Below are 144,179 nucleotides of genomic sequence, written 5' to 3'. Positions count from 1 at the left end.
GCTTTGGTGTAAACTGAACACTTGACTATGGGTCCTCAAGTCACCATGTGATCTGAACTTCCTATCATGAACCAGGTGCTTTCTGACCCATCTAGCCATAAAGTGGGTTGTGCGCAGCAGCATTCCATCATCAAATGGAAAAGGTATATATGTGATCAGGCTTGAGCAGGTCCTGAAGGCACAAGTAAGTTACATGAGGAATTGGCTAAAATGTCCATGGTCTCCAGTCCGGCCACCCCGCCTCCTCTTCCCAGCCTGCACCAATGGCCTCATGAGGAGTTCCCTATGGTCAGTTAACAAAGAAAGAGAAGACTAGGGCCTGGTTCACAGATGGTTCTGCACAATAGGCAGGCACCACCCAAAAGTGGACAGCTACAGCACTAAAGCCCCTTTCCAGGACATCCCTGAAGGATAGCAGTGAATGAAAATCTTCCCAGTGGGCAGAACTTTAAGCAGTGCACCTGGTTGTGCACTTTGCATGGAAGGAGAAATGGCCAGATGTGCCTATATATACTAATTCATGGGCTGAAGCCAGTGGTTTGGCTGGATTGTCAGGGACTTGGAAGGAGCATGACTGGAAAATTGGTGACAAAGAAATTTGGGGAAGAAGTGTGTGGATGGACCTCTCTGAGTGGTCAAAAACTGTGAAGATATTTGTATCCCATGTGAGTCCTCTCCAAAGGGTGACCTCAGCAGAGGAGGATTTTAATAATCAAATGGACAGTGTGACCCATTCTGTGGATACCACTCACCGTCTTTCCCCAGCCACCCCTGTCATTGCCCAGTGGAGCAATAAGCAAACGGGCCATGGTGGCCGGGATGGAGATTACACATGGGCTCAGCAACATAGACACCCACTCGCTAAGGCTGACCTGGCTACAGCCACTGCTGAGTGCCTAATTTGCCAGCAGTAGAGACCAACAGTGAACCCTCGATATGGCACCATTCCTCGGTGAGATCCGTCAGCTACCTGGTGGCAGGTTGATTATATTGTACCTCATTCATCATGGAAAAGGAAGAAGTTTGTCCTCACTGGAATAGACACTTACTCTGGATATGGGTTTGCCTATCCTGCATGCAATGCTTCTGTGGATTCATCTGTGGATTCATGGACTGCCTTACCCATCGTCATGGTATTCCACAGAGCAATGCCTCTGACCAAGGCCCTCACTTTATGGCTAAAGAAGTGTGGCAGTAGGCTCATGCTTGTAGAATTCACTGGTCTTACCATGTTCTCCATCATCCTGAAGCAGCTGGATTGATAGAATTGTGGAATTATAAGGGAATATTTTAGCGCCAATATTTCAGTGGCAGAAACTTAGTAATTTCAAGGAATGGAAAGAACTTTAATATGGCTGAATCCTAGTGGACAAAGGCATTGTGTTAAGATAACTGGAAATTAAGCCAGAACATGTGGAGTTTTATAAGTCAGGGAAAGTAGCTTGGATAGTATTTCTCATGTGCTGGAAGACATTAGAGGTTTCCACAGAAAGCAGAATCTGAGACAAAACTTAAATGTGGGTTATTCGGGGGAGAATTTGATTCAGGAAGCAGCTAGGAGAAACATGGGAGCAATTCAAAGAATAAGGAAGAACTAATACAAGAATATAATGCATTATTAATTTGGCCAACACTAGGGGTGACTGCTTGCTAGATACCAGGAGACTATCTGAGAACTATATGGAATGTGTCTTTGAGCAGTCTGTCTGGGAAATGCTAAGGGAAATCATTTTATCACCATTTCTCCATCATTTCCCAGTTCCCACTTACCAAGTATCTTCCCTACAGGATAGTGATATCCCTACAGTTCCGAGTTGTGCATATGTGAACAGTGAGTGGATTCCAGAGGCATCTTATATCACAGAATCAGGAGCAGGAGGTGAAAGGCTGATGGTGTAAGCCTTAGCTTAGGCACTGGAAGATTGTACATGCATATGGTTGATTAGAGCTGTCATAGCAGCACTGGCACAAGAAATGAATGAATGAAGAATATCTCAAGAAGTAAATAATAGGATTTGCCTTTACTTTATAAAGATTATTTTGGGTTATATATGGAAAATAGTTTGTTGGGGAAAAAATAAAATGAAGGTAGAGAAGAGCATGTGGAAAGCCTTTGCAGCCACTTATGCAAGATTTGATGGTGCCTTGGCTTGGGGTTCAAGTGGAAAAGTTGTAGTACATGTGGAGAGAAGATATATCTCAGAGGTAGACTTTCCATGAAACATTAAATAAGATGTGAAGAGTGAGGAGAATTTGAATAATCAAAATTGGAGATGTGTACACACCCATACACAAACACACATGAATGCACAAACAGAACTTATGTATTTAATTTAATCTTTTAGATGAGAGTATGTCACAAAATATACTTTAATAAATTCTTAAATTTAGAAAGTGGAAATGAACAATTATAAATTAGCCCAGTTCAACCTCTTGGATATTTTAAAACATTATTAGTACCAAGTAAGTCAGTCAAATAAGAAATTACTATCAGGCGGAGCTTGCAGTGAGCCGAGATTGCACCACTGCACTCCAGCCTGGATGACAGAGCGAGACTGTGCATGTGGGGCTCCAGGGAAGTCCCCAGCCCACTGAAACAGAAGCTTCTTGGGTATTATGTTATTGATTGGCTCAGAACTAGATAAGCTAGAGCTTGAGTGAGGGGCTTTTATTTTTTTCTTACAGTCCATTTTAAAAGAGGAAATCAATCAGCCTTCCTGTCTCAGTAGGGCTGAAGGTTTAGTGGCTCACCAATGGCCAATGATTTAATCAATTATGCCTAGGTAATGAAGCCTCCATAACAAATCTAAAAGACATGATTCAGGGAACTTTTAGTGATGAAAACAAAACAAAACAAAACAAAAAAGCCACATCCATGTGCCAGGAGTGTAGCATGTCATAACTCCATTTGGGTAGAAGCTCTTGAGTTTGGGACACTTCAAAATCTCACCCTGGAGCACTCTAAATCTTGCTCTGTGTTTCTCTTCATCTAGCTGGTCATTTGTATTTTTGAAAATATCCTTTGTAATAAGTAAGTAAAGCATGTAAAGTGTTTTCCTATGTTCCATGAGCCAATCTAGCAAACGGATTAAACACAAGGAAGGTATCAAGGGAATCCTCAATTTATAATCAGTTGGTCAGAAGTACAGGTGATTGGCATTTGAAGTTGGGGGTGTTTTGTGGGACTGAACCCTTAACCTATAGGATCTGACACTATCTCCCTAGACATAGTGTCAGAATTAAATTGAATTATAGGCCAACAGATGGTGTCTGCTGGAGAATTGCTCAGTGTGTGGGAAAACCTCCTGTTCCATGACCGGTATCAGAAGTGTTGTGTTGAGTGACTATGTGAGAGAGCAGGAAAAAAGTTTGTTTGTTTTTCTCAGACTGTCTCATCTTTACCAAACATAAAACTAGACAAAATCCATAAAACAACAATTTTTAGACACTGGACAACCAGCAGAACAAGACAGTCATCCCTGAAAAGTAAAAGGAAACAAATCTGGTGAGGCCCAATTCAATGTGTAGAATATGCAGTTTTCCGTACTGCAGCACAGAATGGGGAAACTGAACAGATCTTGCAGTTTTGCTTAGTTTAAGGGACATAGTTCAAAATGCTGGGAGGCAGGGAGGAAAATTTGGCTGAAATCTGCAGCAAAATATCATTGGTGAGAGACTTGAAAGAATGAGACTGAGAGAGACAGAAAGAAAGGGGGTAGGGCTGGGGAGCTGTGAAGAACTGCTGAGGAAAATAGAACTTGTAACAAGACAAAAAAGAATCAATAGAGACAGACCCAGAAATGGTGAAGATGATAGAAGTAATAGACAATAACATTAAACCAAGAAGGTTTAGCAAAATGTATGCATGATAAGGAGACAAGTAGAAGATACACCAAAGACCCAACTTTAACTTCTAGAGACGAAAAATACATTACTAGAAATATATATAATAGATGAGATTAGTGGCAGATTGGATATGATAGAAGGAAAATTTAATAAAAATATGGCATTAGAAACCATTCAAAATAAAACATAAAAAGAATAAAGACTGAAAATCAACAGAGCATTAGTGAGCTGCTGGGTAATATCGAGACATTGAGCATATATATAATTGAGCCCCAGATGAAGATGAGGAAAGCAGGGGAAAATAGTTAAAGAAATGGTGACCGAAAGTCTTCCAAATTTGTGGAAAGCTACAAACCCACAAATTCAATGAGTGCAATCAATCCTAAGCAAAAGAAACATAAATAAAACTATACTAAATCACACCATAAACAAATTGCTGAAAACCCTTAAAAGCATCCAGAAAAAAGGATGCTATCTATAGAAGAATAGATATAAAAATGGTAGCAGTTTTTATGAGAAAGAAGATAAGTCAGAAGACAATAAAGGAATATCCTTAAATTGCAGAAATAATAAAGTGTAGTGGAGGAATAAATAGAAGAAGAACAAGAGGAGGACGAGGAAGGGGAGGAGAAGAAGCAGGAGGAGCAGAAAAGTGTAGCAGTAGAGAAAAAAGAGAAAGAGCAGGAGGTAAAAAAGGAAGATTGAAAGGGGAAGAGGAGAAAAAAAAGAAGAAGAAGAGGGGATAGAGGAGAAGAAAAACTAGCATACTACATTCACAAAAATTTATTTTATAAAACCAATGCAAAATTTCAGGCACACAAGAGCTGAGAAAATTCACCACCAGCAGCTTCCAAGCTTCTAGTTTCTTGATGGACATGCGGATAAAAAAAAGTGGACTCCCTAAACAATAATAGCAACTTTCAAGCCACACTTCCAATGGTAAAAGGTGAAAATGACAAACAGGCCAGCACTATAAGAAACTTTAAAGGAAGTCATTAAGGAAAATTATGGCAGATATCTACACAAATGTAGAAAGAAAGCCAGCAGTGACAAATGTATGAGACAAATATTAAGTGGTAGAAAAATATAAAACTAAAACATTTTTTCCAAAAAATTTTAAAGAAAACTCACTGTTTAAAGCAAAGGCTGGGAGTAAAGAAATGAAAGTGTTGATCTCTAAGGTTGTTAAGCCATACTGAAAGTATTTTTTTTTTAAGACACATAGCTAATAAGCCAATAAAGAAGATGAAATGAGATCATAAAACTAATTCACACAAATCAAGACAAGAAAAGAGGTAAAAGAAAACAGTTATTGAAAAAATTTAAATAGCAAGATTTAAATTGAACCCTATTGGTAATCTCATTAAATGAAAATGGTTCAAACAACTACAAGGCAACAATTACCATGTTGGATTAAAAAAAAGCCCAAACTACTTACTGGCTATAAAAACCTCAAAAACTTTAAATACAAGATCACAGAAAAGTTGAAAGTAAAAGAATGAGAAAAGGTACAACATGCTAACATTAATTTTTAATGCTATATTACTATTAAACATTGCATCTATGAAAGCACTATCCTTATAAAAGAAATTGAATTTTGTTTACAAATCTTCCCATAGGAGTCTTCCATGTCTGTATATGACATAATAGGACTCTACTAGAGAATACTGCCTGCAGAAAATGACAATAAAATCAAGACACGCTACAAAAGCTGGCTACCTGAACATATTCGAGAGGCAACAGAAGCAGGCTGTTTTAGGTAGGGAGTTCATACTTGCTTGGAGGAGGAGAATAGGCAGCTATATAAGTTCCCACCCCTGTGACCTTGAGTCGGTGGCTAGGTACCAGGCAAGATGTACAGGCAGAAAAGACAAGGTCACACATGGAAAAGCTTTCAATCTTCCCGGCCTGGGGAAGGAGAAAGAAGAAACTAAGACATTTTGAATGCTGAAGAGAGTTGAATAATCCCATGAGGGAAAGAGCCAGAGAGAAGAAACCCAAATTCTGTCTACCCACGTCTTCTTCTGAGACTTGAGCTATGCATGTGAGAAACAGCATCTGGGCTGCCCACCTAAACACAGATCAGAACAGAGGCTGCATCTGCTGCACAGGAAAAAGAGTTTGCAGTTTGAGCTCAGTCCAGAAAGTTATCTGATAAGGTTTTTTCGTGAGTCAGCATAAGCCACTTGTTGGTCAAAGGAGAGGTTTATGTACCTTTGGGCAATTAGATTTTTATCTTTTATCATTGGATGTGTGGCTTAAAAGTTGCTATAATTGGCCGGGCGCCGTGGCTCACGCCTGTAATCCCAGCACTTCGGGAGGCCGAGGCAGGCGGATCACGAGGTCAGCAGATAGAGACTATTCTGGATAACAGAGTGAAACCCTGTCTCTACTAAAAATACAAAAAAAAAAAAAAAAAAAAAAAAAAATTAGCCAGGCTTGGTGGTGGGTGCCTGTGGTCCCAGCTATTCAGGAGGCTGAGGCAGGAGAATGGCGTGAACCCGGGAGGCGGAGCTTGCAGTGAGCCGAGATCGCGCCACTGCACTCCAGCCTGGGCGACAGAGCGAGACTCCGTCTCAAAAAAAAAAAAAAAAAAAAAAAAAAAAAAGTTGCTATAATTGCTCAGAGAGTCTATTTTCCTCTTCATGTTAAACCAGAAACTAGAAGCTTAGGGCCTACCCCTCTGATTTCTACTGCAAGGGTGTATATAGTTTTGCATATGCACCTGCTAGGGATGAGTGTAGTTGTATTTCTAAATCTAGCTTTCTGTGAGTTACTGCTGGGTCATGGTAGCTTATTGCTCAGTGTTCGGTAAGAGGCTGTATTAAAGCCCTTATGCCAGTGTGTGGCTTCAGCCTTATGTTGATGATTCTGTGTATGGCTTGAGGAACTCTGTCTCATCTGCCCAATGTCCTGCTTTGATTGCTCCTGAATGGGTGCAGTCTAGCATATGCACAGAGGCCTTCTAACCCTCCACAGTTGTCTATGATCACAGGAGGTTTCTTCTTGCTGGTATCTATTATGCTTCTCGTTGCTCTGCTGCTTTGCTTGTATCATAGCTACCAGGCTCCTCTTAATTCTTCACCAAGATGACCTTTTTTATTTTTTTACAACATTCTTATACATGGAGTTCTGTACTCCTTTGTAAATAAAATTAGTTCCCTCAGACAGAGCTGTGAAGATTTTTGTCCTTAGAGGCTCCTGTCTCTCTCCTCCCCTGCAGAACAACACCAGAGCCAGGGCCTGTTACCTGTTTTCCTTGAGGTAACATGAGCGGCACTGAGGGGTGGGTGGGCTTCTCTAATCTTCTCTGCCTGCTTCTGCTGATGTGAAACTTCTACCCTTTGAGTGAGCTTTGCGGAGGTGACCAGGGCCCCAGTGTTTTCAGCCTGATGTACTTCAGGCAGAACTTCTGTTATTCAAGTAGAAGCTGAATGGTGGAAAAGAGGCCTGTTCCTCTCACCTACGCCTGCCTGGAGTGAAGCTCCTGCAGCACAGGGCTTAGGAGGAGGAGTGGGGTGAATCATCACCTTAGCCTGGGAGTTGGTGGGGAAGGAAGAACCATCTTCTTGGCTTCATGTTCCTGGGGTAGAACTTCTGTAACACAGGGCTAGGAATAGATAATGAGAAAACCATGCTTTACATGCCACAGCCTCTTGATGTTCCCATTGAGGTTTAGTAGATTTTCTTGGATGTATATTTCTCTATTTGCTGTGTGCCTTTAGGGCAATTTCCAGAAGATTTTAATAATTGCTTTTTGTAATTTCATGAGTTAAATTATTGCAATACCAATACTTCACAAACCTTTTAAAAAAACAAAAGAGGAGGGAATACTTCTCATTTTATGAGTCGATATCACTCAAACTACACAAAACATCCCAGGATATCTGCAGGTCAATATTCCTTATAAATATACATACAGAATTCAATAAAATATATAAATTCAATAAAATATAAGTAGGGTAGTATACTATGACCAAATGGGCTTTATCCCAGGAATGTAGGCTGATTTAACACCTGAAAATCAACTAATATAATGCACCATATTAATAGAAAAAAAGAACAAAAATTATATAATTATCATAATCAAATGCAGAGAAAGCATTCAACAACATGTAACAACCTTTCACGATCAAAACTGTCAAAAACTAGACTAGAGGGGAACCTCCTCCATCTGATAAAGGGCATCTGTAAAAAACCCCACAAGTCTCATCATACTTGCTGGTGAAAGATTTCTTCCAAAGACAATGAAAAAGATAAAAATATATGCCCTTTCCACTTTTATATAATATGACACTGGAGATTCTAGCCAAGGCATTTAGGTAAACAGAGTGAAAAAATATTAAAAATTTTAAAAAATTAAAAACAAAATGCATTCAGAATAGAAAAGAAGAAATAAAACAATTTCTATTTGCATTTAAATGTACTAGTATACACAAAAATCTAATAAATCTATTAAAACACTATTAGAACTATCAAATGAGTTCAGCAAGAGTAGGACAGAAGAAAGTACAAAAGATTATATGTCTATACAAAAGGAGTTAACATTTTGATAATTAAAGTTAATACTACTAAAACTACAAAAATTAGCTGGGTGTGGTGGGATGTGCCTGTAATCCCAGCTACTCGGGAGGCTGAGGCAGAAGAATCGCTTGAACCAGGGAGTCGGAGGTTGCAGTGAGCAGGGATTGCCTCACTGCACAGCAGCCTGGCGACAGAGTGAGACTTCGTCTCAATAAATAAATAAATAAAATAAAAATTTAACGAAACAAGAACACAAATTATACTCAGGAAACCAGAAGGCATTTCTGAAAACACTAAAGAACACATAAATGAAGGGAAAGAGCCAGTGTTTATATGTTGGAGAAATTAAAGTTGTTAAGATGGCAATATTCCCCAAATTGATTCATGAATTCAGTGCAATCCCCATCAAATCTCAGCCGTCTTCTTTACAGAAACTGACAAGTTTATCTTAAAATTTATATAAAGATAAGAGACCCATAATTCAAAACAATCTAAAAAGGATCATGTTTGGTATATTCACGCTTCTTACTTCAAAATTTAGTGCAAAGCTATAGTAATCAAGAGAGTCAGCTGTGGTGCTGGCATAAGGATGGACATACAGATCAATAGAACAGAAGTGAAATCATAGTGATAAACCCTTATATTTATGGTTAATTGTTTTTTGACAAGAGTGTCAAACAATTTAGTGTCTTGAATTGTCTTTTCAGCGAATGGTGCCAATGCAGTTAGATGTCTCTATGCACAAGATCAAAGTTGGGCATCTATTTTTACACTATACAAACAAATTAACTCAAAATGGATCCTGGACCTAAATGTAAAGGTTACAACTATAAAATTGTAGAAGAAAACAGAGGAATAAATGTTTGTGGCCTTTGATTGGGCAATGATTTCTCTATCATAACAACAAAAGCACAAATGACAAAAGAAACATAAATAAATCAACTGCACAAAAAGTAAAACTTTTGCTGTAAATAATACCACTAAGAAAATGAAAAAACAGCCTACAGTATGGGTGAAAATATTTCAAAGCTTTCCTCTAATAACAGTCTTGTATTCGCATTATATAAAAAAACTGTTACTACTCAGTAATAAAAGACAACTTCATTAAATTATGGGCAAAGGATTTGAATAAACATTTTGCTCCAAAGAAGCTATATGAATCGTCAATAAGCACATGAAAAGATTTCTCAAAATTATTAGTCGTTATGAAAATGTAAATCAAAATCACAATAAAATATCACTTCATACTCGCCAGGGTGGAGTTAATAAAAACAACAGACAATAAAAAGTGTTGGCATGAATGTAGAGAAATTGGAACCACAACACGTTATTGGTGAGAATATAAAATGGTATAGTAACTTTGAAAAACAATTTGTCATTTCTCAAATTCCACCCCTAGGTATTTACCCAAGAAAAGTAAATACATATGTCCACACAAAACCTTTTACATGAATATTCATAACAGCATAACTCAAAATAGCAAAAATGAGGAAACTACCAAAATGTCCATCAACTGATGAATGGATAAATCAAATGTAGTATACCCATGCAATAGAATATAATTTGGCAATAGAAAGAAATGAAGTAATGGTACATGCTACAACATGGATTAGCACTGAAAACATTGAGTTAAATGATAAAAGACAGTTATTAAAGACCATACACCGTATGATTCTATTTATATAAAATGACCAGAATAGGCAAATTTGTTAAACAAAGAAAAGAAAATAGATTAGTAGTTGTTTAGGGCTGGGGAAGTTAGTGGGAAAATGAATGGACTGATAATGTATACAATATTTACTATATGGGAAATAACAATGTTGTATAGACTGTGTTGATTTTTCCACAACTCTACTAATATGCTAAAAAATTAAATTGTACACCGTGCACTGGAACATCTTCTGGCATATGCATTATATTTCAATAATGTTGTTTCCAAAAGCACGAATGGAAAAATCTAAGATAGTTTTTCCTATTTACCCCAGTAAGTACAACTAAAATCCCTAATAAAAGAAACATAAGACTTTGAAATCTGAAGAGATGAAATCAGACCACCTATGATGGAAAAAATATATCATGTAAATAGTAACTAAAGGAAAGCTGGAGTGGTAATATCATTATCAGATAAAGTAGTCTTCTGAACAAAGAATATTACTAGAGACAAAGAAGAATATGTATTTATGATTGCTATATATAAATATATAGCATATATGTATATGCACACAATCATAAATGTGTATGCACCAAACAACAGAGTGACAATATTATGTAAGCATGTAAAGGAAAAACAGATCAAACCAAAGAAGAAATAGATGAATATGCAATTTTATTCAGAAAGTTTAACACCTCTTAACAATATAGAACAATTAAATCTGGAACATTAAGAACACAGAACATAATAGCAAAGGAAAAAGAAAGAAAACCACAGATCAATGTTCTGTATAAATATAGATGTGAAAATTCTTAACAAAATATTAGCAAATAGAATTGAGCAATACATTTAAAAGATTACATACCATTACCAATTGAAGTTTATTCTAGAGATGCAAGGATGGTTATATATTCAAAAATTAATCAATGTATTCCACCATTTAACAGGTTGAAAAAGCAAAATTATATAATCATTTAACCAATGCAAAAATATTTGACAAAATTCAACAGCCATTAATAAAATTATCAGAAAAATAGGAGAAAAGGGGAACTTCCTCAAGTTGATAAACAACATCTACCAAAATCTATAGCTAACACTGTACTTAATGGCAAAAGACTAAATGCTTTTGGATGCTTTATTTCAATCTGTGTCTATTATAATTGTATCAGTTATCTCCTTATTTTCAGTTGGTATTTTAAAAGGTACTGAAAACCTCAGTAGGCCATTTTTTTAACCAAGCAAGAATGTCTGCTCTCAGAATTCTAATTCAGTAGAATGCTGGACTCTCTAGCCAGTGTAATAAAGCAAGAAAAAGAAATGAGAATTATGTAGATAGGAATGGAAGAAATGAAATTATCCTTTTTGCAGATGACATGATTGTCTACATAGGAAATTCCAAGGAATTTAAAATATAAACAAAACAAAGAAGTTTCAGAACTAATAAATGAGTTCATCAAGGTCACAAGACACAAGTTAAAGATGTAGTAATAAAACAATGGCAATAAACACATGAACACTGAAATTAAAAATATAATACCAGTTAGGAAAAAAAAACAGAATCAAGTTTTTGGGCTCTGGGTTACCTTTGAGATGCCTTAAACATGATACTAAAGCACAATCTGTAAAAAGAAAAATCAATAAATTAGACTTCATTGATAATTTTTTTTTTTTTTTTAGATGGAGTCTTGCTCTGTTGCCCAGGCTGGAGTGCAATGGAGCGATCTTGGCTCACTGCAAGCTCCGCCTCCTGGGTTCACGCCTTTCTCCTGCCTCAGCCTACCGAGTAGCTGGGACTACAGGCGCCCGCCACTATACCCGGCTAACTTTTTGTATTTTTAGTAGAGACGGGGTTTCACCGTGTTAGCCAGAATGGTCTCGATCTCCTGACCTCGTGATCTGCCCGTCTCGACCTTCCAAAGTGCTGGGATTACAGGCGTGAGCCACCGCACCCGGCCCTGATAATTTTTAAAATTTGGCCCACTAACAGCGTTTCAGTGCCTTTTAAAATACCACTGGAAAATGAGGAGATAACTGATACAATAATAATAGAAGCAGGTTAAAACATAGCATTAGGAACATGACATAATACAATAATTTCTGGGGTTAAAATTAGATGATGTCTTCTTGGAGGAATCATGTTATGTCCCCACCTTACTCCTAGGTCGTTACTCCACATCCCCACCTTACTCCTAGGAGCCTAGTAGAATGTTAGAGGCCTAAATTTTGTTAGACAAAGAAGTAGATCCTGCAACTATTAAAAAAAGTCCTAATATTTATGTGGAAGCTATATTTATTATTCAGCATCAGGTGGCAGGCAGAGAAGCTGGATCATTCATACACTGTTGATGGGAATATAAAATGGTATAGCCTCTTTAGAAAATGGATTTGCAATTTCTTATAAAATCAGACATACAGCTACTACATGACACAGCAATTGTAATTTTGGCATTTATTTCCAAAAAGTAAAAAAACTTGATCACACAAAAATTTCTACACATATGTTCATTATGTAATAACCACAATGCATATTGTTTCCAGTTTTCCAGCTGAAAATACATAGAAAAATACATCATGAATTTAATAAACAAAAGATCATTATAGTGCTGTATTAATATCAGATAAAACAAATTTTAAAACAATATATAACCAGAGATAAAGAAGCATACATCTTAGTGAAAAGTGTCAATTTATAAATGTGTGGGCACCCAATAATAGTCTCAAGATGCATGAAAAACACTAATAAATTAAAGGAATAAATAGACAATTCCTTAATTATAGTTAGAGATTTTTCTCATAAATCTCTCAGCAGTTGAGGTTAACAGAATAAAATCTGTAAAGACATAAAATAGTTGAATAACAACCACAACCAACTAGACTATTGATATTTTTTAGAACATTAAATTTAACAAGAAAAAACACATTTAAGTGCACATAGTAAGTTTATCAAGATATACCATTTTCTGGGACATGAAAAGTTTCTATTATTTCAAAAAAATTGAAATGATGCAGATTTCTCTCTCTGAACAAGTGGGTATTAAATTGAAAAATAAGATAGCCTAGAGCCACAAATATTTTAAAATTAAGCAATCTACGATATACTTTCAACTAATTTTTGTATACAATAAGAAATCCTAAGTAAGATTAGAAAATTTTGAACTGAGCAATAATGAAAATACCACATATCAAGATGTGTGAGATGTACAAAACAGCACATAAAGAAAAATGTATAGAGGTAAGTGCCTATATTGGAAAGAAGGAAAGGCCTCAAATCAATGATCTAAGCTTCCATCTGAATAAACTAGACAAAGATGAAGCAAATGAAAATAAAAACAAGGAAAAGAAAGAATAGTAATCAGTATAAGAGAAGTTATGAAAGAAAAACAAGGTAATGAAAGCCAAGCTGATCATTTAGGAAAACAATCAATAAAATTCATAAACAATAGCCAGCATGACAATAAAAGAAAGAAAAGATACATAAAATAGCAATATCAAAAATGGAGAAAAAGGAAAATATCTACATTCATTTCAGACACGAAGTGGATAGTAAAGGATTATTATTTTAAAACTATGCCAATAAATTTTGCCACTTAGAAAAAATGAGCAATTTTTTAAAAAAGACACAAAGGGGCCTGAGGGAACTTTTTAGGGGAGTGATGGAAGTGTTTTATTGGATAAGGAATCCATCTTGAATGTTGTAGTGGTCATACCATGGTATGCATTTGTCAAACTTTATAGACTTTTTCACACACACACAAATAGTGAATTTAATTGCATGTAAAATGTCTTTCAATGAAGTTAACATAATTCTGGAAAATCCAAAAAAAGTTTAAAAAATCAGCAAAAGTAAAAATAAGAACTTATGACACATTGAGTGAATTTTTAAAAAATATGAACTGCTTAATTTTATTCAATTTAGATATTTTTCATTTTGTTTTGCTGTTTTTAAAATTTTTATTGTGACTATATGCATAGCAGAGACTTTTTCATTTTAACTATTTTAAGTGTACAATACAGTGGCATCAGTTACATCCACAACGTTGTGCAACCATCACCACTATCAGTTAATCATGAAATCACAATTCATTGGTTCAAAAACAATTATGCTTACAAGTAGCTAAGTGACACTGAATTAAAATAAAGCAAAATAAAATTCAAGTGAATTAAATAACTAAAATGAAATAACATTTAATATACTTAATTTACTATTTTAATAAGTAATGTAACAGTATAACCATTTAATAATTAGAGTAGAAGATATGGATGTCTATTTGATAAAAATTCTGGAATCTGTAAGATGAAAAAACATCAAGGAGAAAGTTGACAAATTTAACCATATGAAATATTTCTGAACATTAAAAACAGCATTAGATAAAAATAAAAATTTCTGAAAAAAATATTCCTTGCAAAATAGCAGACAAAGATTTTAACCTTCCATACATAAAGAAAGCATATAGAGATCCATAAGAAAATTAATAAAAACTCCAGCAGAAAAATGTGCAAGAACAAGTTGTTGAATAGGTACTATTCAATACAGTTTTCAATGTTACTTCACAAATAATAAAAAATGAGAATTAGGAGATAAAGAGAAGGGTTTTTCTTATAAATTACAAAAGGTATACGAAATAATAATGCCTGGCCAGGGGTTCCATGAATGTACTCTACCCCTAAAAATGGGTGTTTAAATAGTTTTTGCTCAAGAGTAATATGGAAATATGTACTAAGAATACTTAAAAATATGTATTCTATTTGTTTCAGCAATTACACTTCTAAAAATTATCTTAACAACAATATGAAACATGTTATTCCTGAAATTTTGAAATTTTCATCAGTAGTAAAATGGTTAAATTGTGTTTGAGGTAACTGTTTAAAGAAATCCCATAAATGTATTAGAAATCAGGGTTCTAAGGCTATTTCAACCTATGAGATGGATAATATAATATTAGGTGAAGAAGACAGAATTCTGTAAAAACAATAACTCAATTAAGGAGGAGTATACAATAGAATTTTGTTAGCTGATCTTTATTTAACTGACTAGCCAGGTTAACCCAATATTACTATTTTCTTCATAATATTAGTCACCAAATTCCATCAGGCAAAGACTGCTTTACTCTCACCAGGTAAACTGTTTGCTTAGCAAGAGTGAGTTACATTAAATGTGCAAAAATCCCTTTATGCCACTTGAATATATTGTCATAATTAAATAACTTAATTAAATTTTACATACACTGATAGAATTAGAGTGTGAAAAGAAAGTGATATTCTGCAAAAACAAAGCTGTGGCTTGGAAAGATTAAACAAAGGTGAGTCTAAAAACAATTGCTATAGAATTATGCACAGGAGATGCAATACTAACATATGTAGGGTAATGTGAAAATTAAAAATTCTTATTCAGATTACTCACATTTTTACACATCACTTTTAAGAAAGCAATGCTTGAGGTGTAGGCTACACAGGAAAGGTAATATGAAACTTCCCACAAGGATGAGCATAGTCATAGGTAAAGCCTTGGCCTCATGACAAAATGTTGCCAAATGTTTGGGCAGTTTTCTTTTCTTTCCAGTTAAAATAAATGGTTTTAGGTATATATGTGTCATTGCATATGACTTTTATTATTGGTGACTTTTTCAATGATCAGAGAAATAATCAGTCCTGATCACTTTTTAGCAGTCTCTTGTGTAAATCAATTACCAATGACCAGTGGGACACTTGATGTCTTATTGCTGTGTATGATCTAGGAACCATGACAGAACCCTAGGGTAGATAGGGGATTTGAGGAAGAACCAAGGTCAAGTCTGTCTATCAGTCTGGTGGAATAGGGACTCTGAGTCATGAGTGAAGTAGTTACTAAAGAAAAACAAAGCAGTATTTTTTTGCACATCTGAATGTGTAGCATGAAAGAGTGTAAATATGCCAAATATTAAAAGTTTTTTCAAAGTAGTGGAATTTTGAGTGATATTTATTTTCTTCTTCCACAAGTAACATGCCTTATTTTTATAATAAGAAAAAAGATCAGTCTTTTATAAAGGAAGGCAATAGTTGGATTAGAAACATCATACTGAATGAAATTCAAGTAATTAAAGTAAAAGCCATATTAAAACATACATTTCAAGTAGCTTCTTCATTTTTGGTATGAAAAGGAGCAGTGCCTGTGTTCCTGCTGCTACTGTTCGTGAGTGCATGTGCAAAATGGGAGGGGAGAGGTTAAGGAAGAGAGAAGCTGAAAGAGAGGGAGAAAGCAAGTTTGGAAATGAGCCACCAGTAAGAGAAAGTTGGAGTGGTCCTCCCAGAGTACACCACAAATGGAGGGGTGGGGTAGTTCTTTTTCTGAATAACTGTTGGCTCATTAAGAAGAAATAGTTCTTGGCACATAGGCCTTCCCAGAAAATGGAATGTGCCTTTCTCCTTAAATTCATACAGGCTACCCAGAAACTCAGGAGTTCCTGGAAATTTTATTAAAATTTTCATATAAACAAGCAATCATTTTGAGACCATAGTTCCTGGTAATGATGCCTATGGATGCAATCAAAACATGCATTTGGACTAGAAGAAAGAAGATGAAAAAAATGAGGAAGACATTTTCTTAAAGATAGATTTTTATTAAAATGGCTATTTTTTTCTTCATTCATTCACATAGGATGTTACAGCACCATTAGTAAATTGTTATTTTTATGAGACTGTTTAACTCAGGAAATTTCTTAATTCATTACATTTTATTAGATCAGCAGTAATGAACCAAAAACAATATCATTTATTTTTATTACTACGTAGGTTAAATCACAATGATTTATACAGCCAGATTGAAACAATGACTGCGTAATTACTCTGTTATTGTCAACAATATATTTTTCTTAAATAAGACAATTTAACCACATGTAAAGTCAATAAATATAGAAACTTGTAACTGAAAAGAGTAGACAAGCTGCCACTTTATACCTAAGGCATCATGTGAATACATTCTGGATGGTGGATATGGATGAAATGAGGAAAAAGCAAATCATTGGTATTAATGAAATGGCAGTGATGGGTCTGTCACAGTCAGGATATATAGTTTGAGAATGTTATTCACAGTATTATAAATATAAGGGCGCTCATGCCCTTGAGTAGAAACCAAATATAATTATTCCATTTACACAACTGTCTGTATGTGTTTTCTCTTTCTATTGAGAGGACTATTTTCTCATCTTCTAGGATCATTTTCCTTTAATGTCTAACAATTCCAAAAGGTACAGTGTTGTTAGTAAATGTTCTCTTAATCTTATCTCCTGAAGCGTCATATCACTTCAATCAGTCCTATCTTTTAGAAGTGCAGAATAGCTGCTCCAGTCCCTGTATCATAATTTTCAAACCACTTGAAGAGTTATTTTTTAAAAATCAAATAAATATAAAAGAATCAAGCCAACAAGTTTTTTGTTTATTTGTTTGTTTTGTTTCAGTAATGGTATATCAATATTTGCAGCTACTATGAAAGCACTGCCTTTAAAATATCAAGAGGAAAAATAATTATAAGTCTATCCACTATCCAAAATTTGGTATTCAAATAGCTTTGAAAGCCAAAAAATTTTCATAATTTATTTGGCAGTAAAACTGGACCAGAGCAGTTGTGTGGCCATTGATAGTCTTTATTCTACTTTATGTGATTATTAAACTACTTTTTTGCAGTTATGTTAATGTGCTTGATGACAGAGTGTCCTCCTAGAACCCACTGTGAGTGTTCCCTGACATGTAGTGAATGCACCATATTGCTTTTTCTGAATTTGAAAAAGAAAATCTTTATTCTGAAACACATCTGGCCAAAGGGTGTTGAATAAAGGATTGCTAATTTGGTTTGAAAAGGGGAAATGAGGTGTACTAAGGAATTTTATTCTAAGCTCTTCTTCTGGTTTCTCTAATTTTTAAATATTTCATTGTGCATATCCTAACCTTTTCCACTACTCCACCTGGTTAATCCATAATCATAATGGGCAATACAAAGTCAAGTGGTTAGGTACTTTGTCACAGGTACTGAGATAATATAAGGATGGCTTGGTAACTCCAGATACAGGGAATGCAGCAGATGGCTATATCATAAATGACCTGAAGGAGAAAAGAAGGTTAGAAATATTTTTTCCAAGTAACTTTGGAAGAAACATTGGGGTCAGTTTAGAGAATCAAAAGGTGAATGAATGCTTTCAGTTTGGAAATTCATCTGACAACATAGCTTCTTTAGCTTCTTGAAGTGTGAAGAAAGCATGTAATCAGGCTTTCAGTTGATTATAAACAATCATCAAGCACCTAGAACACCCTGACCCACTATAGTTTCTAGTCTGCTTTTGACATTGGGCAATTTTTTGTTGTGGAGCTATTTTATGTTCCAGACTATGAAGAGTTAAGTAATTCACAAAGATCGATAAGTCACAGCAATTTCTCTTTGTATATAGAAGCTATGAAGCATTAGAAATTCTTAGCTATAAACTAAGGCTAATACAGCATATTTCATTGGTACTAATCAGGGCACTTTGAGCAAAAACAATTACAAAAAAGTTCTAGCTTTCTCTTCCTTTCCCCTTCTTCAATCTCCACCTCTGTTTTTCTGGAGCTTCTTTAGGTGCAAACAATTTCAATTTATCTCTGACACTGTGACTATTACAGTAAAAACTAAGAAATATAAGCGTAGTCGCACCAAATGAACAAAAGAACCTAAACACAAGTATGCTCATACAGCTAGGAAGCAATTCACTTTTCTGTAACAGCATAGTTCTACTTCTTTTAAAAGTAAGAAAATAAAATGCAATTTTTTTTTCATTTCTTGTCATAGATGCTATGTCAAAATACAACTTTGAAAGGTAATATATTAAAAACTTTGTCTTCATGGACACTATTGAATGGTTGTTGCTGATAGTACTATCTGCTTCCCATTCTTCTCTTTTTCTCTTTTCTTCTGCCATAAATGTGTGAGAGAGAACACTAGGTCTTTTAATTTTTTCCTTTCCTTATTTTGTGTAAATTTAAGTCAGTTCATTTCTTGAGAATTTAAAATCATAAATTCTAGTTCAGTGAAATATTGCCTATATTTGGTAAATTCAAAGAGAGAAAACTACTCCATGTTTTCAGTATTTCATAAGAAACGAAAGGAAAAATAAAGCAGAGCTGTTCTTAAAGAAGAGTTTAAGTAAATTTTTAAAGGTTATCTTGTTTTTGTAACATTATTGGAAAATACTAAATTTATGAGCAATTCTTAATCCAATCAACCACCACAAGTTAATGATACAAGTATTATGGTTTTATCAGGATAGTTTTAATTTGTTAATATAATCTGTCTGAATTATGATTGTTTCTGTCTATTCTTTTTTTTTCTTAGTTGGAGCCATGAATTTTTGACCAATGATGCAGCCATTATTTGTTGTATTTATTAAGGTGAATAAAAACTATTTAGGCTGGGTGCAGTAGCTCGTACCTTTAATCCCAGCATTTAGGAAGGCCAAGGAATGGAGGATGGCTTGAGTCCAGGGCTTTGACGCTGCAGTGAGCTATGATTGCGTCACTGCACTCTAGCCTGGATGACAGAGCAAGACCGCGTCTCTAAAAAAGATAAATAAAAATCTAATTTAAGGATAAATAAATAAATAAAATAAGTAAAATTTAAAATAAGTTTTTAAAGTGAGTAAACCTAAAGAGAAAAAGTCACAAGAGAAGTGAAAGCATATGCTTTAAAACTAGACAAAGAAGAAAATCTACTAAAGATCCTGATGTTTGGAGAAAGTTGAGGACCACTGGTAAAAATTTAATGTTAATTCTACTACAAAGCTGAAGTTTCTAAGAGAAAAATTATGTTCCTTGCTTTTCCAACTGTATATTGTTCTCTAGCATATGCCCCTCTTTCTCTAGGCATCACAGAAACAACTGAGTTATCCTTAATACACAGGGAACAAATTTGTGGTTAAGGGGTTCCATCAGCAAAAGGGAGGTTAGCCAGTATAGGTATTGATATTAAATCTAAGCATACCATCATATGGTACGTTAGGAATCTCCCATTATTTTCTGTTGAAAATAACCCTTATTGAATTAACAAAGTCTTTCACAACTCAATTCAAATCTGTTTATTGGAACAGAATCTAAAGCTTAATTGGAAATATTAACAATTTATGAAAAGGCTTTAAGAGATTGAAAGAAAGAATAGGTATAAAAGCAAATTTAAGATGATTCAGAAAACAAAAAAACAAGTGGCATGTAAAGATAAAATAATCTGATTACTGTGAACACTAGAAAAGGGAATTTTGTAAGATTTGAATCATATTCTTCAGAAAATTATATGTTTACATGTGTTCTAAAGTGAGTTAACACATAAGATCTCAGAAAGCAAAATTCCAAGTCCCACACTTTTATCAATTGCTCAACATGTTGATGATGTGTCAGATAGTTGCTTTTTTTTCCCCTGTAAAAATCAGTGACTATTTCACAACAAATGTGGTTCATGTGTGTAGAACAGAGTGACAACAAAAAAATTAAGAAACAAAAAAAGTGCAAGGCAGAGGGCAAAAGGCTTTATTCAACCAGATCAGCAGAAAGTGGGACTTTTTAAAAGTTAAACTCCAGAAAGAGTTTGGTCCAATATCTCTATTTCTTCTTAAAGCCACACTTTTCTTTTATCCTTGGCTTAAAATGAGCTAATAGACAGGACCTCCCATTTTCTTCAATTCCTTGCTTGTGGAATTTGTTGCAGAAGTACTTTCACTCACTGAAACCTATCATGGGTTACTGAAGGAAATAAAAATATTGCTTTATTGGCTGTGGAGAGAGGAAACAGCATTTTAGAACCAAGGCAGAGGTCAGCATTTGTTTGTGCTCAAACTCGATGTCACCATTTTGAGTGGCTCCCAATTGAACAGTCTATCCCTGTTCTGTTGATAGCCCAACTCACAAAAGAAACCATATTATTTTTGATACATTCCATCTGAGGAGAAAGAAGGTACCATTAACCTATTAGAGGAGATCGAGTGTGTTCAGGGTGGTATGGCTGTAGACACCATTAACCTATCAGAAAAGCCATTGGCACACCTGGATATTAAGAGAAAAAATTTAAAGTAAATATTGAATTGTGTAAATCTGAAAGGTTTTAAAGCGTCAAGTTCTGGTGACCTGTGTTACTGCCTCATTACATGGCAAGACCTACCAAACTTTGGGTTTCATGTAAGCATGCTGAATTTATGAAATGTGCCTCTGAACAAGTTTTGTCAAAAAAAGAGCATTAAACTCTGTTTGTTCTTTGTGCACTACTTTCAAGATACAGTCCCTTTTTTTTCTTTCTTTTTCTTTTTCTTTTTTTTTTTTTGAGATGGAGTTTTGCTCTAGTTGCCCAGGCTGGAGTGCAGTGGCACGACCTCGGCTCACTGCAACCTCTGCCTCCCAGGTTCAAGCAATTCTCCTTCCTCAATCCCCCGAGTAGCTGGGATTACAGGCACACGCCACCACGCTGACTAATTTTGTATTTTTCATAGAGATGGGGTTTCTCCATGTTGGTCAGGCTGGTCTCAAACTCCTGACCTCAGGTGATCTGCCCACCTCAGCCTCCCAAAGTGCTGGGATTACAGGTGTGAGCTACCGCACCCTGCCCCTTTTTCTTAATATTCACAAAACCTAGGATGATACGGCTTAAAATCATCTCTCTAACCTCACTTATTACCACTATTTTTTTTTCACTCTACAAATCTCAACATACTTTTCTTTTTTCTGTTACTGGAATGTATCACTATCTATGTGGCTTCTGAGGCTTTTCAGTGTTGTTTCTAGAAAAGCCTTATCCTTCCTTTTCCTTGGGTGCCTCTCAGTGCCATACCCAAACTCAGCTTTTCCTCACAAGTCTAGGTTAAGTGTTTTGTCTCACCCCTACTTTTTCAAGAGAAGCACTAATTACCATTTATTTTTGTTGCCTTTTTGCAGGTATTTAATCTCCTCGCCATATTTAAAACAACATTAGAGCTGGGACCAAGTTCATTTTGCTTACCATCATGTGCTTGGCACACAGGATATATTCAATAAAATTCATTTAAAGGATACACTAATGTTTACTGCCACTAAAATAAGCTCAGTTTATAAACACAGTTTTAATTCTTAGGCTTTTATCCCTGATAATGATAGAATTAATTTTTCTGTAATATATTTATTGATTATAATAATGATAACAATATCAATAGCAGGGATAATAATAACTACTACTACCATTTATTGAATTTCTACCATGAGTGGATACAATATTGAGAGTGTTCCTACATTATTTCATCCAATCTTCATAGTAGCTCAACAAAGCGGGTATTAGATTGCCCTTTTTATAAATGAGAATAGTGAGACTCAGAAGTAACTTATGCAAAGTAATAACAGGAAAAATAGAAATTTGAATTCAAATCTATTTTCAAAGATTGTCCTAATGTCACTATACTACACGGCTTATTCAAAGAGATTTAGGGATTAACTTATACTTTGGTATTTGATTAGTTTCTATTATTATAACTTCATTCTTAAATTATTAGTTAGATAATTATGTGAGAGAAAATTAAGGAAATGAATGAATAGCTTTTAAAAAAATACTTTCTGTCTGGCACTATGTGCTTAGTATTTTACCCGACAGACAGTATTAGATATAGATACACATATTTAACTGTTAGGGATCCTCATTAATAGTTTACCTTCTTTGTTTGCTCACATATTACAATATTCAATTTCCTGCATCTCATAATTTATTTTTATTTCTGCCTGATGAGTACAACACCTTGCTTTAGGGGTTTGTATCATCACCATCTTTACTATAAATATCATTGTTTGTCTTAATAATAAAAATAACCACCAATAGGATGGTAATCAATCAATACCCACATTTATGGGGCAGTTACAATTATTATTACTGTATTATAATTTCCTAATTTTATTGATGAGGAAGCTGAGGCTTATCAAAACTAAGTAATTAACAAGTGGCAGAGCAGGGATATGAACCCACACTGTCTGATTCCAAGGTGGTGATCTATAAGTTCCAGTGGTTCTTGCTGAGCAAATAGTTGGGATATAATGTGCTCTCTGTCTGCCTTTTGTCCCCTTATGTAGCTAAGATAAAGAGGAAATCTCCTGTATTTCTTAAATATAGACATGGTGTCTATTATTTCAGAACATCTTCCTATCTGGAAAGATTTGTGCAAAATTCCCAAGAGCTCCCAAATACCTCTATGTATAACCCACGAGATGTCTTAATTGAATCTAAATTCTAAGTAGCATTTAATTTAATTTCAATTTTTTTTTAGGAAAGACATGTTAGGCTTTGCCCTGTTTCTGTTTACATAATTTTTAAACCAATATTATGTAAATGATTATATAATTGAGTATATACCTAATGTTTCCAATTAAAGATACATTTCCAATATTTAGCAACACATCCTCCCACTGAATTAATCACAAAGTTTCCCGCGTCTAAATTCATTGTCATGATTTGGTGTAGCACTTGATCTGACTTGAGAGGGTGTAGGTAATATGTGATAAATTACTTAGCAAATTAGAAATTAGGACCTTAGACCTGCTGAATTAGGCTAGGGCACCTTTAAATTGAAGAGAGGTAGTTTTCGACATGCAATGCAAGAAAGTGAGTACTTGGCCACAGGTATAACTTCTTCCTTACTATGATGTCTGAAAATGCAGGCTGTTTCCTTGATGGCCTATGTTGCTTGGGGATTAGATACCCAAGCCAAAATACTGAACCTACAGTAGTTTGAGAGATTTTCTGATATTTACAAAAATATTTCTGGAAGTTGCCTTCTAGCTAGAGTAGTCACTATTTTAACAATTTGCCAACCTCTTGAATCCTTTAAGATTTGGAACTTAATGTCATGGACAGAATGTAAAACTATGTTTGTTCATGAATATCATTTTGGTCTGATCAATTATAGAAAAATCATTAAAAATGTTGCCATCGTGTGACTACCTGGACATAGTCATAAATTCTGAGGCATTGAAATGTGTCATATACTTCTATTTTGAAATTACTTTTATTATTAAAAATGGAAGACAGTACCATATGAGAACCTGAGTGGAGAAGTTATGGTTTAAAAAATATATTAACAAACATCATCATCAATAACGTAGTGGCCAAGGTCAGCTCACAATGTAGAGTTTCATAAAATCCTCAAAAAGAAATTAAGCTTTCTCATAATTTATACTCATACTAGATCAAAAAAAGAGATGATTCTCCTAAGAGTTAGTGACATATGGAGCAAACTCTGGATGAATTTTGTGCTATCTCCAGTCTCCAGCAAACATTGTTCTCAGAGAATGAGAATGACAATGACAATGCATAAACATTTTGTGGACATTTGGAAACTAAATAGCAACATCTGATTTACTGGTTTCTCCAGGTAAGATGATCAGTGGTCCTTGGGAAAAGATATTTTACATACCACCTTTGGGTTTGCAATCTTGAATTGCTCATCTGTAAAGCACTTTTGTTGATGGAAAGATCTGTGAGTCAGAATGAACAAAGACATATTCACATTATAGCAAATATGTGGACACACACTTCAGTCTAAGTGTCAATGCTCAGCAGATTTTTCTATAAAAAGACTCTCTCACTTGCCAACAGTGACACTTGAAAACTAGCTTTACTTAGCATCTCTGAATCTCATGAAGAGTACACAGCAGCCAAAACACTATTGAAAGCATAAGAAAAAATAAGTAAGTACCTTGTCACTCAATAATTTCAGTTTGATTTGCTTTCTGGCTGATCAAATACATGTTAAATAATATAAGTATCAAGTGGGCATATGTGCCAACCATTAATTAAACTCTATTTTGTTTAGGAAGTGACTTAAAATCTGCTCCTATTTCTTCACTAATAATTGTTCTAAAATATTTTCTTCTTTTTAAGAGAGGTGACAATCACTTGGGTATGCCTAAATTTTCCAGAATTCTGAGTCCAATTCTTCTTTAGTTTTTAAATACAAATAAGTTCATCCTAGGCATGCTGGAAACCTGGTACCCATTAATAAAATAATTTTAAAGATCAGGGATTTTCTGAGTCTTTAGTTTTGATGGTAACCTTTTTCTCCTGCTTCTTGCTTCTGCTGTATTTGAGATGTTGCTTGATCTTACCTGCAGCTGATCTCTCTCCCCACTTGGTGCTCATCCAAAGGTATGTGTATCACAGACTGTAATTCCCCCATCAGTTAGGAAAAAGAGGCTGTAGAAGGACTAGAGTTTTACTCAGTGTCTGGGTATATAGAGGGGTTTATAGCATAGTATAATACCAGGCATGACTTAAAACTGAATCGTAGACACCTCTGTTCTTAAAAAATTCCTCAGGCTTTCTCCCACTATCCTCTGCAGAGCTGCTTCCTCTCTATAGATGACACCAGAGATCTGCACTACTCCTGAAACTTTGCTCACCTCTCCTTTCAAACTACCCTGTCAAAGATATTAAGCAGTCAGTTGACTGAACAAGCAAGACTCAAAAGTAGATAAGGAAACATGTATTTTTTTATCTCCTCCATTGCCAATCCCTGACCACTGCTTACTCAAGCTTTTTCTATGGGCTTGTTCCTCCCTGTTCCTGGGTGAAAGCTAGCAGTGATCTCATGATTTTATGATCACTTTCATATCATAAACATCTTTAAACCACAAAAAATAGCCTTAGCTCAGAAATGAAAATGTCCTGTGCTTTCAACAGTCAACACTTTGAAGTTCATTTTCAATTAAATCTTCTCCCCAGGCCTGATTGAGGGAAGAAGCCTCATAGAGCTTCTTCCTCTTCCACAGTGAATAGCTCTGGCCCCTTCAGTATTGAAAGTGGAGGGAAGGGGGAGTGGTAAAGGACAGCAAAGATCACCCATGATTGGAAACTAGATAATTTGGCATCGGTTTCATCTGGGAGGGTAGATGTTTTAAATTTGAGTCATTTCCTTTTTTTTTTTTTGTGGTATATTCACAAATTCTTTGGGGGATCCTTCAGTTCTGGAGACTTTTGAACTATTATATTTCATTCCTTTAATTCAGGCAAAAAAAAAAAAAATTTGTCCAGCTTACTATCCCCTTACCAGTTCCCAGTTTCTTATGGTCTATTCTACACAAACTCTGTCTCTCCGGGTCTCACCCAGTGCCACACTGGGAAGAGTCTTTTTGAAATGTATCCAAACTGTCTCTCTCCCATTTGATGCCCACCTGCACCCGTGGAAAACACTAACTCATCCATTTATTTCAGATGTCCCATGAAAGCTGCTACGGCTCCTTGCTCTACCATTAGAGAAACTAGCCAACTCAGTCTCTCACCTTTATAAAATTTTTCAGGAGTAGATTCTGAATGAAACACTAGTTAATCTTTTTGAAGAGTGGTCTTGAAACCCCTCTCACTTAGCTTAAGCTGAAAGGGTGACTCCCCTCTCTTCCACTATGATGAAAGGGTTAAGAGGAATACACACAACTCTCTTTAAAGAAACTTTTCTCCAATTTACAACCTTATTCTTCCAACTTACCTAATACCTTTTAAAGCCTGGAAGCAGAGGTTCAGTTGACAGCAGCAATGCTTGCTCAGAACCTCTCCTTGGGAGGTCTTGCTTAGGGATCTAGCATTTTGTTTTGAAATGGAGGTATGGATACCACCTATTCTTAGGCCTCCATCAAAATAAAGACAACTATTGTTTACATTTTACTATCTTGTTATATGAAACAATAAAATCTACTTATCTCCCTAAGATGACTTTATAGCCATATTTTGAAAGAAGAAAACTTTTCTAGCTGCAATAATATGGCAGTTCTGCATTGTACTCTAAAGGTACTGTACTGTGTGGTACCATGCCCTACTCTTAGCTTCAGGGTATAATTGAAATCAACTGAAATAATATTTCCACAGGCCTCTGGTGCACATATAGAAAAAAAAAAGATGTATTTAGATACGAATACGTTCTGAGATCCTTTGATCTTGCTGCTCAGTACAAAAAGAAAGATCTGCTAGAATGAAGAAAACACACACACACACACACACACACACAGAGTCAGCAAGATGGCCAACTAGAGTTCCTAGCACTCCTCCCCCCGACAAAAAAGCGACCCAAACAACAAATAAACCAGTATATTTTGACTGGAGTGACTGGGGAAGTAAGCGGGAGAGAACCAGGGGAATGGCAAAATCCCTGAGGAGCATAGAAGCCCAGAACAGTACCACAGAGAGAAAGCCAGGCATCCGCTGGGTCGACTCGGAGCCAGGGGGTCACCTTTTGGAGGAAAAATAAACTGGAGGTCCTAGCGGTCCCCATTACCACCACAGGCACCAGCCTTTCTTGTTTAAGAGAGTCCTTGGGTCCTCACAGTGCCTGAATCGACTGTGAAGGGTGTCCGGAGTTCACGCAGCTGCACTGCCCTAGAGCAGCAGCCCGTGTTGTGGTCCCCGCACCCCCGCGACTGAGGCCACTTCGCCTTGGCGCCATTTTGAAACTGGCCCCATTGACTGCGCCCCTGCGATGGGGGCGGGCAGCCATAGCCTCTCCCTATCCTGAGGCCCTGCCGTTGTTCAGCCACATTCTGCAGACCCACGTCCCTGGCTGCCTGGAGCATAGAACCATCAGAACGTGGGATTCCGGTATTTGAACCCCCGTGGTGCTTCTCATCCCCAGGGAGCAAGTGGACCTGTACAAGGGGAAAGCTGCCAAACAGCCAGCCGGAAGCCCTGCCCACACCTGGCTCAGCAACTAAACTGGCAGGAACCCCACTCCCCGAAAGCCCACCGCACAGCCCATGGGCCCACCATGCCCACTCACACGCCGCCTGACAGCAACCGGCTTTGTGCCCACCCCCCAGCAAACCGCGCTATCTTGGTTGCATAGTCCCCTAGCCCAGGCCGCTAGGCAATTGCACACATCACTGACGGGTATTACAGCTGAAGAGACTGTCCAGAGACCAAGCTGCTGTCCATTCAGAACCAAAGTCAGTACCGTGGCCAACCAACAGCCTAGGACCCGTCTACAGGAAACAGTTTCTCCTTACAAAAGCTACTCTATAAAATAGGAAAATGCAACCGTTCCACTAGAAGCACATATATCGATGAAGGGATACAAGACACATGAAAAGCAAGGAAATTTGACAGTCACAGAAAATACAATAATTCTCAAGAAACAGACCCCAAAGAAAACCGTACTTACAAAATTTCTGAGAGGATATATATATATATATATATATATATATATATAATTTGTTTATTTATTTATTTTGAGACAGAGTCTCCCTGTGTCACCCAGGCTGGAGTCAGTGGTGCGATCTTGGCTCACTACAACCTCTGAGGTTCAAGCGATTCTCATGCCTCAGACTCCCAAGCCACCTGAGTAGCTGGGATTACAGGTAGGTGCCACCACACCAGGCTAATTTTTGGCATTTTTAGTAGAGACAGGGTTTCACCATGTTTGCCAGACTGGTCTTGAACTTCTGGCCTCAAATGATCCACCTGCCTGGGCTTCCTAAAGTGCTGGAATTACAGGTGTGAGCCACCATGCCTAGCCTTTTAAAAATGATGATCTTAAGGAGACTCAGTAATATACAAAAGAATACAGTGAAATCAGAAAACAGTCCATTATTTGAATCAGAAATTTGACAAAAAGATATGTATCATAAAAAAGAACCCAACAGAAATTTGGGAGCTGCAGAATTCAATACATAAAATAAAAAAAAATAGAAAAAAAATCCTAAAATTCATATGAAACCATGAAAGACCCTGAGTGGCCAAAGCAATCATGAGCAAAAAGAACAAAGCTGGGCACGGTGGCTCACGCCTGTAATCCCAGCACTTTGGAGGCCAAGGCAGGTGGATCACAAGGTCAGGAGATCAAGACCATCCTGGCTAACATGGTGAAACCCCGTCTCTAATAAAAATACAAAAAATTAGCCGGGTGTGGTGGCACACACCTGTAATCCCAGCTACTCAGGAGGCTGAGGCAGGAGAATTGCTTGAAACCGGGAGGCAGAGGTTGCAGTGAGCTGAGATGATGCCTCTGCACACTACGTGACTTCAAAGTATACTATAAACCTATACTAACCAAAACAGCATAGTTTTGCCATAAAAACAAATGCATAGACAAATGGAATAAAATAGCTGAAAATTAAATTCATGCAGGTCTAGCCAACCTATTTCCAACAAAAGTGCCATTAACACACACTGGGGAAGAGACAGTCTTTTCAATACATGTCCTGAGAAAACTGGATAGCTACATACACAAAAATATGACTAGACCCCTACCTCTCACCATATTTAAAAAATCAGCTCAAAATGGATTAAAGACTTAAATGTAAAACCCACGGCTATGAAGCTACTAGAAGAAAACTTAGGATAAATGCTTTATGATACTGGTCTGGGCAAGGATTCTTAAAATAGGACCTTAAAAACACAAGCAACAGAAGCAAAAATAACAAATGGGATTACATCAAACTAAAAAGTTTTTGCACAGCAAAGGAAACAATAGAGTGCAGTGGCAGCCTACACAATGGGAGAAAGTATTTGGAAACTATACATTTGGCAAAAGACTAAAATCCAGAATATGTAAGGAACTTAATTGAAAAAAAAAAGCCTGATTTAAAAATGTTCAAAGACTTTAGTAGACGTTTCTCAAAAGAAGACATAAACATGTTCAACATCCCTATCAGAGAAAAATGCAGTTCAAAACCACAGTGAGACCAACTCATTCCAGTAGGAAAGGTCTATTATCAAAAAGAGAAGAGAAAACAAGTGTTGGCTAGGTTGTGGAGAAAAGAGAACACTTACACACTGTTGGTGGGATGGTCAGTTAGCACAGTCATTATGGAAAACAGAGTTTTCACAAAACAGATTCCTTAAAAAAATTAAAAATAGAACAACCATATGATCCAGAATCTCACTACTGGGTTATATCCAAAGGATATGAAATCAGTATGTTGAAAAGATATCTTCACTCCCATGTTTACTGTAGCACTATTTACAATAGCCAAGAAATGGAATCAACCTAAGTGTCCATCAACAGATGAATGGATAAAGTAAATGTGGTATATGTATACAAAGAAATATCATTCAGCCATAAAAAAATCCTGTCATTTGTGAGAACATAGATGAAGCTGTAGAACATCATTTGAAGTTAAATAAACCAGACACAGAAAGACAAATAGTATATTATTTCACTCATATGTGGAATCTAAAGAAAAAAATAGTTGATATCATAGAAGTAAACAGTGATTATCAGAGACTAGGTAGGGAGAAGGGGAGGGAAAGATGGAGAGAAGTTGGTCAATAGATACAAAATTACAGTTAGATAGGAGGAATAAGTTCTAGTTTCTATTGCACAGTAGGGTGATGATAGTTAACAGTAAGGTATGTTACAAAATAGCTAGAAAAGAAGTTTTTTAATGTTCTCAGCACAAAAAATGAAAAATGCATGAGGTGATGTAGATGCTAACCACTCTGATTTGATTACATTCAACATATACGTGTATCAAGACATCAAATTGTATCCCATAAATATGTATAATTACAATGTTTCCATTTAAAAATTGGAAAAAAAAACCCCACCACACTTCAGAGTAAATAAAGGCAGAGTATATGGAGGTGGCCGAAGGATTTCTCCCACCCCCACACACACACTTCAGAAGAATCTGTTTCAGACAACTTTAGATATATGAAGCTGGCTATCAGAAATAAAAATGAGATTGAACATCTATTCTGGAATAATAATAACAGTATTTTCTTTTTGTAGGTATTGTCAGAAATAAACAAACACATGTAAATGGCTTAAATAGTGCTTCCCACATAGTGAGCACTTATGAAATGTTAGGTATTATTACCATTATCATTATTACAATGAATATCATTATTGTTGCTGTTCACACCTGTATCCCAAGAAACAAGGACCCATGATAGGATATAATAATAACTGTTGCATGAATAAATGACTTTGCAAAAGATTAGTAGTGCCCAAAATGTTCTAAATAACTGTTTTAAAGCAGGGGTCCCCAAGCTGCAGACCAGTACCAGTCCCTGGCCTATTAGGAACCAAGCCACACAGCAAGACATGAGTGACTAGTGAGTGAGCATTACCACCTAAGCTCTGCCTGCTGTCAGAGCAGCAGCAGCATTAGAATCTCATAGGAGCGTGAACCCTATTGTGAAGGGATCTAGGTTGTGGCTCCTTACAAAAATCTAACTAAGGCCTGATGAGCCAAGGAACTGTTTCATCCCAAAACCATTCACTCGCCTCCCCCGCCCAGTTCATGGAAAAATTGTCTTGCACGAAGCTGGTCCCTGATGTCAAAAAGGTGGGGGACCACTGCTTTAAAGGATGTGTTTTCATTCAAATATTGCTAGACCGTGCTTTACAGAGGTAATAATCGTGTCTCTCTTGTTCATTGTATTTCCCGTGCCTGATATATGGTCTTCTGGGCACTAAATGCTAAAAATATAAATGTTTGTAATAAATATGAGACATTTAAATACATTTCTTATTTAAAATCAGTATTAGACTTTTGGCAGTAACAAGTAAGTTAATACAAGAATCATGGTCATTTTGACTTCCCTCAGCTCTTGTTACTATTTTTAAAAATTGTGAAATGGTCAAACACTAAAATATGAAATATTATGAAAGTAAAATGCTGCATTTACAAGTAAAGCTCCTTATGACCACCTCCCCAAACTCAATCCCCTCCTTTCACAGAGAAAACCTTTTTCTTGAATTTGTTGTTTATTATGCATATATACACACACATTCATATATATACACACATATGTATAATAAACAATATAAAGTGTTGTCTTTCATCTTTTCAAATATTATGTAGCTGTATTCATTGCGCGTGTATTTTATTCTGCAATTTGCTTTTTTTATAACATTACTTTTTTTGAGCTTTGATCAAATGAATACATGACCCATTTATTTCAACTTCAGAATAGTAGTCAATCACATGAATAAAAGAAAAAATGCTTACCTATTTTACCACTGATGTATATTTAAGTTACTTACAAATTTTACTTTTATTAACAATGCTGTAACAAACATGCTTTAAATGTTCCCTTGTACAAATGCGCTACAATTTCTCTTTGGTATAGTCTGAGATGTGGAATTGCTCAATCAGCAATGTTACTAGATAATTTCAATTGGTCTCAAAACTGGCTGACTCAACATTCTCACAAGCGGTGTATAAGGTGTCTACATTTCTCCAAATCTTTATCAATACTTGATATCATTCGGCTTAAATATTCTGCTTGTGATGAGTGTGCTTTTATTATAGTCATTTTTGTTTTGTTATGATATTATCTCTGTGGATTTATGTGCATGTTCCTGTTAGCTAGTGAAAGTTGAATATGTTAATTGGCAGTTGTACAATGATCTGATTTTTAATAGTTTGAGGTTATTACAAGTTTTTAGACTCATCTCTATCATATGATTTTTTCTTTGATTTCTTTACTTTTGATTTGATTTTCTTCTTTTACATCTTTTGTTCAATTAAATTTTCAAAATCCTCTGCTCATTTGTTTATTTGGAAGCACTACATGGCATTTCCTTTTATTCTTAAATTTTAGCATACATACTAATTTTAATTATTCTCAAGAAAATTGAAATTATTCAGTATATCTATTCTCCTTCTTAGTATGACACAGACTTCATCATACTTTAACAACTGGACACCCAACAGTCCAATCTTATTGTAATATTTCAGAATTTAATTTTACCTTTAAAGATACACATAGTCAGTGCTAAATTTACCAATATTTTATAAAGCTCCATGTTCAGTGTTTCTTGTATTTCATGCTTCCCCCTTTAGTTTCACTTTCTTTTACCTTTTTAAATCTTTTTTTTCCATCCCACTACTTCAATAGTACTTTTGGTAAGGGTCTATGATTGAGAAACTATTTTCCGTGCAAAAAGTCATTATTTTGTGCATATTCTTCAATTATATAATTGAATGGGCATATAGGTTTGCTGTTACAGTGTAACATACACTCACAGTCTCAACAGTAACCAATTATTTAGCTCATGCATCTGAGGGTCAGGTGGCTTAGTTGGGGCTATTCTACTTCATGTATTTCCTATGTCCCTCATCTTCCTTGTGTGACCAGTAGGAGAGCTTGGACATGTTTATCCCATGAATATGAGAGGAACACATAAGAGCAAGCAAGTCCTCTTAAAACCCAGGCTTCGCAGTGGCATGCTGTCACTTCCAGTTCAGCCTTTTGGCCAAATGAAGTTACATGGCTGTACCCAAAGTCAAGGACCAAGGAAATATACTCCATCTGTTTACTGAGACAAACTGCAAAGGTACATGGCCCAGGGCATGGTTAGAGGAAAGAATGAAAAATGAAGACAATAATGAAATCCTCTCCAACTGGCATCAGTTGTGTTACCTTAGCATGTGGAAGCTATTACTCTTTTGTGTCTATTGCTGATGACTCACATGTTATAGGCTATTATTTCTATTTAGGTCATCTCTCTTTTCTTCATTGTTTTTAAGATTTGCTCATTATCATTGATGTTCTGAAGATTAACTGCAGTGTTTCTAAATGTGGATTCATTTTATTTATTCTACTTAGTACTCAGGATATATTCCCAATGTGAAGTCTTACATATATTTTTTCGATTCTAAAAAATTATAACTTCAAAACATAATACTCTTACTATTCCTTTCAGTCTCGTTTAGAACTTTAGGTATAAATTGGAGTTTTGAGTTTTTCAGTCTACGTATTTCAACTTCTCTGTCTCTCTTTCTCTCTCAGACCATGTTCGCATAAATACCCTATAACAGTATTTAATTCATGAATTTCACTAATGTTTTTCACTTATATCTATTAACAGTACATACAAGCTATTGATTTTCCCCCCAGAGACTGTAATTCTGACTTTCAAGACTCTGAGCTGGTTCTTTTTATCCACCAGCAACTATATCATGTTTGCCTCTTTTTGTTTCTTAATTACTTGCTCTTTCTTAAGTGAAACTTATTTCCTTCATCTCTCAGAGAAGTGTAGTGATATTTATGTTAAAGTATTTGTCAGACAATTTAACAAATATATTATCTTCTCTAGCAGCATTTTTCCAACACTGATGTACATATGAGTTGCCTGGTGGTTATATTAAAATGTGGACTTTGACTAGGTCTGGGCTGAGGCCTGAGATTCTGCATTTCTAACAAACTCACAGGTGATGTTGATGTTTCTAGTCCAAGGATGATACATTATGTAGTAAGGTTTCAGAGTTTCTGATAAAATACTTTAGCATTTTAAAAATCTCTTTTAAACTTAGATGTTTTTATATGTTTGAGATGTTTGTTTTCTGACTTACTTTGTGTTGAAACTATTTTGTTAACTTTGTTTTCTTCCTTAAGCTTCTTATGCACCCATCCTCATTTACCTTTCTAATTGTTTTTATGGTTGACCCTGCACAATTCCTTGGATTTCTGATCTGGAACCAAGTATTTCAATGATCCTTTCATGTACCTGGTCGGTGGAGATATTAAGGACATGGTAGATATGTCCAAGGAGAAGGTACACAGTTTTGTTCATTCCTGATCTTGGGACTCCATTTGTGCCCTCCTATCTCCTCGGGAAGTGTATAGCAACTGTTCACTTTCTATTTTTTTTTTCTTTTTAGCCTCATTTTATGAATGGGGCAGTGGGCTCCTGCCTAAGCTCCTGGCTTGAAGCAGTGAATCCACTTCCCATGTCCTGTTATTGCCCCAGATGAAACACTTTTAACCCACCTTGTTCCCCTGTACCTGAACTCCTAAGTTCAACAGGCCTCAGTTCTACTCACCAGTTTGCACTTCTGTTCCACTGTCTCCAAGAAGTGTTTGTCGTCTTTTTTTTTTTTCTTTTTGAGGTAGAGTTTCGCTCTTATTGCCCAGGCTGGAGTGCAGTGGCACGATCTCAGCTCACCGCAGCCTCAGCCTCCCGAGTAGCTGGGATTATAGGCATGCACCACCACGCCCAGCTAATTTTTGTGTTTTTAGTAGAGACGGGGTTTTACCGTGTTAGCCAGGATGGTCTCGATCTCCTGACCTTGTGATCTACCCGCCTCAGCCTCCCAAAGTGCTGGGATTACAGGCGTGAGCCACCGCGCCCAGCCGTGTTTGTCTTCTTTTAAAGCAGAGATATATATTTTGGTCTTCTCCTTTCAAATTTTACCTGGTATTATGTATTGGGAGCAGAAAGGGTGGATCAAAGTGTGAACATATAGAGATCTCTCAACCAGCTATTTTTCCTACCTTTTCTTTAGCTAAATAACAGAGCCTCTATCTTTGGAATAAAATTTAAACACAGATCTTACAAAAATACAAAGTTAATTATTATTGGTAATTGGGAGTTGGTTCCGTCCTTTCATATGTTATTTTAACTAATCAATTCTAAAGTTTTGCTTTAAAAAGAGTGTTTTTCAAAGTGAAGTTCCAGTACCATATCTTGTGTGTGAAAATGCCTCAGAAGTCATTTTTAGAAAGTGTTATGAGGAAATGTCACATTTAAAATGAAACTTCTCCAATAAATTAAACAGAAATAAGGCATTCAGGTATAATTGACTAGTAACACTTCGATTTATATCTACTCAATCCAGAGCTGAGCATTAATTCATATATTTAGTGACTGCCTGCTTGTGTCTGCAGTGAATCTGGATAATTTCATCCTGCAAATCCCTCTGTGATATTAAATTCATAATGCTGAAAGAGACCCTTATCTGGTACTGCTCCTTTCTCACAGAGCTGTCTAATAAACTATTTCAGAAATATCATTTAGCTGGAGCTTTTTTTCAAAAATCAAAATAAACTTCTCCAAGTTCTTTTTGTAATATATTCCTGGAACCTTTAAGGCTAGTGACAGTGGTGTGGATTGGAATAGTCTCACAGTGAGGCAAGAGATTCCAGTTCAGCTCAGATTCTACCCCTAACAAGAGATATTATTTTTAAGGGAACTTATTCCAGCTCTGTATGCCTCAGTTTCATCTGCAGAAAAACATAGAGACATTTACTTGCTCTAATAAATTATTGTGAGGTTGAAATGAGGTAAAGGGCATATATAACTTTTGAGAAAAGTTAAGAGATACAGTAATAAGAAGAACAATGAATTCAAATTGGCTATCAAATTGCCTCACTTTCAAGATCGTGGCTAACCTATCCCTGTTCAGAAAAGACATAGGCTGAGAAAATCAGTAAAGGACTGAATTACTGTGGTGGTCAATTATAATTGTGTAGCCATATGGCACATATAAAATACACTTCTTTTGGTATAAAGTGGCTTTCCAGGAAGCCTTCCTTACCCTGCTCCCTCTTATTGCTGTGCTTTAATTTTTTTTTTTTTTTTTGACAACATCCTTCTTACTTTTTGGTTAGTGGGTCACAAGCTTAGAATGAATTCGGAAGTTAAAACATATTTCAGCAATTAGCACCCTAAAAACTCAAGCTGCTTTTTGGCAATATTCTAAAAAGATGATTTCAGCACCTTTCATCCCCAGCTTGTTTGATAATTCACATTCCCATGTCCTTGGACTTGGCAGGCTCCGCAGTGCTAGAGACGCATTCTTAGTTTGCTGAGGAAAATGTGAGCAACTTGAAGATGCTAAATAGGGACATTAGCCACATCTGAACTAGATATACTGAGTTAGTGGGGTTTTGTTCCTGGCTTGTTCTCTCTATTTTTAAATGTGATTGTACTCAGTGCTATTCTGAACATTTTAGTTAACTCCCTGGCGTCCACCTACCTATCTTATTATTAGCTACCCTCTCTAGAAATATTTTTAAAGAAGTTTAAAAAGAGATGAAACAAAATGTCTTCCAAATAGCTTCTACCTCTGGCTTCAGAGGAATGAGCAGACTCTTAGCTGCTTTTATACTTCATTTCTCAGAGGCAGGGACAACTGACAGCCAAAAAGAGACTAGGAGATTTGGTCCAGCATAGAAAACCCTCTATATTTTAAGTCACTTTAAGTATTCAGACACAAGGTGAGAATTATTCATTCAGAAAAAAATTAATATTTAGTCCCTGTCTAGGTAAAAGAAGAATGGCATTATGCACATTAACTAATAAGCATAATTATAATTAGGTTTTGTTGAAGGGTAAACACCATTTCTTCTCCACTTCCTCAATCCACAAATGTTTCCATACTAGTCAAATATATGTCGTGTTTTTCTCTACACTGGGTCATTATGAAAAGTTACAAAAGTGGTCAAAAGCCTAGAGTAGGCCTAAGGGAAACTTGCATGACCATGGGAAATAATTTCATCTATTTGGACTACTCAAGTCCTTTTTCTTCCTTTCTTCTCTTTGACTGCCTGCACTGATAACTGATGTTGCAAAGATTTCTAACTCTAAAATTGCATGATCCAAAGATGCTAAAGAAAATTAAAGTGGGAAACTTTGGGCTATAAGTCCATTTTTTGTAACTATTCAATACAGACTGTTAGGAAGAATAAAATGTACAATTGGGGGGGAAAGTGATGAAAACTTCAAAATCAGGAGGTAAAAGTTCTGGTTCTAACTCTGGTTGCTCTTTTTATTACTGAAAAATGAGTCTCTCAATTAGGAATATGTAACACTTCTAGCTTTAAAACTGTTTAATTGCTATATACACTACTAGATCTCATGCCTAGGTTGTCTGAATCATAGTCTTAGAAAGTGGAGCTCAGTTGCATAATCTTAAAATGTTCCATAAAGGATTCTGATGCATGCCCCTCATTGACAAACACAAGATCAGCCGATCAAGCTTCCTTCCCACCTTGACATTCTTAGAGTTTAGGGCTCTGTCTCTATCAGGACTCTAGCAAGTTGTGGCAAGGAAGTACAGAATAACATCACGTTTTACATGATGTTGAGGATATTTGAGGGCAATTTAGGTGATGTAAAGAACACTGGGAGGTGTTTATAAAATGTTTCCAAGCAGATAAAGCTTTTGACAAAAAGCTGCTAATTTTATAATTGGAAGACAATCTCAACTATAGGAAGATGAAAACACATAACTAAGAATGACTTTTTTCTGTACTCTATCTGTCTCAGATTCATTTAATCAAAGAATCTTTTTAGGAGTGCTCAGGGGCATTCTTATTTCTCAAATTTCTTCTTAGTTTCTCTCCTCTATTAGTCCAGGGACCAGCTATAGTATTATTAATTTGTATCACACTCCTCCTCCTTTAGTATAATTCAGCCTCTCTAGCTTTCTGTTTCCCCAGAATACCAAGTTCATTACAGCTTCGGGATCTGGAATGCTCTCCCAAAGACTAGCTCCTTCTTACCATTCCATTGTCTGCCTGCCTTTCTCCTTCTCAAAGAAGCCTTTCCTCACTTTCCAGTCCAAAACTCTTCCATTTCCGTTACTCTCTGTCACATTAGGTCTCTGTCATATCTGGCCTTCATAGCACTTAGTAACATTTGAAATAATCTAGTTTATTTATTGCTTACTCATTTATTGTCTTATAGAACATGCTTATAATTTCCCTAATGCAATAATCTTTTCTATGTTGCTTAACACCTGTCTGGCACAGAGTAGGTACATAGTAAATATTTGTTAGACTAAGAATTGAAACTTTGCTGTTCTCCACAATGTTTTCTCAAACAATAAGCATCCTCAAGAGTATGAATAGCCACTATAAAGAGTAATTTTAGCATTTTCGTGTTTTACCTTCTTGGAGCTTATGTGCTTAATAAACATCATTAAGAATACAAACTTAAGGCTTTACAGAAATAGGCAAAATATAATATATATCATGGGATATAATAATACTGTATTACATGTACAATACAATAAAATGAAAGCATAACATATAAATATGTACAATAAGTGTAGTTGTACTTCTATTAGTCGTTTATTACTCTTTCACTGCATCATTTAATAGAGAGCTTCTTGCTATCTCAGAAACAACACAAAACAAGATTCTAAATATTATTTATATTTACAATAAGTGTAGTTGTACTCCTATTAGTTGTTTATTACTCTTTCACTGCATCATTTAATAGAGAGCTTCTTGCTATCTCAGAAACAACACAAAACAAGATTCTAAATATTATTTATATTCCTTTTTGATGCAAGTGACTGAAAGCCAAAGAAAATTCACCTATGCAAAAGGGACACATATGAGTTTACACATTTAAACCAATAGGTAGCAGCCAACACATAGGGACAAGTGGTATTAGGAACCTTTTGCTCCCAGTACACATTATTTGACTTTCTTTTTCCTCCTACTGTACTATTTCTTCCATATGTGAGAGGACATGTCCAGTCCTCTAAGGCTACATAGTTTCACTGGGAGAGAATAACTAAATATACTTGCCTGATTCTTATTGGAACAAAATAATAAAGCAAAACCTTACAAAAGCCTATGATAACCCAGCATTCTTTAGAGTTTTATCTTTGAGCCAATTAATTCTACCCTAAGGAGTAAGGTTACATGACGGCCCTGTGGCAGGAGCCCACACCTTGTCTAATTAGTCATAGCTGGATAGGAGGTTATCTGTAGAGAAGTGGTCCTCTACCTTTTTGGCACAGGGGACAAGTTTCATGGAAGACAATTTTTCCATGGATTGGAGGTTCGGGGAGTGGATGGCTTCAGAATAAAACTGTTCCACCTTGGATCATCAGGCATTAGTTACATTCTCATAAAGAGTGTGCAATCTAAATCCCTGGCATGTGCAGTTCACAATAGGGTTTGCACTCTTCTGAGAATCTAATGCTGTCGCTGGTCTGACGGGGCAGAACTCAGGTGGTAATGCTTGCTGGCTCGGGGCTCACCTCCCACTGTGCAGCCTGGTTCCTAACAGGCCATGGACCCATATCAGTTTGCGGCATGGGGGTTGGGGACTCCTGCTCTACAGGATATCTCCAGAGAGACTGGCAAAATGTAAATAAATATACCTATATTCATTCAAACTTCTTGATTAGAAAACATGGAATGGGAAAAATACCGTTTCCCGTATGGGCTGTTGGACCTCAGGCTCCAGGCTCTTCTTCAGTCTTTGGACTCTGGGATTTGCAACATTGATTTACTGGGGATTCTTAGGCCTTTGCCACAGACGGAAAGCCGCACTATCAGCTTTCCTGATTTTGAGGCTGTCAGACTTGGACTGAGTCACGACTGGCTTCGCTCTTTCCCCAGCTCGCAGATGGCCTATTGTGGGACTTCTCCTTGTAATCATGTAACCCATTTCTCCCTAATAAATTCTCTAATTCCTGGGTGATAAAATAATCTGCACAACCAACCCCCATGGCACATTTACCTATGTAACAAAACTGCACGTCCTGCACATGTACCCCTGAACTTAAAAGTTAAAAAAAGTATTAATTTAAAGAAAAATGTCAATTTTACTATATGTTAATTTCAAAACCAGAAATGTAAAAAGAAACATAGAAATTATAGCAATTTAATTATCCGAAATTAAAAGTGGCAAGAAGCTTGGTGAGAAAAGGTATAAGGCCAATGCAAATTTTTGCAAAGGAAGCCTTGCCATTTGCTATGTTCCAGTTTTAATTAGTTAATTAATTCCTCTGTCAACCCATTTATAAAACTGATGAAAAGTGAGAACTAGATTTTTGTTTTATATGCAAGAAAGGAAATTATTATCATGCAGTCCTCGTTAATAGTCCAAGAAGATTGAACCAGCAGCTTCTTCTGTTGTTACTAAAAGACTGAGACATTAAATTGTGATTCCTTGTTAGCAACCCTCTTTTTATACATTGCAAACTACTTTTACATTTCAGCTGCTTCTAGAAAGTTATTGAGATAGTTTGAGATATTGTTCAGCTAAACTTATTATTCTCCACCTTTTTATTGGAGATATTTCATTGGTATGACAACTTATCTGGACTAATATATAATAAACATCTTTTCCAACAGTGGTCAGTCCTTTTGTGATTTGGCATAGTTACACTATTATGATAAATTACCTTAAACAAGTTCAACCTGATAACTATGAAAAAGGTTACGTTGTTCTTCAATTATCCTTTTAATCAATCTCCCAGGATAATCATTCTGCCTAAAAATATGTTTCTCAATACTAATTTCATTATCTAGGTGATTCTCATCACTAATCATTAGAATGCAATTCTCTATATTCTTAACAACTCTTACTTTAACTTAAATGGGTGATTAGACTCAGTATGCAGGATATTACCTGCACGGTGGTCTTGATAATATATTCTTCATTGTAACTATCTTTGCTCCATCCTACTAATAGATGTTAAAAAAAAAAGGTCTCTTATTAAACCTTTCCACAGTAAATCATATATCTAAATGAAGATTACATTCCAAAAAAAGATAATAAAGAACTTTCTTGTGAAACTTTGCAACACAGAACATTATTGAGGCTTTCAAATAGAAGAGAACATCTTTTCAAAATGTTTGCAAAGCATTTTAGAGATGATATGTTGTTGTAGACATGTTTGTAAAAATATCTAGGTATATGTAACTTTAATTAAGGAGAGTACAATATGACTATGACTTTCCTGGGTTTTAGTTTAGGATTCCTTGCTAGACTAGATCCAAAGTAGGCCTCAATGAAGCATTCCTGATTTGACTGTGTCACAACAGACACCATCTAGTGACAAATGAAGGTACTTCAGTGTAAGTATTTTGAGGTACCCCTAACGTACACAAGCTCTAAGTACAACTCTTGAATAACCCTCAACCTTTACATGACATGTGAAAGAATTTTATACATCTGTCATTTATATAATATTTTCCTCTGGTAAGTAATTTTTTCTCAAATTTATCCCAGTCTCTAAGCTGTGTTTATAACTACCAGTAGACTTTGTTTGGGTTTTAGGAAAATGTCATCCAGGCAAGCTTACTAAGCTGCAAATTTCAGAACCAGTCCTCAAGAAAAAATGAAACAGAAACTGCATGTTAACACTTTCATATAAAAATCAAAGTGAATAATTTGATTGACTCTATTATTAACATTTATGTTGTTATTATTTGTGCTTCAGGTTGTAAAAATTGCAACAATGTTTCTCAATGTAAAGATATTTTGAAAATTATTTTTTTCACCTTTTCACTTTTTAACTGTCATACAGTAAAATTCACTCTTTGTGGTATTCAGTTCCATGATTTTGACGAACACATAAAGAGTTGTGTAGCCACCACCACAATTATGATACAGAACGGTTTCATCATCACCCCCTCAATCCCTTTCCTGCTTCTTTGTAGTCAACCTCCCTTCCTACTGACAATCTGCAAAATTACCTTTTAAAAAGTTTACAGTAGTAAGAGCCGAAGGATCCTAACATTTCATGAGTTATTTCATCAAATGAATGTTTCCAGTCAGTCCAGATTTTCTCATTCAGAGAAAGTAAAAATGTATTTCTGAAGCTATTATGAAATCATACTGCATAGACACAGTATGAAGATAAGAGAAAGATGATACATTCTCACTCATCTGAATATTAGATTTGATTCTCAGAAAACTTTTTTATATCCTTCCTTCCACTGGGAGAGTAAACATATACTGTTTCCTTTAAAACAAGGTCCTGCCCATTTGCTTGCCAGTGATTGTAATGGTTTGCAAGGAAAAGAAAAAATATATCCCGCCATTCTTTGTCACAACGACTTACACTAGTTTAAGCAACAGACTTCCTAAACCAAGACTTATCACTTCAGGGTTATTTCCATGTGACCTGTGGAGAATACTCATGAATAGGAGGAGAAAGCATGTGGCTTTCTCTGCTGTAGGGCTGAACTCTTCAGTGTGAGACTAGAAGGCAGTCCTGAGTGTTGTGAAGTAATCATTAAGTTACACGCTTGTCATTTCTTGTACATTCACTCAGAACTAATGCACATCACTTTTTCCAATTATAATCATTCCACCATTTAACAAGCACAAAAGGCCTTAGATTCCAATTTGCCACTGATGCCTCGCTCTCACTTGCTTATTTCTTAGCATTTCAGTCTTGCTAGGTTGTTCGTGGTTCCAATAATATGGAGCATTCGCCTTTCCTAAAACAAACTTGCAAACGGAGACCAGAACAGCTTGTCTCACATTAGAGAGCAGTTCATTTTCACTGTCAGTATTTTTTCTGTTCTTTCAATGCCTTTCTGCTATTGTAAATGTATGTTTGGGGGTTCCTTACTGCCAAAGTTTAACATAAATCATATAGTGATATGTTTTATATGTTTCTGTCCATGCTTCTCTGCTGGTCGTATCAAACCTTCTCTGGTATATTTCTCCTTTCATTTAATGTCTCAAATCTGTTTCTGTTTTCACATGCAAACCTACACAAACAAGCAATCACCAGGCAAGAGAAACATCATTGTCTTCATATTTTGTTAGCTCCTGCTCCCTTCAATGAGTATTAAAATGCTGGAACGATCTGCAAAACATGCTAGCTTTAGATATGCGGCCTTAAACATGAGCTACATATGAGAGGAAATTGGTATTTTCATTTGCTGCACATGCTTTAATGATATTAAGCAATCTAATACGGTGCATACGCCAGATTTCAGTAATGCTTCTCTTGAGAATTTCAAACGGTAATGGCAATTTAAAATGACAGCCTTACATTTATATAGCTCCTTTCATCTCAGAGGTCTTTACACTTTATAAAGTTATATGGAGCAATCATTTCACTTACCCACCACAGAAATTCTGCCACCTCTAGGGCAAAGCTGAGCTTACTTTCAAAATTGACTCAACATTACGGATAATTATGACAAGAGGCAAAAAGCAGCACAGTCAATGAAAACCAAATAGGGAATACAGAAAGATAAAGTAATTTCTATAAGAAATTTTAGCCAAACAGTAAGAACCAAGCAAACAAATAAGAATTCCCTGAGGTTATTTAAGAACCACTAGTGCACAGGACTGTGAACTCCCATGCCAGCCACTAGAGAGCATTTCAGGGATACACATTTAAGGCTAATTCTCTGAAGGTTGAATTTAGATTAGTGAAAGTAAAAATTCAAAAACGTAAGAGTTCTTACCCAACAGGGAAAAAAAGGCTTATAGTATCAAGATTCTAAATAAAGATGTCATGTTTTTCACCTTGCTTAAAACTATTACCAGTTTTTCTCTACTTCTACGTCTAGCAATAGAGAAAGATTTACACACACAGACACACACATACATTAGCACACAAAACTTTCGAAATTTTTAAACTGGATATGTTACTTTAAAGGCATTTTTAAAAGGTTTTCAGGGCACCTGTGATCACTTTTCCTCGCCCCAATATATTTGTGTTTAAGAACTATATAGCCAGACTCGGTGGCTCACGCCTGTAATCCCAGCACTTAGGGAGGCTGAGGTGGGCGGATCACCTCAGGTCAGGAGTTCAAGACCAGCCTGACCAGAGAAACCCTGTCTCTACTAAAAGTAGAAAATTAGCCAGGCATGGTAGCCCATGCCTGTAATCCCAGCTACTTGGGAGGCTGAGGCAGGAGAATCGCTTGAACCTGGGAGGCAGTGGCTGCGATGAGCTGAGATGGTGCCATTGCACTCTAGCCTGGGCAACAAGAGTAAAACTCTGTCTCAAAAAAAAAAAAAGAAGAAGAAGAAGAGAAGAAGAAAAAAGAAAAGAACTATATAAGGAAAACTCTAACAAATTTGCATTTAGATATAGGAACTTGGGCATATAGTTAATACACAACATACACTGAGTTATCAAGTCCAGGTCTAGCAGAGGACATGCTAGACTCCAACTCTATACTGATGTCAGAAGTAATCAGGCAGGAAGCCATCACAAAGCTTACTAAAATAATGCAAATGCTTATGCCTGTTCTATCCTGACTACCTTTGTCCACCTGGTAGTGCCAGTGTTGCTGGTCTGATACATTCCAAAAACCTTGAAACCAGGCCAATTTCAGCACTTCCAGGTTATCTAAAACCATTCTGATTATTAGAGTTAGGCCTTTTTTCCAAAACCAGACTCTCTCAGAGCCCTGAGCACTGTTGAGAGAAGAATGTTCTCTTTATCCTCTGTAGCCTTTCCCTCCTTACAGCTGATCCATTGAATTTTAGGTGTTACTGAAAATTTTCAGAGCAATAGGTGAAAGTGGATTGTGATTTTTTAAATCCTAGATAAATCTTAGGCGTTTTCAAGGGTATGACAGAATTTGACAAATTTATAAATGTAGAAATAACTACTAGGTAAATAGTTGCCTTTTAGTAAGTTTGCTATAAAAGGAGTACTTGTTATTTAAACATATTGCATTACTTTACAAAATTACAAAAGACATGCATTTGTTGAAGAAAGACAAGCAAATAGCAGAAAAGGAAAACATAACTCCACCCTTACAAACAACCACTATTAATATTTTAGAGAAGGGTGTTCTGCCTTTACCCTTTTCTTGTGTTCATATATATCTTCCTAACTTTTAAAAAATACATATATGTGTGTGTGAATATATATATTATATACATATATATATAATATATATATATTTGATAATGCCCAGTGGTGTACTAGTAAATGTTTAATGACAAACTCTCCAGAAAAAGAAGTAAAACGAAGCCCGATTTGAAACATTTGGCAATTTCTGTGTTGTAAATACACTCACCACAGTTGATTTAAAGCTGTCAGTGTAAAGTCACTGAAGAAGGAGACGAGATGTGCACAACTAGTTCCTATGTGTGAGTATGAGTTGGCTCCAGCATACTATCGAAACCCCACGTGTTCTTGGTAGCCTTTCATTCAACAGTATTTCAAGAATAACTTTTCCTGTCAACAAATGTTCCTTTGAAAAAATCATTTTAAGGCTGTGTTGTATTTTATTTTATGGATATCTCATATTGTATTTAACCATTCTTTTGTAAGTTTTTGTCCAGTCTTTGCCTTAATTTCCAACATAATGATTGATATCTTGTAACTTAATCATTATACATACACATTCTTATTTTCAAATCAATCTTTGTAACAATCTTTTACCAACTAGGTTATATGGGTGAAAGGAAAAATAAATGCTAGGGCACTTGGATCTCTAACTATCTTAAGTCAAGGGTAAAAAAAGGTATGAATAAGACATAGGAGCTCGGCAAACTTAAATGAGAGAAGCAGGCTGGGTGGGGAATTCTGGCAAACTGAAGCACTCATTCTTCACCACAGAGGAAATAGAGGCCCTATATTGCCAGAATTATTGTTTTTAAAAGGAAAACTCCTGAACACAGTGAAAATGCAATGCCTTTCTGGATCAGATATAGCCTGTGTGCCAGAGTCTTCTGCACATAAAAGTCACCACTGGTGGCATGCCCTAGAGTAGAGTTCAAGACATCATTGACCCCTGTATTTAATTACTATATGAAGTAAATTTTGTCTCTATCTCACCTATTTCTTCCTCAACAATTCATGAGATATTTGTTGATGTTAAGATCCAAGTGCTATTTCTAAGATCACAGATTTAACATCACAGTATTGTAGACAAGTCAGTGCATATTGAAACTTCTTTAGCATGTATGCTCAGGTTTTTTTCTTTTTAGCTGATATTGGAGTGTTTGAGTAGAGCTACCAGTTGCTTTTCCTCCTACATGACTTTTTGTGATTTTTCATTTGTCAAATATATAATTCCTAACTGTAAACAGCCCAAGAAATGCCAATCTATATCTTTTTTTCAAAGTTTATAGAAACATGGTTTCCAGTGGAATTCTGCATATTGTTATCCCAAGACAAGAAGAAGAGTGTAGTTGCGCTAACGAGAGACCAACAAATCCACTTGCTGCCTGCTTGACTAAGCTTTACTTGCAGCCTAACATGCAGTCCTTTGGGTAAAAAACCATCCTTTTGAATTGTTTGTACAGTTGATGTAGATTCGTAGCATGCTTCATATGCTTTTGGATACAGTCCAGCAAGTTCCACTTGTAGGCAATTATTTTGTTCTTTTCTTTGTAAACAGAACAGAAGTAGTGTCAGAACAGAGACACTTTCAAACCGCAGAAAGACCCAGCCCTTTCCATACGTTTAATGTGATAAGTTTTAATGCATTTTTCTGTGCAGCAATTGCTTTGCTTTGAAACTTCTGTTATCAACTATCCTTCACAGTAGATAATAAATTTCAGCATACATTTCTCAAAGTGGACTATCTCAAATTTAGAACTAAAAGCTAAGTGTTAATGTTGTAATTTTAATTTCCCCCCACTGTTTTCCCATATTTGAAAAATAAAAACTTTTGAGATAGGTGCAACTTTCAAAGACTCAAGTCAGACCATAGGGTTTAGCAGTCATGTGCTAACAAAGTCAAGAGACTTGAGTTTTTTTGACTCTATTGCCAACTGGTTACAAAGCTTTAAGTTTCTTGCTTTATAAAATAGAATGCAGATACTCCACAAATTACAGCAGTTCCACTTAAGAATTTTTGACTTTACGATGATGCGAAAGCAATATGCATTCAGTGGAAACTATACTTCAAGTACCCATAACATCATTCAGATTTTTTACATTCAGTACAGTATTTAACAAATTTTATAGTATATTCAACACTTTATTATAAAATAGGCTTTGTGTTAGATGATTTTGCCCCACTCTAGGCTAATGTAATTTTTCTGAGCATGTTTAAGGTAGATTAGGCTGAGCTATGCTGTTCAGTGGGTTAGGTGTATTAAATGCATTTTTGACTTAATATTTTCAACTTATGATGGGTTTATCAGGATGTAACCCCATCATGAGTCAAGGAGTATCTGTACTTATAATTACTTTAATTCTTTACAAAGAGGTTTTTGAGAATCAAATGAGTTAATACACATAGAAGCACTTTGCAACTTCAATTCCTTTATAAATGTAAGACGGTTTTGTGATTGAGTACTAAAGTGGGAAGGTCAAGGAAGAAGACATGAGGTAAGGAATAGAATAAAGCTAGAGTTCTCTGCAACATTGTTCTAAACTTGTAAACAGATAAGCTTTGGTGGATGATTGAGCCTGAGAAGCCAACTGAGGAATGGCAATACAGATGAATCGGGCTAGGCCAGATGCAAATGAGGGACACTGAAAAGATCTTTATACCCACATTCACAATGTTTGCTATCTTAAGAGATTTATGCATTCCCTGAGGAACATCAATAGATCGCCTAAAGATCTCTGAGTTTCAAGGTTGTTAAAAATATTATGCATAGATTATATTTTTAAAGTTTTCCTGGTCTCAAACTATATTGTGCATGAGAATATTCTATAGACCTAGTCAAAATTGTCTGTTGCTGAGTTCTAGGTTTGAGATTATGGATTGAAAGATGTGAGTGAGACACTGGAAACTGCATCTTTAAAACAAACCTCTGGGAGTCCATGAACTAAGACTGGGAGTGGGAAAGTTCAGGGCATGCTTTGGAGGAGGTAAAATATATGTAAGTTTCATATGTGGAGAGATTAGGAAGATGGCACAATATTAAGCATAAGAAGAAATACTGTACAGTGGTGCAGACTGTTGCCGTAATGATCTCCAGTGTGCTTGTGCTTTCCTGTATCCAGGTCTTTGATTAGTCTCTTCTGATGTAAACTCTAAGTTTGGCCACTTAACCTTCTTTGACTAGGAAGACAAATAGCAAACAACACAAGCAGAGAATTGAAAAGTGTTAATGCTTTGGGGTATATCCTGTCTTGTTGCTCCTGAGAATTCTGAGACCATGACTATGTAAACAAACCTGTGCAACCTTGCTGGTAATACATGGCCTGGTCACCTCAATCCACACCTCTCATAGCCAGCACCAACTGCCAAATATGATACTGAGGCCATTGTACACCAACCAGATCTAAAACAGATAATGATGCACAGGTAAATTTGCAAGGTTGGATTTAGCAAGATAAGGTAATCTAGAGCATAAGGAAGTAGTGAGCCAAGGCGTTAAGGAAAAGGGTTTGGAAGGAACCTGCTTAGAGATTGTAATTTAGACTACAGTATAAAATTGGTATGAGAGGGCCTAATATTTAATCTAATAACTAATTGATATTAGAAGGAGAAAGATTTTTGTTTAATTTAGGAAGTGAGTGGCAGAAAAGTAGACAGCAAATTGCAGAGCTTTGAGAAGCAGAAATGCAGTGATAAGAGCTAGGAATAGACTGTCATGGAAAACAAGAAGAAAAGACTTCCAAAGACACATGGCAGAAGGTGTCAAATGTTCAGAGGATACATAAAATAATGCCTGAGAATAGGCGTGGAGTTTGAGCAGTTTAACTGGTGAGTGCTAGAAAAATTATAAGAAATTCACTTAAGCTTTGAAGAACTGAAAGAAGTTAGGCACAGAATGGCAACTACATTTTGAAGAAATGGGATAAAAGTCAGATAAAAGGAAGAAGAGGTATTGCTAAATATTTAGAAAGGTTGATTTTGAAAATCTGTTGTATTAATAATCTGATGCCTCATTGAATGAGACATTATTAGCCAAAGGAATTGATTCAAGTTAAAGGCATAATTTTTCTCTGGCATTTGACATCTTTGTCTATGATGAATTATCTTTGATATCATTTCTAGGAAATTCCTAGAGAAAAATGCATACTCACTTACTGAATATATATTTACTTCTCGTCCCTCCAAAACTTCACTAACAACATGCCAGGAAAGTTTGTTTGGTTGTTTGATCGATCAATTTAAAAAAATATATAAGGCAAAATCTATGAAGATAATGTCATGGCAGAGAAGACAGAAGAAGATTCTTTTGTTTGTAAAGGAAGTCAACACAATTTGGAAACTAGAACAGGGTGAATGAACCATAATTGATTTGACAGTTTGGAAAAAACTGAAAATTAACTGCTTGCAAAGCAGAAAGCTAAAAAGCAAGCAGATTTGCAAAGCACAATCATGGGTATGATTAGAAATTGAAAATATCAGGGACCTCACATGATAGGAATTAAAGTGAAATAGGAATATTTTGTGAAGTCTGCATAAGAAACAGTTAAGCTCTTCTACTCATTCTTGAGGTAGTGAGCACTTCTGCCAAATCATTGTAAAACTAGATTAAGCACATCTGAATCAAGAAAGCTTACCAAAACAGAGGCATTAAGTGACACTCTACGTATTGAATGCTGAGACCACCAACTCCCTTACTCTATTGGGCTCTAAGCACTTGGCAACTTGAGTAGACTCCAGCCTTCCACTCACCTCAAACAACATCTGAAAATGGAAAGTTTGCAATATAAAATAAAAGATCCATTAGTTTAACTTTTGCTGAAAGGGAAATTGTGGTGAGTGCAGAATTGTGTTTCTTCAAATATTGAATAAGATAGTATCACATTTTTCATTCCATGCTGGTGAAAATGTACTTACATATTTTACTCCACCTTTCAAGTTTTTATTGGTTTGTTTATATATATGTATATGTGTGTGTGTATATATATATATATATATAAATTTGTTATATATAAGGCAGTTGTCTATGGCTCTGAAGGCAAGGGTCTCTTTTAAACTGCAAATTTGCAGTATTTAGCATGGTTGTGCATTAGTTTTTACTAAACAAAGGTATTAGGATGAGAGCGGGAAAAAATGTTATCTTTTCTAGTATTTTTGGCTTATAATATTTTTGCTTATTTTCATAGATAACAAGCTTGTAACATATTTCTTAATAATTCTACTTGTGTACATTTGAAGTGTATAACGTTATATAACACAGGTTTCCAATCCAGAGTACCTGAGTTTGGAGTCTAGCTTCACAGCTTACTAGTTATAGGACCTTATAGAAGTCACTTAACCTCTTTCATCTTAATTTTCTCCCATATAAAGTGAGAAAAATAATATTATGTAATTTATTAGGGACTTTTAAGAATTAAATAAGATACATATAAATCTTTTAGCATGGTACCTGGAAAGTAAATTATTATTTCTTCATCAAATACCATGGAATTGCTTTTATTTCTAGATGTTTATACAGCTTTATCTAGCATGAATATTCATAGAATCCTTTTAAACAGTCAAAATTAAAAAAATAAAACTTTTTTATTTTGCCATCTAAGGGCTAAATCGTTCATTATATCCATATAAGTGGACATCTTCTTAATTCTCGAGAAGTCATATTGCTTTGTAAGCATAAAACAAAATTAGTTTTAGGTGGCATTGGGTGATTCCGAGTCTAATCACATGACAAAAACTAGCCCATGTCTTCCTGTGCAACATAATCTGTTTATGCTGCATTGAAGTATCAATTTAGAAATGCCACTTTCCTTGAGCAGCAAGTAATTATCTGGAAGAAACATATTTTATCACTACCTATGGCTGGTATCAGGCAGCAAATCTTCAGTCCCCAGCACATGATCCCATGTTTCCCTACAAATTGTGCTGCTGAGCAGTACTGTACCTTAACACTTTTAAATAAGATCTTGACACCTGTGTCATTGTGCAGGCTTGGATCTGGACGACAGGATTTTTTTTCCCTTTAATTTAAGCACACTATTTTTCATCAAATGACAAGCATACATTATGGCTTTCCATTCTAACCAAGGCTCGAAAGGCTATTTCAATTTGACTAGAGCAGTTTTCCGCCAAATGGCTACTCTAAGTTACACTGTGCACATTACCCACCAGAAAAGCACAGAGTTGATGAGAGTGCACTGTCAACTATCTTGCACATCGATATGGGGGTTATTTGATTTGAAATTGGATTCTAGCCTTCCTTGATCTGTTGTATAAATGGAGAAGCGGGTGTTGAAGAAATCCTTACAAAGTTTATGAAGAATGTGATGTACTTTCCCTCCCTAGAGTTTGTCTTCTACTTAGTTTGATTTCAGCCCAGGTTCTCATCTCAGTAATAAATATTCAAAGCTAAAAGTAGAAGGGTTTTTTTTTAATCGAAAGAAAACTTAGAAAAAAATATTCTATGCATGAATTACTTGTGTGATATGAGTTGGGTGCAAGTTGCAGACTTTTGTAGCAGAGTGGCTTTGTGACCCTTCTTTAAACATTTAAGACTTAGTTCATAAGTTCACTGAATATGATGAGACATGATTCTTAAGTACAGAGCCTTCAAAAAAATCTTCTAAATATATAATATTCTCAGCGAGACATGTCAGTCATTGTCAAGATGAAAGTCGTTTAAATGCTAAGTTCCTGGTAAACTGTGTCTATATTGTAGGGCTCTATTCACAAAGCAATACCTTGGAAGTATGTGTAGAGCATACAAAAATATACCATTTTATTATGGGACATACTGAACTCTGAAGATTGTGATGTGAGGTTGAGAGGAAGAGAGTTTGCTATGCAAGTTACATGCTTATCACCAGTATGTGGATGGCCCTAAGGGCAACATAGAGAACTTCAGAGAAAACATATTAAATGGGCATGGGGGAAGCATCCTTTTGACCTACATAAAAGGGCCTTTGTGTAGATCTCATGAGCACAAGATTTTATTTTCACGTGGATAAAGATGTGCAGTTTCTTTAGAATCAAAGGTAGATTGGCAACACGTTCAGTAAATGGCGAAGTAATTATGAGTGTATTTGGTATTCGCTGTAAAACATTCATCACTTTGAATGGTTCTGGCATCAAGGCAGCTGTAATAGGCATCCCACAAGAATCTCTTTGTAATTTAGCATTAATTGATGTTCCTTTATTGTAATGGCAGTTGATAAGTTAAAAGACACTGAATTGAAGAAGGGAAACAAAATGCTCTGCCCAGTCCTTTACAGCTTCTGGCAATGGCTAGATAAAAATTAGCTGTAAAATAAAGCAGAGAGTAGCAGTGTCCAATTTTCTGAGAATAAGAGTCTAGACTGGTTGTATGCGTTTGCCTTTATATGTTTATGAATGCCTATTCTTGCTGAGGATTAAAGTCTCTAGCATCTAGCTTAGAAAAATTTACTGTTTATAAAAATTTTAAAGTAACTTTTCTTTTTAACTGCATATGTGGTAGACTGATTGCAGATGGTCCCAAATTTTTATTCCTTCTGTTTCTACATGCTGTGTGATGTGGATTTGCAGCTCCTCCCATCAAGAAGTTAATTCTATTTCTCCACCTCTTGAATTTACTTTGGCCAAGAGAATGTGATGGAAGTGAGAGCCTGCTTCCATTGGCTCTTAAATCTTTGTCCAGCTCTCATGTGAATATCCTGGGTTAGCCTGTTGGAGAATAAGAGGCACTTGGAGTAGAAAGCTGCACCCATGCTGGGGCCATCCTAGACTAGGCAGCCTTTAATTGACCTGCTGGCTGACTGCAAATTCCTGAGGAAGCACAGACTAATTACTGGAGGTTGGCCCAAACCAGAAGAACCACCTTCTGAGCCAAGTCTATATTGCCAACCCCAGGATAGTGAACTTAAAAAAAAATGGTTATTGTTATAATTCACTAAGTTTGTGGTGTTTTTTAATACAGCATTAGATAACTTTATGGTGTGGTAGTTTAAAGAGGTACTAGATTAAAACACATAAGCTTCAAGTTACGGTTTCAGTACAATTCTGCTTTCTGGTGTGAAACCAATACTCTAACCCTACTAAATTTTCTCCTTTTCATATATTATCCTTTTTTCAATAGCTTTCTGCTTGATATGCCCTTCACCAAGGTCTAAATTGGACTCACCATTCAAAGTTCAGATCATGTACTCCTCCTCCTTCATGAAGCCTTATATGATTTCCTTAGCCTACTCCCCAAAACTTTACCCAGAATTTTGGTTTTACCTGTATAATGCCATTTATAACTTTTTCCTTTGAAATTATGGATGAGTGATTTTTCCACTCCCTCCAAAAGGCAAAGACGTTATCTTATTCATTGTTGCAAACCTCCGTTTACCTTGTAATTTCTTGACAAAACTAAGCAATCCAGAAATATTTGAATAAATAAATATGGATGGCACATTGGCTAAGAAACCTGCTGGATATCAGCTTCCTTCTCTATATTCTTGGTGTTGTCATAGGGAGTAGTAAAGCTGTTCACAGAGCACTTAAACAAATATAAAGATTTAATTCTCTTAATTATTACTGCTATTATATTTTTACTTTATTTCCATGCATTTCCTCTTCCTGTAAAATTTTTATATTCTGTAAGACAGGATATTTTGAGCCTTTAAAACACATAATAGCAGTGAAAACAATGCAAAGGTTATTGGATTTCTTAAAATTTGAAAGGAAAATTATCTTTTCAGTATTTATTTGTTCTAATAGAGACTATTTAAAAAAGTATCCAGATTTTTCCCTCTGCCTATTTATTCCTATAAGTTGTGTTTCTGGTCTGGAAACCTGTCTTTTAATTTACATAAATATAAATTTGCTTCAAGATCTTTTATACACATTCAAATATTTAAAAGGTAGGTGACTTTAATTTCTTTAAAATAAAGATCCATCATTTAAGTAAACAGTATACATTTTGTTGGCATTATTAAAGTGCTTTCATTAGACCTTTCAGAAATGACTGAAATTACATTTCAATTTTATCTGAGATGTTTTCCTGCTATTGCTTTACTAGATTGGCTAATGTTTGTTGCTCTTCCCCTGCTATTATAAAATTGGAAGTATCAAGTTACCTTTCATATCAATGAGATGAGGACAATTTTTTAAAGCAGTGATGATTTGGTCAAATGTTGTTTCCAATAATGATTATAAAATAATGATAAAGATGGGATGATGACTGCCTGTTTAATAAAGACGCTTTTCTCAAGTTATTTAATCACGTAAGCCACTTAACCTCAGGCAAACTAAGCTCACTTTACTCCACTTTTTCAACCTCTGCCAAAAATATTAAAGGGTTGGATCAACCTCTGGTCCCTGTTATATGTACTTTAGAGTATGAATAAAATATCCCTCCCTTTGCATCATTACCAGTATGAACTCAGAAATGCCTACACTAGCATTTCCCAAACTGATGTCTGGGAACCACCAGAGATCTGACGACATATTCTGGGACAGTTCATGAAAATTTCTAAATGTTGTATTTTTATTTCTATGATAATTTGAGCACACACACTTGCCAAGTAATAAAGTAAAAGGTATTTGTTTAGAATAAGGCTTTAGATTTAAACTAGTATTTTTAGACTTCTGGTGTCCAACAGAGATAATCTCACAAATTCAAGACAATTTGTCCTTTAAAAATGGTTTACTTCACTTATAACTCAATAAATATTAGTCTATGACAAGCGGATAAACTTTTTACTATAAAGACTCATTCGGAAAACATGTGAATGTATTTATTTAATTAAATGAGAACTTATTGCCTACTGTGAGCCCAGCACTATGACTGCTACTGTCATTATGGTGCTTTCAATATAGAAAGGAAAATCGACAGTAAACAAATAACTCAATAAATTGATAGGTACTTCAAACTGGTGGTCCTTATAAACAAAGACAATGTGCAAAATAACAGGCAGTTTTAAGACTGGCTTCAGGACCACTTGGATGAGTTCAGTGGGTGACCAGAATGTGTCCCTAAGGGCAGACATTTGCATGATTTGAAACTCTGGCTTAAGTAATTTGGAATGTGCATCTGCATCCCCCTAATATTTCCCCTCCTATGATTGGTGGCAGGACTGCTATATCATTTATTTTCTGGTATAAAAAGAATAGTTACATTTCACATAAATAGCAGTGAGCATCATTTTGGATCAGTATATGATCTGAAAGAGGAAACACAATTTTTGTCTTCAATGTGCTCTAACAGATAGAAAATTTTAACTATGTCTTTACATGTATCTTGCATAAATGTTGAGAAAGATTATCAAGTTTTAGAAATTTCATAAGAATCTTAAAACATACAAATTTCACCCATACGTTGCCATTTCTGTATTCTTCTGCTTACGTATACAGACGCTGTTAGAGACCATCCCCATTACTAGTACCCAAGCAGAATTAACTGCTGTTTCCTTCAATCCCATATAATTTTTTGATATCTCTATTGTAGCACTTTGTATCACAACTGGTCATTCTTACTTTATTTTGCTCCTAGTGGTCCTATGCCCTCAAAGTCTAGACAGCACTATTAACAATTTTTAATAGGAGCATTTATTATGTAACAGGCATTAATCAAAGTACTTTATAAATATTAGCTGATTTAGCAATAATATGAGATAGATATTATTATTATCCCCATTTTACGGTTGGGAAAACTGAGATATAAAGAGTTTAAGTAACATGTTCAGAGTCATATCACAACTGAGTGGCAAAGACGGGATTTGGACAATGTCAATCCAGCCCTAGAGCCCATGACTTAATGATGCCTCTCATAGGTAACAATAACTATTAGCTAAGTAAATGAACCACAGTTCTCATGGAAAACTTAGATTCCACTTGAAAAGAGTCCACTGAGAGTGCCATGATGATTAGTTTTATGTCATCTTTGCTAGGCTAGGTTATAGTACCCAGTTATTTAATCAAATACTAATCTAGGTGTTGCTGTGAAGGTATTTTGGAGATGTGGTTAACATTTGTTTACTTCAAGTTGACTCTAAGTAAAGGAGATTACTCTCTGTAATGTAGGTGGGCTTCATCCAATCAGAAATCAGTTGAAGGCCTGGAACAAATATCAAGATTTCCTGGAGAGGAAGGAATTCTGCCTGGAGATTGCAGCTTTAACTCCTGCTTGAGTTTCCACACTGCTAGCTTGCCTTATGGACTTGGACTTGTCAGTGCCTACAGTTGGATGAGCCAATTCCTTAAAGCAGGGGTCCCCAAACTCCAGGCTTTAGATTGGTACTGGTCTATGGCCTGGTAGGACCTGGGCCGCACAGCAGGAGGTGAGTGGCGGGCAAATGAGCATTACCGCCTGAGCTCCACCTCCTGTCAGAGCAGTGGCAGCGTTAAATTCTCATAGAAGTGTGAACCCTTTTGTGAACTGTGCATGTGAGGGATCTAGGTTGCCCAAGACTTATGATACTCTAAATAATGCCTGATGATCTGAGGTGGAACAGTTTCATCCAAAAACTATCCCCCAACTACTCCCCCATCAGTAGGAAAAATTGTCTTCCACGAAATTGGCCCCTGGTGCCAAAAACTCTGGAGACTGCTGTTTTAAGGGAAATAACATTCATGCATCACTTGACAATGAGGATGTGTTCTGAGAAATGCTTCGTTCGGCAATTTTGTCATTGTATGAACATGCTAGAGCATACTTACATACACAAACCTCAGTGTTGTAGCCTACTACACACCTAGGCTACATGGCATAACCTATTGTTCCTAAGCTACAATCCTTTACAGTGTGTTACTGTACTAAATACTGTAGGCAATTACAACACAATGAGAAGTATTTGTGTATCCAAACATATCTAAACATAGAAAACATAGAGTAAAAATATGATAATATCATCTTATGGGACCGCTGTCATATATGCAGTCCATCATTGACCAAAACATTATTATAGGGTACATGATGAGAGATGGGGGCTACCAAGCAGAACACAGAAGCTGAACGGTTTGCATTTATTTAACAAAAAATATTTTATTTATTTATTTTTAAATAACGACCCTGTGAGATTGATATTCTTATCCCTGGTTAATAGATGAAGACAACAGATACAAAGTTTTAACTTTTGGTTTGATTCCTCCTGTACACACACCTTATTTGAGGACCTCAGCCACTTTAGGAACCAGCTTTGCCCTTCCCAGGATTTATCAGTCCAAAAGAATGTGTTACTGCGTGCTTCTTTGTTCATGGGTCTGAGTCTTCCTTTGCCACAATACCCCTTCCAAACAGGTTTTCTACAAAAGGAAGCTGCTGAAAACAAAGTCATACTTGTGAATAAAACAAAAAGGAGAATGATTTGAATTTCAATAAGAAAAAGGAACATAAAGCCAAACGGTTGTGAGAGTATTTGTGAATTAACAGAGCACCAATAACCCAATTAAATAACAGGAATAGCAAACATTTACATCCTGCTATTTGCCACTCTTCTAAGCACTTTATACATATCAGCGCATGTATTCATCGTAATGTCTCTACAGAGAAGGTACCCTTATTGCCGCCTTTTTAAATGATGAGTTAATTAAGCAGAGCCAGGATTTGAATCCAGGTAATCTGTCTGTAGACCCTAATCTTAACTACCGTGTAGATAGTTACCCTCGAGTAGGTACACTTAAACACAGTGCAGTGGAGTGGGAGTGGGTGGAATAAATGCATGAATAGTTATTGAAAACCTATTACATAGCGATTACTTTATACACATTATCATACTTAATACTCACAAAGGTACTGTGAGCTAAGTACTTTTTTCCCAATTTAGCGAATAAACAGGTTCAAATTGTTTTAATTACTTGTAAAAGGTTACATGAGCAATAATTGGTGGTGACAGAATGAAGCTCATGTCTGCCTAGCTCCCAAAAGCTTACCTTTATCATCGTGCTACTATGTTACTAATTGACAAGCCTCAAACAAGTCCGTTCCAAATGAGAATATTCAAATCTTCGAGCTGGCATAACAGCATTTGCTCATAGACCATGTCATCGCCACTGCCTTACAGCTCATCTCGGAAACATACCAATTCATCGTCCTCCTGGGCATCACTTTACCCGTGGCAATGCATTCAAACAGCTGCATGATATTCTTGCTCTGGCATGCCGGGAGTCATTATGTAGTTACTTTTTATTGTTGTTGATTCCTATGAAGAGCAGGTATTAAAGCCTCTCCTCTGCCTGGCTCTGAAAGTGAAAGGGGAAAAGCTCCCTTGTCCCCCTGGCAGGGTGTGCGATGGGGGTGGCTCACTTCTTCGGTGCCCCGCTGCTCCAACCTCTAGGGGAGCATGCAGATAGGCAGGTTATGGGGCTCCACACTATGGCAGTGTCTAGGGGTGAATGTTTACTGGCCGTGTGTTACAGGGTGCTCTTTTAGTTTAGCCCTCGGTAGGCAGCTTGTGTTAGTCAGCTCAAATAGACCCCCTGCCTTATCGCAAGCACAGACGGCTTTCAGTATCCCGGGGTTTCTTGCCGTGGTATACTGCAAGAATTGGATCACACGTGGGCTTGGAGAATGAGTGCAAGCTTTTATTGGTGGAAGCAGGTCTCAACAGATGGGGGAGACAAAAGGGAAATGGTTTTCCCCTGGAGTAGGCTGTTCAGTGGCCCGGGCTCTCCTCTGACAGCCCTGGCCAAACTTCGCGTCGTTCTGCCAGTTAATGGCCTGCTGGCCTGCCAGCATCTGTTGGCGTGTCCTTACGCCGCAGCGTTCCTCTCCACGTCCAGCTAGACCACTAGGGTCTCGGCGTTTTTACAGGCACACGATGCGTGCGTGGCAGGCCAGGGTGGTCTTGGGAAATGCAGCATTTAGGCAGGAAAACAGAAATGCCTATTCTCACCTAGGTCTATCAGCATACACCCTGGGGTGGAGCCCTACCCAGGGACCACACCCTTCTCTACCCAGCACTTTCCTGCCCACGTTGTGAATCAAAAGTAACCTTTTCTAGGAACTTCCATTATTTAACATGTGTCCAAAATTTAAACCTGGGAGGTTAGAGAGAAAGGGAGTCAAAGGTTTCTTTTCTTCTTTCAGTAGCTTCAACTTAATTTCGGAAGAGCAGAAATTCAGTTATGCTTATGGAAAGTATCCATTTATGTTCTTTCTGTTCCTTTTTTTCTCTTTTCTTTTTTTGTCTTACGTTAATGGAGAATTTTATTTTATTGTTCCTTTCTTTTCCAGTTTTCGTTCATTTTCTTTTCTCTGCCCACAACATCTTCCCAACATCAGATGAAGTGATTAGATTTAATGGGTGCAGCACACCAACATGGCACATGTATACATATGTAACAAACCTACACGTTGTGCACATGTACCCTAGAACTTAAAGTATATATAAAAAAAGAACTTCAACAATTATAATATGTTAAAAGTTAATCTAGGGTAATACTTTTCTTCTTCTTCATTTTGTTACATGCCCAATAGAAATAGCTGCATCCTAGAATTAAATATAGATATGTTGTGGTAGACCATAAAAAAGTTAATATAACTCTTCCAAGGGGATTATATTTTGAGGTTGAACAGCCCATTATTATAAGTTAAAAAAAAAAACACTCATCTATTTGGTAAAAAAATGTTGAGGCCTCAAATATTATTTAGCGTCCAGAGTTCAATATCATTGAACTATCAAGTTACAATGAAGACTATAAAAGTATTTTCAAAAGTAGAAAACTGTAATATTGGCAAAGTTTGACCAAATGACTAAAACAGTTCAAAAGTTCAGCAAAGTTTGCAATAAGCACCACCTCTACAACCATTAAAGTGTGCCCTACACAATGGAAAATATTATAGTTTATAATCATTGTCTGTGTAATGTTAAACAAGAATCAAAAAGTTAAAAGGTGGGAAGGAACAGGCCAAACTTCAGACTCAGCTATTCTATTTCCTATCATTGCAATAAGATCACCTAATAATAGTTTCTTAGATTTCTTGTATGTCTGAAAACAAAATGATATTTTAATGACTTAGAGTAATAGCTTTTCTTTTGCCAGGAAAATACATGTTTAAGTCAAACGCCAAATTTTACCTATAATTTCACAATTATACAACATTTTCCTCAACTAAAGTAAGCTTTTGTTTCCAGAAAAAAGCAAAAAAAGATTTACTACCTATTTTTTTCTTTGATTTGTTATATTTATTGACTTTATGCCCTGAAATTACTATTAATTATTTGATTACTTTATAATGACAAGCACACCCATATCAATGAGAACATTGCTTTTCATATAGTAGATGTGTAATAATACTTTTTGATTGAAGGAGTATAGTGAGACCATTGGAAAGTTCTCAGTTTGATGAATAGCTAGCTTTTATTTATAATACTAATTTTATTTACTATATTTAGTTAACATTTGTAGTGAAAGACTAGAACAGGAAAGTTGAGGTCAATGTAATGAACCAAGAATACGGAGGGTCTAACATTTATTAAATGACAGGTAATTTATTAGTACTTTTTTAATTTTTATTCCCTGCAAGATATTGCTGTTTTGCAGATGAGGCTTAGAGAGGTTAATTTATTACCCAAGGCAATAAATTTATTTCCCATTTGTTCATGGCATGGAAAGGTTATTTCCCAAGGAAACACAACCAGTGTGGTGTAGAGCAGGTAGTAAATACCATGCAAGTATATCGCCAAAGTCCAGGATTTTTCCATTACATCATATCGACATTTTTTCTTGTTCATGGCTTGTATTCTTGAAGAATTAGAATGAGATATTGATATCAGACATTATTTACTTGTTTTCATTAATTTGCAATGAAACTTTATTTTCTTTTATCTCATGTATAGCCTAGATAAGTTTATAATTTAGACAAGTAATGACTATCCATAGTGACATATCTTGAACCAGGCCTTGTATTTTTTTAATAGAATGAAATTTTGAATGGCACTGATATTATAAATAATAACACCCTGCACTTATTTAGTACTTATTAGTTACTCAAAAACAATCATACTCATTCTTTTTTAGTAACCTTATGGGAGAAATAGAAGAGAGATTCTGGTTTCCATTTTTGTTAGTGTGGAACCTGATGGGAAGAGAGGCAATTTTCCGAAAGTCAGATAAGTCAAAGATGGCAGACCAGGACTAGAAGCCATTTTTTTGGAGCTCCAGTCTGATATTCTTCCTGATAATCTTCTCTCTGTTTGTTCCTTCCCCTGTCAATGTAACCCTCAAAATCTACAGTCTATGACAGGGTTAATCATGACCTTATAAATTTTATGTGTCCCTATCCTCTATAGAAAAATTTTTAATCTCTAACTCACACTCAATATGCCCCATAATCTCCCTCCCAAATTTCTTTGCTGTGTTATTTGCACTACTTCTTTCAGTTTTTTTTCCCTTTCGATCTCCAGCCTTATACACAAGCATTTCTAACTACTCAATCTAATTCCCACTTTCCTCAAATTCTTTGTGGTAGAAAATATTTTTGCCTTTTCTAAATACCCTTCCTCCCCTAACCTGATAATTGGTCTGAAAGTTAGGCATGTGATGCAAGCTGGCCCAGGAAGAGTTTTAACTTAATTTTTTCAAAATGTGGCAAGGATAGAAAAATCACTTTCTTCTCTGGTCATAAAATGGTAACTGTGTGAGCTTTAAAAAAAAAAAAAAAATCTTGACTATGGTTGTAACCCCAGAGAAAGGCTGTTTTGGAAGAATGAAACTGACCTGTAATGAAAAGCAAAATGAGATGTGGAGAGAAATACATTTTGTCTTTAAGCTCCTCTTTCAGTGTTAATCTTCAGTTTCACCCTGCAAGTTCTCAATGTGTAAAGCAATAAGCTTGTGTCTTCTTACCCAAATTAGTCTGATTTGGATTTGTCACTAACCACCAAAGATTATGGCTCATACAACTATCAGTCTAACAATGATACTATGAGACCCAATTCCCATGTCTCCTCTTCTGTGAAGCCAGCTGTAATTCCCCATTTGGTTCAGCAGCCCCCTATCTATGCCACAGAGCTGTCTGGTGCCAGCTTGAGTTTGGCAATCTCATGATCTGCCTCATATGATCATCGGCTATATATATGCCTACCTTCTTCACCAGTCCATGAGTTCTACACATCTGTGCCATGTCCCAATCATTATTGTTGTCTTCAAGTACCCAATCTGAAGACAGTTGGCATTAAATAAATGTGTCCTTAAATTTTCATTGGATTCTCTTGCCTTTTTGAATGTTTAGAGATAATACATAATGCGGTGTGAAATATAAGTAAAATATAATCATGAATGTGATTATCCTGGTAATCATGGGATAAGTATCCTGCAGAAATTATGGATACTGCATTTTCATTTCAGCTCTTGATTTTTTTATAAAAAACAAGTTGTCTTTTCATAGGTGCAGGGCTCATGTTGTGAGAATTGACTTCAATAAGCTATAAAACACAGAGAAGTGTGAAAAATTGCAACGACAAAGCTATATTTGTACTTCTTGGTACAGAAGTTTGTAATATGATTGATGGACTATAGTACAATTCTTTCCTTGGAAAATTCAAGCATCATAACATTAGAAATCATAGATAGCACTTAATAAGAATTGATTATACAGGAAAGGTGGGGTCTTATAGAACATTGTCTCTTCCAGGTTCTATAATTGGGTCAGGCTTGCTATGAAGAGGAGGAAATATCTAGCATGCTTACCCTGGGTATGAACATTGTGATATACTTTGAGGATACAGCAAGAAAGAGTGAGGACATGAAAAGATTTATTATTAAATGATGACATTGTTATCTGTTTGTGAAAACTGATGGAATTAATTGAGGCAATCATTTAAAAAAGGAGGCCACAGTTTTCCCCAGTTAGCTGGGTCCTCTCATAGAAGAGTGATGAAAACAAGAATGATCATAATCAGCCCAGTTACCTTAATTTTTGTCTTCACTTTGGATGTGTATATGTGAATTCCATTTTTTTCACACTGTACAGTTGTGTTGTAAGCATAATGGAATCAGACCTAGTCAAATATTTGTCCTTTAATGGCTGAAAGCGAACCAAAAGGGTAATTTAAGGCTTAGTATCCATAGATGATGTGTGTGGGATATTTTTTGAAGGACAGAAATTGTCTGTCAACAACAGAAGAGCAGCAGCTGATAGGCCTGGTTGACATTTGGGATGAACAAATTTTTCTAGAGGAAAACCTTCAGGCAGAGCAGGCCTCCAAGAGGCAGTTATCTCTAGCAACCCATGATTCCAAAAATAGCAGCAGCCCCTACAACAGAAGCAGCATTTGTAAACCAAGAGGTATTCAATATAAGTTTGAATGATGGAAGGATCTATTGAGTGCATGTGGGTGTTTTTAAGTCTCATCTTCAAGTGAAAATGTCAAGTGTGTGCTTACATGTATTCTAAGGTATGTGTGTATGCCTTTGATTTCATTTTCATAGGCATGCATACACACACATATTTGCATATATGTCAACAGAAAATTTGATGAAATATTGTAAACTACTCAGTGTTTTGAGTATTTTTTGTTTTGTTTTGTGTGCTATTGAGAGAATAAATGCTAAACAAACTCAGGGAAAGGGGTGGGGAGTCTGAATAATTTATGCCCCTTTTACTAGTTAGGCTATTATTCTGGCTTCAAATGTTAAATCTGGTCTGTCAGTTTAGACATAACTGAATCAAGACCATGTACTCAAGCCCCTTAAAGGTGTTAATACAAGAACTTCAATCACACTGAGGGTGTTTGGTGAGAATCCCTAACAAATGTCACCAGTCTTACCAGATAGTTCGACGCATCCCCTGATCAGTGTGATGAAAGTATTTTTAAAGAGTAGTTGGCTTTGTTTTGTTTTGTTTTGTTTGTTTGTGTAACTGTTGTAACAGTGCTTGTTTGGGGAACTGGTTTAAGAGGAGACATTCCCTTGTAGCGACTGCAATTTTAACAACAACAGATAAACTCTTTGTAGCAAATCTCCACTGGGGTAGAACTAAAATCTAGAAGTAATCAGCAACCACTGAGCATCAGAAATTCTTCAAAAAACATTTAAACGCAGCTGGAGTCGGCTAGTAGTTGGGATAAGATTCAGGTACCTAATCCCTTGGGGTTAGTCGCCATCCCCCTTCTTACTTGTCTTGAATGCAGAACGAAAAAGCCCCAGGGTGTTGATGGTTGCGAAGAAACTATGGCATCTGACACCTGCTGGGAGCAATAAATAAAGAACTATGCCTGCCCTTGTCGGTTTGTTCCTATCCTGCTCACTACTAGAGTTGCAGTCTTTTCTTCTGTGCTGGGTTTCAGCAGAGAAGAGTTCTGTTTTGCCATGTAAACAAATCTGATAAGAGAAAGTCATTGCTGTTCAGACAGTCATTTTTGACACACATGTTTGACCTGTAATAGAGGCAAGTCTTCACTTCTGAGAATTATGGTTGGCCAGTAATTTTTCTGGAGGGAACATCATTCCTAGGCAGGCTTTTGAAGTGGGCTTGGCTCACTTTGTCTTTTTACTGTTGGAAGATAGGTTTCCTGTTAACTAGGAAAAATTGGTTGTTCCTGATGATTTGTGAAAGCTGAGTTAATACTTCATGTCAACCAGTCTTCTCCAGTTACACTGAGGTTGCTTACAATTTTATTTCGAAGTAAACAGATGCTAATAAACACAGATGAATATCTCTTTTATGTAGGGCACTACATAGAACCACAAACACAAAATAGCCTAGAAATCTTCCAATAATAAGGGAGTATAATGGTATATATATGTATATATGTATACACACAGCACTGGCTCTGTTGCTTTATGGTCTGCAAATGTTGGGATTGCTACAGAAGTCAAATTCATCAGGACACATCTTTCAGTTATCAAGAGAAAAGGAAAATCAAGTAGCCTCTAATGAGCTCTCCTTAAATTTTAACATCCAAACGCCCAACCCATCCAATTATTTGCTTGTAGAAGCAATTACTGTAACCTCCCCCAATTTAAACTAGCCATTGGTTTTCTTGCTAAAATTCACACTTTTCTCTATTTGGCAAGTAAGGCAGAGCACAATATTTTGCATTCTGTTAAAATGTATTTTCCCCCCTCTGGAGAATGAATGAAAATGTGTTTCATGCCATATGCCTGATATTTTCTAGTTGTACTTGTTCACATATTTTTGACTCTACAATAGCTGGCACTGTGAGATGCAAATCCCAGGCATTCTTTAGATACAGTCTTGCTGAAAGGAGAAAACAAAGAAATTGGGTAAAATCTGTTTAATTTCAATTACTAATAAGGTCAGAAAGTTTTAAGGGATGTTTTCCATTTGCTTTACTTCGAATAAGTGAATACTCTTATTTATTAATAAGACATTATATTTAAGCAGAAATTTAAATCCAAGTGGTTCTTATCATTTTAGAGAGGCTCTCTCTCTCTCTTTCTCTCTGTCTGTTCCTGAGTACTGGTTGCAAGTAATGTTACACACTTCTTAAAGAAGAAAATAGTTATTATTGTGGGAACTGAGGAAGCCTACCAAAGGAGGAGGCATAGTACATCATTTCTCCTTTAATTCCTGCATTCTCCTCTAGGCAAACCTTCACCAGTGGTCTCAACTAAAAGCTTTTCCTGAATGAATGAATGACAGTAGGTGTTCCAAACTATTGATTTTCCTCTAATTTGTGGCGTGATCTCTCTTCACTGCAAACTCCACCTTCTGGGTTCAAGCGATTCTCCTGCCTCAGCCTCCCAAGTAGCTGGGTCTACAGGTACCCACCACCACATCCAGTTAATTTTTGTGTGTGTGTGTATTTTTAGCAAAGACGGGGTTTCACCATGTTTGCTAGCCTGATCTTGAACTCCTGACCTCAAGTGATCCACCCACCTCAGCCTCCCAAAGTGCTGGGATTACAGGCATGAGCCACCACACCCGGCGTCATGCATTCCTTTTGAAACACTTGTAACAGCTAACTGTGAAAACAAAAAGTCTAGAAAAATATACTTCTGAATATTAACAGTGGTTACATCCAGATAGTAACATATAGGTAATTTTTGTTTCACTTTTTGTCATTTCTAATTTTGCTACAATGAAAGTAGGTTATTTGTGTAAAAGAAATTCAAAATTAGGTTACTTTTAGGATATATTTTCTCTTTGAAAAGATGACATCAGAAATCTATTGACAACTTAATTACCTATTCATTATTTCTATTAATATTTATCCAATGCCTGTTAAATGCCAGCCTATCTCTTCATTATCCAAAATCCAGAGTCATCTAAACACAGTTTCTCCCTTCAAGGCACTCACAACTTTGGCATTGTTTTCCAATAGTTGGCTTTATACTAACCATAACTTTCATTTTCTATATTTCATAGTTTTTTTGTATATTTCTGCAGTACACATGTTGTCTTCTCATTTCATCCTTAATATAATCAACATTTCCCCTTGACCTTGAAGTTGTTATTGCTTGATAAGACATCTGGGGGTTTTCATCTGCCTATAAACCCTTCAATAACGCTATCATGGTTATGTTCAAAAGAATATTGCAGTTTCCCTTCTTACACATGTGATGTTTTAACTGGCATCATTTATAAGCAAGTCTTAATATCTGTCAATTAGAAATTGTTACATGTCCATATATAGCACTTTAAGTAAAATACTAATTTTGTGAGTTTCTCAAACTACCTATTTCAATCAAGTGAATCAATGAGAAATAAATAGTTACATCCAGTGGTTTACGTTTAAATATTAGCTCCCACAAAAATGTCAAAAAAGCATTTTTATGACTCAGTAATTATAAAAGAAGTCAATATTTTGCTGAGAAGAGTCCATCTTTATTTTCACACCTTAACTTTGCAGTGCAGAAAAGTGCGAATGATATACATTACATGACCTATGTTATAGCATCTACATATTATGTGGTCATGACTGTGTTAGTCAGCCTGCCTAACACTGTCCCATTCCACATCAGTAACAGAGTGCAATGCTTCTGCAAGTACCATAGGCTGTTTTAGTGCTTGGTGTTTTTGAACTACTTTTAAACAGAGCTTCTCAATTTAATGCATTTTGTAATGAGATAATTCATTGTTATCTTAAATATATTAGTATATTTCCAAGACAACTTTTTATTACCCTTAGTACTATTAAATTGAATAGTTTATGAAAAGAGAGCTCAGGCTTTCTCAAAATAATAAGATCCTGAGAAAATAATCAAGATCCTGAGAAAGGCTTTTACTGTATTTTTACTATAGAAGAAAATGCTCCTTTATAATTTAGTCTGTTTTAAAAAGCTAAGTCTTCGAGTATTTTTAAAAACTAAGTAAAAACATTTCTTGTGTGGTATTATCTTCACATTCTCTGAATCATGAAATGAGAAATTAGTAGTATTTCATTTTGTTTTATTTTTCAAAGGTTTCATTCTATGAAGTATGTATTTACTAAATATGTACAATTTTGGACTAAATAATACATCATGGTATTGTTAAAGAGTTCTGGTGTGTGGAGAGTTCATTTTCAGGGTTCCAGCCTAGCTCTACTATAAAGCTCTATATGGGGGAGAATAAATCACAGACTCTCTTAATCTTAATTTCTTCATCAATTAAATAAGAGCTTTGTAGCAGACTATCTCTAAGGACTCTTCATATCTAGAATACAATGATTCCATGTACATTTTCACTAGAGAAAGACATGCAGTTGGCCAAAATGCAATACATCACAAGGTATTATTCCTTAATATATGAGGAATGAATGGAGGGCAAATAATCTGAATGATACTCTCTTGGGTTCATCATCCACACCATCAAAATATTGACGTTGAATTGTTGCTATGGGCTAGACCATTTTAGATAATGGAAACGGAAAGTTTAACAAAGTAGATGTTGTCACAATTCTCACTGAGATTTTAGTTGAGTGGGATGGTTCTTTACTGCAAGCAATTTTGCCCCTGAGGGACATTTAATAATAAATGCAAATATTTTTGAATATCACAACATGCTTATAGTTAGTAGAGGACCAGGGATGCTGCTATCATCCTACAATGCACAAGAGAGCTCCCACAGCAAAGAATCATGTGGCCCAAAATGTCAATAATGGTGTGTTTGAGAATCCCTGGGAGTGGAAGAGACTGACACTCGGGTAAGGACTCCCAGTGTGAGCAAGGCTTCCTCAGTCAGCATTTTTAAAATTATTCTGGAATTCATACAAACAGAAACAAGGAGAATACAAAATCGCTTAGAAGCTCCATCTTAAGAGTAATAATAAGACAGCAGTCTGTAGATTCCAAGCATGTGGAAAGACTTTAAAACTAGCCAAGATTAGTCAGAGGGGAAAGAGGAAGAGAAGAAGCTTAGAGACTCAGGTTGCAATAAAAATCAGAAAGCAAAATCATAAACTAAATGTATACTTTCTTATGGGAGAGATGTACTCTGAAGTGCAAAATATTCATCAATTGTAATACTGTTGCAGGAATTGAGAGTGCAGGGTTATCAGAAGGAGTTATTCTAGATCCAGTTTGATTTTTCTTTTTTTAAGTAGTACCAGGTCCTCAGGAAGAATAATATAGCAGAGTCATATTTAAAGGAGCCATTCTCTCTGTGTGCCAGCAGAGCAGGTAAATACCTTTGGGTTTCCAAGCCTGTAACCCCAATTAAATTGGGTTAAATTGGGTTTTGAAGCCTATTATGTCAAGTAATACACACACATGCACACACGTGCACACACAGACACACAGAGAGAGAGATAGAGAGAGAGAGAAACAAACTTTTGCCCGTAGCTTATCCTAGAAAAAAAAAACTTGAGATGAACAATGAAAGAAGAACACAGCAGCAATGGAAAAAAAACAGCAGCATAAGAAGAGAAATGAAAAATAAAGCAAAACTTATTAGCAGCTAAAGGGGAATGAAGCAGATGAAAATTGTGATTATTCCACTATCTATTTAAAGTAAACGAATTTATAAAAGAAAACCACAAACAGAAATATAAGAATTCAGGAAAGAGATGTTGCTACAAAAAGGAGAGATAAAACATAAACTGGTAGAACCCTGGAAAGATCTAAGAACAAAATATCTGCCATATTGATAAATGTAAAGGAAAACTCGCTACCAGCTAAGGTCCTTAAGGAAGCAGATGTCATCATGGGACCAGAAGTTCAAGAGATTTACTAGGGAAAATGCTTGTGCCTAAAGGGAAAGGGCAGCAGAAATAAACAAGAACAGCTTCCAAGCCATAATGCAGATCAGACACCTATGAATGGAAGGAAGAGAAACATTGGGCAGGAAACACCTTAGACTGCGTTACAGCTTTGAGAAAGTTTCATGTTGGTTAATGGAGAATCTCACTGAAGACAGGACATTGGAGTAGTCTCTCATTGAGCAGAATTCTCCTGGCTGTGTCAGCCATTGCCTGGGAAGCAGCAGGGAAAAAGCATGGTATAGGTGTATATCCTGCAGTGGATCCCAAAGGTGTGACAGCCAGAGGGAGTTAACCAACCACACTCCTCCTACAGGTTCTCTCTTCATAACATGTCTGATTAGCACGCCTCCATAGCTGATGCGCTCATTCATTAGCAGATTTTTCACTTTGGCTCCCAAAGTAAATCTAATTGTGCACAAAGACATTCCTAAAACAAAGAGATTTAGAAAAGTTGAAAATAAACTGATGGACCAAGCTGTATCTGGGAAATTCAACAAAAGATGCAGGGATCATAATCCTAATTTCTGATGTCATTTAATTTGGCAAAAATAAATAAAATAAATGAGTCATGATGATACTTTACAACACTAAAGAGTGTTGGAAAGAGTATATAGCTGAATTTACATAATACAGCTACAGTAGAGCACATAGGAAAATTTATTGTCTTAAAACTCACATCAATTTTTTGAAACTTTAAAAAAGATGTTAAAATCTAAAGATTAGAAAAAATACAGAACTATTAAAAATAAAAGCAGATATTCTTGATTTAGAATCATAAGATCTTTCTTATTTTATAAAACATAGATAGAGCACTAACAAACCTCATCAAAAAGGAAATAGTATAAAATATAAAATAAGAAATGAAGAGTGAGAAATAACCACAGAAATAAAAAACTGCCTTGCTCAACTCTTAACTCTATAAAATAATTTAAAATCTGGATAAAATAAGTAATTGTATGGATAAAATATATAATCTACTAAAATTAACCTCCAATTACATACAAGACCTAAAGAGATACTTGGGCCAGGCATGGTGACTCACGCCTGTAGTCCCAGCATTTTGGGAGGCTAAGGCGGGCAGATCACAAGGTCAGGAGTTTGAGACCAGCCTGGCCAATATGGTGAAACCCCATCTCTACTAAAAATACAAAAATTAGCTGGGTGTGGTGGTGGGCACCTGTAGTCCCAGCCACTGGGGAGGCTGAGGAAGGAGAATAGCTTGTACCCGGGTGGCGGAGGTTGCAGTGAGCCGAGATCACACCACTGCACTCCAGCCTGGGCGACAGAATGAGACTCCATCTGAAAAAAACAAAAACAAAAACAAAAACTAAACTAAAGAGACTAGTAAAAGTTGCCAAAGACTTTCTATAAACAACTGCCTAAACAGATTCACAGGGAAATTTTACTAGAAGTTTGAAATGCAGATTATTTGACATCTAATTGTTCCAAAGCACACAAAAAAAGATGAACAACTTGTTTTCAATTGGATGAATAGGGCATTGGTATTAAAGTCTGACAAAAAGATATCTATATACCAAATTCACTTACCATTACACATACAAAAATAAAAAATCAAAACCAAAACAAACAAAATGAACCCTAAATAAAATAACAGCAAACAGATTTGGCAACCCAATAAAAACAGTACATCAATATTAAAATAAGTTGTTTGAAGGAATGCAAAAAAAGTATCATACAATCTATTTTATCAGTTTTAAGATTCATTTTTCATATTCTAACATCGAAGAATTATCTTGTTTTTTAATCGATGGCTTTATTAACACTTTCTACCACCTGCTGTTTGTAGTTGTAATTAAGTTATATGAAAGTTTTCCTTTGACATATTATACTAACATGAAAAAAGTGTCAGCATTAAAACTTCATATAATTTGATGAAATATGATAACAGAGATAAGAAGCATAACATGAACATAAGGATAGATATAACAGCAAAATGCTGAAAACGAATTTTAAGAAATTCAATGACTATTCATCACAAAGCAATCAATCAAATGGGAATATATAAATGTGAGTATAATATGAGTAATGTGTCTATCTCAGTTGAACAATAGCATTGTGTGACTATGGAGAAAGAACAAAACCACTTTGACTAAGTTCATAAAGAAAAGAAAAATTGAAAACCAAACATTGCATATTCTCACTCATAGGTGGGAATTGAACAATGAGATCACATGGACACAGGAAGGGGAATATCATACTCTGGGGACTGTGGTGGGGAGGGGGGAGGGGGGAGGGATAGCATTGGGAGATATACCTAATGCTAGATGACGAGTTAGTGGGTGCAGCGCACCAGCATGGCACATGTATACATATGTAACTAACCTGCACAATGTGCACATGTACCCTAAAACTTAAAGTATAATTAAAAAAAAAAAAAAAAAAAGAAAAATGGCCATTATTCCCTCTATTATTTAAAACTGTGCCACAGATACTAGCCGATACAATTAAGCAAGAGAAAAAAATAGGGATATAAAAATTTGGGCCGGGCGCGGTGGCTCACGCCTGTAATCCCAGCACTTTGGGAGGCTGAGGCAGGTGGATCACGAGGTCAGGAGATCAAGATCATCCTGGCTAACACGGTGAAACCCCGTCTCTCCTGAAAATACAAAAAATTAGCCAGGCGTGGTGGCGGGCGCCTGTAGTCCCAGCTACTCGGGAGGCTGAAGCAGGAGAATGGCGTGAACCCAGGAGGCGGAGCTTGCAGTGAGCCGAGATCATGCCACTGCACTCCAGCCTGGGCAACAGAGTGAGACTCCATCTCAAAAAAAAAATTTAAAAAAGTGAAAAATAAAATAATAAATAAAAATTTGAAAGGAGGAAATAAAATTATCAGATTTTTCATGTATTTTTATATTTATATCTTTACTTTGTATCATGCAATTTTATATCTATCTTATTCAAACAACTAAATCAAAAATCACAATATAAAGTTATACAGCAAACACTTTAAAAAATTATGGTGGCTGGGGGCACGTGGCAGTAACACAGGAGCCTTCCTGGAAGTGCTTCCAATGGCCAAAGCTGAAATAATTTAAGCAATAAGATAAATGCCAATAGAATTGGATTGTCGCTGAGTTAATAAAATAAATATTCGTGGACCCATGTTGATATAATTGAGTGACTCAATAAATAAATAGAGTAGAGGAAACAAGTCTTCATACCAGAAGGAAGAATACCAAATAATAAGTATAGAAGAAATGAAGGAAGTAAATAAAAATCAGCATGAGAACATCAAAGTAATAACTGCTGCAGGCAAGATCCATGGATAAATGCTGAAATTAGTGGTAAAAACTTCAAGGAGAAACTTCACATGGCAACAAAGCATCTCCCCCAAATGTTTATTTACTGTGGTGGTTTTAACATATGTGTACATATCTGTAGATACTTATCCTCCAAGGGATGAATTTTACTTCCTCTTCACTTAAATGTGGCTGGACTTAGTGAATCAAGTCTAACTAATGGAGTATGGAAAGAGAAAAGTGATAGCTTTACCAAGAAAAAACCTTGCAGTTCACTGTATCCAAGTGATCAAAGCTAACATCACCAGTAATGAGTTATAGCAATAGCATGTATCCCTGATACGATGCAATAAAATTACATGGCATATCTGTGATATTCTTTCCAAAAATCCATAATCCTTGTCCATTCATGAGAAAACACCAAACTAATCCAAATTGAAGAACATTCTATACAATATCTGGCCAGAGTCTTAAAAATTGACAATGTCATGAAGTACAAGGAAAGATTAAGAAAATGTTGCAAATTAGAGGAGATTAAAGAGCCAGAACAAGGAAAAGCATCATAGTATCCTAGATTAGGTCTTGAAACAGAGAAAGTACATGAATGAAAAAACTAGTTAACTCCAGAAAAGCTGATGAAATCAAGTCTGTATTTTAGTTAGTAGTAGTATGCCAACGTTAATTTCTCAGTTTTCATAACTGTACCATGGCCATGTAAAAATGTTAACATTGAAGGAAGCTGGGCGAAGGGTACATGGGAACTCTCTGTACTAGCGTTACAACTCCTCTGTATTTCTAAAATGATTTCAAAATATTAAATTTATTTAAGAGGATACACAAACTAATATAAAACTTTAGGACCATTCTAAAGGGGACTGTTTACTTTGTGATAAGTATACATTACAGTGATTGGCTCTCATAAAGGTCAAGCAAGACTTTTTTGGAAAGGGACACTTGAGAAGAGACCTGAGGAATAAGTCATCGTTTTGGGGCAAACCAACCATGTGAGCAGCCCAGCCAAGATCAGCCAAGCTAACCTGTCCACCGGCAGCTAACTGCAGATTCATGAATGAATGAGGCCAAATGGCCTCCGTCTAGTCTATCTTGAATGAAGTGAACTCTGCAGAACTGTGATTTAACAGATCTATTGTATACAACTGAGGTTTTTGTTGCTGTTTGTTACCCAGCATTATTGTGGCAATGGTAACTGATACAGATGCCACGTTAGTGCCATTTACCGAGATCTAGTACAAATGGTTCCCATCATGTTACCTGCTGCAGGACCCCTCTTTGATTGTTGAAATGGCAAATACTAATTTTTTAGTCTCCCTTATGTCTAGCGACTGTGCAATGTGATATTAAAGAATTTCTGCTGTGTCTTATGGGACAGAATTTAGAAAAAAAGGAAAACAGAAAAAAATATCTTTCTTCTTTGATCTGGCAGGAGTTTTGACAGTCATCTTGAGAGGTTGATATAGAAGTCTAACCGATGAGGTCTAAATTTTTACTAAATAACACTAAGGATGGTAAAGCACAAAGATTTCAAGTTGCCTTTGATGATGTTTGCCCTCAGAAATATCTATCTCCACAAATCTTATTTTGAGAGAAACAAAGGTCCTTATTGTACATACTATATTTAGTTAGAGGTTCTGTAATAGGCAGCTGGAGGCGTTGATTCAGGTCTCTTAACTCCACAAACGGAGGAAATACAAAAGAAGAGGTACAACTAGAAGATATTGGAATCTTATCCCAACAGATACTCACTGGATTATGGAGAAGGGCCCCCTATATTTCTGGTGCCTGGGGCTAATGTTAGGCATAAGAATTGAGTTTTTAAGATGGAAAATTAATTAAAATGTACAAAGTAGAGAGAATAGTGTAATGAATTCTTATAAACCCATCCCTAGCTTTAAGAATTAACAATATATGCCCAATTTTTTTCATGTAAAATACTTGTTTCCCTGCTCCCATATTATTTTGAAATAAATCCTGGATACCCAAATAAGAATCTTTTAACAGTTTTAGATTTTTAAGGAGGTCTTTTAAAGTATATGACATCAATTAAACAAATATTTGTTGATCATTATTTTAGTTAAGTTTAGAGGTTCCTTATCTGATTGATTCAGAGCTCTATGCAGAAATCCCTATTTATCAGATCACCCTATGGCTTGTGGAATAGCCTGTGTCAGGTTTGCCACCTTAGTCCTGTAGTTGACCTCCTCTTCACAAAGAATATTAAATACTGTTTGCCTGAGGGGGAATAGTGTGAGTAAGGCAGATTCAGCAGGAATGGCTGAGAGAGCAGATTGGGTGCTCAATGGGCAAATCCCGTAATTTCACCTTATCTGAATCAAGCGTTTTGTAGATGCTGAGGCTACAAAGATAAATAAAATAAAGTCTCTGCTCTAGGAGAGTTTATTTATGTTTATACTGTCATATTGATTCTTGTGTTTAAAAATCAATTAATGCTTTTCTTGATAGTGACCTCTTTTAAGAGAGAGACTCTATCTGCTGTTTCTATAATGTTTCTAGAATTTTTTTTTTTTTTTTGAGAACGGGGTCTCGCTCTGTGGCCCAGGCTGGAGTGCAGTGGTGCAATCTCAGCTCACTGCAACCTCCATCTTCTGGGTTCAAGCAATTGTCCTGCCTCAGCCTCCCGAGAAGCTGGGACTATAGGCGCGTGCCACCACACCCGGTTAATTTTTTTCTATTTTCAGTAGAGATGGGGTTTCACCATGTTAGCCAGGATGGTCTCAATCTCCTGATCTCGTGATCCACCTGCCTCAGCGTACCAAAGTGCTGGGATTACAGGTGTGAGCCACCATGCCCAGCCTCTAGAAATTTTTGTTTTACATATATTTATCATACTTAACATCTCATTCTACAAACACTCATTGGATAAATGATTTTGCCAGTTTTTCTAGATTGTATACTTTGTCTAACTTTTACATGACAAAAATGTAAAAAATTAATTTTGCTCATTCCCAATTAATATTATAAGAAGAGCCATGTAATTTTCTTGTTCAGCAATTCTTTATGTCAGGTGTGTATAGCCAACAAGAGGAAACCAACTTCTATAAGCATGGCCTAGATATGCGTGTTTACAATAATTTCAACATTATTACATCCATGTTTATGAAAGTGACACAAATAAATTATAGTATATGAATTTGAGTGTGGTGAAGATTATATTGTATTATTTACATTTCAGTGTCTGGGACCATTTTTTTCCAACGTAGTATTTGCTTAAAGTAATTATACTGACTGAGAACAGTGGCAGATTGAAATTAAATGTTTGGATTAAATATTTTGTCAGCAAACACGCAGCAACTGCTTTACTGCTGCTGCTTCTCTTCTATGCATACTGATTACAAAATGATTAGCTTTTATTTTGGCACAATTTTAAAATACTTAGATAAATACCGCTTGATATCCAATCTTCTAATTGTTTAAATCACTGGAAAAACCCAGAAGAAAAAATGGCTAAAAGAAATTTAAGACAGTGTTCTAACTTCTAACTGATCCTCATTCAAATAAATAAAAACTTGCCGAGTCTAGAAGTGACTCTAGTTTTATGAAGTCTAAGTTTCGGTTAAATATAAAGCCTTCCAGGTGTGCTCAATGCTGGCAGGTGGGGAGGGGGTGGGCGGGGGGAAGTGTCACTTTGTGCTAAAAGAAGAAATATGTGAAACTATTTTTAAGAGGGTGCTTTTGTGGTTTCTTGGATATTGACTGTCTCTTGCAAACTAGTAGTTTAATGTGCTAAATGGAAGCAAATAAGAACATATGGTTTAAATATACCCTGAAATACAAATGTATTTTTAATAACCATCATAGAAGTACTTGACAAGATGTTTTAAGTTTTACTTTCCAGAATCAAACCATTAAAAATCATTTTTAAATAAAGTAAGCCTCTGATATATCTTGTAAATCTCTAGTGTACACTCACTTAGATTTTGGTCAGGAATTGGAAAGTGCAGGGTCATTTTTAAAGCAACTCTAGCAGCTGACTATAGCCAAGACATCAACTTTAAAAAATATTTAGTTTTTATTTTTCAATGAATAAATATCCCAAAGAATAACAAATCAGTTGATGAAAAGCATTATGAACATTCTAAAGTAAAATAATAACTTTTCAAAGTGATTGTGTTACATTTACACATTTTTATGAGTTCATTCATATTTGCAGTACAATATTAATTTAAAACTCATTTGTCCAGCCAGGCGTGGTGGTTCACGCCTGTAATCCTAGCACTTTGGGAGGCTGAGGCAGAAGGAGAGATTGAGTCCAGGAGTTCAAGACCAACACGGGAGATGCAGTCTCTACAGAAATAAAAATTACAAAATTAGCTGAGCATGGTGGTGCCTGCCTGTCATCCCAGCGACTCAGGAGGCTGAAGTGGGAGGATTGCTTGAGCCTAAGACCTTGAGGCTGCCATGAACTATGATCACGCCACTGCACTCTAGCTTGGATGACAGAACAAGACCCTGTCTCAAAAAAAAAAAAAAAAAAAAAAAGGATTTGTGTTACAACTGATAGAAAGAAGGGCAATCAACCTGTTCTTTACATACTATACCATTTAAGTATACCTTACTTTTCCCAATTCAGTGGATCACGACAAATCTAGTCTTGGATGCCTTAAACTACCTATTTGCTTCCATTAAGACATGGCACAGATCTAATATGCTAGAGAAACTGAGCTGATTCAAATGAAAAATTATGAAACTATTTGGCTTGCTATATGTTGGATCCATTCCAAGTCACGTCCATGTCAATCAAAATAAGAAGAGTCTTGGTCACAGTGTCAGCTTTTCTGCATTTTATTCTCAGGATATTCCAAAGTTATGCCACCTGGCAACAAACAGGGCTTTCCTCAAGAATTTATTTCTGGTATATGATGATGGAGGTGGAAGAGGAGGAAGACAAAAGGGGAAAAAGAAAGAAATGGGAGGAAAAGGAGAATGAGGTGGAGAAAGCATTTCAATTCTATTCAACTTTTGCCGACATTTATATTGCTTCTAACTATATTGACATTCCTCTGGCATACTGTTTTGAGATTATTTTTGGATACTCGGGTATCACCTGTTAATTTCTTGGCAAAAAATTGAGACAGTAAAAAGCAAAAGCCTTCAAGTTTGAAAGTGCTGCAAGTGAAAAATGGCATAGTGAGACATTTGCAGAATTGTACATGTGCTACTCATGGAATGTATCCTGCTACCTTCCTCATAAAGAATACATTATTTATCTTCTCTTTTGTTGTGAAGCCATACTATATGCTTTACAAAGCAAAATACAAAGAATGGCCATGTTTTTCACAAGTCAATGAGCTGAAAGTGCAGCAAGAAAATTAACTGAACCAACAGACAATACAACAAAATGACACAACTACTTGTATAAGACACTATATATTTATACAATATATAGATAAGGATTAATATGCTTGGCTAGCTGGTTAAAGCAAACTGTCTACACTTCTGTGCACAGACTGGCTAGATGTTCAACCTGATTCCTTTCCTTCTAGGCAGACAGCTAGACTACACTTCCCAGCCTCCCTTGTGACGTGCTGTGGCCATGCGTCTGAATTCAGAACAATGAAATGTGAGCAAGAAGAGATTAGTAACTTCTTTCATTGCCAATTGAATTTTAAGTGAATGAGAAAAAATCTTGAGTTAATTCACTGAGATTTGGTTTATTGGTTGCATCAGTTAGTACTACTTTCACTATTATAGACATGTGTGCCTGGAATTGGGATGCAACTGTAACCCAAAACTAAAATATTTAGCATTACCTTAATTGTTGACCACAAATGCTAAGGAAACTAACAGTAGAGCCCTAAAGTAGAAATCAATGTTTTGAAGAGCTCCTGTCCCTGCTCCTGAATTCTGACCCATTAGCCAATACCCTCCCCAGCCCACCCTATCCTGTCACCTGTGTCAGTCCTCTGGTATTCACTACTTATATTGATTGCTCTGTTTCAGGTTATATGGACTTTACTTTTGGGGTGCAGCTAAGATCGCTTCCCACTGCCACCGAGGTGCTGGTCCCATATCGGTTGAGAGTTCTTATCTCTGGTCACTCAGTCTCTACCTAAATTGGCTGCAATGCTGTAGGTGAAGAAGGAGATGTATTTCATTCCAATTTTATAATCCAAATGACTTATCAATTTTTCTTTTCCATGAAAAATGATAGAAATTTAGAGCTTATGTATAATGCTAGGTACATGAAAGGCTTCACAAACTCTTTTAGGCATAAGCCCACTAAGATAATTAAATCTTCCTTTACTACTCAGTTTGCATCAACTGTTTTCTTACTAATCTACTGATGGCTTCCTGACTCATTTATGTAAGAGTGGTGTATTAGTCCATTTTCACGCTGCTATAAAGAACTTCCCTAATACTGGGTAATTTATAAAGGAAAGAGACTTGATTGACTCACAGTTCTGCATGGCTGGGGTGGCCTCAGGAAACTTACAATCGTGGCAGAAGGAGAAGCAGACGCCTTCTTCACAAAATGACAGGAGACAGAAGAATGAAAGAACTTCTAATCATTTATAAAACCACCAGATCTCATGAGAACTCACTCACTATCATGAGAAAAGCATGGGAGAAATTGCCCCACGATCCAATCAGCTCCGACCAGGTCCCTCCCTCAACATCTGGGGATAACAATTCAAGATGAGATTTACGTGGGGACACAAAGTCAAACCATATCAAGTCGGAAGAGCATAATGCAGATAATATTGGAAAAGCCTTTTGGAAAAGGGAAAGTATTTCTAGTCTTCCATGGTCCTATGAGAAGCAAGAACCTAGGTGAGATATGATGAATCATCTGGAATGAGGGTAACCACCCCTACTCCACTCCTAACACCAATTGCCTATGGCAGAGATCACTAATTGATCCCTGAGCTTTTATCCTCAGAGTTCTGAAATTGTTTGAGATCATCAGTACAACTCACCACGGCCACTACAATCTATTTAAGTTGGCACAAGTTTGCTCAACTTGCCATACATCATGTGTGTATCCTTTCTGAGGCTGCCATTCTGTTTGACCATACAAAAGAGAAGTACAAATCTAAAGCTCCACAGTTTTTCATAATTTTCTCAAAAGACCACTTTTCTGAGTATTTAATAATCCCCAATGTCATGCCGTGTTAGTTACATCATTAAAAGCACAGAAACAATTCCATGTAATTGCTTTATCAACCACCTGTAAAATACCCTCACCACAGCCATATTTAAAGATGGAAAAGTGTTCCTATTTCTCCACATCCTCTCCAGAACCTGTTGTTTCCTAACTTTTTAATGATCGCCATTCTAACTGGTGTGAGGTGGTATCTCATTGTGGTTTTGATTTGCATTTCTCTGATGGCCAGTGATGATGAGCATTTTTTCATGTGGTTTTTGGCTGCATAAATGTCTTCTTTTGAGAAGTGTCTGTTCATATCCTTCGCCCACTTTTAGATAGGGTTGTTTGTTTTTTTCTTGTGTGGCGATTCCTCAGGGATCTAGAACTAGAAATATCATTTGACCCAGCCATACCATTGCTGGGTATATACCCAAAGGATTATAAATCGTGCTGCTATAAGGACACATGCACATGTATGTTTATAGCAGCATTATTCGCAATAGCAAAGACTTGGAACCAACCTAAATGTCCAACAACGATAGACTGGATTAAGAAAATGTGGCACATATACACCATGGAATACTGTGCAGCCATAAAAAATGATGAGTTCATGTCCTTTGTAGGGACATGGATGAAACTGGAAACCATCATTCTCAGCAAACTATCGCAAGGACAAAAAAACAAACACCGCATGTTCTCACTCATAGGTGGGAATTGAACAGTGAGAACACATGGACACAGGAAGGGGAACATCACACACTTGGGACTGTTGTGGGGTGGGGGGAGGGGGGAGGGATAGCATTAGGAGATATACCTAATGCTAAATGACGAGTTAATGGGTGCAGCACACCAACATGGCACATGTATACATATGTAACAAACCTGCACGTTGTGCACATGTACCCTAAAACTTAAAGTATAATAATAATAAAATAAAATAAAATAAATGGAAAAGGTCCCTTTTAACCCTGAAGAAGTGAAACAGTTTAATGGGATCTGACATCACTAGGATACCCTACAAATCAAACCTTTTTGGATCTCTCTATCAAAGGAAATATCAAGCTACATCCTTATCGATGCTACCAGCAAACCCAGATGGAAGAGAGAGATGTTAACTGTAGGGGATTGTGATTATAAAGAAAAAAGCCCTTTTTTGTGGTTCATATGTAGATGGTTCAGTCTCAAAAGCAAGTTTTCAGGTTATCCAGCCTAACTTCCTCTAAGCCTGAGAGGAGTAAAACATGTTATTTCATTAGAGAATTTTATCACATCTCTTCCTTTATTACAGTCATCTTTCTTTTAAGTTACTCTTAGGAACAAGCTTGAAAACAAAGCAGCCACACTAGGTGAGGGCTGCCTTGTCTTTTCAAAAGCAAACAAATGAATGTGACATATTTTTTCTGCACATCACCTCTTGAACTTGAAAAGACCTTAGGAAAACTAAATTTTAAGGTTCTACCATTGACGGAGAAGACACTTTTGAAAACTATTTTGTTTTGATTTTATCTAGAAGCATTTATGCCCTAGCTGACTGAAACTACCTGGGGAATTGTTTGCAATTGTTTTTTTCTTTGCCACATGGTAGATTCTCCTTTTCTCCACCTCTATCCTGACAGCTGATAGAATTTTGAATGGTCATTTCACATGCCGCATATCATCTGGGACTAACTCAACAAATTATGGAAAGAAGATAAACTGTACTTTAGGTATTAAGCTGGACAGGCCCAGCAATGCCCAAGGATTCCTGTAGCCAGTGGAATTTGGCGTAGGGTTTTGATAATTGGGCATGATTTAGCAGAGTCTCACCTTCTCAAAACCCCTGGTGGAGCTCCGGTGCAGAAGTATCTGGACCAAGGCTCATTGGGACTTTGACACATCTCCATATCCTTTTATGTCTAGTGTAGTTCCTAGTGAGATCATACAGATGACTTGCTTGGTTTTTGAATAAAAAGATAACTCACCTCTGATCTTTGATAGTTACAAAATGAATGCAGTCCAGCTTCCAAGATGCTGCTGATTTTTCTTGCCCTTTTAAGGATCATTTTATTTGCGAATAAACAGAACATGAGATTGAGAGTCAACTTACTGTGAATCGGAGAGCTCTACCAATTTACTACCTCTGTTACCTTGGGCACATTGCTTAGTTAAGCTTCAAGATCTTCAGGTATCAGATGTGGGTGCAAATTAGTACCTCTTTTGTAAGGTTGTTATGCAGTTTTAAGAAGTTAATACATGTAAAGCATTTAGCATATAATAAATAATTGCCTCTCAAACTTGAGCCTGCACACAGTTCTTTTGGCAATCTTATTAAAAGGCAGATTGTAATTTAATAGCTCTGGGATGGGACTTGCATTTCTGACAAGTTCCTAGGTGAGACCAATGTTGCTACTCCATGAACCAGAATTTGGTAGGAAGGTTTTAGAGCACCTAAAGGTTATTTTTATCAACACTATTTTTATATCATGCCATTTTTATTATTATTAACATCTGCCTTTCCCATTAAATGCAAGCTCCATTAAAAAAGGTGGTAGGGGTGACAAAGTCCCCCATATCAACTCTTTTATCCCTTTGCCATATGGTTCTCAATAATATATGCTTAATAAATATTGGCTGAACTAATTGAATACAAAATGCTCTCCATTCTCCTGTAACACTCTTCCATTATTTTTAGCAATTTATTTTTGATCAGCTTACCTGCTAATAGTAGGTTAAATTAATACATTATCTCTCCTACAACTTATTTTTTTTAGCTTTAGCTGCATTGTTATTTTCTAATTCCATTTTCCAATTCTGGTTGATGTGGTAGTTTTGGAATTTTCATAGTCCCCTGACTTACCTTCATCACACATGTGTTACACTGTGTGTGCCTGTCTGCTTCCTCACCTAGATTTTGCAGTGTTTACAAGTAGAAACTGTGCACTGCACACATTTGTAACCTCATCACTTATCATAGCCCCTGCACGTAGTAGGCATTCCATGAAATTCTGTAGAAAGGGACAATAGATGAATGAATAATTGTAGAAAGGTCTCCTAAAAAGGATCAGCTTCTTAACATTTGGGCATCTGAACTGTAAGAGACAATATTTTTTGTCTTTTATTACCTGACCAGTATTTTTTAAAAAATAAAAACAGGTTGAGAATTAGAGTCTTGTCTGTTTCCATCCAAGGCGTGGCCCAAACTCTGGATTAGGACTAGAAGGCCAAGATTTCCAAAAACTCTCACACTTCCTGGAGCATGACCTTGAGCAGGTCAGGCAGCCTCTGTGACCCAGGCCAACTCTTCTCTGAAGCCCTTGGGGCTGCATTTCCAGACAGGACATAGCTAAGGGAAAAGGCTCTGGATTTGTTCTTCTCCTAGGTGTGCTTCTGGAAGCCTGTGAGGTGGCAGGTTTTGGGGTGGGTTTGGCATCAGCTGCAGTCATCTCATCAGTTCTTTCCCTACCTTAAACCCAAGGTAGACTTAGAGGTTGACTAATTGGGGGACTCTGATTTATACGTTTGTTGAAACCTTGTCCTGAAAAACAGTAAATCAGGGAAAAATTTGAACTCCACCCTCTGAAATTTTCTATAAACTCTAATCTCCAACTGATGTAATTCAAATTGTTTAGCTGATTTATCAATGCCATAAATTTTCTCAGCGCTGTGATTCTCAATCCTAGCTGCACATTACAATCACCTGGGGGGCACTTTAAAAAAATACGGATGCTGGGTGAGAACAACTGAATCATATTCTATTGGAGCCAAGCATCTTTGTTTTTTAAAAGCTGCTTAGGCAATTCTTACATGCAGCTAAAGCTGAGATTCACTCTTTTACTGTTTTTAGTAAATACCTGCATTACAGAGTTTCCTATGCATCTAGTAATGTAGCTGAACGAATAATAGGTAAAAGAAGGCTTATCTAAATGTTTAAACTATAATTATTGCTTTGCAAATGATATGTCTTCAGTAAGTTATCGATTGAATAAATATTATAATTTTAAGCCACTACTATTTAGTCTTTGAATTGGTGGAAAGAAAAATGGATGGGAACATTTCTTTTGGTTTCTTGTTTCAAAGGAAACATATGGTTCTTGTTGCTAAGGAAACAGTCATCCATTCATGTTCTTCATTCCATCTTTGGGTCACGCCCAGTGCTGATCATGTCAGGCCTTCAAGAGAAAAGTATTTTTAAATCATTTTAAAAATGATTTAAACCATTTAAAACCAAGTTTTACTGGCTCAAAAAACTGTTGCCATGTTTTGTTATATACCCAATGGCCAGAATTGTCCTTCCAAGTGCTGGGAATTAGCTTAAAGCTCTCTCATGGGGGAAAAAAAAGTTCTATTGCAGGATGAAGGACAATGATCTCGAGACTAATCCAAAATATTTGAAAACTATATTACAAGTTAAGGCTCACATTAAAACACAGCCACAAGGGCCTGGACAACAGAGAAGCAAGTGAGGTGTATTGGACGCAGAATTTAAGGCCCTTCCTAAAATTTAAGTGGGTGCTTCTTTAAAGTTTACACCCAAAGCACTTTACTCACCTTACCCTTGTGTCAGCCCTGAGAGTCACTTCTAGGGCAGAAAGACATTCTATTCCTACACATTTCATCAAGAAAAAGGTGTAATTTCTTTACATTAAACTGTAAAAACTATAGAGACACTGAAGATAATTACAGATCTTGGAATGTAGCCAAACCACTAAGGTTAATATCTTTGCTCTAAAGGCAATGGGACTTAGGACAACATATGGTCAGGGCCTCAACTACATATCTCATCTGCAAAATGGGTGCCCATTTGTAACTTCCTTCCCAACAGTTCTATGCCCCCTCTTTTGCTGGCAGGACCATAACTGTTCAAGTGTCCATGAATCTCACATATACCTCATGGGTGAATTCTAATTAGTTTAAGAAAACCATGGTATCTCATGCCCTTTGCCCAAGATTGGTGAGGGATCAGTATGTGACACATTTCTCGACAATATGACAAGAGAAGAGATCTTTGGCATAAAGTTTTCTTGCTCTTAAATAAATATGCACGAGGGAACAGTCCCACTTCTTCTACTGAATATTTTTTGTCTGCATGGGGTGCTAGAACCATGGCAGTATTTTTCAGTCAAAAGGAGAGCTATGTGAGAATAAAGCTAATATGATGAACATGGGAGAATAGAACAATAGAAAGATCTTAAATCTTTTATTTCGATGTTAAACTGCTAAATTGACCAATAGCAGAGCCACCTTACTTTTTGTGATGCTTAAATTAAGACAAATACATATGTGTATATATAGATGTATGCTTTTATTGCTTAGGCCAGTTTGTCAGGGTTTTCTGTTGCTCTCAGCCAGAGAACCCTATATTCAAAATAATGTTATTTTTTATATGCTTGATGAGTAATAATTTCAGCAGTGCCTAGATTTAAGAGTAAAGACATTCAAAGTATGGCATTAAAAAAACTATGTCATGATTTTTGGCTAAGAATAAAAAATTAAAAGAACATAATGAATGGAAAAAATAACATAGTTTGTTTAAGAAAATTAATTTATGTGAACTCAATATCTTTTTTTTTTTTTTTTTTTTTTTGAGACAGAGTTTCACTCTCGTTGCCCAGGCTGGAGTGCAATGGTGCAATCTCGGCTCACTGCAACCTCTGCCCCCCGGGTTCAAGTCATCCTCCTGCCTCAGCCTCCCGAGTAGCTGGGACTACAGGCATGCACCAACATGCCTGGCTAATTTTTGTATTTTTAGTAGAGATGGGGTTTCACCATGTTGGCCAGGCTGATATTGAACTCCTGACCTCAGATGATCTGCCCACCTCAGCCTCCCAAAGTGTTGGGGTTACAGGTGTGAGACACCATGCCCGGCTAACTCAATATCTTATACTAGTATCTCTATCTTGGCACTACTGACATTTTTGGTTGGATAATTTTTTATTGTAGTGCGGTGTCTGTGCATTGTAAGATGTTAAGCAGCACCCCTGGCCTCTATGCCCTAGATGACAGTAGCCTCCCTCCTCCCCACCCCAAGTTCCAGTTGTAACAAGAATGTCTCCAGACATGACCAAATGTCACCCCTTGTGGGAGTGAAGATGGGGAAGGAGCCAGTGAAACAAACTAGTTGAGAACCACTGCCTTAGACTTAACTGGCCATGAGAAGAAAATTTTTAAAACCCTGATTTTGCAGAAACAGAAAAATTTTTGCTCAGTTTCTTTTCAACTCATTAGCAAGTGTTAAATGCATATTTTCTATGTTCCAAATACAAGATTTGTTACAGTTAGGGAACCCAGAATATTACCATGGGAGCAGAAATTTTACTTACTTTAGGTACAGTTATCCTTTCAGTGCTTAGCAAAGTTCCTAGCTTATGGTAGATTCAATAAATACTCTAAATAAAGGAAGAGATGAGGGATGGACGGATGGATGGATGGATGGATGGATGGATGAATTAGAAAAATAACTCCTTAAACTACTTCTTGTCATGAAGACAAAATTAATCCATTCAAAATCTAATTTGAAAACAATGAAGTGGCAATCTGTATAAAATAATGAAGTGCTATAGGAATCTGGAAAATAGTGTTACCAAGGAGAACTAACAGGGTAAGGATGGAGAATGTGATTAAAATAAAAGAAAACAAACAAAATCCCTCCAGAGGCTACAGGGAAAAAAAATGAAACTTGGTAACAAAGTAGAAAAAGAAGGTGAAGGAAAACAGCAGCCAATTATGAATTTTAAGGCAGTTGGCTCCAAACTTTTCTCCAATTCCAGGGATGTGGAACAAAGGAAGGAAGGAAAAATGTCAGTAGAAAAGGAGCCTTCGATCATTGTTTCAACTAGAACTATTATACTAGCATCTTTATTAGTTCATTTTATTAAATTTGAATAAGAGAGTAATAGCTTTTAGAGAAAACAGTCTAAAAACTGATTTCCTAGGAACAAAGGACATTTGAAAACCTGTGGTACTGCTGATTGACTTACATAGACTGAATGAGAGAGGAAGAAGTAGTATGTGGTTGGGGAGTGGAGAATGGTGAATTTAGCTTCAGACAGGTGAATTTGAGGTATGGATGTAACATCTATGTGATAAGACCCTGGAGCCAGATGGAAATAGGCTTTAGAACCTAAAAAAGAAGATAGGGCTAGAGTGTGGATCTGGGTATCATCTATACGGAGATAAAGTGATGCAAGGAATTAATAAAGAAGCTAGGAAACAGAGGTTAAAGGGAATCTGTGATCAGAGGAAATAAATAAAATAATTTGAAGCATCTAATGGTCATACTGAAAGCAGAAGAACCAGCCAGTGAATAAAGAAGAAAATCAGGAAATTGTAATCCCATGAGATGTTACATCAATGATAGACAGCCATCATAGACATATACTTAGAAAGCTGGAAGAAGATGAAGTCGAAAATGGGCCCTGTATCTGTCAGCAGGGAGAGAGTTAATCATACTTAAGGCAGCAAAAAAAAAAAAAAAAAAAAAAAAAAATATATATATATATATATATATATATATATATCTTTTCAGTTGTGTATATGACTGGACAAAAGCCTACACAAATGTTCTATATCACTATGAGAGCTGGAAAATATGCTTAAGTGTGAGCTATTTTGCAAAATTCCCAGAGCACAACTTGACATTAGTGGGGGCTGATATGCCAAAAAAAAAAATGAATTACTAATGTAGACTAAAATAAGCCACTATAAAATCTCTAAAGCTATCTTATTGCATTTAACAATTCTTTTCCAAGAGTTGGACAGCTTTTCATGACTTCCTACGCAAGTGAAATCTGGATCGTGTCTTAAGGGAAACCCACCTACTCAGTTTAATTTTACCCAGATCAAGTCTTTTGCCAGAAAGGGAGGCAAGATGAATTGCTTGGGAAGTGGATAAAGGAGCTAGAGACAAAAGAGGGTGGGTAGGAGAAAGAAATCATCCCAAGCCAGTGCTATTCTAATTATTTTTTTGGTGTCAAAAACTAACACTTACCAAATGAAATCTTATTTGGAAGTCAAGATAAATGATTCTGAGAGACGCGGGGCTGCTGGGGCTAAAGTGGGATTGGGGGAACCCTGCCTTCTGGCTTATGTCCTTGAACATTTATGAAAACTCTCTTTGGACCCCCTTAAAGTGCAACTGAAAACAATATACTGAACCCCTTCTCCAATAAAAATCAGAAGCGCAGACATACTCAAGATCTTCCTCAAGGTGACTCAGCTAGCTAATGACCCAAACAGAATGAGAACCCAATTGTCCTTAGTTTTGTGCATTGTGTTCAAGCTGCAGACACATCAGGGGGCTGAAGCAGGATGATATTTTCCCCTGATCTTTGAATGTCTCAGAAAAGCTGTCCAAATCAAATATTTCCTTTTCTAAACCTCATGCCTCTCATTAACTGATTTAAGTAAAAGTAAATAAAAATTCATTTTCCAGAAATGGAATAGTGGAGTAATTCACCATCCATTTTGTGCTTTCTTTTAATTGATACGTAAATAAATACATACCATTTCAGCCAAGGTGGGTGGATAGCTTGAGCTCAGGAGTTCAAGACCAGTCTGGGCAACATGATGGAACCCCGTCTCTACAAAAAATACAAAAATTAGCTGGGTGTGGTGGCATGTGACTGTCAACTACTTAGAAGGCTGAGGCAGGAGGATCACTTGAGCCTGGAAGGTTGAGGCTGCAGTGAGCCTAGATTGCACCACTGTACTCCAGCCTGGGTGACAGAGACCCTCTCTAAGAAATAAAATTAATTACATACCAAAGTCAGTCAAGCTTGGTCTCTCATTTAAAGATTCTCTGCCTTGAAGTGCATTTAAACTACATAAATGGAAAGAGTGTGGTGGGAAATGACATCTTGTCCCCATTTGCACATTAACAAGAAAATCAGATATAGCTATAATTTAACTTTAATAAATCAAATTCTTTTGGAAATATTTGATGGTCTGATTCCAAAATCAGATTCGTTTGGTACTGGCTCCACAGCTGTTAGCGGCTTTTGTCAGTGTCTGTGTAGGAGAAAACATTTAAAGGCTAGTTCTATGTCTACAGAGCCCAAACCTAACTCCTATTCTGACAGGCAGATTTTATAGTGGTTTATTTTGGTCTACATTAGTATTTCATTTTTTGGCATTAAAGCCTTATCCAATGTCAAGCCTGCATCTCTCCCTATACAAGCTCTGTGATTTCTTTAAAAACAGGAAACTGATAGCTTTAAAAAATGTTGTTTGCTCTGTGTGATAATAGCTAAGCAGTGCCTGTCAACCAGCTTTGTTAGAGCATCACACTGGACAGGAACTGCAATGAGGCTGTGACTATTCAGCCACTTCCAACAAAACAGAAGAGAATTCCTAAATACTGCATGAGTTCTTGTCTCTGTTATTTGTTGTTTTCTACTGGCTACTTAAGAGCCAGTGATGATTTTTTTCCTCTCAATCTTTCCAGTGAAGTGACTGGCATATATTAGGCATATTAAAAATACTCTTGAAAACTGAAACTAGTCTTTCATATAGATCAGACAAAAGTGGACTCATTGTAGTCCAGGAGATGATATTCAGGTCAGGATCTGGTATTCTACATACTACATGTGCTCAGGATGGTCATACATCATCTCGCAGGGATTACAGGCAAAGGGGACAAAGTTTCCTTATACAGTCTGTTGCATCTACAAAACATGGAAATAATTTGCAGTCAGGTCAAATGCCTTTGGAGAATGTGATTCATTGCACTGTTCATGACCTATACCGAATTTGAGTTTGGAGATCTTCATCTCAGTTTGAAACTAGGTAGATTTATGGGTCTGTCCGCACTGCAAAGTCCTTTGACGTCATCTCAATAGGAAGTGTACTTGGTAGGGAGAATATTAAGGAAATAGCTATAACTATATTAAAGAAAATTAATTGGCCAACTAAGGCAAACAATAGTTTATTTCTCCAAAAACATAAATATTTAAATCATTTATTTGACTGGTCATTTAGGAAAAACAGATGGTTTAAATGATTTCACATATAGAAGTAACCAATGCCTAGCTGAGGAAAACAATGAACTGATGCTATGCCAAAGACCTTTCCTTTTTGCTTTCTCAATATCATATATTACTCAATATTATATATTATTGACATATCAATATCAATAATATATATATGCATAGGCACATGCACATATATACACAAATATACACACACATGGAATCTCACAATATAAATACAGATAGATAGATATAGATAGGTATTGATAAATATAAATGTTTAAATAACTTACGTTAAGTAAAAGAAAAAAAAGAACTAATACAATCCATATTTGCCAACATGATTAGTTACATCTCTATTAATAAATATGTAGACTAAACATCAATCTGAACATATTCTGAGCAATCTTAGATACTTCAAGCTTGACAAAAGAAAAAGAATAATACAACTAAAAAAAGTGTTTTTAGGAAAATGGAGCCTTTAGCATTAATATTTGTAATACATTTTTCCTACTGTGATGTTATTTTTCACCCTGAACAAATTTTTGTGTTTTGTGTGCGGTGGGGGCATGTAATAGAAAGAAGACTGCTATTTTATGAGGGCTATACCACATTCCTTTGGCATTGTCTGAAGGAAAGAGTTTGAGATAGGAGGGAGCTCTTCAAAGTAAGTTAGCAGGAATTTTTAAGTTTAATGAGGGAAGCAGAAAAGTGAGACTCTCTGAAAGGAGAGAGCAGACCACAGCAACATAGCAGCATGTTGGGCATTTGAGGAAGAAGGTCCAAAATGGACTACCTGTAGTGATGATAGGAATTTTAGAAACAGTGATGTCTCATAGTTGGATGAAGTTGTTTCTAATCCTGTGCAGTATTTTCCTTGCATTATCCCCCAAGAAATAATAAAAATCTGGAAGTCACAGAAGCACTCTGTTAGTGGCACCTTGGAAAATAAAGGAGAAAGAGCTATAGCCATGCTTGGTGTGAATTGTTGAGGAAAAATACACAACATAGAAGGATAAAGGGACACAATATATAATTACTCGAATATTTGTTCATCAGAGTGTTTTGATCTATACCAATAAGCTGTGAGCTCCAGCAACAGAAACCATTCAAGTCTCATGCACTGATATACCCCAGTACTGGGATCATGAACAATACCTGGTTTTAACAAAGTAGTCAATAAAATCTGTTGAATTAACAAATGAATAAAAGTTAATCAGAGAACACGAGTTCAAGTTGATAAAAGACAAACAGCCATAAGTACCTCCAATTTTTCAACTGGAGAAGGTCCTGAACTTCTTGCAGAGATAAAGAATGAAGAAATTGGGAAATTTAAATTAGGCTTAGGATATTGAAAGAAAAGGCAACTGTTCTGTTTCACCCCTAATTTAGTGGTCCGCAATACTATTCTGATGCTAACCACCTGGAGTTAGCCTGAGATGCCACAAGTGAAAAACACAATCCTCCACAAGACTTCCCTTACTTCAGATACCAGTCTCACTTTGGGGGGTCCCCAGGACACTCATACTTCTGATAAATTGGCTATACATTTGGGGATTTCTATGACCCCCTCAGGTTTGATAATCCACTAGAACAACTCACAGAACTCACTAAAGTGCTATACTTAAAATCAAAGTTTTATTATAAAGGATACAAGTAAGGACCAGCCAAATGAAAAGACATACAAGGTGAAGTCTGAGAAGGAGGGATATCCAGAGATGTTTATTCAGATTTCGACTCATCAAAACCTCAGTTCATCAAAACCTCAATGTATCCAGTGAAAACATTTAAAACTATTTTTAAAATTTTCAATAATTTATTATTGTTTTTGCTCCTGCCATATCTAAAATCTCACTCAATAAAAAGTTGCTGCCAGAAATATCTGGGTAACATTGGAATTTTTATGTATTACGGTCATTGATGCCACTCTGTGTAAAGGTCTGGATTCCAAATCTGATAAGCAAACCTTTCATGGACAGTATCACTGATGAATAATTGCAGATGTAAAATTAGTTCTATTATCAATTCTCCAAGTCCCTTGCACTTATGGAGTCAAGAATATGGCCATTTAAAAATCAACAGACATATACATCTATGTTATAAAAGAACTCAAACACATCAAAAAAGCACTCATAAATTAGGCAAAGGATTCAGGTTTAACATTTTAAAATAATTTTAGTAAAAAATAAAATTCCCTTTCAGGAACTCTCTGCCTCTAGGATCTAATCAGTATTCAGGAAGCCTTACTCATGCCCTTCTGCCTTTTTGGAAGCTCAGTTATTTCATAAAGACATGACAAAGCTTTCTCATCATTCATTTTTTCATTTACTCATTGAACGTCTACTATATATCAAGCACAATGCTAGGTTCTAGGGATCTAGAAGTAAAGAGAACAGGCAAGGTTCTTCATCTCATGGGCTTTATTCTTGTAGCAGCTTGCAGGAAGCAGATGATATAAAGCAAACACATTACTAAACAAGAAAATTACAGACTGTGAAGAGTTCAACTGGAGGAAATAACTAGGGGAGGACACAGTAACTGAAGAAAGCGCTTTAGAAGTTTAATCAGGGAAGGTCTCTCTGAAGAGGTGATATTTGAAGTGAGACTCAAAGGATAAAGGAGAAGAAAGGTCATTCCGGGCAGAAAGGTAAATTAGAGCTCCACCTTGGAGGTAGAAAAGGGCTTAGTAAGACAGAGGCTCAGTGTGAGAAATGGCAAATGGTGTAGGGTGAAGCTGGGGGAACATGCTGTGGCAGATCAACTGGGGCCTTATTTGGCCATGGTGATAAACTTGGAATTTATTCTGAGTACAATCAGAACTCACTGGAAGAATTTTTACATGTCCTAGTCACATGATCTCATTTCCATTTTTAAAAGATTATTCTGTCCCTACTGTGCAGAATAATGAGAGGAGGAGGCAAGAATGGAGTAGGAAAGTCATATAGGAATCAGCTTTTTACTGGAAAAATTCTAAAGCTCTGCAAACCAAAATATATGCTCTCTCCATATAGGACCTTGATAGCAGGAATAAATTGTCTAATTGTACAGAAGTGAAATGAAATATCAACATCAGGGAGAAAATAAAGCAAATCTAAAACTTACTTCATTGAAATGCTTAGAGAAAGAAAACTTTGCCTCTCCTGATAGTGGTCCCACTCTCCATTGACAACTGCCTAAGAATGGGGTCTAATTCTCTTGACCAGGCTGAAGTGCAGTGACACAATCACAACTCACTACAGTCTTGACCTCCTGGGCTCAAGCAATCCTCCCACCTCAGACTCTTGAGTAGCTGGGAACATAGGCATGAGCTACCACAGAGACAGGGTCTTGCTAAGTTGCCCGGGCTGGTCTTGAACTCCTGGGCTCAAGCAATCCTCCTGTCTCGACCTTCCGAAGTGCTGGGATTACAGATGTGAACCACCACACCCACCCATGATTTTCACTTCTATCCCTACATTTTGTGGTACCATTTAGGCATGCATGAAAAAAAAAACACAATTTCAATAATTTGCAGTTAAAATATATATCATATTATGTCATTTGAATGCTGTTATTTATCAGAAAAATATCCCTTTGCTATTCCATGTTCATCTAATAAAGGCTGCAGTAGCATTAAATGTGATTTTAAAGTCCTGTGAGTCCAAATTTTCTCAGAAGTAGCATGTCAGATTTTATAAAGAAAAATGAAATTACAGGATTTGATATGCAGAAATTTGCATTACAAGCAACTCTAGTTCATATCTACTATCTTGAGGATATCTGTAGTTCCAAATACCATGTTTAACCTATAGTTTGTCTCCCTTTTTGAAATATTTCGCCATGTACATGACAAACCTTCATGAATTCAGACTAATTGAAATTAAGCCCTATGTGAATTAATAAAAAGTTAGAATTATACCACATATTCAGAACCATTATTATTATAACCATATTTTTATATAATATCACCATTATTATAATAACATTATGGTAATGATAATCAATATTTTAACTAGAATAGGCTGTAGGAAAAACAGTCATATTTCTAAAGGGCTTTCTCTAGATTTATAACTCATTATATTTTCCTTTTTAGCATGTTTAATAATTAAGGTGGGCATTTTTTAAAAGAAGATTACTGCTCGATCATGAAAAATATAATTTAATATACATGTGGGACATTTTACTAATGTTGAAAATTTCTCCAAAAAATGGTATTATGTTTTCCTTTCTTCATGCTTTTAAAATCTGGCTTTCCCTCACTCACTTGCTTGGCTGTTTACTTCTTTACCTTTCTCCTCCCATCACCTCTTCTTTTTATCCTGTTGACTATTTACAGGTATCCAGAGTAACAAAATTGTTTCTTTAATTAAAAGGGGAAAAACAATTTTTAAAAGCTGCCATTGCGGGAAAATGTTTTCAGAAATGAAGTACCAGGGGCTTTGGCGATGGCCTCTGTGCTATTTTCCCAACTGTTTTGGTATTTTAGTGATTGTAAAGAAATGACCCTTAAAGTTGCCGTGTCAGGTTGGTAATAAAATGACGTCTTGGGGAAACCAGATCCTTTCTTCCCCTGTGCTTTTTTTTTTCCTCCTGTAATTAGACTTGCCATCATCAGGGACTGCCTTTGTTATTAACAGCATCCCTCTCACCTCTGCTCGGGGACAGTGATAGCTAAATGAAGGCATCCCCTTCTGCACCAGGCTGAATATTTGAACACAAACCACATTCACAACAGCTGCATTTTTCCTTTGTTAACCTCAATATCTTCGGGGATTCTTGGTTTTATTTGCAAGGGCCCTGCTAGGCATCTTTCTCCCTTGTGCTTCTTCACAATGTTCTATTATTGTTATGAAAAACATAAAAAAGATAGCTGCCACTCTGGCCTTTCAAGTTCCCAGCCTGCAAAACACTTCCCTGGAATTGGTCACCAGCCAGGACCATCACTAAGGGGAAACATGTGGTTGCCACTTGTGTCTAGTGCACGTCTCACTGAATCTGGTAGTTTCAATTGAATGCACTGATGTCACTCTTCCAAGTGAACGAACCCCACGGGGATTGTAGAGAAGAACTAGGATTGTTTTTTATCAAGCCAGGGACCCCGCATTTTCTCCTCAAACCGTCAGCAGACTCACCTTCTGCAGTGCCTGCCAGCACTGGGGCAGATGTAACCAATTAGCACACTCATACATTTGTTTTCTTCAAGGGTCTGTCTATTCTCTGCGCCTTCTGCTGGGTTCTGTCCAGATACCATCAGGCAAAGAACGTCATCTATGTTGTTTTTTCTCTGAGACAGATTGAAAGACCTATGATCTAAAGATCTATATTTCATAGCCCCGAGCTACTGATAAGCCATCAACTACTAAGCACTCTCAAAAAATATATTCATCAGTCATTAATTTGTTATTGACAGTGGCTCATGCTTGTAATCCCAGCACTTCGGGAGGCCAAAGCAGGCAGATCACCTGAAGTCAGGAGTTTGAGACCAGCCTGGCCAACATGGTGAAACCCCATCTCTACTAAAAATAAAAAATTAGCTGGGTGTGGTGGCGCATCCCTGTAGTCCCAGCTACTTGGAAGGCTGAGGCAGGAGAATCACTTGAACCCGGGAGGCAGAGGTTGCAGTGAGCCGAGATCATGCCACTGCACTCTAGCCTGGTCGACAGAGCAAGACTCCATTTTGGGAAAAAAAAAAAAAAAAAAAAAAGGGCTGGGCGTGGTGGCTCACACCTGTAATCCCAGAACTTTGGGAGACTGAGGCAGGCTGATCACCTAAGGTCAGGACCAGCCTGGTCGAGACCAGTCTGGCCAAAATGGTGAAACCCCTCTCTACTAAAAATCAAAAATTAGCCGAGTGTGGTGGTGTGTGCCTGTAGTTCCAACTACTTGGGAGGCTGAGGCAGGAGAATCGCTTGAACCCGGGAGGCAGAGGTTACGGTGAGCCAAGATCCCACCACTGCACTCCAACCTGGGTGACAGAGTGAGACTCTGTCATATATATATAAAACAGGTGACTTCATCCAGGGGTAAGTGCAATGGAGAAAATAAAGTCATAGAGAGTGAAAAAGAAAGACTGATCATCCAGGACATGCCATTGGAGATGGATGTGAATAAAGAAAAGAAGCTGGGTATTTGAGACGTGGAGAAAGGGCACATGGCAGAGGACCAGCATGCGTGGAAGCCTAGAGGCAGGGTTGAATTGAATTTATCTTGCTTTCAGGACAGAAGGCCACTATGGCAGGTTGGGAGAGAGATATTGGAGTGAGATGTACCCTTTTGAAGTCTATAATCAATATCTTCTCTATATGGGATAGGGGAATAATCAATAGAGATGATCTTTCCAATGAAATGAAGATAATATATGTGCGGAATAGTTCCTGATACATAATACTTCATAGATATTTGTTGAGATAAAGCCTTGAAGCCAATTTTCAATTTGGACAATTCAATTTCAATTGTTTCAGCAAACACTGATGAGTGTTAGCAGTAATGATATCAGTTTCTACATGTTAACATACTGTTTAATATTCACAGCAACATTTAAATGGAGTGCCTATCATCACCTCTTTAAAAGATGTGGAAACTGAAGATTTTTGAGTTTAAAAATTTGAAGAGGGCTAGGGAGATAGGAAAAAGTAAACCTGAATTGAAACCCAGGTCTGACTCCTTACCACCACCATTCATTGGAACTAATCTACTGTGAGTTGGACTCTGAGGTAGAAGGTGGACAAATAAAGGGACCTAATGCAGAGACACCATCTTCAATGAATAGTCCTACTGGCACTGCAAGGTGAATATGAGGATCTCTGTAAAACAGATAAAGAAACTAAAGTTCAGACAGAATAAGTGACTTATTACTTACAGAATAAGTAAGGGTGCATGGCTGGGATTCCAACCCAATATTGTCTGCTTCTGATATATCTTTCTCCATGTAAGTCTATTAGGCAGCCAAAGTTGAGAATACAGGGATAGAGGCAAGGCTTTTCTCATTGCATCAGATGAGGTATTTTTCAACAAGATGATTTAATGTTTGGGTGGAAGCAACAGAAATGGATTCTCACTGCATTTAAGTTAAAAGGGAGGAAGGAGATTATTGGAAGACTGCGGAGATAGCTAACACAACTTAAGGAATTGCAAAGCTACATATTTCCAGGAGGACAGAAGCAGTGGCAATTCCATCACAGTGGACCTCTGTACTTTCTCTGTGGGGGCTCCACTCCTTTACAGTGACTCCGCTGACTCTCCTCTACTTCTCTCTGTCTCTGCTTAAATTGAACCTTCCTAAAAAGACTCAGATTTGGTCAGCTTGGGTTAGGCTGTCATCCTTGTAGTCCACAGGATAGAGATGGCTACCTGAAGGATGTGTGGTTTTCATGTTGAGGGAAAAATAAAAGACTTCTACACAGATCATCTCTAAACCTCATATTTCACAGAGATTGAGGTTTAAGGAGCAGGAGTAATCTTTTGCCCAAGGCCACCTAATCTTTGATCAGAGGAAGATGCTTAAGAAAAATGTGAAGTTTGTTCTCAGTAGGTTAGGTGTCTTCTTTCTGTCTTAATGACACCTCTTGTCTGCTCTTAGGGGATATATATACTTCCTCATTAAAACTTGTACATTATAAATGATCAACCACTTATAACTTATTATAATCTAAAATATTGCTGGATGTATTTGCAGTATAAATTTTAAGGTACATAAGGCCTTTTTCCCTATCAAGGACGCCGTAGGAACTGATGCACAGAGGAGAGGCATTTTCTGGTCAAAGAGATTTCCCACAAAATTCTTAAATTTGGACATCAATACACTACTTACCTTTTCCTCTTGAGACATTTAGGAGAACATTTCAGGCACATTTTACGAAGTCTAGGCCTGGCCCTCTATATGTATGGTAGCTTAAGAAACTATGCTGGTTTTCTCAATGTTTACCCCCAAATTTTAATTGACAAAGATATTATTATTTCTCTATTTCTTTAGCTATTGAATAATGACAATGGATATTCTCAAACAAAATTTCTGAACCCTCATCATGTCATATATGTCAGTATAAAAGAGAACTGATCTAACCTACATGTCAGTTTATTAGCATTAAGACAGTGTCCAAAATACTATTTTTTCCAACAAAAACTAAAACATGCTGTGACTATAGTAACTCCCTCAGGTAAACCCCAAATTGTCCTTTGCCCCCGTGTAAGCAGAGCAGATTTGTGCTAAGCTTGCCGCAGTTGGAAGTCACTGTGTTTGAGCTTATTTTACCATTTCCACTAGCTAATAGAAAAATTCAAAACTTAAGTTCAAAGTGCCTGGAATAGTCTGCAGAGAGTTCAAAACCTTACCAGACCTGAACCTGAACCCGTTTCTTTAACATCCACAGTGGATGTTGATAGTCCTTTGGGAATTAATCTCACAATCAGACCACAAGAAAGATTGAGGAAAAGCGTGATGAAGTTAGGGCAAAGACGTGAAGAAGTTAGTTCCTTAGGGTTTAAAAAGAAAAATATATTCAGAACATCAATCTCAGTAGCTAGCCTGACAGACGATGTTTTAAGAAATAACCATCAACAGCAGGAAAGTAGTTTCTTTAATTGTGCAATCACTTTTGGAGCTATTTGGAGTTGTTTCCATAAACTCTTTCCAAATACAAACACAGATACACACCCACACACATTTATTGAGAGCAAATACCCATTGCTGTAGTTAATGGAGTGAAATACAGCTGAAGTGGGACTAGGAGAGCAGCAGGGGAGGAATTGTGGAAGCCAAGTTAACTGCTCTGATACAAACTGACTTTTCCTGTCTTTTCCAGCCACACTATATATTATTGTAGATGGTGTAGGCAGGGGATGCTTTCTGTAGCAAATGCACTGTACAGGATAAAGAGTCAGCAAAATACTATATATGAGACTTTCTTTACCCCTTTCAATTCAAAAGCTTTCACTTTCTACTCCTGGGTGTATTAATACCTGCAAAATCATGGGAGTTTATGATGACTTTATGCTTGTCAAGACACATTCCTCACCTCGAAATCTACTTGGGCTCAAGAGACTTCAGTATGAGAATCATGTCAAAAAATTAGAGGATGTCACAAAACAGCCACCACCATGATATAGGAGCTAAAGAGATTGATTTATGAGACTGGATTAAAACAACTTAATAGAGTGGCCAAATCATGACCCAACTCCATAGGACTGTCGTACACTTTGAAGTTAGAAGAGAATTTTGTAAGCACAAAATTTCAAGGACATAATGGTCATGAAAGGGGGTTGGGAGAAAGACCTTTACTTAGCTGGGTTGTTGTGTACAGGGCTATGGCCAGGGCAGGTTAGCAAGTCAAGATTTAAGATTGTTCTCCTGAAACTGATACAGAAATGTCTGCTCAGAAGTAAAAGACACAATTCTAGAATGATGTTAAACTTCAATGGACAAATATGTTCTAAAGAACTGCATGAGCAGGGGGTAGATGAGATGACTTATAGGTCTTTTCATCTTTAGGGTCTACGACTCTGTCATCTTTCGAGTCATCATTTTTATTTTTTCAAATTTGTTATGGAGACAAAAAATCTTAACTTTCATGCCAACATGTGCCTTCAATATCCAAAGCATCTCTCTCTAACCGTCTATTTTCAGACTCATCAGAATGATTACTTCAGCCACTTAGGAAGTATGGTAATAGTAATTTTTGTATCCTAATAAAAGCATTTCCTATTATTTAAAAAAGAAGAGGAAAAAAATGGAAACATAGCTTCTTTTCTGGCTAAAATGTGAAACCTATCTTTTAATGATGTTAGTTTCCAGAGGGTCATTTTATCATTGGGAAAGAGTATTTTGATATATACAAATCTGCCCACCACTTTCTCACCCCATTTCTGTGATTACCATTAGTATGAGGAATGAAGATTTGATGAAGATTTGGTACCTACTGATTATCAATAGTAAAGTTAATATTTCTGTCTAGTTAAAGCCTACATCAGCATAACTCCAATAAAACAGGGAAAGGGCAGAATGAGGCAGGAGCTACAGATTGAGGATTAGCTTCTGAATCACTGGTCTTGGACAATCTTTCTCCATTGATTCACTGCAGCGTTTTGAGTATGCAATTTAATCTCACTGTGCTTTTGTTTCTTCTGCAGAGCAAAGAAAAAAAGAGACAACAGCAGTAGCAGCCACTGTTAGTGCAGGAAACAGGTTTTGACATTCTTCTGGGATTTTCTGAGGATAAACAAGATCCCTGCATTAAGTGCTTTGAGTTACTTAAACTTGTAGTAGGGGGGATAAAACCTGCCCCCTTTAACATATTCCTGATTTTCATGATGCTTCAGTGCATGCAGTAGGCACTCAGTAAATGTAAAAATGCTTAGAAAATGCATTTTTGAGAGTTTAACCTTACTGACACAAAATGATGTTCCTGAAACAGAATAATAATTATAATTATTTTTCCTAAAGAAAGCATTAAGTCTGAATGCCAAAACCCTGCTACTTAACACACAAATATAATAAATGCTCATTTTTTTATGCTCAATGCTTTGGGACAACAAGTGAGAGAACAATTATAGAGATGGCTGGTCTCTATGTTCTGGTCAACATCAGGGCAGAAAAGAAGAAAATAGAGGCTAAAGACATTTCTGATTCCAAGGAGATCTGATGCAAGTCTAGTCACCCTCTGCTGAAAATGAGGGTTATGATTTAGCAGAAGAATAAATGCAGCCTTTTACTGTCTTCTCCAGAAATGGGAACAGAGAGGCAGGGGATCACATCTTCCTTGAAGGGAGACTTTTTGCATATGCATAATTCATATGAGCTTCCACAGCAGAGTCCTTTGAAAACCTGACTAAATAAACTGGAGATCCTTTATCAATGTGAATAGCCACCTAAGAATCCAGTTGGTACCCTCTTTAAGTAACTTGTAAGCCCCAATACCCAAGCGAGTGAATTGGGGTAACTAAGACAGATATCCAGCTAATCCAGTGAAAAATTATTCCCTTTAGTTTGCAGATGACTGAGACATACTTTTAGGGATAAGAAGGTGGGGCTGGGGGTTTATGCATGTGGGTCATCTTAATTTTCCACTTTTCAGTGAATTTTAAATATAAGTTGAGTGTCTGGAGTAAAAATTCCAAAGTCCTTTTAAAATATTATTGTTCTCCTTTGTAATCTCTCTATGCCTAGTATTAGAGAATTCAGAATTGCTATAATTTTGAACTTGGCTTCTAAGTAAACCGGATTTATGTCTTTTGTATTTACTTAGAATCTAATACTTTTATTTCTTGCCCTGAAGATAATCTCACTTTTGCATATTTTCTCATGATTTTTCTAAGTAGAGGTTATATTTTTATGATTTTTATTTTGAACCTGTTTTGAATGCTGTGCTCTTTAGCATTCTGTGATATCATGTGTTATTGGTGATCTATACATATCTGAGTGACCCTTTCCAGTAAAGGATCAACTAAAGACACATGCATCGTCAGAGATATGGCTTGCAGTGGAACAAAATAATTTTATTTCACTTATGTTAAAAATGGAAAAGAAAATAAATCAGTTTAAGCAAAGGTATCATAACTTATGCAAACTAACAGCCAGTCTTTACAAAAAAATAAAATATTGCTTCATGCTCCTTTTTTGGTAGCCTCTGATGCACCTTTAGGAACTGGGATACAGAAAGTTAAAGATCCAAGCATGTCACTTGCTGATAGAAATAATTTAGACCTTTTTTTAAGAAACTTGTCATAATATTGGACAATATGGGCAAAAAAAATTACATTATGAAAAACTCAACAAACAAACCCTGTAAATAATATATGCTGAAGAGCAGTGTGCAGCTCTAGCAGAATATTGCTTAGAGAGATTTTGTTTAAAACATTTATTGTAGGCATATATTACAGTATATCATTTACTGGCTAGAAGCCATGCAATATGTGTCTTTACAAAAAAAAATTACCTTGTAATATGAGCCCCTCCAAGGCATAATTATATAATAAAGTTCTTATTGGGAAAACTGGAAGTAGGCCAAGCCTTGTCCAAATATAGTGAATGTCAGAGCCAAATTTATTATCCTTAGCTATTAACAGGAGAAGGCAGGTTTTGTTTACCAAGCCTAATTCTCTCCTAATTACAGCCACTATAAAATAATTACTATCCATGGGATAACAACACAAGACAGAGTGACTAACAGAAGAAACTGCAGGGGTTAGAAAACAGAGTGCAATTCTGTGTCATTTTGAACAGCTTGTGTACTGCCATGAACAAATTAACGGACTTCATTAAGGAATTATGTTTTAAGAGTGGCTTTGCAGTGAAGCAGTAAAGCAATTAATGCATCTTATTTGGTCCTAGATCTGAGTTGTAGTGCAGTTTGAGACAGCAACTAAATTTTTTTTAATTTTTGATATATCAGGTTTAATAGGATTACAACCACATTACTGGGCGAGATAGTTAATGAGTGTAGAGAAAAGACTCTATTTTGGACAAATGATATCCAGCCCCTATGAACTGGTTCTGTCTTTATGAGCAGATTTCTTACCACAGCGATTTTAATAATCTACTAAAGACAAATGCCAACTCTTATATAATTCCATTCCACTACCTCCCCTTTATGTCCTAAACTCTGTTGGATTATACTTTTGATGAAAGGTGTAGTTTTCAGAAAGGCAAGAATATTCTGTATGTCTATTTGTGCCACAAAACTGGGAACTTGAAATATTATTTCAATATTTCATATTTGCTTTCCACACAAATCAAAACAGAATATTATCCAGTTGAAACATGATGCTTCATTAAATTCTCAATGTTGCCCGTTCCCACGTTCCCTAACCTCTTCCATCTCATCACAGAGCCCCAGAGGTGTAAAGAAACCTTGCTGTAGATCTTTGTACCCTTAAAACGCATGCACCAGAATCAACCACTATTCTTACTACTTGTTCACAATGGCAAGAGTGAAAGGTCAAGTTGTGCCTCTTGCTGGTGCTGTGTCTCTTCTCTCTCTTTCCCCCCCAACTCCACCCCTCTCTGTAAAGGGTCACTTCTCCCTGCAGTTGGAAAAATGCTCCTGTTTTGGTGACTTGGTGAAAATGTACAAACTCAGCACACTTGGGGAGTCTGTTTTAGATACTCCTTTTAATAGGCCTCCAGATGGCCACATAAAAGCAAAAGGATTATTATAGCAACTCCCAACCGGGCCATTAGAGATAAAGGTGGACCAGAGTTTCCTTTAAAACCATTTTTTTTTTTTGAGGAATATATGACCTGATCATAAAAAAAAAAATCTTAGTATAAAAGTAGAGGAAGAAGTTCTAAATCCAGAAATTCATTTTTTGTATTGTATTTATCTCTACAAATGTCACTTCATGCAAATCAAGTCACTTCATTTAAACAGAAAACACCAAAATATAATTTTAGTTCTTTCCAACAATGCTATGACATGCTTTAGTATTTTTCTTTTAATTTAAAAAAAGCTTCTTTTTTTCTCTCCTTTTTATTCTCCAGACACTGAATGTTTCTATAGGGAACTAAAGTTAAGAAAGGAATAGGCAATAAAGAGATTCAGGAAAACATTTCATGTGGAAAAAGAAAATGTCCTATCATATATATATATAAAATATATATATATATATATTATATATATATAAAATATATATATTCCAAGTGGCTTTTGAGCTGTGCGGTTGAAGGGGGACATGAAATGAGGGTTCCCCAGTGGCTGAACACCTCATTGTACAATCAAAGAAGTATCATTGAACATCTCCTTTCCCTACTGTCAAAAGCCACAGTAGCTCTGAGGTTGGAAATAGGACTGGCTGGCTTTGCACATGAGAATCATGGGTTCTGCTTTCCTACTTTCTCCCTTTTTATATTTTCCAAAATATTCCAATGTGCATTGTTCACTTTACCCTTCAAAAGTTTTGTTTTGGGATTCTCCACGCACATCCCCCACTACCACACATACACACTTCTTGTTCCCAGGAAGTAAAGCCGGTAGATGCTATTACCTGAAAACTGAACAGGTTTTTCTCCTTCCTGCTCTATTAGACTTTTACTATGAATCAGTTCCTCCTGGATTCTAGAGTTAGCCTTGTTGGTTTGCCCTAGTTTAAATTGTGGCTTTTCACATTTTCTCATGTCTCCTTGGGAATTTTAGTGAAAATTTGGAAGAGACAGTACTAAAAATTACTAGTCAATTCCCATCTTAAACTTGAAGTTTATTTTACCAATTCATTATTATTATAATAAAATATTTCAAAAGTGTAAAGTACAGGGAATAATAGGCACTTGTGTATTCACTATGATTTAATAACTGTAAGTGAATTATAAAATTTTACATGTTTGCTTCATGCCTTTCTTCCTAACAAAATAATACAAAGGGAATTGAAGACCACTGTGTACCCAAAAGTGATGTCATGACCCCCTTTAATTATCATCCCCACTTCCTGCCAAAGGTAAGAGCCACTGTGTCAAAATTGGTTTGTAGCTTTCGCATCCACGTTTGTGTATGTTTACTACATATGTATGTATCCATAAATAATGTTACATTGTTCTATAATTTTAAATGTACATAAATGGCATATATCAGATACTTGCTTTTTCACTTACCATTATGTTTTCAAGACTTATCCATGTTCATGCATTTAGAATTGGTTAATTTATTTTAATTACTATATAGGCTTCCATCATGAATATGAGTATGATACAATTCATGGATGCATTGTCCAACTGAGAACAAGGCCGCCATGTCATGCAATTTAGCAGATAAAGCAGAATAATCATTTCCTTTATAGTCTGTGATGTTCTTTGCTACTAAAAAAAGTTTTTGTTGCTTAAAACCACATTTTAAAATGTTATAAAACATGAATGACAACACAACCAACCTTTCTAGTAATTCACACCTCTCCGTGGAAGAATTTGTCCTTTGGCAATTGTGATAAGTATAAATGTGGGGCTGGGTGTGGCTCAGGCCTATAATACCAACACTTTGGAAGGCCGAGGTGGGTGGATCACTTGACTCCAGGAGTTTGAGAGCTGCCTGGGCAACAGAGTGAAACACCGTCTCTACTCACAATACCAAATATTAGCCCCGTGTGGTGGCACATGCCTGTAGTCCTAGCTATTGAGGTGGCTGAGGCGGGAGAGATCACTTGAGTCTGGGAGGCTGAGGCTGCAGTGAGTCCTGATCCTGCCACTGCACTCCAGTCTGGGTGACAGAGTGAGAACTCGTCTCAAAAAAAAAAGAGGGGGGCATATATGTGGAGAGACCATAATGTTGCTGGCCATAGTTGGGGAGAACAGTTAGGGGAAGGTAGGAAGCTTCTTAAATGTTCCACACAGCACAAGTGGACAGAAACAATACCTTCTTCATAATGAAGAAGCTGGTCCAGAAACTTTTAAAGCCTATAGTCCACATTCATTTAACGTTATAAAGACAATGAATTGACATGGTGGATTGTAAAACACGTGGCAATGTATCTTGTCAACGACTCACAGATACTTAAAGACCTTGAATTATGCATTAATGTGATATACCCTCATGGTTCTGCCATCACAGTGCATTTACTGCTGAGCCATAGATGGTGTGATATGTGATATCCATCCAACCATTTACAGACTTTCTGTGTCGTCATTTCAATTTCTCTACCTATCCAGTTTAAAGACTTTTAAACTCCATTTTAAAAGTAAACACAATTATAAATTTAAAATGTTATAGTGCTATCCAATGTCTAAAGAAGGCAAAGATTGTTGACTCAAGGTCACTAACATCCATTTACCAGAGATCAAGTGTAGAATGTTGCATATTGAAGTATCATTTAATAGAAAGTAAGGACTGCCAGCATTAATGCCATTATCAGTGACCTTTCTTCTCAGGGATTATAATATTTCAATATACCTGTTCACTAGGGTCAACCTTATACATAGGTAAAGTAAACATTTACCTTTGGCACATATTTCAAGGAACATGGGGCAAAGACAGCTTTGCAGAAATCGCTTTCTCACCAACCTATCACAGAGTTTGAAATTCCCATCATTTGGAACTAATTATTTCGATCTGAGGCATTTTATCTAGAAAAGTCCATAATATGAAATAAATACAGCAAGGCAAAATAACACATTAAGCCTTTTACCATTCATTAAGACCTTAATTATAATTTGTTCATAGGCATTGCTAACCAGTGACCTACCAATATCTTGAAAAAAATCTGCTAGTCCACTGCAATGTTATGATGAATGAAGAGAGGAAATGTCTATACTGTGAGAAGCTGTGCAGTGGGATTTCGAAGCAAAGAATGAAATTAGGGAATCCGAGGGGGTACCAAAAAGTGAACGCTTTGGAGGTTGAAGAGAGAGAACACTGAACATTGAGAAAAGGGCATTGAAGAACAACTTTGTGCATGTGTGTGTGTGCTAGGGACGTGTACATGAAAAATACCTATTTTAGAATTTTGCCTAAGGCCAAGCCTGTGAACAACTAAATTTTGTCCTTCCTTACACACATATTATTTTTTCTTCACTCTACTTAAAAACTAAAGAAAATATTTTCTTAACACTTCAAGACATATTACATGCATTCATTCTCTTAGCCTTCTACCCAAAAAAGTACTTTTTTTCTTTATTGACTTTTTATTTCTCTTTTTTATTAGTTTATACTTTGTGGAAACTGAAGGAAGTATTTATAGAAGTTTTAAATGTTGACACTACAGAATCTCTTTGCTTGGTGGAATTTTGTTGGCACAAATTATGCTTCAAGCGACCACCAAGCATTTTTATATTTGACTAGGAACTAATTCAAAGTATGCTTCATAAACAAGGTAGTCATCTATTTGTTTGCTTACAGTCACACTTGGAGCTTGGCTTGAACTAGCCATTTTTATGTAAGAGAGTAGACATCTTAATAATTCTGATAAGCAAGACCTCTTTCTATATGCCTTTGAGACTTAAGCCTAAAGGATTTAAGACCAGCTTCCCCCTAAGAAAAACACCACCACCTCAGTAGCTGATGTTGGCTGAATGCTTACCAAATTCCAGCCACTGGGAGGCAGTATTGTGTAGTAGTTAAAATTGAGTTTTGCCATCAGCTAGACGAGGGTTCAAGTCTGACTCTAACATGACTGCTAGTTAATCTCTCTAAGCTTCATTTTCCTTATCTTGCAAAGTGGTATAAGACCTGTTACTCTTTCATACTGTCCTGAAGATTAAATGAGATAATATATCAAGTGCTTAGCATATGCCTGGTGCTCATAAAACCCAATAAATCTAATTTCTTGGTGAAAGTATGTGATATATGGATCTAGTCCAACCTACTGATCCTTTTTTCTCCTCCTCATACACTCAGCTAACTTTCAAACTCCTCTTAGAAACGAGTGCCATGGACCTAGGGGCAGAAAAAGTTAATTTTCACAAGCAGAATCTTTGGAATTAAGCCGAGGTACAAATCAGCAATGCTTTTCCCGAGCCTCTAGTTTCTCCTTTCATCTAATTACATACAGTCTCAGCAGCAGGGAAAAAGATGTCTTTTCACCTAATACCAGAGACAGAGACTGAAACCGGATGAGTAAAAATTTTAAGGAAAGCAAATCAAAGCCTAGTCACTTGGGGTTCCTGTATCTGCCAACCAGACACCAGTGCAAAATCAGAAACCTCTAAGATCCCTTAGTCTTTTCTCCTGTGTTCCCAAACCAACAACCATTACCTAGGGACCCACTGACATTCTTATCCTAGGACTTTTCAGTAGCTCCAGGATTTCTTTTTCATAATTTCCTCTGTTACCTCATACTGCAATGTTGTCTTCAATAACAATTGCATTTGCCACAGAATACTATGTGCCTTGATCCTACTGGTAAGCAGATGATGCTGTTAGGTAGAATGAAGTTCCAGAGTCCAATGTATTACTTTTAAAACATTTTATACTGCCAGAGTAGTCCCTGGTCTTTATATCCATATCCTTAAATTTATCTTCTACTAAACTTAATTATTCAAAGTAACAGATATATTTCACTAAAGAGTCTTTGGTAAATATTAAGTCTACAGAGCTACAAAGAAAATTCTATTCTTGATACTGTATTAACATGCAGAGACCTCATAGTAGTTTATAGTTCTTAAGACAGAGAATAGTTTCAATGAAAGCCTTGTTCGAGTCATGCAGAACTTCTGTTGTGGAATCAACAATTGACCCTGTATCCAGCTTATTCACTGATCTCAATTTCACCACTTACATCTAAGCTTTAAGTATTTTCAGGATTCTGGTCACAAGTTGTTTTCCGATTCTTACCAATCATTGACTTCAAAAGTGAAGTAACCTACAGATTCTTGGGGATCTAGACCAGTTTCACTCTATATCTTTACTTCCTAAGAAGAGGGATTAGTGGCAGTTCAAAATGTATGTTTATGTGTAAAGTTCTTTCTCATCCTTTACAGTTTTGACACCTTTTCAGTTTAACATATTATAAGCCTATATATTCATTAAAATATCATTGATCATTAGTTTTTTCCCAATGTCAATCCTATGATAGATTTTCTTGAAATGTAAGTAAATGTATTGCATTTTCTACAATCATTTTACTTGCAGATGAAGGGTTTCTATATTTGCCCTTAAGTTTTCTGAGCAGACATTCAGAAGCGGAACTCTAGCCTGTTAAAAGGCACAGCTGTACCCTGCAGGTAGAATGAAAAGGTCCTAGATGAGGTCTTGGATGTGTGTCCTTACATGCTTCATACTGCAACCTAATGTGCAGTTGCAGACCACCCCACCTGAGATAATAAATGAGAAATATTCAGGGCTGTTGAGCACTGGGCAAATTTTCACAGAGGATCAGCACAAACTTCGTTAGCACAGGTGTTCACATAATTGTGATTCATTGGAAAAATTCTCAGTGCTCAATAACCCTCACACTCTTTTCCCTCCTAGGTGGTGGTTGAGTGTGAGTATATTGTGGGGAAATGTGCCATGATGTTGGGCTCCACTGGTGCTTGGCTTAAGGGTGTTGGGCTGATAAAAAAGAATGGCTAAATGTGCTCAATTCTCTTGGTCCATTTGCTTAAGTTTCAGAAACGGAAGGATGATATGTATTCAATTGTTCAATAGATAGAAACCAACTCCAACATTAACAAAAAAATCTCTTTGGAGATTGGATAAGATTAAGACTTTCTCTGTGTTTAATTTTAAAATCATTAAATCTCAAAAACAGTGTAAAGATCCCACTCCTCATTTTTCTTGCATTGTAGCTGCCATCTTCTGGGGAAGTATGCCACCTAATCACCAGTTCTGTTCATGTCTTAAGATTGGTCATTATTTGGAATAGGAACCAAAGGTAATCATTCTGAACTAGTAAGACAGCTCACTCTAAAATCAGCCATTGGTATCAGCCTTAGCTTTTCTATTTGCAAAGTAAAACACAATTCTATAATCTAAATCTCTTCATAATTATACAAATTTGCATAACTTCTAATGTAACAAATTAAATGATGGATTTTAAAAAACTGATTCTGCAGTTAATGAATATTGATTAGGCTCCTATATTGTGGTGAAGCACCTTGAATTTGAGGGTAAAGCAAAAGAAAAACCAGCTGCCTATAATCTGCACATGACTGGTCTTTATGATTTTTTTGAAAGCACTGAATTAAAAGGATTTCAAATGTTTGTGCCTCTCTCTATTTGAAATTTCTTCAAACTGCATTTACAATAATCAATTCAGGTATTTATTCTGCTGATTTCCATGTCTCTGTGTTAATAAAAAGTGTCTGTCTTCATAATGTATTAAAAATTTTCCCTTAAGGGAGTGATCAAACAGATCATATTTTGATATTTTCTTTAAACTTCTGCTAATTTCTTTCAATCACTTGACATATGTCTATGATTAGTTGAACAGATTTATAGAAATTTTTCTGATTCCTCCCCAAGAAAAGAGCAAAAAAAATTACATGCCTATCAATTTCTAATATTTCTGTGCAATTCTTTCAAGTGCTTAACTAAGGATGCAGACCTAAAAATAGTTGGAAAATGTCTATAGTTTTGATGTTCCTTCAAACCAAGAACCTACCTGGTACCATTGCAGTGGAGGGTCTGAGTCTCTTGTTTCCACAACACCTCGGGCTTTCTGAAAAATGGATATTTTCCCTCATTTTCAAATAGAGAAACAAAGCATTAGTACTGCCTGAAATCTGAAATTCTTCATCAGTCACCTACTGCCAGCTCATGATCCTAAGTGAGACACTCCAGGCAAAAAGACGTGCTATTAGTAGCAGACACATTAGCCCTACATCCATATATTGTCCCTTACCCTCATGACCTACTGTGTACCAGGGTGTCACTAAGATCTCATCTGCCAATAATGGAAACAAGCTTTTATGAGCTTAGTGTCTCCCTTTCCATGGACCCTTGTCCTACTAAGTCCTACTAGGTCTGTCTAGGTGAGGAAAGCCCTTCCAAGTGAGAGAAAACACCAAATCTCAGATATAACAACAGTTTCATGAAATACCAAAAGAAAGAAGAAGCAATCCAAAGAGGAAAAGATCCCAGAAAACGTCACTTACCAACAGAATCAAATGTTTAAATTGTATTTCTAGAAAATTCTGCTGTTTGTTCTTGATCCTTATCCATATTTGATTTTAGAGAATGAAGGTGGCAGAACAAGGGCAGGGGGATGACCCTTAGCAGAAGTGTATCTGTAAATGTGCTGCTCTAGCTCCTTGAGGTGTGAATGTCTATTATATGAAAAGCCATTTTCCAATCTACTGATAAGACAGACAGAAGACATTGGTCCAAAGTTAGTAAACAATGTTTAAGGTCTTAGATGAAAATATTAATTCTTATTAATAGACGTACAGTGAAAATCCTCAGTATAGAAATTATGGATACATTTGGTTGCAAAGAGTTGTATAAGCATTTCATTGTCCATAAATGTCTATTAAATTATGTTCTCCAAAATCTACATTTGTCATAATGAAATTATATGCGCTGTGCTGTGCCTAAATAACAAATGTCTGAGGCCAAATCAAACAATTAGCACATTCATAAAGTCAAGACATTTTGTTGTCAAAAATTACCATTTTTTTATTGTAAGAAATCCACTTTTACTAAATATCTAAGCTCATAAAATATTGGTGAGCCACAGACCACCACTAAGAACTATGACACTAATTCTATTTTTTAAAAAACAACAAAACTCTTTAATCATTTGATTATTTATTTATTTATTTATTTATTGAGATGGAGTCTTGTGTTGTCACCCAGGGTAGAGTGCAGTGACGTGATCTCCACTCACTGCAACCTCTGCCTCCCAGGTTCAAGTGATTCTCCTGCCTCAGCCTCCCTAGTAGCTGGGATTACAAGCATCTGCCACCACAGCTGGCTAATTTATTGTATTTTTAATAGAGACAGGGTTTCACTATGTTGGCCAGGCTGGTCTTGAACTCCTGACCTCGTGATCTGTCCACCTCGACCTCCCAAAGTGCTGGGATTATAGGTGTGAGGCACTGCGCCTGGCCAATCATTTGATTTTATTATTGGCATCCTAAAAACATAAATTTTTATATTTGTGTTCAGTAATATAAGCAGACTTCTATTAATTCATTCAGTTTTGATTCCAAACTGCAGGCATTAGTTGGTATGTTATCTTTAGTAGTGACAGATCTACTATTCCATCCTTAAAGCTATGTTCAAGATGTTTTTCTGGCCTGAAAACAAACTACATATAGATTTTTTCTAATTCAGTGATATTTCTTCTCTCTCCCTTTCTTTCTCTCTCTTTCATTCAACACTATCACGAATACTAACTTAATGTGGTGATTCTGGTATTCTAATGCTATTTTTAAATTCACTATTTGACACCTCATGTTCTTAAAATTTGTCTCCAAAACATTTTAGCCTTATTCGGACATTTTTCTCTGCTTCTGACTTTACGTAACTATATGTTTTCGTTTACAATACTTATAGTAGAATGCAGTGAGTTTTGCATTAGCCACTAAAATAATACTTAAGTCACCTTTATAAGAAGTAAAAGAAAAAAAATAGATGGATTCTTTCTTTTCTGGAAAAAAAAAAAGCACTGTAGTGCTTGCTTGGACATTGTCAAGACCAGTGAACCAGTGAAGAATGTTAGAAATATCATGTTTTTTAAATCTGTGGGGAGGATGCCTGAAGAGTTTGTACCATTATTTCTTGTCCTACTCTCCTTATGAGTGTATTAATAACAAAATAACCACTCTTGGGTCTGTGATGCTTTGAGTAAATCCTTCCTGAAGGAAGTGGAACAAACAGATCAGATTGTCTCTTGACAGATCTTGACAGTTTGGAGTTTCTCCTCCAAACCTCTGACTCCCTAATTCACGGTCAGACTATCAGAGAATCAACTTTATTCTCATTTGAGGAGGGAATTCTTGTTAGTTGACCTATTTTTTATTCAGATATTGTTTAAGCTGCATTAACTTTCTTGGAGTAGGGAGAGCTGAATTTCTGTGCGTATGTTGGGGGGGATGGGGAGTAATTCTCGTCCATCAGATTCAAATGTTTTCCAGATCTACTGGTGGTAATTGACATAATTCATTTTAATGAGTTAGAAGTATTTGAAGAGTTTTCAGTAAAAACATGTGGAGCCACTCTATAAATTCCTAGGCTTTTAGAACCCTCTCAGTCTCCAGTGTTTCTGCATTTGCTGCATCCAGTAAGCTGATAAACAAAAATGATTTATTGTAAAATAGTTATAAGTAAAGAAATGTCCTCTGAGGATACAATAATTGTTTTCATTTTCTTTTCCCCAGTGCCAGTGGTATAATAAAATGCTAATAGATGCAAATTATGCATGATCTTTAATGCATACTAAAGAGAGACCATTTAAAAACCAGGTACCTTTTGTTGGTGAGTAAGCAGCAGAATATTGTTTCCTTTTTAAAATCTTGTACCAACTGAGAAGTTTCCTTTTTGGATAGTCTGCACAGACAGGCTTACCTCCAAACTACTACAATTCAACATTCCTGAGGAGGTATGGAAGCATGATCAGGGAGGATAGAAGGCAAACAAAAAACATTTTTATAGTTCAATTGATTCCATAAGGAAATCTTATAAAGAAAAACAAACATCTCCCCAACAGGAAAGCCACTGTGACTTAAAGAAGAGAAAATTGCAATACATGAAAAATCAATGAGGTAATAATTAAATTGTGGGCACATAATACAGCAGCCAGGACACATCACACATTTGGTCATGGAGGAAGGAAACTGAAGTCATCAGTAGTTAAAAGGGAGCAAGGAACAGGCGTCATCTTGAAGCTAATTTTGTGATGAGACACTAAAAAACACATACCTGCTACAGTATAGCAGGATATTTATAGGAGGTTAAAGATACAAATTAAAGTCCAGAAGCCTATACATTCCTGATTACCCAGCATTCTTAAATCAGTCCTCCTCAGTCTCACACCTGGGGTCTCAGCTGCAGCATAGCTGTCATTTACGCTATCCATGGCCCAGGATTGATGACAGTCATTCGCTGATGAAGCTGTATACATCATTTCTGTCCGAGCTGCACTGGCCAGATGGACCCTGACCATCCATCGCCTGTCAGGGACGCATCTGTTCACACTGCTGCTAGGGGTACTAACAAGTCATTGGCTTTCCAAAAGGACAGTGTCAGCTGGATAGGGCACAACATAAAAACTGGAGTTGTTGGGTTCTTCTTCTTTTTTTTTTTCTTATCAAGGAACAGGGTTTTGTTTTTTTTTTTCCTTCTTAAAAGGGGATATATTTCATTAACTTTTTAAAAAAAGTAATGGTACAGACATCTAAAAGATCAAAGACACCTTATCAACTTCATATTGATAAAGCAAATTGGTTGTCTTTAAATTTGTTGTTATTGATGGTGTTTCACTAATATGATCCATTTAAGAGTATAACATTAAAAGTTTGTGCAGAGCTTGGAGTTTCATTATGAGTATTTGTACCTATAATGAAAAATCAAGATGTCTGTGCATGGCTTTTTTCTGAATCCAGGTTAATTTTACTTGTTTTACTTCCTTGTAATAAGTAAAATTATCTCCCTGTCTAAAATGAAAACCAATCCAAAACATATCTTCCAATACATTTGTTCATAAATCTAATCAATAGCAAGATAGTTCAAATTTGGTAAATATATTTTCATTTAATTTGTTGCCATTTGAAAATATTTTATTTGACAAAGAAAGGCATTGTTTTATCGGCAAGATGAAATAGTACCTACAGTTTAATTAGTCCTGTGTGTCAGGCACTATCTAAGCACTTTTCCTACATTAATTCATTGGCTCTTTACATTTCTATGAGGTAGGATCTTATTATTTCTATTTTCCAAATCAGGGAACTGAAGAATAAACAGTTAAAGGATGCATATTTAGTGTTAGTGGCAGAGCTAGTATGTGAGCCAAAAATAAGTCTGACACCAAAGTCCAAAGGTTAATTTCTTTTTGATTTGAGTTTCCAAAAATGATCTTCAAATATGGATCTAGACAGCCATTACTGCCCAGTATCCTGAACTTTTTCTAAATTCTTAGTTTGTTATCAAAATGAAACTATTTGCCTTGGCAAAACCTTAGCAGGATACATTTTCAATTAAGCAAGAATAAAAATATGAGTCAACGTCGGACAATTAACTGTTTTCTTAAATTAAGGGTGGAATTTAAATTTTAAAATGTGCCTTATTTAGACACACATTTTGAAAAAAATAATGGACACCCACATAAATGTTCTTAAGTGGATAAAAGTGCATAATTTACTCAAAATGATATTCAAGAAAACAGAACACATGACATGAACAATCTTCAACAGGTGAGCAAAGCAGAGACAAGTGTTAGAATGAATGTGAATGGGAATGGTTGTTCACAGAGATCCTTCAAATGCAATTTGTATAGAGTACACGTCTGAAAGACAGCCCCCACCTCATTATTGCTTCAGTTTTCTGATTTAGAAGAGGAAAAAAAGGTATGGTGTTTTTCCACCAATAGAAATGTATTTTAGAGATTTGGGTGAAAACTTACCGTAAAAGAAAAGAATGTAATTTTACTAGGTGGGAAACTGATAAAGAGACCATTTTCAAGGTCACAGAAGAAGCATTTCTGTATTGGCAATGTGAGACACATCGTTGAAAAATATGAGTGACTATAAACCTCATCTTGGCTGTTGGCTTTGGCAGCAGCAAGAGATCTGCAGGGAAATTTCTCCATAATTCTCCATTTTGGCTTCATAAATTGGCAGATCACATGGTTTTTCTTACTATGAGGGCCTTAAATTCCAATTAATTTACTTTGTTCTTCTTTGTTCAATTTTTATTCCTGTAGAAATATGGTAAAATGTTGGAACTAAACTAAATTATTTTAATGTATCTTCTACAGTATCAAGAATAAACAAATATATTTATGCAAAGAAAGTTTCCACATCAATAGTATGTCAGTAAATGCCGATTGCTATGCTTGGTTCCTCCTGTATTAAGATGTGAATGGTCCGTGATCTAAAGGAATTTATGATCCTTAAGAAAAGAAAGGAATATATACAAATAACTACAAACAAGCTAAAATGTCATTAAATTGTAAAAGCAAGTATTATAAAAGTTGAGATGAGATTGCTTCCAGCTGGGATTATTAAAAAAAAAAAAAAGCGGGGGAGTGAGGGTTTATAGAGGAGGCAGTATTTGAAATGAGTCTTGACAAATTTATTTGGGAACTTATGTGTGTTAGACAAAAGGTGGTATCTCTCGCAGAGGGAACAATTCCAACACAAGCCTGGAGATAGAAAACCAAAGGTCAGAACAGGCAAGAGTCACTAAACTAATTTGTCTGTATCTGCAGTTGTATGTTACTTATAATAGATGTTTTGTTAATGTTTCCTAAATATGTGAATGAAGGAATGAATGAATGAATGAATAAAAATGAGTTGAAATAGCAGAGAGTCATGTGTATGCGTTAGAACTTAAAATTCTATCAAAAAAAACAAAAAGCTTTACTGTGGTAGGCAGCCTAAGGGCCCCTCTCAAAGATGTCTGTGTCCTCCTCCCTGGGACCTGTGAATGTGTACATGGCAAAGGAGACTGCAGATGTGGTTGTGGGTAGGATCCTTGGAATCGAGAGAGTATCCTGGATTATCCAGGTGGGTCCACTCTAATTGAATGAGTTGTTAAAAGCGAGAACATTTCCATGCTGTGATCAGAGGGGGATGTAACGAGCTGAAGCTTGAAAGAGCTGTGACACTGCTGGCTTTGAAGATGGAGGGAAAGTGACACAAGCCAAGAATGCAAGCCCTCTAGAAATAAGAAAGGACGAAACACGGATGCTGTCCCAGAAGCTCCAGAAAGGAAGGCAGCCCTGACAACACCTTCATTTTAGCCCTGTGTGACCAATGTCAGACTTCTGACCTACAAAAATGTGAGATAATAAAAGCGTGTTGTTCTAAGCCACTAAATTCCTGGTAATTTGTTAAGGAAGTGATAAAAACAAATACATCTATTTTGTGTGGTTTTGGCATACTACAGTTTGTGGGTCCATCAGGGTATTTTAAAGCCTCATGTTGTCATGTGAGAAGTCAATGTTGAAAATGTATATGTACAATGTTGAAAATGCATATATAAAATTTGGTACCAAGTTCTAGGAAGAAAGGGCTCATTATTAAAGTTTATCTAATAAATTAAATTTTGGGATTAAATTAAGCAGCATATTAAATGAGCTGCATTTTTGTTTTGTTTTCCATTTTTGTGTGTTTACTTCTCAACAATGACACCAATACTGGAATATTAGTATTTTTCATCTTTGGACAAGATAGAGTCTGATCAATTTTGTAAATTTGTGATTAATTTTGCTTTAAATTAACTAGACTTCTTCAACAACAAATGAAATTTGATTAATAAATCAGAAAAAATATTGAGTCAGATATTGTGAAATTCTATCTCATATATTCCACAGTGCCTAGCACAATGCCTTGCCCACAGAACACTTATAACAATTATCATTTGATTTGTAAGGTAAATTCTATAAATATGGCTTAACAAATATACTCTGCTCTCCCATTATCCAGGGATTCTAAATACATGGCTATTCAGTGTGCCAGACTTCTGTTTGTGTTTGGCTGACTTAAGGTGCAATAAGTATTGTTTTTGATGAGGCACAAATGAACTAGATAGAAGGTCAAGAATTTATCTGTGAACTTAGGCAACATACATGATCACTCCAGAGAGTCAGAATTCAGAAAATATTTTTCTTTTACTGAAATTTTCTGCAGAAATTAAAAACTACTTACCCTGACAAAAACAAATTAAACAATTTGTGCTGAAGTCACTTTTCATGTTAATTTGCAATGTACTGAGTAGGCAGGTAGGGAAAAGAATAGATGGCATTTTTAAGTTAAATCATTACTTGACAGCAGCCTTGCATCATGAGTAATGCCTCTGAGCTTTCTGGCTGGTGGTCTCGTCACATCCAAGCAGAACTCCACTGTTCTCAAGCCACCCTTTGGCTTCATTTGCTGTACATACAGTTTTGTTTGTTGGGTTCTTTCCACACTGCTGTTGATACTGAAGGAATTTCTTTTTTAGCTCTGTATCACACAGGACTCAATTCCACTGTCCAATTATCTGCCTCTTCACCTCTGAATTGCCACACAGCTGCTCCGAGGAAGAAAGTGAGATCAAGTCAGCCGTGCAAGATACTGTGCCCTGAGATGCTGGATCCTGTGGCAAAGCTTCCCTGCTGCTCCAGAAGCACTGGATGAGCCCTGTGGGGAAGTATGAGGGCCCAGGAGGACCAGGGTGAACCTCTAGTTAATCCGACATGGAAAAGGAGGCTCCACGCCAGTCACCAAGAGTAAATTTAAACATGAAACTCACCACATTACCTTTTGGATTTTTGACCATGAATTTGGATATCCTGGGTTGGACAGTGATCTTACTTAGCTTTGCTACAGTGGAGAGGCAGCCTTTTTATTTGTGTTTGCTTCCCTTAAAGGAAGCCTTCAACAGTAAAAGTCAACAGAATCTTGAATGCCAACTGTGACTGGACACAGATATCAGTGATGCAATTACTGCACATTAATCCGAACTCTCCATGGGGCTCGCTTGTTTCCATTTCTTACTCTTCATATCCCTGAGGTTAAAACAAAAACAAAAACAAACCCCCCAAAAAGCCTGTTTTTATTTTTTTTCAGTTAGAATAAGGAACCTTTATGACTTTACACCACCCACTTCTTTCAGCCCTGACACAGGCTTCTACTTCACCTCACCACATTGTTTTCATCTTGCTTAAGTTCACCTGAAGATCACAAGATGCAGATGCAAACAGGCCCATGATCGTTGTTCATTCCCTGGGGTACTCACCATGTCACTTGAACAAAACCCATAGCCTTTCTGTTTATTTTTCTACTTTTAACTATTCCTCAGTGGTAAAGGTAGGTGTAATATCTAGTTAATTTATTCATTTTGCAAATTAATTTCACTCCACTAGGCACTAGATCTACAAACATGAATGGTGCCTGCCCTCAAGGGGTTTCAATCCACTAGACATAGATTATGAATTAGAAAGGACTCCCTGTAATAAAATGTGATGCGGGCTCTGAGGAGGACAGCTCCTGAGCACCCTACCTGCCACTGAGAGTGCCCGACTCTCTAGTGGAATGCAGGAAGGAGTGTGGGGAGGGCTAGGGGATAAATATGAAGCACCTGCACACTAACAGGCAATCAGGAAAGGCTCCTTCCTGGTCCGGAAAATACACTTGATTAGTTGACAGTGTATTTTCACCCCCTTTTATGAAGTTTCAAAATTGGATTTCTAGTATTTTTATGTCCTGTATTTTAAGATCCTGGTGAGATAAGACCATAGGTTCCACTTTTTTTAAGTCCTTTATTTCAGCGGCTGAATAGTTAAGTTTTGGCCTCAGACTTCCTTGCTTCAAATCCCACTTCTACCATCCACTGGCCATTTTACCTCAGACCATTTGCTGATGAGGTGACTTTACCTTGCCTGATTTACTTTTTCATTCATTGATTGAAGAACAACAACAAAAAATCATTGACCACTGTATTAGAGTTCTCCAGAGAAGCAAAACAAATAGGATGAGTGTGTGTGTGTGTGTGTGTGAAACAAAGCAGATGGGATGAGTGTGTGTGTGTGTCTCTGTATGTGTGTGTATTTAAAGAGATTTATCATAAAGATTGTCTTACCCAATTATGGAGGCTGACAAGTCCTAAGACCTACAGGGTGAGTTGACAAGCTGGAGACCCAGAAGAGCCAATGGTGTAGTTACAGGCTGAAGGCTGGCATGTTCAAGACCCAGGAAGAGGCAATGTTTCAGTTTAAATCTGAAGGCAAGAAAAAGCTAGTGTCCCAGTTTGAAGGCAGTCAGGCAGGAAGAGCTGTCTCCTACTTGGAGGAGTCAGTCAACCTTTTTTTCTATTCAGGCTATCAACTGATTGGACAAGGCCCACCAACATTAGGGAGGACAATCAGTTTTATGCAGGTAACTGATTCAAATGTTAATAACACCTAAAAACACCCACAAAGAAATACCCAGAATAATGCCTGACCAAGTATCTGGGCACCCCATGGCCCATAAAATTAACCATCACATCCACCTAACTTAAGTGTCATTCACTGTTCTAGGCTCTAAAATTATAAAAATAATTGTGCAGAAAAGGCTTACGGCTGGCAAAACAAAAAAGTTAATGACAGAGTGCAATTATGAGCAGTAGATTCTATGAGAGTCAACACATCATACACCCTGTAGCCTAATGTTTGGACCAGGGTAGATGGTGCTTTCTCATAATTCCCTAGTGTTTTTCCTTAGTCACATTCTACTCTAGGCCTCACCTTCATATCTAGCTTAGAGCACCTAGGAGAAAGCAGAAGTGTTCACTGAAAAGGACAGCAATTTTTACTTTTAGGAAAGAAAAAAGGAAAGTACACAAAATCTTGGGTCACGCTCATGTTAGTCCAGACAAATGTAAAAACTCTTCAGAATCTAATATTGGTTCTTTCTCATCCTTCTCTCTGCACATCTAACTTGGTTTTGAGGATCTTTCTGTCTTCCGGGTCCTCAGGGACTAGAAGGATCACCTGTCTGCTCAAGTAACCACTAGAAGTTCTTTCCAGGCCTGCCCTCTTCAAACTCTTCACCAAATCCCATGCCCAGATAATCTGATCATTACATAAACCAAAAAATGATAATGAATTGTGTTGGCCCTTTACTCAGGTAATGCATGTGTGTCTTAATAGAACATGGTGGGATGTGGAATGCATAAGCATGAAGGGATGAGTCGTAGAAGGAAATTCCTGGGGATTCGGAGGCTGATACGTTTGAGAAGATGGCAAATCATGTCATGTGAGTTACAGTCTACTCCGCAGATGCATGAGACTGGCCCTCACATGATAAGGCTTTGACTTTGGGAACTGAAAGGAAAAAGCACATTTGTTGAGGCCCTAGTTTGTTCCAGGACTCTGGTAGGTGCTTCAAATATATTATTGCATTTTATCACAATTTTTAAAAACTACAAAATAGGTATTAAATTTCCCATTTTCCACTTGAAAAAACTGAGAATCAGATAAATTAAATAACATACTCAAGGTTACAAAGTGTGGAGAATTAGGAGCCAGAAAACAAATGAGTAGAAAGAAATAGAATTCCTACAAGTCCTTCGCCCACCTTTACATGATGATAGCATCTTACCTAAATATATTATTTTCTAAATGAGAAAATTAACATAGATACAACTATTAACTAATCTACAGACCTTAATCAAATTTTATCAATGTTCCTATTTAAATCGCTTTTCTGGTCCAAAATACAACCCAAGATCCCACGTGCACTTAGTTGTGTCTGCAGATGTGAAGTCTCCTTCAGTGTCTCATGTTGATGAATAGTCCTGGCCAGTTATTTTGCAGACTACCCCTTAAATTGGGGTCATCAGATGTTTTCTCATGATTAAATTAAAGTTCAAGCATTTTTGGTGAGAATAATGCAGAAGAGATGTTGTGCCATCTCTAGTATACCATATGAGGAGGTACATGATCAATGTTAGTCATCGTAGGAGATACGACTTTTGGTCACTTGGTGAAGGTGGTGTCTGTCAGCTTTCTCTGGTGAAAAAAAAATCCTTATTTCTATCCAGAGTTAAGCCAAACTCAAGGTTAAAGACACAGTTCTTCAAACTGCCAAGTCTGCTGAAGACTTATGACACCAAATGCAATGAGTTTCTCAAACTGCAAACTCTGAGAAACAATCTCCACAAGAGTGTTCTCACTTTAGATATCAAGCACAATTTAGGCAGTCTCTTAAACTACCCTCACTTCAGACTGGCAGGCTACAAACTCAGGGGTTCCCAAGACCACCTTTGTGTTCAATAATTTGCTAGAAAGACTCACAGATATCACTGAAATATATTATATTTACAGCTTATTATAAGGAAAGGATACAAATTAGAACCAGTCAAGAGTAGTGAATAAGTGCGAAGCCTGGAAAGATTCCAAACAGAAACTTTTCATCGTCTGCAAGGACACATGATTCTTCCAGCATGGAAGTGTGACAATAGTTAAAGAATATTGCGGCCGGGCGCGGTGACTCACGCCTGTAATCCCAGCACTTTGGGAGGCCGAGGCGGGCAGATCACGAGGTCAGATCGAGACCATCCTGGCTAACATGGTGAAACCCCGTCTCTACTAAAAATAAAAATAAATAAATAAATAAATAAATAAAATTAGCCGGGAGTGGTGGCAGGCGCCTGTAGTCCCAGCTACTGGGGAGGCTGAGGCAGGAGAATGGCGTGAACCCGGGAGGCAGAGCTTGCAGCAGTGAGCCGAGATCGCACCACTGCACTCCAGCCTGGGCAACAGAGCTAGACTCCGTCTCAAAAAAAAAAAAAAAATTAAAAATAAACATAAAAATAAATAAATAAATAAAAGAATGTTGCCAAACAGGGAAGCTCCTTCATGGTGCAGAATTTTTCCTAGGGTTTTATGATGTAAGCTCAACTGATAGAATCATCGCTCATATGGTTTAACCCAATCTCCGGCCTCTTCCCTTTCTCCCTCTAATCCCATGGTTGGGCTTCTAGGTAGCAGCCCCCACCATGAGTCATCTGCTTAGCAAAAACTAGGAGCTCACCATGAGTTACATGGATAGCATGAGCAATCAGAGGTGGTATGGTGCAAAGGTCCCCATCAATAACAAGGAAATGCCTATTGCACAGAACATTCCAAGAATTTAGAGGTTAACTTCCAGAATTCAGGGACAGAAGCCAGGCTGCTCTTTGCATAGAGGCAAAATCTTTATTGGAGAGATAGATATTCTGAGACTCTATGGTCTTATATGCATATATCCTGTTTCTCATCATACTTTTGCCTACTAATTTACCATCCATTTGTGATTTTTGTCTGCAATAATTATTACTATAAAGTCTGCCAATTGATGACTGACCTTGCTCTTAAGAAAAACAAATAGAAGTATTTATGGGTAAAGGGATCCATCTGCAATTTACTTTGAAAATGTTAAAAGGAAATAACGTGCATATATTTTAGAGAGACAGAAAGAGAATTGTGAAGAAAATGTGAAGCTAATATTTGGGAAATCTGGGTAAGGGGTCTAAGAGAATTCTCTGTTATTCTCAGAACTTTTCTATAAGTCTGAAATACTGTAAAAATAAAAAGTTAAAACAAAACTTAAATACCAATAGTACATATTATTGGGACTATTTATGGGTTTGAAACCCCAATGTAATATGGATTGACACCAAAGATAAATCTTCAAATTATAGGTAGTGGTAATAGGTTGTTGGATTTCTTTTATATTTATCATAGTATTTTTATTACTAGTTTTCAAGTAAAAAAATAGAGGGATCTAGAGAAGGTAGAGTTGTTGGGTAGTATCAGCATTCTTGCCTCTGAAAATGGACATAAAGAGGATTTAGTTATTTGACCTATTAAGTATCCTGTTTAATTAAATTGTCTCAGGATCTGTTCAGATAACTTACTAGGAAACTCCAGGGAATAGTGAATTGTTCCGGCCCAGGACTTTTAGAAAATGCCCAACTCATGCTTACTAAAGGCTTGTTTAAAATTATTTTAATCAAACTAAAATAAAATTGTGGAAATTCTATTTTACTAATTAATAAATCTGTGGAAATGTAGAAACAATACTAGTAAAAAGTGTTCACTTCAATTGTAACTCAATATTCACCAAAAAAAAAAAAAAATCTAAAATGATAAGATGTGTTTTGGTGGTAGAGTTGTGGACTAAAATTCGAGACAAATTCCCTAGAAAAAAAATGAATAGGAAAGAAAAAATGTAATGCAGTATCTGTAATTCAGCTCTAGTTTGTAAATTTGTTTGTGGTTTTATTAAGATTTGTAGTGAGCAATTGCTTTCCCCAGGCTAAGCACTATTTTGTTATAACCATGACTACATTATTTTCCCTGCATCACCAAATTGCCTCATAAGAAGAAGGTGTCATCTTTTCAGTAGTGTGGGCCACATTTCCACCACCAGCAGCCAACTGATTATACTCTGCCAGTTCACTGGGACCAGTCCAGGAGTCAGAGTTTGCCAATGTGCTGGGAGAGCTCCAGCAACTCTCTGGCAGTAGAATGGTCTTACCTGGAAGAGCTGTGGTGGTCTGGATGGAGCAATTCCCTGAGCTGAGCTCAGCAGCCTAAGGACATGGATCAAAAGAGTCCTCTGCTGGCTAAGGCTCAGGTGACTTCCGAGCAGGTTCCTGGGGGAAGTTCAGCAAACCACTAAGATAAATCCACTAGAAACCATCTGACAATAAATTAAGGGAAATTTATTGTCAATTTCTCAATTGTCAAAAACTCAATGGCAATACTCCAAAAGTTACAAAAGCAATCCATTAGAAATTAGAAGCATTGCATAGATTCATAAGTAGAATTCTTGGCAGTCTGGTGAGTACACTAATTTTTTTCATTTTTCTTTTTTTTTTTGCTTTTTTTTGGCAGAAGAACATATCAAAATGGTATAGAAACACTAAATCAATTTTTAAATATATCTTTATAAAATATTTACGTGTTACATTAAAATATGAATACTCATAATATCTCTCCTAGGATTCTAACACTATGTATATATCAAAGCTAACTAGTATAAAAATAAGTCTGGTTTACATTTTGTATCTTCTAGTATTATTAGGATGATTGAAGGTCAGGGGGCTGGTGGGTGCAAGTTGGAAAACAATTTATTATAAGAAAATAAATTTCTCTTATGAATAAAAATAAAATCAGTTCTTCAGAACTGAAAAAAGATAAATACCAATTTAGTCTTGAAATTGATTTAATTTTGTTTCTCTCTGGGCAAAAAACACTATTGATTTTCAGTTTAGTATCAATAATGAAAAAAAATTCATCCTCAATCACTTATCACTGCTCTGAAAGTCCATTTACACATTTACTTATCTATTTATATCAACCAGAGTTGACTGAATAAAATTTCAAAGTTTATACTACTAATAGATATTCATAATATGATGTCTCTCAGAAGCAAAGTGAAAATCAAATAGAAAAATTATAAAAAAGAGAAAGAATATTTCTGTTGCAAATTTTCACTTTTATAATGGTCATTTTCATATAAGATGTATTAGTAGTTTCTGAATCATGTTGATATATGTGTCAAATAATTACCGACTCACTACTAGTTGTCAGACTAGTATTTCAGTATTATAAGGATGTTACAAAATATGTGTAAGATACAAGTTTTACAATGGAAGATCTTATAATCATACATATTTGAATTGCTATTTTGTCTAAGTCAAAAAGCTTCAAATTAAATAAAGAAGACAATAATACCATGTCCTAAACCTAAAAGAACTATAATTTAAGGATGTCTTCTTTTTAAATAACAATTCACAAGACCAAAGTTTTTTTTAAAAAATTTCTTACAAGGTTGTTATAAATTGTCATTTATAACAACCTTGTAAGAAATCAAGATAAGTTTATGGTAAATCAAGAAAATGTTTAGACAAGAGGAAGAAAAGTTTTCATCCATAAGATGTTTTTTCAGAGTTTTTATTTTGTCATATTAATATGTGATTTGTTTTTGACAATGCTTAATGGAGAGAACTTAAGTTTTGTAAAGAGTAAAAGTAAGAAAAGACAAATTCTTTTGCCTGATTGGAATGAAGTTATTTTAAAACCATATAAGTGACCTTTAAGATCTTTGGTGCATAGGACAAGGCAGGATAAGCGCTTGCTATTTTCCATAGTATGTTTTGGTAGAACACCGTAGATTTTGGGACAAGGACACAGTACACTATAATTTGGTTGCTTTCTAAAAAAATCTGTTTACCAGTTGAAAATTATGTTCTGAGATAATAATAGAGTAAAATTTACAATGCTTTCAAAACATGTATTGATATTTAATCAGGCTACTGTTTAAACAGCTGATCCTATAACATTTTACACAAATATTGGATTTTCTGGTATCATTCTATAGATATTCAAGGATCCTTTCGTATTACTTTTCAAGTAACAGTATCAAAATAGCATGAGGTTTATAATCATTCAGCACTTAACTTTTAAATGTCAGCATTTGTGCATTGTTGGAATAACTGCACTGAATCTGGAGTTTTATTACATCACAAAATACTTGCAGACATTCCTTTTGTTCCTTTGTCATTATAGCAGGTGAATATAAACAGATCACTATAAAAGTATGTGATTTTTCAAACAAAACAGTGTAAGATTTTCATATAGTGAAAGCTATACTTTGCTTAAATGTAATGTTACCTTAGAACAAAGTTTATTTATACAAAATAAGTGATATGGTTTGGCTCTGTGTCCCCACCCAACTCTCATCTTGTAGCTCCCATAATTCCCACAGGTTGTGGGAAGGAGCCAGTGAGAGATGATTGAATAATGGAGGTGGGTGTTTCTTGTGCTGTTCTCATGATAGTGAATGGGTCTCACAAGATTTGATGGTTTTAAAAATGGGAGTTGCCCTGCACAAGCTCACTTTGCCTGCTGCAATCCACATAAGATGTGATTTGCTCCTCCTTGCCTCTCACCAGTATGAAAATGGACTAATATAGAAAACTGGTACCAGTAGGGTGGGTGTTGCTGAAAAGATAACCAAAAATGTGGAAGTGACTTTGGAACTGGGTAACAGGCAGAGGTTGTTAACAGTTTGGAGGGCTCAGAAGACAGGAAAACATGGGAAAGTTTAGGACTTCCTAGAGACTCATTGAATCGCTTTAACAAAAATGCTAATAGTGAATGAACAATAAGGTCCAGGCTGACATGGTCTCAGATGGAGATGAGGAACTCGTTAGGAACTGGAGCTAAGGTGACTCTTGTTGTGGTTTAGCAAAGAGATTCATGGCATTTTGCCCCTGCCCTAGAGATCTGTGGAACTTTGAACTTGAGAAAGATGATTTAAGGTATCTGGTGGGAGAAATTTCTAAGCAGCAAATCATGCAAGAGGTGACTTGGGTGCTGTTAAAGGCATTCAGTTTTATAAGGGAAGCAGAGCAAAAAGGTTTGTAAAAATTGCAGCCTGATAATGCAGTAGAAAAGAAAATCCCATTTTCTGAGGAGAAATTCAAGGCAGCTGTAGAAATTTGCAGAAGTAACAAGGAGACAAATGTTAATCACCAAGACAATGGGGAAAATGTCTCCAGGGCATGTCAGAGGTCTTCCCAGCAGCCCAACCCATCCCAGGCTAGGAGCCCTAGGAGGAAAAGATGGTTTCATGGGCCAGGCCAGGGCCCCCTGCTCTGTGCAGCCTAGCAACTTGGTACCCTGCGTTCTGGCTGCTCCAGCCATGGCTAAAAGGGGCCAAAATATAGCTTGGGCTGTTGCTTCAGAGGGTGGAGGCCCCAAATTTTGGCAGTTTCCATGTGCTGCTGAGCTTGTGAGTGCACAGAAGTCAAGAATTGAGGTTTGGGAACCTCCTCCTAGATTTCAGAGGATGTATGGAAACACCTGGATGACCAGGCAGAAGTTTGCTGCAGGGGCGGGGTGCTCATGCAGAACCTCTGCTAGAGCAGTGCAGAAGGGAAATGTGTGGTTGGAGACCCCATACAGAGTCCCCACTGGGGCACTGCCTTGTGGGGCTGTGAGAAGAAGGCCACCATCCTCCAAACCGCAGAATGGTAGCCCCACCTACAGCTTGCAACATGGGCCTGGAAAAGCTGCAGACACTCAATGTCAGCCTGTGAAAGCAGCCAGGAGAGAGGCAGTACCCTGCAAAGCCACAGGAGCAGAGTGGCCCAAGAACCCATGGGTTCCATGGGAACCCACATCTTACATTAGTGTGACCTGGACATGAGACGTGGAGTCAAAGGAGATCATGTTGGAGCTTTAAGATTTGACTGCCCCACTGGATTTCAGACTTGCATGGGGCCTGTACCCCTTTGTTTTGGCCAATTTTTCCCATTTCGAATGGCTGTATTTACTCAATGCCTGTACCCCCATTGTATCTAGGAAGTAACTAACTTGCTTATGATTTTACAGGCTCATAGGCAGAAGGGACTTGCCTTGCCTTGAATGGGACTTTGCACTGTGGACTTTTGAGTTAATGCTGAAATGAGTTGAGATTTTGGGAGACTGTTGGGAAGGAATGATTGGTTTTGAAATGTGAAGATATGATATTTGGGAGGGGCTGGGGAAAAATGATATGGTTTGGCACTATGTCCCCACTCAAGTTTCATTTTGTAGTTCCCATAATTTCCACATGTTATGGGATGGACCTAGTGGGAGATGGTTGAATTATGGGTGCGGATCTTTCCTGTGCTGCTCTTGTGATAGTGAATGGGTCTCACAAGATCTGATGGTTTTAAAAATGGGAGTTGCCCTGCACAAGCTCTCTTTGCTGCCATCCATGTAAGATGTGACTTGCTCCTCCTTGCCTTCCACCATGATTGTGAGGCCTCCCCAGCCATGTGGAACTGGAAGTCCAATAAACTTCTTTCTTTTGTAAATTGCCCAGTCTTGGGTATGTTTTTATCAGCAGTGTGAAAATGGACTAATATAATAAATAATTAATAATATTCTCTTAAAAGGCCTCTGTTGCTAACATTACAAGGACATGATATCAGTATAACTCTGCATAGGGCAATTAAGAGTCAGTTAAAAACCAACACACTATCTAATTTGTTTAGCACCCTGTAATTTATAAAATATATTTACATGCATTTTCCAACTTGATCCTTCCACCAACCCATGAAGTACTTATGGAATGTTATTTACTCCTACATGTAATAAAAGGAAACAAATTCCTAGAGAATTATTGACTCACATAAGGTCATATACTTAGTAAACTGTAGAAAATAAAATCACCCAAGTCCTCTGATTCTAATGATTATATGCTCAGGACATCATCTTTGTACATTTATATTCTAGGCCCGAAGAAAAAAGAGGCATTGCCAGAAATACATCCTTTGTTTTATCGGAAAACAAAACATTTCTCCCAGCAGATTTCCATTATATCTCAATGAGCAAAACTAGGCAATGTCATCACTCCTAACTGCAGAAAGACCAGAAGTGTGAATAGCTGACTTTTGTCCCTTTTCATAGTGGTAGGTGACCAAAAGGAAAGTGCTTAGAATGACTGGGGCTAAACAGTTTACAGTGTCTGCCACATGGTAGAATGTCAGAGTACACCCAAAAACTATCTTTGCCCTCAAAAAGCTCACATTCTAGTGCCAGAGATAAAAATAAGTACACATAGGGCCACAACTCATGATCGAGTGAGTTATGCATTTCTTGTAGAAATGAAGAGTAAAGTGTTCTAGGTATTCAGAGAAGAGAACAATTCTTTGTTCATACTTTTTTTTTCTTAGCTTATGACCAATTACTCTCCTCAATTGTGTTAAGCTGCACCTTTTATGTAGCAAATGACAGCTGACTGATGAAAAGAAAAGGAATGTACTGGCTCATATAACTGAAAATTTTAGCCATGGCTGGATCCAGGAATTTAAAAGAATTTAATTAGGGCTCTATCCCTCCTTATCTCTCAGCTTTGCTTTTTCTGATCTGGCTTCATTCTCAAGAATGTTTCTCTGATATGATTGCAAATATAATTGGCAGTTCTGGGTTTATTTGTCCTTTCAGGCTAGCAATCTCAGGGAAAATAGAAATATACATCTTTTCTGTAGCTATCTTTAGTGTAAGCTCTGGAAATACTCTGATTATCCTGGTGATATGGTTTGGATCTGTGTTCCCACTCAAATCTCATGTTGGATTATAATCCCTAGTGTTGGAGGTGGCGCCTGGTGGGATATAACTGGATCATGGGGGTGGATTTCTCATGAATGGTTTAACACCATACTCTTTATACAGTCCTCAGGATAGTGAGTGAGTTCTCTCGAGATCTGGTCATTTAAAAGCATGTGGCACCTCCACCCTCCCTCTCTTGCTCCTGCTTTGGCCATGTGAAGTGTCTGCTCCCTCTTCACCTGCCGTGATTGTAAGCTTCCTGAGGCCTTCCCAGAAGCAATGCCACTATGCTTCCTTTATAGCCTGCCAAACCATTAGCCAATTAAATGTCTTTTTTTTATAAGTTACCCAGTCTCAGGTATTTCTTTATAGCAGGGTGAGAATGGCCTAATACACATGACTTGGTCACATGTCTAACTATGCTGAACCAATCATCCATCACTATGATTAGGGGTGTGAAGAATCTGATTGGCAAGGCTGAATCAGAGGATGACTTTTGTGTTGGGTGGGTAGGATCGAGAGAGGAATTAGGGGATGTTAAAGGCTATTGATTGACCACTTCCATGTCAGGAAGGAGGATTTCCTAAATTGTAAAGTCCTAAACAGAGGGAAAGTAACAAACATCTACTACAAAACAGATACTCTACATTCCAGGAATAGGAATAGTTAGCATTCATGCACCTCAGTCCCGTAGAAGCTGGGGAGGAAGGTGCTAACATAGACTTAATTGGTTTATAGAGTGGTAATTATACCAAATTGTCCCAACACTGTTTAGTTTTGCTGATATAAAGGGCACATTATTGTTCTTGGAAATTACCTAGTGCCAGAAAACAAATCTAAATCTACTATCAAGATTACATCCTCAGAAGGTAAGGCTGCTTACACATAAAAGGGATTCATGATACAATAAATACTAAGGTTATCTAATGCTTTTAGTCATATAATTGTGTTCATTCACTATATTTGAGAAAGAGTATATTCCATATATTCATGTTGGATATTTGATTTTCATTTGATCACATTTTAGAGAATGCATTATCTATCCTGAACACACACACAGGTACTTACTCTGCAACTTTCTTTGACCCTAATTTTCTTTTTCCTCAGATGAGTGGGCTATTCCTGCTGCCACCATTTGTCGTAACTGTTTTCTTCTTAGACTTCAATAATGTGACTTCAATTCTTAATGTTCTCTTGAAACTTCACTCTGAAATTCACCTAATTCAGTCGCCCCATTTCAGTCAAAATTTTCCATGACCATCATAAGGCCTTTTTTTCCTTTTAATCAACTTCTTTCCTCTGTTTGCTTCCACTATGGCCCCCCAAAATTTGATACTAAATTACCTACCTAACACATTGACCCACTTCTCCCTATCCCAGAAAGAAACTTTTTTCTTTTTTTCTTTATTCTTTTCTTTTATTTATTTATTTATTTTGAGACTGTGTCTCACTGTGTTGCCCAGGGTAGAGTGCAGTGGCATGAACATGGCTCACTGCAGCCTCAACCTCCCGGGCTCAAGTGATCCTCTTGCCTCAGCCTCCAGAGTAGCTGGAAACACAGTCATGTGTAACCAAAGCTGGCTAATTGTTTTATTTTTTGTAGAGGCAAGGTCTCTCTTTGTTGTACAGGCTGAAACTTTTTTCATAAAAGTCATGCTGAATCTTCTGTTTTGGAATATCATCTTCTCCAATCAAAATTCTACCCTTCTTTCAAGTTATACATTTTGGGTAATTATCTATTTCATGTATATTATCCTGTTATTGATATTGTCAATTTTTGAGAGTACTTTATTTTCTGGGGTACTCCTAAGTCATTGTAGAGCACATCATAAGTACATTATAAGAAATGTTTTGAATTAAATTTGTTCTCCAGATAAGCATCTTTAATATTTCTGTGAGACCAAAGAAATTTTATTAGGATGATAGGACATATTTTAAATTTAATGGCTAAAAAAAAGAAAAATAGTCAATTTTGTAAATTAAACTCTCATGTCCCTAAATGCAAAATTTCTGGGAAAGAAAGGTGTGTAATGGCATATCTCAAGGGATGAATACATTCCAGAAACATCAAAGAATAACACTTTAATCTTTAGAGCAATTAATATCCATTTCAAAACATTAAACCTTCCAAAATTAATATTAGCATCACATTTTACAGACACTTAATATTTTAACATTTCCACATTTTAATAAGATTTTAATAGTATGAAAATAAAGCCATTATAAAAGACAGTTTACATTCTCACTAATTCTACGTGATTTGAAGTTTTGTATGTAGCAAAAAACTAAAGGATAGAAAGGATTAAAGGATACAAAGCATTTTAATTAAGAGCAAATAACCAAGTAAGAAAGGATGCAGTTCAGATTTGAATCTTAATATCTCTAAATATATTAATACAAGTGAAAATATTTCTGGCAGTTAAATAGGTTTGATTAAAATTGTCTTAAAATATAGCATTTCTTGAAACAATCTACTTTCACAGATTTAAAGATACCAAGTCTCTCCTTGTCTAGTGTTTCAACAACTGAAAAAATCCAGTTCAGACTCTATGACTTCCTTGTGATGAAACACAACCTTCGTTGTGTCAGATCTCAGCTCTTAAATTTCCCTCTACTTCCTCTGCCGTTTTGTGCATTTTAAATGTGTGACAGTAGCTTTCTCTATGCCTAAATTCCTACAACTTTTGAATATAAGTTATTCTCATTGAATGTTGAAACAATACAGAGTTGGGCTATTTCTTGTTTTACTAAACTGCCCTTTTGAAATATTTACATTACACATGAAGCTCACTGAAAACCTTCACAGGAAATAGCTAAAAAGTTATACAGCAGTTCCAGATCTCACAGAATTATCTCAGTTTTTATGAACACTAACTCAGGGTCAAGCTCTTTTACAAAGCCATGTAGGGGTACTAAAGGGTCCCTCCAGTTTTTAGAATGTTGCCTCTTACCTGGGATTCAAGAAGACTGGTTCCTCACCACATCTATCTTCTTTTCTCAGTTGTCCATTTATATATAGTCTGTTTTTCAGTTTTATTGTCTGATTCCTATTTATAGGGCAGTTATAAAAGTAGATTTGCTTAATAACATAAAAGAATAAAGTATTTGACTTTGATAATCAAATTAATTCGGTGTGCTTATGTCTCTCAACAGAAACTCACATATTTTTGAAATTCACATTTCTTAAGCACTTTCTGTGATTTTCACTGATACAACTTTCATTTGGTGGTGTACAAATTATTTGTGTGCAGAACATCATCGTACCCTGCAGTGTATCTTACTCTTCTATGTATCTCCTTAGCACAGTGCCCACAACATTCATATGGAGTTTCTTTGATAAATAAATGAATTAACAAATGACCTTTTCCTTGAGCTGCCTGAAATTACCAAGTGCTTTCATTCATTTTATAAATAACTTATCTATTTTGTCTTGAACTTTGTTGTGTTAATAACACCAAAAATTTCTAAGAAAATTTCAAAGATGCAAAAGTGGTGATGAGCAACATTTTTGACAAGGGAGTCCATTTGAAGAATTGAGCAAATGTTTTCAACTATATTTTATGTATTAGAAAATATTTTGATAAACTTGCTCTTGCATTCATTTATTATTTACCTGACACATATGTTTCTTTCCTTTATGTTCTCTTCTTAGCTAAAATGTTGGGATCAAAGTGGCTGGCAGCTACGGAAATTGATTTTAATACTATGATGTTTAACAGATATTACTGTTTAGTTTAATAGCTTTTAGGTTAATATCTTTTGTCTTTTCTTAGTTTATAAGCACTTTCATTATTTTAAAAAGATTAACAGTATTTTCTGTAAGCAAGACATTTTCCATTGAAATGAAACAAATAGTATATATTTGCTATATGTTATAGGAATTATACCTCATTCTGCTTCCATAAAAATGCTCAGTTTTCATTAGGCATTTTCTTGGCTATATCCAAACAAGGATTTAAACAGAATGTTGAAGAATAAATATAGTTGTTAATAATTTCATAGCTGATTATTTATAAATTTCTTTTTGAAAATTACTTAGGACACAAAGGTGCAGATACTGAAGAGGTATTTTATTAAAATAGATCAGAAGCTGGACGTAGTGGCTCATGCCTGTAATCCCAGCACTTTGGGCGGCCGAGGCAGGCAGATCACCTGAGGTTGGGAGTTCGAGGCCAGCCTGACCAACGTGGAGAAACCCCATCTCTACTAAAAATACAAAACCAGCTGGGTGTGGTAGTGCATGCCTGTAGTCCCAGCTACTCGGGAGGCTGAGGCAGGAGAATCGCTTGAACCCGGGAGGCAGAGGTTGCAGTGAGCCGAGATCATGTCATTGCACTCCAGCTGGGCAACACGAGCAAAATTCCATCTCAAAAATTTAAAAAAAGAATCAGAAAGCAGAAAGAAAAAAACAATAAATAAAGCCATAGGAAACTTGAAAATATCAAAATCTGAAGGAACAAAATCATTTGCATTTTATTTAATGACAACTAACATTTATTTAGGGCTTAATATATGGCAGGTACTCATGTAAACATTTCACATGGATTAACTCACTTAGTCTTCACAATACCCTTATGAGATAAACATTATTGTTATTATTATTATTAACATTCCTATTTTATAGATGATGCAATTTAGACAATAGAGGGTTAAGTAAATCACCTAAGGTCACAGAGTAAACTCATGGGCTCAACGTGACCACCCCTTTCTTCTTCTTCATGTTGGAGCATAGTAGGCAAAACAGCATTAAAAGTCATAGTCCACCTTACAACAGCCCAGTAATGTTATAGGTCTTGTGACCTATGGGCTAGTGAGAAGCCCATTCCTACCATCACCCTAATGCTGCGCCCATGGGTACTCGCTCCTGCTTGCTATACAAATTCAACTCTTCAGTCTCATTATGTCTTTCAGACCTAGGCAACATTATGTAAAATATGCCATTACCACAAAGGCTACCATGGGCCTGGAAGACGCTAGGCTTACCTCGGGCATATCTGTGTAGGCTTCCTCAGTCAGGCTATATTGCAAAGCTGGGCAGGCCACATGTGACTTCCTTGTGCCTGCGACAACAATACAGACCATGAAGCTCACAGAGCAGATCACAAAGCCCAAATATATGCAATGGTTAAGAATAGTCTGGACGTAGAATAAAATCACAGTAACAATTTATACCTGGGCCAAGACAGTGTTTCTAAACTGTCCACAGTGATGTCTCTGTCAGGCTGACAGTGGATCACAATATATTTGTATTTTATAAATAGAAAGTGTCCTAGAACCAAATGGCTTTCAGGGCCAAATTTAACAACAAACTATTACTACTACTACTACTATGCTACTACTACTATCAGTAATATTATATTATATTATCAACACTATGATACTGGTATCACCACCAGCAGTAGTAATAATAAAAAATATAAGGGGGAATTCTGCATCTGCTTAGGTTGCAGAAAGTCACAGAGAATACTGATCACACACTAATTAAAAAAAGCTGAATAATCTACAAAATCATAACTTTTCGTAAGTCCATCAGAGCACTGAGGTCACAAAGCAACCAAATAAATTGAATCCGAGTAACAAGCCCCTTCAAAGAGATACCACACACTACACACACACACACACACACACACACACACACACAGAGAGAAAGAAAGAGAGAAATTCACCTTTAGCAGAGAGCAGGACAGGTAGAGATCTTACAAAAGGTAAATGAAATCAGCTAAAATTTTAATGAATTATAAACGGCCAAGTGTGCCCTAGAAAATAACTTGAATTAGCTAGGAGTCCTAGAAACAAGGAAAGTGTGATAGAGTGTGAACTCTATCACAAGCCCTTTTCCATGGTCCTCCATCATGAGGAAGATTTGGGATGAGGGCAAAGGACCTTGAGAGGCATGCAGGAGAAAGGTATCTACTGGGGGCCAGGTGCGAAGCCCCACTCACTTCCTGTTAGACCCACATCTAACAGGAAGTGGAGACTTCCTCCACTGGGGAGGAGCTGTGAGCACACTCATGCTCAGCTCCCCAGGCCCAGGGAAAAATGCCCTGCTTCTGATTCTGAGGAAGAGGTACAAGGAAGACCTGTGTGCCATGGAAAGGGAGGAAGAAAGCCTCTCATGAACCTAGACACAGGCAGAATTCATTGCCTCTGGGCAGCAGGGAAAAGCAAAAATTCTCTGCCTCTGCAGGAAGGGTAGGAAGCCATTTGAAGCCTAGGATGTTGTACTGACCAGAAGAGGCCCTTCAGGTAAAATCAGCCACAGACCCAAGGCTGAGTTTGTGTTTTGTGGATGGGAGATACAGGAAGTCTTCAAAACTTAGAGACAGGGAGCCTGCCTAAGACGGGCTGGAAGTGGATAACATACAGAAACACATTCACTTGTGGCTACCTTGGTCTACAGCACTTTTTAGGAAGGAGAGACTTGCCTAATAATAATTAGGAAATTTCTAAGTTCCAGAACTAACTCAGTGTTCCCACCTTTTGCTTTTAATCTTTCATAATATAATGTAATTATTAAAAGTAAAATGTTATTTTCAAAGCTAGATAAAGACTGAAGGAAATATTTGTTGACCAGGAGCTACAAAATTAAATAATATTTTTATATGGTGAATTATAGTTCAAAGGAAACGTGTTTACATACATTATGTTGTCTGATCCTCAAAAATAGCCTCATTGGACAAAGTACTTTAGAAAAAAAAAATCCAGTAGTGACACAGAAGAAAGAGGTTTCAGCCTTAGTCTAATACTAAGTGGCACTATCTGATGAGTTACTGTATATTATCCTGGGATTTTATTTTTTTAACTGTAAAATGAAAAGTTTGACCAGGATAATGGATCTTACATTTTTATATGTATAAAAATGCCCTGAGAAAATTATAAAATGCAGATACTACACAGCCCTTCTACATCAGAGATTCTTTATCAGTAGGTCCTGGTGTTGCTCAAATAATCAATTCATGTGGTCTTAGGTATCAGCTTGCTTAGGGTAGCATGCTTGGAGAAGCATGCTGTACCCTAAATTTCTAATACTCCTTTTGGTTCCAACAGTCAATGAGTCTAAGCAAGTGGAAGAGATATTATTGTCCCTATTTTCCAGGTCAATAACTGAGTCCTGAATGTCAAGTAACTAGCTTAGTTACTTGATAACTATCATAGTGATAGTAGTAGAGAAATGCAATTAAAACTAATGTCTTCAAATTCCCTGTTTGGTACTTTGCTCTTAAACCAGTTGGCACACTGCGGCAAAGACTGTTGTAACTATGGCAAAACAGTTATAAACTGTTGGTTTCCCTTTTTCTTCTAAGCATATAAACAAACTAGATTTACTGATTTGCCATATGATGAGTTTTGACCAATAGAATGTGGGAATAAGTCAACTCCAATTAACACTTATCCATAAAATCCTCTCATGCATAATCCTTCCAGGCTTTTTCCTAGCTGAAAACTTAGTGGAGATGTAGTTGAGAACCCAGAAGGGGTGGAACCACAAGATGGACTGGGCCTGGGTTCTTGAATCACTGACTGGGGCGCAGTCCCCACCAGCCACATCCTTCATTGGGCCCGTGTTTCATTACGCTGTGAGCAAGAAGTAACCTTGTATTGTGTTAAGCCACTGAGAAATTGGGTTGTTATTTAGCAGTTAGTCTACCAGATGCATAGCCCTCTCACATTATACCTCTGTAAGATAAAAAGATTGCAAAAAAAAACAAAAGCAACTTTGAGATAATAACCTGTGTTTCTTTTAGTTCTTGTTTTGTTCTTCTTATCCATTTTCCTTTCCTTTCCTTTCCACAGGTAGGTAACCCCTGTGGACATTGCCTCAGGGATCAGAAGGTGGCATGGTCTAAGGACTAGGGAAAACAGCAGAGCAATAAAACAAAGTAGCCTATGAATTCTCCTTGTTTGACTTGCAAAAGGCCAAGGCTAGGAAAAGGAGAGAGTTTATTAGAGTTTATCAGGCTAAATGTTTTAGCCAAAAACATGAAGGAAAAGTCTTTCCCAAAGATTAGAAAGGGCTTGGCCAGGGTGTATGGAAGATGATGCAAGCTGTGGCAGAGGTGTTTTTCCTGCCCTTAACCTTCACCCTGTCAGTGAACTTTATTTAACTAGGGCTAGATATGGCAATATCTACATCTCTGTACCTAAGGGCTTGTTTCTCCAGAACTGAAGAAAGCCTGACTGCCCCATGACAAATGCAGGCAGAAAGTGTGGAGGAATCAACTCCATACCAGAAACCCCTGAGAGTCATTGGTTTACTTGTGTGTTTCCCTTCGTCTTCTAAGGATATAGAAGAACCTCTCAAGAATCGGTGTATAAATATCCCAGTTCCCTCTTCCCTCCAATGTGATAATCCTTTGTCAGCATTTCTGTGTAAGATGCAGCTCCAGGCTCCCACTGGGTTAATAGCATACTCTAGACAGTCTTCCTTTTTCTGCATTATTTTCCCCACATTCCTATTGGTACTTTCAGCACTTACCAAATAGACTTCTTGAATTTGAATCCTTGTTTCAGGATCTCATCCTGGGAAATCCAAACTAAGACACAAACAAAGAAGCCCATGGATCTTAAGGCAGACAGACTGCCTGCATCTACTCCTAGACTGGAGAAACCAGGAATGCTTCAAGATCTGAACGTTTCATATGATATAGGTGCAGAAGCAGCTTACACCCTGTTTCTTGGAAAAAACCAACAGTGTTGTGGCAAGATTCTCAGGAAGAAATGGTGTCATGGTGTGCCTAGGCAACCAAGACCATAGACAAATCACAAAATATCCATGTCCAAAGTTTGGCATAAAAGGTATAGAAAGTTGAAAGGCATGAAGAAGTGATCTTAATCTGATGGTCTCAGCCACATCCCATATAAACAACAAAAAAAAATGAGATCCATATGCTACCAGACACTTTGACCTAGTGAAGATTAGGGATGTAATCTAGATTTGAGTAGAAATGGGAAGAACCCTGATAAAAGAAAAAAACTGATAAAGTCCTATCTGCTCATAGCTGGGGACCCAAAGATCCATATTAAATTTTATTATAGAAGGTAAAAAATATTGTATTTGTACATCTGAGCTTGAAAAATAAGAGTCACACCTTCTATAATACTGTGGTATGTTGGATTATATTTTGCTGTTATTTGTTCCTTCTGTATTAAACCTTTAGTGTATCCTGTGGGAAAAGTATTAATTCCTGCCTCTGTGATGTTGGGCTTGGTTTTATGAAATATTTTAAGCAATGGAAGATGAGGTATCCTGCCAAATGTTATGTTTGAGCAGAATACTTAAATGGAACTGTGTGTTTCTTTTAGGAGTGTTAAAATAAAATAAAATGGAGACCATAAGCTCTTGTAAATCCCCCGGGCAGACAAAACCAGTTAGGCCATGCAAGCAAAACTTAGCAATTTCTTGTAAATTCCTCTGATAATCATGAATAAAACTTAAATCGCCTTCCAAAAATGGTATAAGATGATCGCTTTTTATCAATGCTCTGCTATCTGAAAACCCCCATTGTAATAACCAGTTATTACAAAGGTTAAATAACTTCCTCATTTTCATTAGTTAGCCTGTAATGCTATGCCTCTGAGCTTCTTAACACTTTCAGTATGAGGTTTTGTATGCGCAATAGACTTTGAAATTTTTAAACTTGATCTGATTTTATTTTTGACAGGAACTGTCTTTTCAGTTTGGGTCCCAAAATGAAGAGTTATGTAGAGCTCAAACTACCTGACCTGCAACATACATGTAGTGTGAATGAGAATAAATACTTGATGTTTAAGCCATTGAAATTAATGAGATACTTATTAGCAAGCAAACCTGACTAATACACATACCAAGGGAGGAAATCAGATCAAAACAATGAGGAAAATGTCATAATACCTGAATTATTATGGCATCTCCCAAAAACGAGGGCAAAACTCCAGTTAATCTTTCAGTGGTGCCAATATTCTGCATCCCAAACTGTTTTTCGCTGTTTTTCCTCTGAAATTCAAGACACAGTTCCACTAATAATGTGATTGAATATATCAATATGTGCGGACGGGAGAAAAGGAATGCAAAACTAATGCTATTTTAAAGCTTTCTATGAAGAAGTTTTCATCTCATTATCATGAAAAGTTGGAAGGCATTCTCTTTTTAAATGATTGTAAAGTTTAAATGCAAGTTGGGAATTCACATGAATGCCTAGAACTATGAGTCACTAAAAAATCCTGGAAATGCTGTTAAAAGAGTTCTACACTCCTCCTCCCAGCTAAGCCTTTCTGAAAGCATTCTAACTCTATGCAATATTAGGCGTAGATGGGATACAGGAGATTGTCAAGTTTTTGTCTGGTATTTTTTTCCAGCTTTATTGAGGCATAATTGACAAATAAAAAGTGTATGTATTTATAAGGTAAAGCATGATGCTTTGATATATGTATGCATTGTAAAATGATTACCATCAAGCTGATTATCACATCCATCACCTCACATAATTATCATTTTGTGTGTGTGTGGTGAGAACATTTAAGATCTCTTAGCAATTTTCAAGGATACAATATAAGCACTGTACAAAAACTGTAATAACCATGCTGTACAATAGATCTCCAGAATGTACTCATCGTGTCTAACTGAAACTTTGTACTCTTTGACCAGCATCTCCCATTTCTCCCCTTCACATTCGTGCCCTCTCCAGCCCCTGGCAACCACCATTGTACTCTCTGCTTCTACAAATTAGACTTTTTTAGAGTTCACATATAAGTAAGATCGTTCAGGATTTGTCTTTCTGTGCCTGGCTTTTACTTACGATAATGTGCCCCAATTTCATCTATGTTGTTGCACATGACAAGATTTTCTTTTTTTTAAAGGCTGAATTTTCTATTGTACATACACTGTATATATATGTAAATATAGAGAGTAGAATAATATATACATATATATATATTGCAATTTGTTTATCCATTCATATGTCAGTGGGCGCTTATGTTGTTTCCATATCTAGGCTATTGTGAATAATGCTGCAGTAAACATTGGAGTGCAGATGTCTCTTTGACATACCAACATTATTTCCTTTGGCTATATAACAAGTGGTGGGACTGCTGAATCATACAGTAATTCTGTTTTTCATTTTTTAGGAACTTCCACCCTATTTTCCATAATAGATGTACTAATTTATATTCCTGCCAATAATGTACAAGGGTTTCCTTTTCTCCACATTCTTGCCAAAGATTATTATCTTTCCTCCTTGAGATAATAGCCATTGTAACAGGTGTGAGGTGATATCTCACTGTGATTTTAATTTGTATTTTCCTGGTGATTACTGATGTTGAGCATGTTTTCATACACCTGTTGGCAACCTGTATGTCTTTTTTTGAGAAATATCTGTTCAGATTCTTTGACCACTTTTAGGTCAGATTACTTGTTTTCTTGCTATTGATTTGTTCAGTACTTTTAAATCTCCATGAACAATCTTTACCGTATAGATTGAAAGCTTATTTGTAAGGCGGTTCCTTTCACATTCACTTTAAAAATCAAAAGTTCTTAGATAATAGATTAAAAAATAAATAGTTAAGTATGATAAGAAGAGTACATACTCTTCATGCCATGAGATCATCATTGAGTGTTGGATTTCAGCAATCATTTGCTAAATGACACCATCAAGGGCTGAAAGAATATGTACTCTTAAATTTTAAATTTTAATCATTTTACATTTTCTTCATATGGATTGTTTTTGCAGTCATTTAAGTGACAAATTTTGTTTGTGGTTTATTAAAAGCACATGAAGTATTTAGCTTCATGTATTTTGTATATGTTCTCTTGACTTACTGTCATACACAATTTTAAAACATAAAACCGTAACCATCCTCCTTTTCTTCATCCTGCCCCAGAAAAATTTCGATAAAAGACAGAAATATTTAATGACTCATTCGAATGTATTTTCAGGCAAAGAAATGAGCTCCTCTCATTAACTTTCTGTACTCTCACCTCCAAATCTGCCAACCTTCTGCTCTGCAGTCCCTACTAATACAAAGAGTGAATTATCCATGCTCTTGTGAAGCATGGGACCAATCCCTTCACTTCTGGCCTGCATCCCAGGCCTTCTTCATTTCCCAGACCTGCTACTCTAAAGTCACTAGAATTTCCCTTTCTACTAGAATTTTTTCCATCAGCAAATAGTAGAGGCATAGACTTAATTGTGGGGCCAGGTGCCTGTGGAAGTGACACAGCCTCTTCTTACCTGGTCACCAAACATGTTTTGTCTTCTTACTGGGCACACAATTAGCCTATGTGTCTCAGCCTCCCCTACATTTAGGAGTGGTTATGTTACTAATTTCTAGTCGATGAAATGTGAGCAGAAGTGATGTACCACACTTTCAAGTCCGTCCCACGAAAACCTCCTATGTGTTATCCTCCGCGATATTTAATTTCCCGGGTGGACGCAGACAATGACAGTGACGTTGGAAGTCTTATTTTGAAGATAATAGTTCTGGAAGAGTCCTTAAATCCTACTAGGAGAAAAGCTGTTTGCCAATCAGGACTTACTAATTAAGACACTGCATGAACAACAAATAAATTAACGTGGTTAATTTGGGTTAGTCTGTTAGAGCCACTACCATTACCTTAACTAGCCAAAGTGGTAAGAGTAGAAACAAAGAAACCAGTTAGAGGCTATTGCAATACTGTAACTCTCTGCTTCTTAAAACTGAACTCCTCAAAAGAATTACCAGTTTCTCCACTTATTTTCTTCCAGTCTTTCATTTTCATGGCACCAACAAAACCTCTCTTGACCTTCACATTGCAAAATCTAATTATTGATTCGCAATCTTAATTTTACCTATCTATCAACACTAGTTTCACAGTTGACATTCCCTAGGTACAAATACCTTTTTCACATTATGCTCTGTCATTCTCTCCCGACTCTATTCCTACCTCACATTCACAGCGCAACCCTGCACAAACTTACCTTTGCAGGATCTTGCTTGTCTTCCTGATCTGTACATGCTTCAGTGACCTTGGGCTCATTGCTCAGACCTCCTTTCTTCTGTCTCAGTCTCTAGGTAATGCTCTCCAGTCCATGACTGTAAATAACATCTACTTGATGGTTCTCCCCCAAATTATAACTCCAGCTTACCCTGTCACGTGGCATTCCGTATGCAAATATTCAGTGACCCACTTATCAAATCTACTGTATGTCCCATAGACATCTCAAACTTAACATGCCCCCAAACAAATTTGATTTTTTCCCACCCTCTCACTTGTTCCTCTCCTAATGGCCCCTATCTCAGTAGCTTCATTCTTCAGTTATTCTAATCAAAAGCCCCTTACTACTCTGTTCATCCCATGTCTCTTATACAATTTACTGGAAAAGTCTGTCTGCTTACTTTCAAAATATATCCTAAATCTACCTCTTCTTCCTACTCTCATCACTGCTGTCTTAATCCAAGTCATCATGACTTCTCTCCTGAGTTATTTAGTAGCTTCTGACTGAACTCTCTGATTCCACTCTTGTCTTTCTAGTATCTGTCCTGAACATATTAGCCAGAGTGATGGTTTTGAAACATAAGTTTAACTATGTAATTCCTTTGTTCAAACTCATCAATTGCTTTCCATTCCACACCCGATACAACTCTAAGTGCTTATCAGGGCCTACAGATCCCTATATGAGGGGTCTTTTAAAAACCATGGAAAATGTGTATTATGAAAACAAAAAAGCTATGCAGGGATTTGATTTCCTTTTTGGTACCAAAAAAAAGTTCTAGTAACTTGTTATAACTTGTGTGAATAGGACTTAATTTGAGGCACTAAGAAGAGTAAGACATCAGTTTGAGAAGAGCCCCTATCAGAGCAACATGAATTCTGCTAAAATTGAGGCAAGAACAAACATCAAATTTATGGTGAAGCTTTAGTGGAAGACTAAAAATAAAGTTTACATTTTTTATTTTGCTCTTTTAATTCAATTTTTCCATGAACTTTTTGAAGTCCCCTCATATATTCTGGCTTTTGGCTACATCTGCAAGTACAGCTCTTACTACCCAGCTCCTGGGCTCCAGGCCCATTGGCCACCTGCTGGTGCTCAAACACACTTTGTGCATGTTTCTACTGCCTGAAATGTTCTTCTCCCTACTATCTATTAATACACTGTTCATTTCTGCACTCTATTTAGGCCTTTGCTGAAATGGCTCCATTTTAGAGTTTTCCTCTGACTCACATGTTTTTAAAAATGTGCCCTTCCCTCAACCATCACTTTCTGTCCTCTTGCCATATACTATTTTCTCTTCAGAACGTTTAATACTGCCTAACACTTATGCATTTCTTTGTTTATTTATCATCTATGCCTCCACCCTCTAGAATGTAAGCCTTATATGTCTAAGACTTGATCTGTTTTTATTTTACTGCTATATCCACATTCAGTAAATATTTGTTGAGTGAATTAAAAAAAATGGAGTGAAGTGGATAATAAGGGAAAAGTGAAAACATTATTACATAATAGGCTTAGTAGAAGTCGGTAAGTCTCTAGCTTTTTAAAGAAAAAGGCTATTTAATATTTTTTGTGCGACTAATCCTAATGACTGACAAAGTGGTTGTAGTATGCAAAGGTGGTTCATACATGTTTGTGGGAACAAAAAGTACTGCTAAGTTACTTCTATTTTTAAAAAATTATTTCTTAAATAAGTACCATAAAATGTCAAACCATGATATCTCTTAATCGATTATTAACAATGTCTATTAAATGTCTACTATGTGTCAGACATTGTCCTAGTTCTTGAGGACTCAATCATGAATGAAATTGACAAAAATTCCTGAACTCATGCAATCTATACTATGGGATCATTGACTTATGGGTAGTTTTTCTTTCTTTTTTTAGCTTATTTTCTAAATTTTCTAAAATGTACACACACTACTTTGAAAAATGAAAGAATTTATTAATTTTATAATAATAATGAAAATATTTTTAAATACAAATAAATAGCCAGATTTTCAGACAGCCATAATCAAATCCAGAGTAAATATCTATGACTTCCAAATAGTTTCCATCAGAAAATCATCACTTTCACTGCCTTTCTTCCTAAATGTGAATCTTGATTTCTTGTATGTGGTTTTTCTGTGATTTTATTTTATAGTCCTCTGTTTTATGTAGCTTATTTAAAATCTTGTCTGGAATTAGTTGGGATATAAATGTAACATAAACTGAATTATACAAAACAACACATACAGCACTTTAACATGAGTACCAAGACTTACTGTAATCTCTCACCAAATAATCTGGGGATAATTCCCATTCAGACACAACTGGGCCAAATATATTCTAATTCCATAGCATCTATTTTCCTGTGCCTTTCATAGCTAATCTTTGAACCAGGTAGGCAATGCATGGAATTAAGAAAAATCTTTCCCTTTAGTGTTTCTCTGC

The sequence above is a fragment of the Pan troglodytes genome, chromosome 13, assembly GCF_028858775.2.
Source record: "Pan troglodytes isolate AG18354 chromosome 13, NHGRI_mPanTro3-v2.0_pri, whole genome shotgun sequence".
NCBI lineage: Eukaryota > Metazoa > Chordata > Mammalia > Primates > Hominidae > Pan > Pan troglodytes.
The sequence above is the reverse complement of the archived record's forward strand: the minus strand, read 5'-3'. Positions refer to the sequence as shown.